The sequence below is a fragment of the Diospyros lotus genome, chromosome 10 (assembly GCF_014633365.1).
Source record: "Diospyros lotus cultivar Yz01 chromosome 10, ASM1463336v1, whole genome shotgun sequence".
Taxonomy (NCBI): domain Eukaryota; kingdom Viridiplantae; phylum Streptophyta; class Magnoliopsida; order Ericales; family Ebenaceae; genus Diospyros; species Diospyros lotus.
In genome coordinates this window covers 32,318,517-32,462,695 of record NC_068347.1, presented here as the reverse complement: position 1 = coordinate 32,462,695, position 144,179 = coordinate 32,318,517, and the positions used below count along the sequence as shown (strand labels likewise).

The window sequence follows — 144,179 nt, the reverse complement described above, 5'->3', positions numbered from 1 at the left end:
AGTTCACATATAATTTTTTGTGTATTTAATTTACATATACCCAATACAATACAAATGTGATGTATATATGGGCTTCCAACCCATTAAATTGTAGAGCTAAATCCAAAACACACTATGTGCCCAGGCCCACAGCCCAGTACATGTTAATGTGACTCATCAGGACTTGGTCAGAAATTCATGATTATTTCTTTATTTAAATAATAAAAATGCATTATTATTTTCGGGTGTATTAGATTTTTTTAATAAATTCCACTAATATTGAAATTAAAATAATAAAAAATGTTACTTTCACCTTCAATTATGACATTTTTTGTGATGCTCACGGATTGATCTGGTGCATTTTAATGATGTCACATCAATATAATTATATAGTACGTTAATGTACAGGTGTCAGGAAAAATGTTACAACTAAGCATTTAAATAGTATTTTTGTTAAAATAAAGATAGTTGGGAGATGAAATCAAGACAGGGAAATGAAAGGGCCATTTTGTAAGCATGCTCAGAATGGGGCCGATGGGCCCTTACTTAGAGAGAGGGAGATCTAAAGAAAACCCAAATTAGGGAATTTGCTACTTTCTTTTTCTTTCTTTCTTGTTTGTTAGTTTGGCACTTCCAGGAAATTTGTGAATTTCATCATTGCCCTTAAAGACAATTCAGTTGCGTCAAATATCAATTAGTTTTTTTGGTAAATTCCTCTTGATGTCCCCAAATGTAGATATAGTCTTTGATCATTGAATATTTTCATTTCAAATTATTCCTTCATTGAACTTAATTGCAGATTGAGCATGTAAAGAGATGGCATGAACCATGCAATATATAATATAAATATATATATAGGCACAAAATTATTGGATGGAGAACCTAGTCTTGCCTCCAAATGATTAAAACTTCATAGGTGCCTGATTGAGAACCTTTTTTATTTTTTTGTCCCAAGAACAGCAGCTAGCTAGTCTAGGACAAGCACTAACAAGAAGACAAAAACCCCCAAAAAATTAAATTAATTAGTCCCACAACCCATCCCACAAAATTAGGTTTTCCTCAATATGATTTGAGGTGCCTTCTGGGACAGCAGCTGCAGCACAGCCAGTAGACAACATTGAACACCAAAGCCCTCCTTCTTCCTCAGCAATTTGATTGTCTTCTTCCACCACCAGTGACATGATCTTCATGTCCATAATTTGGTTCATCATCAGCATCATCTGCTGTTGATTCTGCTGTTCTTGTTGTAGTTGTAGTAGTTGCTGCTGCTGCTGTTGTTGCCTTCTGAGAAGCCGGGGCGCCTTCAACTTGTGGGTGCCATTGGAGGAGGGTTTTGGCTTCTTGTTGAAGTGAGTTCTCCAGTAGTTCTTGATCTCATTATCTGTTCTTCCAGGCAGGCTTCTTGCAATTGTTGACCACCTATATGTATATAGTTTGATCATCACTACTACAATTATTCTAATGATGATCAGTTGGCATATATAAAAGGAAATTAAGGAGGGAAAGCAGATGAGTGAGTTCATCAGTTAGTACCTGTTTCCCCACCTAGCATGCAGCTCAAGTATCATGGTCTCCTCATAAGGAGTGATTTGCCCTTTCTTGAGGTCTGGCCTCAGGTAATTCACCCACCTCAATCTGCAGCTCTTTCCGTTCCTTTTCAACCCTTTTTTAATTAAGGCAACACACCCATGAAACAACCCATTAATTATGACCTTTCATCTACCCGTAACAATACAAAGCAGAGAGACTCATGTCCTAAAAATGTGTGTGTGTGTGTGTGTGTGTTACCTGCAAGGGTAGCAACAGAGTTCCATCTTCCTTCACCATGCAGCTTGACATACTCAACGAGCAGCCTGTCTTCCTCTGCAGTCCAAGGGCCCTTCCTCCACCCCTCTGACGCCATTACTCCCCAATACATAAAAGCAAAAAAGGGTTTCTTTTGTCTCCAACACTAATGCTCTGCTTCAACATAAAGTGCCAGAGCTTGCTGTATATTTATATTTACACATACCCTCTCTTCTGCTTCTGGTTGATTCCCTCAGCCCATTTCATGTCCTTTTCAATTCGTCACTCTCCTCTCTTCATTCTAAACTAACATGAACCCTAAGTTACCTTACTGCCCTCAATCAAACAACGCAGTTCTCCTAGTAGTACAGGTCCAACAGAGAAAAACCCACGTCAAATGTGAGTCATAGAGAATTGCAATTCGTAACTAAGAGCTCCTGACACGTGACGTGAGCTGTTGGGAAGATAATTTAGGAGGGTATTATGGGAAAGTGAAGACTGCCAAGGCATTGGGTGACATGTTCTGACTAGGATACAAATCCATTAGAGTATATATTTTGTTGATGGTAAAGTAAGCACAATAAAAAAGGGAAATGGGCAGCGACAAGGGCCACGTATAACCTAGGCTTGTGCCCTAATATTCTAACTTCAAAACACGAGTGGGTGGCAATTTTTGGGGTAGAAAGCCACCGGAGAGCCAATGGGTTTCTACCAGCTCTTGGGTTTGCTTACTTTCTAAGGCGAGGGAGAGGATAATCACCCATTAATTTCTTATTTAACTATGGTTAGTTGGATGCCATTTTGGGTATTGGGACCTTAAAATATTCGAGCATGTCGAGGCCATGGTGCGTCACTCGGGGACAGGTGTTGGCCTCCCAGCGGGTTTAGAGAGGGTTCTTTGGTTACACAAGGAGGCACCCATTCTTGGTGCTACTATAAGTCTATAACCCCTAGATTATACACTAGTACAGGAACACCCCCACAAAAGGCTAATGAAATTGTTAAATAATTCCCTTGCTTGAGAATTCTATCTTCTCAGCTCTGACTGGACAACTTATTATAAATAAATAATTAAAAATAGAAAAAAGCGTCATTCTGTTCATCTATAAATTTTAATTATTAATTAACTGATAATATCCAGCATCTTCAGATTTTAATATATATTAATTATTAATTACCAGATTTTATTGTACTAAACAAAGTAATTGGATTTGCGCAATCTTTAGTGCATCGCAGATTCCAAATCTTACCACACTAAGGATACAGGTCATCAAAAAAAAAAAAAAAAAAAAAGGAAAGAGTAAATTAAGTGATGAGTGTTTTAGTGTCTATGATTGCTAGTTTCATGATAGTCATATTTTTTTGAGTTTTTTTTTTTTCAATTCAAGGTAGTCCAAGTGATTCTCGAGCCCGATTCGTTTGAAAAGAGAAGAATAGGGTTTGATCTCCTCCCCCTGCGATAAATTCTACATGCTTAATAATTTTAAAATACCACGTTTTTATATAAGCAAACTAAAAAATTAATAAAGATTAGAATGAGGGCATGTGGTAAACAATCAAATTTGATTCTCTAAATGAACCAAACAAGCCAACTAAAGGTGTGAGCTTCGGCTTAGACCCATCTTAGTGTTTGTCTGGATAGTCTTTGACTAAATTTTTTAATCGACATAACCCTTCAAATTTCGTCTATTTTGAATCTTAAATTAAATTAGACTTGTTGAGAATTTTTCGTAAAAACTAAAGAGCTGAATATCACTAAAAAAAATATTTCTTTTGCACCATCATAAATTAAGTAAATATCTTGTACTAATCTAAATATATGTATACATGCATATGGAAATGCTATTTTAACACTAAGTTGTCATACTTTTGACAACATTAATTTATTGGCACGTTATTAACATTGACATGACATAAAATATAACACATGAATATCACTAAAAATATCACAACTCATTGTCTAAATAACATTTTTAATATATATATATATATATATACCCACACACAAACATTAATATATACATGAATTTAAATAAATTTTATAATAATTTAACATTTAATTTTTGATCTATATCAAATCGAATGGATTGAAAATCAAGAATCATTATTTTCTAGACAAAAGACCGAATCAAGATGATTTGATCTGGGAACGAACTATTCTGTTGTATTTTATTCAAACTAAAATTATACACTCATTATAATTGTGTGCAATGCCCATTAAATTATAGGATTTTTTTTTTGTATTTACTTGAGGTGTCCGAGCTTCGCCTGATTAATTTTTAGGGGTGGATGACCTTCTCCCTTAATATACTCTCTCAGTAAATTCGGATACGGTTACAATTTATACACACTCAGAATTAGATATCTGACACAATCTATGTGACACTTATTTTCTAATCTTATTATTGTCTTTCAGTTAAATGTTATCTTACATCAATAATTTTGTATTCTAAGTCATCGCACTGATTTGAACACCGATACTTTATATGAAACTTCAAATATTTAACTACTTGCAAACACTTTTTAACTAAGGCTAAGTGCATATCTTGAAAACAGGTTTTGAAATTTGAACTTTGTTTGTTTCTCCACACGGCAAAAGAATATGAATTGGGTTGGGGGGTAGCAATCAATCAAGGCGGGCAAAAAGTAGAAATGAACACCAAATCAAATGTTTGATCTCATATATATATATATATATATGGCTGGTTTGATAAAGCTTCAAATCAGATGAGATTTGGGGAAGTTTATATATTCAGTTTTAATTTCATGAATGACATTTTAGCTGGAAAGGGCTTCCAACAGCTGATTGATTACATACCAATCAATTAGCAGCAGCCATGATTAGTTACTTGGAAAGAACAATGGTGACTAGAGCTGCACTGCAGTGCTTTGCTTTTGAACACGTTGGCAAATGGGCTGGGCGGCCCATGACCCGCCTCCCAATCCAGCCCCATACTATATCAACGGGTATTGTTGATCTGGTATTATATCAAATGAATCGTACCAGACGAGTGTTTTGTGGCTCACCGTCCAACCTAACTCACCAAAAATAATAGTGGTGACCACAATGAGGTGACACACCAAAATAGGCCGACCTGACCCACTTTACCTCGTTTATTATGGGATATAAGACCGATCCACAAAATAGGCAAGCCAAGTAGGAGCCGGGCCGGGCCGGGCCGTTCATTTTCCAACTCTATTTGTAATTACAAAAGGATTATAAGGGTCTTCGATGTATCAAGGACATTTTGGGAATTTTAAGGGGCATCAAAGAAAGAATGAATTTTTAAAAAAATGGGGCCATAGTGTCATTTTTTAAAATTTTTGGGTGTTGGCATAAATCCCAAAATTTGGGGATAAAAAATATTGGCTAATGAATACTCAGTTGTAAATTTATATTCGGCGGAGCTGATATGTTGCGATTCCAAATCTGCCGTCCGTTTTGCTCGTCTTCTATAAAAATAAATTATTTTATTAAATTAAAACACATAATTAAATAATAATTATCTTAAACTAATAGTGAAAAATTTAATATTCTTCTTTTAAAATTTATTCTACCATTAATAAGAAAAAAACTCATCTGAACTCATATTAAAAAAATGTTAAATTTTATATCATTAGTTTGAAATAATCACTATTTATGTATAGTATTACTAATGGCAAAAAAAAAAATAATAATAACAATTATTATATTATCTGCACGAATAATATGATAATTTTGTTATATTTAATATTTTATATTTTTAACTTTAAATTTTTATTTATATTATTTTTAAATGAATAAATTAAATTGATTAAAAATAGTCATAATGACTCAATTAATTTTAAATAATTCCACAATTTTAATTTTAATAATTAATTATTATTTAAAAATTATGAAATCAAATATTCCCCAAAAAAGAAAAACTCAGCAATGCACACAAAACAGTCGTCATATATATATATATATATATATACACATATAATCATTTACACAAACCCAACTTCAGACTTCATGCAACAACCGCGACGAAAAGGAAGGTTTTTTTATAGGTAACTGCTAAGCCCTAGTTGCCGGCACAGCGCCGCCGCCGCCGCCGCCCTTCAGAGCGGGATCGCCGGCCGGAGCCCCGAGGCCGTAATCGGGGTCCCGGTATCCCGGCCCGTACCGGCTGCTGTAAACGCCGGCGTGAAGAAGCAGCAGGTAGAGCAGCTCCGTGAACGCCACGATTATGACGAACGCTTCCAGAACCTTCAGCCTCCATCCTCTCCATCCTCCCACGTTTATCTCCTTGCACGCCAGCCTGCACCGGCGATCAAAGTTTAAATCTCCGGCGACTTCCGGTCATTCTAATTAATTAATCTCGTATTTAAACGTCCAAATTTTTCTTAATTTTCTCTATCTCATATATATACATACGCGCGTGTTATTTCCTTACCCAAAAGCGAGCGCAGTGACGGCCCATGCGACCAACGAGGAAGAACAGGCGGCAGCTAGACTGTCATTTCTCCAGGCCCTGATGTGGTTTCCGCCGGCGAACTTCGACACTATTCCGAGCACGGCGGCTAGAATTGAGAAGGTCAGGAAGAACCCAGTTGCTCCGTTCCCTCCAAAACCTGCAAATTTTTAATACCCATTAATATATATATATACATATATATATATACAGAGAGAGAGAGAGAGACTGATAGCTTACTGGGGTGACTGGTTTGGCCATTGATGTACCTGTTAACACACCAACTAGCGAAACCCAAGACGACGAAGTACAGTACCAGGTTGAGAAACAGCAACGGGCTAGCTACGTTCCTCCCCACGCTTGCCATCTTACTTGCAATATATATGTATATATTATATCGATCCCTGTTACTCAATGAACACTTGAATCGTCTTCTCTCCTTGGAAGAACCCCAATATCTAACTGCTTCGTGAAGCTTACGTCGTCTGATCTTCCTTGTCTAAGATGGGATGGGACAAGAGGGGAGCACTACTGAGGATTGTATATAAAGAGGCTTTCCATGGTTGATACGTGTCTTGCTCCTCCGCCATGGCTGCGGCCTGCGGCCTTGCGCTTACAGCTGTTGGGACACTTGTCCATTGTTCCCCATTTTCATCTCTCTCCCCCTGTCTCTGGATTCCCCCCAGCCTCAGAGCACAGAAAGATAGATCGGACGGACCATATCCATGGACAGATTCTATTTTCCGTCACAGGGGGTCCACAATCTGCTCCACTAGTACCAACATAAAATGCCCAAAAAGTAAACCCTAAAATATTCAAAAAAATATTATAACATTTAAGAATATCTATATAATATAAATAGTAAATTGTATAAAGTCAGAAATGTAATTTTTTTAGCTATATAATATTTGATGATTATGTTATACAAAATACATTTCATGTTATATAGACTTTTTTGACAAGGGTTTTGAGACCGATCACAATTTAATCTACGTGATTTTCGTGGACTCGTTTTATTTATCTTGATTTTGAGATTGTCCTAACAATCTTCGATATTAAATTTACTTGAATGGATTATTTCTACAAAATGAATATAGAACTTATCTCTTGATTAATTTTCTTACACTTAAGTCGGTCACTAAATTTAAAAATAATATAATAATACTATAATAAATATCATATTTAATTCACGAGTGACTACATCCTTATATAAGACAAGTTAAATGGTCAATACATAAGTGAGAATGATATTACATAGATGACCAAATTTGATCTCTGGCAAAAACTACCACTGGTTTGATTGTATATTCAAAACAATATATATAAATATTATTTATGAATTGAATTTGAACATTTTTTATAAAGTTCAGCTCTAAACTATTCGTATTCAATTGCTTTTAAAAAAAAAAAACAAATCGAACTCAAATATAACTAAGTTTGGACTCGCCTCGCTTACTGCTGGTGCTATGTTGCAGTGTCGCAAGTCAGTCGAATTTGGGCTTGGGCTTGGGCTTCATTGCAGATAAGTAGATGGGTGTGGATATGTCCCAGCCCATGTGTGGCAGACAGCCTGTTTCAATAGTTCTAGTCGAGGAGAATAATTCGAGGAACTGACATAAAAGACCCATTATTATTATTTATTTAAGCGAATTTTATATATTCATTTATTAAATTAATTTTTTCCTTGGTTTAATAGAATAAATTTTAGATACCGACAAATTTAGATGAATAAAATAAACAAGACTAAAAAAGAATAAATTTAGATGAATAATTTTTTTTAATAGAATAGGTACCGACAAAAAAATAAATTCTCGAATTACAGATAAATATAAAGTAGACAAATATATGACAACTAAAATCGCTCATATTTTTTAAACACAAGGTGATATTGTGAAAATGACACCTTAAATAGTATTCCAAAAAAGGTTCATATTTTTGTAAGACATTTATGCATACTATTCAAAAAATTCATAATTGTAACATTTACATAATTATGACTCATTCTCGCTGTTTTTCCCTTTTGAAAATTAATATTTTGGTTAACAAAATAGTAAAAAGTAATTGAACCGATTAAATTGTTAAGATTGAATAGATAAATTTAAAGAAAAAAATTGAATTGAATCAATTGAATTATTAATTGAATAAACTAAAATATAATTTGGTTTAATTGGTTAATCCAAAAAACTGAACTACTAATTAGTGGGTAATATAATTTGATTTTCTCTCTAATTAAATTAAAAAACTCTCAGTGTTTTATTAGTGAGTTATTTTGGTTTTTTAAAATAAGAAGATTAATCCGAATCAAAATGATCAAAATACTCAAAAGTCTAATCAAAACAAATCGTTTTACCAAATAAATGCAACTGAATCACCATTTTTTATCAATGCAATTGGATTAATTGAGTTTAATTGAATTTTTGCACCCTGAGGTACAAAGATGTCAGTTCAAAGTTACTCAATCTAAAATAATGTAAGGGAAATAGATTTTCTTTCTAACCCAACTTTATTCTTTGTAAAGAAATTATTTTCATAACTTAAATTTATAATTTTATATAGTTATAAAGGAGTACATATTATCATAATTGTATTATCAATTAATTGTAGATTGCAAGATTAATATTTTAATCACACTAATCTTATTATTAATATATTAAAGTAAGATAGTCTGTCAAGTGACAATAAATAGTGAATTGTTTTTTCTCCAAAACTTGTATTAAATTAAATATAGTATTATTATATTTTATTTATTTATAAATATATTAATATATTGAAAAACCCATGTATTAGTCTTGAAAATTTAATATATCTTAATTAGCATCGATGAACCTATCAAGAACCCATGTATTATATGATAGTAATCTCGCGAGTAAACTAGCATAATTAAATGAATTAATAACTATATATTAATTTTCTTTTATACTCTTGAAAATATAAATTGTTTTCTCTCTGTTTTCAATATTGATGTATGAGTTTTCCAATGTTAATTAAGATTTAAGATATCATATTTTCAAGACTAATGCACGAATTTTTCAATATTAATTAAGATTTAGAATATCACATTATCAAGACTATAAAAGAAAATTAATAGGTAGTGAAAGAAAAGTGAGTCAAAAATCATATTTTTCAAAGTTTTGTTATCATTGCAGAAATTAAATTTTAATATCAGAAATTAAAATTTTCAATAGAATTTTTAGTTAGTATTGGAAAACCCATGCTTTCTTATGTTTAGAAGTTTTAATTTATATTTATATCTATATTTATATTTATATGTTAATATTCATATTTTTAAAATTTTGTTATAATTGCATAAATTAAGAATATATAAATTAAAGTTTAAGAGTTTTAAATTATATTTATATTTATATTTATAATTTATAAATAAATATATAATATAACAAATTGTTTTACTTTAATAATTAATTAATCACCACCTAAACTTGATGCCAAAGACTATTGTTGTACCCGTTATGTATAAAAGCTTTCCAATACAAAATTTCATCTTTACATCAATTGCTTGTATTTTGAGTGTAGTTGAACTTAACGAAAATTAATTGTAATACCCTGAGAGTCCAGAGAAATTAGTATATATCAAGGATAGTGTAAGAAAGTAAACAACACCAGCTGGATACCTTTTGGGCTGAATGTTGGCAAAGAACTCCCAAGTTAAGCGTGTTTGACCTGAGACAATCCAATGATGGGTGACCCCCCTGGGAAGTTTGTGTAGGCCTATTAGGGTAAGTTGTTCCGGTCCTTCCTATCGCTCGATGCGGGATGTTACAGATGGTATCAGAGCCGACCCTTGGCGAAGGCGGTCCGATGAGGGCAGGGAGTGGCGCCGGGGCTTGAGGGCCTGTACAAGGAGCGGCTTCTGGCAGGCTTCTAGAATGGCAGCCCCCAAGGGGAGAAGGTCTGGGACCAATTGTAAGGTCGCATGACGAAGACATCATGTGCTTAAGGAGGGGAGAATGTAATATCCCGAGAGCCCAAAGAAGTTAGTATATATCGAGGATAGTGTAAGAAATGAAACAACAACATCTGGATACCTTTTGGACTGAATGTTGGCAAAGAACTCACAAGTTAAGCGTGCTTGACTTGGGGCAATCCAATGATGGGTGATCCCCTGAGAAGTTCGTGTAGGTCCATTAGGATAAGTTGTTCCGGTCCTTCTTATCGCTCGATGCGGAATGTTACATTAATTGTTTAATAAGTATAAAGTTGATTATGTAATTATTTATGCCCTTATAATTGACATTTTTTTTAATTTTATTAAAGATATAATTTGAGAGGTTATTGGCAAAAACAATGCTAAATGCAAGAATCTTATGAAACGATAAGCCAGAAAAATTGTGAAGTAAAAAAAAAATATGTTTTTTGAAAAAAAATTATCATGATATCTTTTGGCAATGTATATAAGATGACTTCATTATATGTCACTTTAACTTTATTGTCACTTCATCTATATATTCTAATGTATTTTTAGTTTGATAAAATATGATTAATGATTTATTGTTCTACTGTAAATTATGTAATAGCTTTTATTTTGATTATAATATTTATATATATTATAAATTATATAACTTATTAACGAATTAGTACTACCATATAATCATAAATACAATAATTGTTTTGTTATACATCAAACTTATATAAATATTTATGTGTTTAGTTTAGATTATCATACTTTATTAAATATTTAAGAAACTACTCTCAACAAAAAAATTTAAGAAACCAAATTAAGATTAAAATATTTGTTTGAATCACTTTCATACTCAATATGATGCTTAATTGCTAAAAAATGTGACAACTTACTCAACATGTCAATTCTTCTTTAACACATTGAATAGTGATATATTAAATTAAGGGTGTTCTCCATTAACATGTTGAATGACAAACAATTAATTAAATTTAAATTTCAGTAAAATGCTGAGTATTAAAAGAAAGAAAAGTATAGTTATCGATCCTAGTAAAGTCATTTAAAATATTAAATTTAGTTTTTTATTTTTAAATTTATAAATCTATTGTGATTACATCTCCCATGTGTCGCACGATTTTATATTAAAGTAAAATAGTGTTGACAAATGGGATAATGTTATCATCACAAATAGTCATCCTAACACCATTATCTAATCTTAGGTCCCCTTTGGTTAGGTGGAATGTTAACAATTTCAAAGAGAAAATGAATGAGAATGAAAATCGAGATGGAAATGAAATAAAATGATTATTTTATTTTGTCGTTATGTTTGGTAGAATAAGAATTGAATGACTATTCTATTTATTGTTATACGTAATATATCTTGATTTTGATTGTGTAGAATGGTAAAATAATCAATAAATAGAAATATTCGATTATATTATAAAAATGGAAATTTGTTATAAAATAATATTTAATTTCAATAAATTATATCATTGTTGAATATATGTTAAGAAAATTTATGTTCGGCCGTCGCATTGATTTCTAATGATTTATGATGGCGGGAAAGAGGAAGGTTCATGGCAATGGTGGTAGCGGCAGAGTAAAGGCGTCTTTTTTGGCGGCAAGCAAGGTTGGCAGCGGTAGTTGAGATAATGCAATCACAGCAGCCAAACATGACCTTAAAGAATAATGCAAAGATAAACTACGTCAAACTTTTATTTTTGTTTTTGTAATTTCATTTTTTTTAATAGACCGTTTAAACTTTTTATTATTTTAATTATATTTTTAAGCTTATATTTATTAGTCAATTTAATATCGATTATAATACCCCGAGAGTCAAATATCAGGCCCAAGAAAATAACTCTAGAAATGGTAGTATATATCATGAATAGTAAGAAAAAAAAATAACATCGACTGTATATTTTTTGAACTGAATCTGGATAAAGAATTCACGAGTTGAGTTTGTTTGATTTAGGGTAGCTTAAGGATAGGTGACTCTTGGAAAGTTCGCGTAGACCCATCAAGGTAAGTTAATGCGGTCTTTTCTATCACTCAATACAAGATGTTATATCAATACTTTGAACTTTTTTTCGCATGTTAACCTAAATTTTTTATTGCTTTGATTACACCATTAGATTTGTATTTTTTAGTTAATTTAATATCTATACTTTTAACTTAATAAAATATGATGTGTATTTTATTATATAACTTTACCTTTTTTTTACACATAAAAATATAAAAGTTAAATTGATTTGAAAATGCTAATTTAATAGTGTAATCGAAATAATAAAAAAATCGAATTATTACATGAAAAAGAATTTAAAATACATGAGTTAAATTCACTAAAAAATTAAGTTCAATAGTATAATCTAAATAATAAAAAATTTAAATAGTTCCATGAAAAAAAACGTGAAAGATGTGCAAATATATATATTTGGTCGATAAACTACTATAGATAATGCAACATATAGATATAAATATTATGAATCTTTACCTTCAAAATTATCAAATATACATTAATTTATCCGAGATCAACATAAAGTAATTTTTTACTACAGTGGCAAACAAAAATGTTATTTGGGCATTACTTGTCACACTTTTAGTAACTCTGATGTATATTTATATTAATATGATATAAAATATAATATATTAATGCATAAACGTTACAATTAAATATCTAAATAATATTTCAATAGTTGCAAATTGTTCAAAGGAACATAAATAATTTCCGACCTAACAGACAAGCAAAGTCTTTCAATTGTCCATATCAATTTGTCAATATACTCGTGCTGACATAGTCAACAACATTATATAATTAACTATTTATTTATAAATATTAAAATAAATATGACACAATTTTCATCTAATTCATCTCTCCCCCTCTGCCTCTTTCTCTTTCTCGCAATATTAAGTGTTGTGGACCATGGTCATTATCAAGCTTTTTTTCCTTGCGTTCTTATCTTTTCTTCTTGCGAGCAATGGCCTCATGATGGGGAAAGGGATTTCTTCCCTATCTTGAGACCATCGACAACAACTAATATGGAAAAAAATGTCTTATGATATGTTGAATATGATAGTTTGATTATAATTAGAATAACAAATAGACGTGATAGTAAATATCTGTCACACCAGTAGAAAACTCACATATGATAAAGAGAGATATAGACACTAAGAAAAGCATTCTAGAATTTAAAATTGCGTTCTATTTGCCTTTTAATTTTTAGTTTTGAGTTTTAAATTTATTTTTAGTTTTCTGTTTTGGTAGTTTATTTTTAGAAAATTGAAAACGTGTTCTCTTTATTATTTTGAAAAACTATTTTTCAAAACAAAAAATTAGAAAATGCGTTCTTTTTCAAATTTTGAAAATATTTTTTTAATGATATTTTATTCAATAAATTTGACTATTCAGTAAATTATAAATATTTAATGTTAATATATTATTAAAAAAAATATACATTTTTAAGTTAATGAATTTTGTAATATGTTTTTTCATTATAATAATAAAATATGAATAAATAAATATGTTTTGAATTTAAAATTTGTTTTGCATGAAAATACTCAAAATAACTTTTTGTTGTTTTGAGTTTTCTTTATAATTTTTTTTTTTGTTTTCAAAAATACATTTTTAAAAACAGTAAAGAAAACGAGTTTTTATTATTTTAAAAAATTAAAAATTAAAAATGATTTGAAAACAATAAAGAGAACGCAACCTAAAATTTTTAATTGCAAGTTTAATACAACCAATAAATCAAGGGAGGTTTAGGCTATTTTTTAAAAATCATGGCATTTGTATTCATATTTATTGTGTCATAAGCAAAAGCCCGTTAAAAGACTAAAAAAAGTTAAAATACCAATATATTTCTTTGGGCTAAAAAAAAGTATAATTTTCACTTATACTTTGGGGTATTGCATAATGCGCAAACTGAACATTCAAAAATTCTCTCAAGAGTCATACGAAAATAACAAACATTGTCCATAAAGAATTATAATTCTAATAAGATTTTAGAATATCAAGATAAACAATATCTATAAGAATTTTAGTCCATCTAGGGAGTGTTTTTTAACTAAGATACAAGGGAAAAATAATTAGATATGAAAAGCATTTTGTATGATTAGATACGATGGGGTGTTTTTTCAACGTGTTTGTTAAACTTATTTGGTGATCATTGAAAAATAAGTTACGTGACTTCTTATCTTAATTTTTCAATGTAACATCCCGCATCCAGCGATAGGAAGGACCGGAACAACTTACCCTGATGGGCCTACACGAACTTCCCAGGGGGGTCACCCATCATTGGATTACCCCAGGTCAAGCACACTTAACTTGGGAGTTCTTTGCCAACATTCAGCCCAAAAGGTATCCAACTGGTGTTGTTTCCTTTCTTACACTATCCTCAATATATACTAACTTCTCTGGACTCTTGGGGTATTACATTCTCCCCCCTTAAGCACATGACGTCCTCGTCATGCGACCTTACAACTGGTCCCAGATCTTCTCCCCTTAGGGGCTGCCATCCTAGAAGCCTGCCAGAAGCCGCTCCTTGTACAGGCCCTTGAGCCCCGGCGCCACTCCCCGCCCTCATTGGACCGCCTTTGCCAAGGGTCGGCTCTGATACCATTTGTAACATCCCGCATCGAGCGATAGGAAGGACCGGAACAACTTACCCTGATGGGCCTACACGAACTTCCCAGGGGGGTCACCCATCATTGGATTGCCCCAGGTCAAGCACGCTTAACTTGGGAGTTCTTTGCCAACATTCAGCCCAAAAGGTATCCAGCTGGTGTTGTTTCCTTTCTTACACAATTCTCGATATATACTAACTTTTCTGGCCTCTTGGGGTATTACATTCAAAATATGCTTATCTTTTCCCCTCTCAATATAAGTATATATTGGTCTTTACATATAAGAAAAAAAATGACGTTTGTGTCTTTTAATGCATTTTAAAAAATTTAACAAACAGTTAAATAAAAATATTGGAATGCTTCTCAATCTTATCTTAACTATTCCATATCTTGGTCCGAAAAGCATTCCGACCTTATCTTGATACTCTCTTATCTTGTTCATTTTAACAAAGGCTACCATAAAATGTTGAGATATATATTATCTGTAAGAATAATAATTATAAGTGACTTAGAAAAGTTCTATATTTATCAATTTTTTAATATTTAATTTGAAGTATCAGAGTAATTACATGACAATTTTTTTGTATTTTTTATTGTTCTTTTTTTTACAAACTCCAAATAATTTGATGACGACGTTTTTTACTTAGAAAAATTCATTGTTATTTTCAAGTGACAATAATGTCATTTGCAAGGCTGCCCTCGTCGCCGTCGCTTCCTGTATATATATATATGTATGTATGTGTGTATATATATATTTATGTTTGTGTATGCGGTGCATATGTGATTGTTAATGTATATATATATATGTATGTGTATTGTTATATTTTCATCTATTTTTTCATTTTCGACCACATTGGATCTGATATTTTTTGTTATATTATTTTTGTTAGTGACGAATAATTGATTGAGGAAGAAAATGGATGTGAGGATAAAATTGAGTTTTTAAAATAAAATATTTTAAGTATATTAAAATATGGGTGCGAATAATAAAAAGTGGCTTCCCATGTCCATTTGCCAATCCAAAGCCTCGCCTAACCCGCCAATTGACCAAAATGCCCTCATTTCACGTGGACAATCCTTTCCTCGATGTGGGGGAAGGTTGTTTGAAATTGACTGAAATGCCCCTTGACAAAGGTGGTTGGTTGGTTGATCATTAGATTTGACTTAAATGCCCCAGCCAAGATTTTACGCATTCAACTCGGCGTCATGGGGATGCCTTAAATAGCATTTAATTATATTTTATAGATAAAATATTTTTATTATATTATATTTTAAACATTTAAATAATTTTATTAATTAATTAAATAATTTGAAATATAAAATATTTATCACCAAATAAAAGCTCAGACGAGATCTTAGAATTTTTAACTTTAATGTTATTTAGATACTTAAATTTGTTATTTATGATAATATTTTTTATTATATCAAAATAAATAGATAAAATATCAATATAAAGTGTTAGTCACACTTGCACGTTAAATGATGAAAGTTCAAACCCATGACCTCGTCCAATTTCTAGATATGGATCTTGAAATTTGTACCTCAAGATCTTACTTTAAAAAGTTTTATGAAGAAACATTGAAGGAATATATATCACACGTATAAAATTTGAGAAAATAGCACACGAATATTTGACTTAATAGGTATGTTTAAGAATCAATACGTAATATATTTAATAAATTTAAAAGAAATTATATTAAGAACTAATACAATTTGTGTTAGGGGTTTAGACATATAATGCTCAAGATATCATCACACCACTTTATATGAAAATGAATAAATTTGTGTATTGGATTACAATTTGAGAGGAATTGTGGAAATAATATAAAATATCTAAATAATTTTCAAGATAAAAATTATCATATAGATGTTGTAGTATTCATGCTTTTTCAAAATTGGTGTTGATAAGTATGCGGGGTCTTCGATATTTTTGAAAAAGTCTAGTTAATGGATGTGAGTTGTTAGGTTTTGCTTTAAGTTTACGTTTTCGAGTTCTCTCTACTTCTTGAATAGTTTTCGGCCATTTTTATTGCTTCTTAAGGCTTGTTTGACTATTTTACTATCTCATAACAAAAATTCATGTCATCGTTAAAGTTATTTTTTTATATGGATTGAAATATGCGAGATATTTGAAATTTATCTAAAAATAGTTAGAATTTAAAATCTGGTTTAAGATTCTCAATGTTAAATCTGATTAGATAATGAAATATTTAGTCATTAAATTGATTCTAATCTTCATAAGTTAAAATATAAAAATTAAATTATATTTACTCGACATGAGACGAAGTATGTGACACATGTTATCTCTTTATTAATTTAAAATTAAAATATATGATAATAATAAATTAACTTCCTCAGAAGGGCTATCTTTATAATTTTACTTTGGTCCAATAAGTGCATAAATAAAAATATTTCCAATCCCAAAATGGCATATCTCCAAATTGGATTCCCTTTTGTCATGACCTGTGTGGGGCCCACGTGTTTGGTGGCAATTATATCTTTTAAATTTCACCAAATCCCCAATGATTTTCTTTTTTCGACACAGTGCGGTTGAACCCATGTCGTGCATTTTTTTGGTTGACTCTATTGCCCCTATCTCTATAAATATTGTAGATTGTGCGACCGAAACACCGTCAAATCATAAAGTAAAGGTCGGCTAAATACAATTATCTTTATATACTTTTATGATTTTTTATATCTATTTTTTATTATTTTAATTATATTTTAAACTTAATTTTTAATAGTTGTACTTTAATGACAATTTAAACTTTTAGTTATTTCTATTATACTCTTAAATTTAAAATTTTGAATTAATTTAATTTATGTACTTAAATATAAAAAATAAAATAAAATAACAAAATACATGTCATGTTATATTTACTTTAAAGTATAAGAGATTAAATTAACTAAAAATATAGATTTAATGATGTAATTAAAATAATAAAAAATTATAATTATTATATAAAAAAATATAGAGATAAAAATATAAAATTTTGTAAAGATAATTATACAAAAATATATATTTGAACACTCAACTTGCTAAGAGGAAGAACGAATAGGACCACATCCTGATGGTCAAACAAAAGCTGCCATATTTTAAAGAAAATAATATTTCAATAATTTAATTTGACTAGTTTTTTATTTTATTATTTGACCGTACAAACTAAATGATGAGTAATTAATTTTTATTAAATATTTTGTGATTTAATTTATTAATTTCTTTTATTTCTTTATATGATGAAACAAAATAGGGGAAGTGACATTTTTTGAAAAAATAGAAAATATAATTGCAAAAAAATATATAAATAAACAAATATAATAGTCTTTTTATAAATATAATTTTTAATATACACAATTATAAAATAATAATTATTTAATTAAATATAAATATAAATTTCATAATCCATTCAATCAAATATAAACATAAATTGTTTCTGTCTTTAATATGATTGTCGAGATTATAAAGATATATTTACTTTTGTATCTAATGTAATCATAGACTACAAATATTTTTTTAATATTCTAAAATAATCCCAAAACTTTTTTAAATAATATAAATTGTCTACGAATATTTTTTAGCATCTCCTAAAGTTTCAAGATAAAAAAGGTTTTGATGACTTCATTTGTAAGTTAAGAGAAAACAAAAATATATAAATTTCAAAAAACCAGATGAGTAATAATGCTTGGATTAATTGATAAGATTGTGAATAAATATATGGACATATCATGTTTAAGTTGACTAAGTCTATAAGATAATTTATATATTATTTTCCTTAATTATCTAAAATTTCTCTTTAGGTGAAGGACACGTCATCAAATAAAAATTAATAATAAAAATAGTGTTCTACCCATTATCGCTTAAATAATGTAAAAGATAATAATTGATAATAACGTGATTAATTATGTGACACCTTATTATAGGAGATTGAGGAGACTATGTATCACTGTCTTTTCTACGCAGCACTTTTTCCAATGAGAATGTGACACATTACTAATGATATCGTCATCAATCATGACACCTAACATTATTTTTGTAACATCCCGCTCGAGCGATAGGAAGATCCGGAATAACTTACCCTGATGGGCCTACACGAACTTCCCAGGGGGGTCACCCATCATTGGATTGCCCCAGGTTAAGCACACTTAACATGGGAGTTCTTTGCCAACATTCAGCCCAAAAGGAAAAGGTATCCAGTTGGTGTTGTTTCCTTTCTTACACTATCCTCGATATATTCTAACTTCTCTGGGCCCTCGGGGTATTACATTCTCCCCTCTTAAGCACATGACGTCCTCGTCATGTGACCTTACAACTGGTCCCAGACCTTTTCCCCTTGGGGGCTGCCATCCTAGAAGCCTGCCAGAAGCCGCTCCTTGTACAGGCCCTCAAGCCTTGGCGCCACTCCCCGCCCTCATCGGACCGCCTTCACCAAGGGTCGACTCTGATACCATTTGTAACATCCCGTTCGAGAGACAGGAAGGATCCGGAACAACTTACCCTGATGGGCCTACAAGAACTTCCCAGGGGTCACCCATCATTGGATTGCCCCAAGTTAAGCACGCTTAACTTGGGAGTTCTTTGCCAACATTCAGCCCAAAAGGTATTCAGCTGGTGTTGTTTCCTTTCTTACACTATCCTCGATATATTCTAACTTCTCTGGGCCCTCGGGGTATTACAATTTTTATAAAAATTAATGTAAAGGTAATATTAATCATTGTCCTCACATAATAAATGTATTTTATTTTTCGATAATATGTATTTATTGTATTTTATTTTAATTTTTTAACAATTATGTTAATGAATTTAAAATATAATATATTTATCATCGACTAATAAACTTATTTAGAGGTTAAAAATAAAATATAACCATTATTCTCCTAACCATTATAAACTTATTTATGTTAATTTAAATAAATATATTTTATTTAAATTTATGATACATTTATTATTGCTTAACCATTATTCTATATATCTAGTGGTAAACCCGTGTGATACATAGAAGGGTTTAATTTAAAAATAAAATATTAAACTCATTATTTTAAATAATTATAATATAATTGATAATTACAATTTTTTCTTTTAATATTCAATATTTTATCAAAATTTATGTTTAATTAATTATTCACTATTTAATATGCTAATGGAGAGCACTCTTAATTTAGTGTCATGTCATTTAATGTGCTAAAGAATAATTAACACATTAAATTGGTCACTTAGCAAAATATTTATAAATTTGTTTATAAATAAATATTATAAAATTTATAATATATCCACTCAAGATGTTCGTTATTTTCTATTTATTATATTGTAAATATAAATTAAAACTCTTAAATGTGAGTAAGAATAAGTTTCTCAATAAAAACAAAACTTTAAAATATGAATTTTGATTTCTTCCATAGTCTTAAAAATGTGATATCTTAAATATTAATTAGCATTGAAAAACCCAAGCATTTGACAACCTTAAATATTTTTTTATGAATTTGTTAGGATATCACATTTTTAATAGTATAATATAATTATTAAAGTAAAATTAATAATTAATTAATTACTATATTTAATTTAATGCAAGTTTTTTAGGAAAAAAATCACTTTTGATTGACACTTGACAAAATACTTTGCACGACTATCCTGTTTTAATAATATATATATATATATAATAAATATATAAAGATAAGATTTTAAATAAATGAACAATTTTTTATGACTTAATTAATAGTTCAAGTTGTTTATTAATATTTCTTAGAAAATTCATGTAAATTTAATACAAATTTTAGAGGCAAAAAATAGCTTAACAGAGATTTTTGGAGGGGAACAAATTTGCAAACTATTTTACTTTAATATAATATATTATATATTATTATATTATATAAAGATAATATTTTATTTAATGAATGATTTTTTGTGACTTAATTAATACTTTAAGTGTCTATTCATATTCCTCATAAATAGTATTTATTTTTAATTGATTGATGAATTAATTAAATATTTAATATTTAAATAATAATGTATTGAAAAACCATGATTAGCATTAAAAAACTAATGTATTTAAAATTCATTATTAATTTTACGGTAATTAGTACTTATTATTTCAAAGTACTTGAAAATTTTAAATTATTAATTCAAATTACTAATGCAATAAGTACTAAATATAAATTATTAATACAAGTTTTGAGGGAATTTTTTTTTTTAGAGTATCATACTTTTATATATATAAAGATTATATTATATAAAAATAAGATTTTATTTAATGGATAATTTTATGTGATTTAATTAATACTTTAAGTGTCTATCCATATTCCTCATAAATAATATTTATTTTTTGATTGATTGATGGATTAATTAAATATTTAATATTTACATAATAATGTATTGGAAAACCCATGGTTAGCATTAAAAAACTCATGTATTTAAATTTAATTATTAATTTTATAGTAATTAGTACTTATTATTTCAAAACAATTGAAAAATGCAAATTACTAAATGCAGATTATTAATACAATAAGTACTAAATGCAAATTATTAATGCAAGTTTTGGGGGGAATTTTTGTTCTTCTTCAGACTATCATACTTTTATAAATATAAAGATTATATTATATAAAGATAAGTTTTTATTTAATGGATAATTTGTTGTCACTTAATTAATATTTTAATTGTCTATTCATATTCTTCATAAATGGTATTTATTTTTGATTGATTAACAGATTAATTAAATATTTAATATTCAGATAATAATATATTGAAAAACCCATGATTAACATTGAAAAACTCATGTATTTAAATTTCATTATTAATTTTACAGTAATTAGTATTTATCATTTCAAATCAATTGAAAATTTAAAATTATTAATACAAATTACTAAATATAATATTTAGTAATTTGCATTAATAATAAAAAGAAACAATGCAGCTTAAAAAGATTACTAAACAGTCAAGGAAAAAGAGCAATAAAAAGTAGACCACATATATGGAAGCATATAAGTTTTAAAATCAAATAGAGCATTTGCACCCTTAATTCTAAATAAATAAATAAATTGATAAAGTGTTACGCACCAAAATTAATAAAATAGATAGATTCGTGACATACACCAAAACAAAATAAAACACATATTCAGCTTTTATCCCACTATGTGGAATCGACTACGTGAATTATAGACTTTCATGTATTTCTAAATTCGTGACATACACCAATCAAACAAAATTAATTAAAAAAAATATTATTTGTATATTAAATATTTTAATCCTTCAATTATACATACAAGGGTAACCATATTTTAAAGTTCAAACTATAATGTATTCAAGATTATTTTTCCATTTATTAACAAAAAATACATTATTTGAGCTTTTTTATTTTTTAATTATAATAAAAATTCTTTTTTTTTTTCAAACAAAAACAAGCAAGCAACTGCTTACTTTTTATTCATTTTTCTTAATTTTAAGTATTGAAATCTGTATCTATTTATACTAATATAGAACCAAGCATCATGTTTTGGTATTATAAAGACTTATGAATGAAGTTTTTTAAATTATCTTTTATGTACAGGGAGAACATGGCCTCCTAGAGATTGAAAATATGCATACAAGAGACATGGTTTCTCGAAGAGTGGAATATTCTCTTGGAGGCAGTTTTAGGGAGACTTTCACAGTCACTCGGAAGACTATATAACAAATTTTGAGAGATCGTAAAATCCTAAATATGTTAGGTATTTTTTTTTGAATTATTTTCCGGTCCTCACTGTTTCTATTTTCAATTTTAGTAAAAAAAATAAATCGTAGATAAACACTTTACCTTACTGTACAGGATAAAGAATTGAATCAACGATCTACTAATACAAATCTCGATTTATCGTAACCCAACGACTTAACCTGTACCCTGGGGTAGGTAAATTTTTTATTGATTTCGAAGGTTATGAATAAAACATAAATAAGATAATTTTGACATTTAAAAATCTATTCAAGAGTTCTGAAAAAATGATAGACGTTATTTATAATAATCTCAATCCTTATAGATCTCGAAATATTATCTTAGACATTATTTTTAAGAATTAAAATTTTAATAGATTTTGAAATCCTCTTATATATATAAATCAATTATCATTTTAAAAAAATATATGCATCTAATATTAATTTTAACACTATATTTAATTCTTTAGTGTTTAACCTACTAATTAAAGTATTTGCACACAAACTTTTATGCACCATTTGATTGTTATCTTTCTTATGTAATTTAAATTGTTTGACGACGATATTTTAAGTCAATAAATTTATTATTATGTTGAAAGTGATAACAATAATAAATTTTTATTTAATATTTTTTACTTTTTTATGTTAACATACATTTATAAAATGATAAAATTTGCAAATGTCATTCATAGATATCAAAATCTTTGGCTTTGTCGACATATCCCCAATTTGGATTCCCCACGGCGGTGACGTGTGTGGGACCCACTTTTTTGAATATATCTCTAATATAAAATTTTAAAACAAATAATATTACAACAAATATTTTTATAATCACAAACTATTTTTTACAAATAAGTGATATTTATGCATTAATATATTATAAATATTTAATATTTAAATAATTTATATAATTAATTACAAATACTTTTATTCTGTAAATCTCGTATCACTTAATTATTTAAATTATAATAAAAAACTAACATAGCTAAATCAAAATTTTGAAATTACAATTTTATCCTCTTTATGGAACATAACTAATTATTTTAACTTTCTTTTATAACTATTAATTATTATTTAATAAATTTTTATTTACACATACATAACACTTTAACTAATTATATAAACAGAGTTAGGCGACACATATACTGTAATACCCCGAGAGCCCAGAGAAGTTAGAATATATCGAGGATAGTGTAAGAAATGAAACAACACCAGCTGGATACCTTTTGGGCTGAATGTTGGCAAAGAACTCCCAAGTTAAGCGTGCTTGACCTGGGGCAATCCAATGATGGGTGACCTCCTGGGAAGTTCGTGTAGGCCCATCAGGGTAAGTTGTTCCGGTTCTTCCTATCGCTCGAGCGGGATGTTACAGGTGGTATCAGAGCCGACCCTTGGCGAAGGCGGTCCGATGAGGGCGGGGAGTGGCGCCGAGGCTTGAGGGCCTGTACAAGGAGCGGCTTCTGGCAGGCTTCTAGGATGACAGCCCCCAAGGGGAGAAGGTCTGGGACCAGTTGTAAGGTCGCATGACGAGGACGTCATGTGCTTAAGGGGGGGAGAATGTAATACCCCGAGAGCCTAGAGAAGTTAGAATATATCGAGGATAGTGTAAGAAAGGAAACAACACCAGCTGGATACCTTTTGGGCTGAATGTTGGCAAAGAACTCCCAAGTTAAGCGTGCTTGACCTGGGGCAATCCAATGATGGGTGACCCCCTGGGAAGTTCGTGTAGGCCTATCAGGGTAAGTTGTTCCGGTCATTTCTATCGCTCGAACGGGATGTTACATATACAGTGTAATTATCAAACTATGAAACCGACTTCAAATTTTACTATTTTTATCATGGTAAAAAATTTAAATATTTTGTTTAATAACTTATTTTTTTAATTTTAAAATGCAAAAAATGAAAGGAAAGCTTTAAATGCAATTGAAGTATTTGAAGCATACAACATTACTTATATGATGCACGATTGTGTCGTTTTCCTTTTTTTTTTTTTTTTTTTTTAAGTTTGTGTCTTTAAAATAGAAAATAAATAAATTTTGACCATTTTTGTTTTCGAAACACTTTCTTTTTGACTATTTTTCAAATTTTATAAATATTTTAAAATTATTTTATAATATTAAAAAAATATTAAAATTGTATTTTTATCCATAAAAATATTAGAGATAGAACTCAAAATTTTTAATTTTTTCGAGAATTCATTTGAATGCATTTTAGAATTTATGTTTATTTTTAGATTAATTAATTATTTATATAATTTTTTATATTACAAATTATATTTATAAAAAAATTCCTATTTTTTTATTTATGTATTTTTTCACATTTCAATTTCTTATTTTTTTAAAAAATATTATTTTTTTATTTTTATTTCATACATGATTCTATTTTCATACAATTTAACTTATTGAAAAGTGATGAAATGGTTGATTCATTATTAATTTTTATATGATCTCAATAAAATAATGCGATAGTGATATTTTTATAATAATACAATAAAAAGCAATATGACTCAGGTCAAGAGTGCTTTCCAGCTGGTACCTATTTGTCTTTATCTTTTACTATAATTTTCAAATTATCCTTTAAATAAAGTAAGCTTAATATTATGTAAATAAAAATTAATTTAAATTAATATGAATTAGAGTCTGCTTCCATGATTCTAATGGAATCCAAGATTTAAAAAATAATAAAATTTGCTAATGTCATTCCAAGATTTCAAAATCTCTGGCTTTGTTTGGAAAAGGGGCATCCCAACTTGGATTCCCCTCGTGGTGACGCGTGCGGGACGCACTTTTTGAGTATATCTCTAATATAAAATTTTAAACAAATATTATTACAAGAAATATTTTTATAATCATAAACTATTTTTATTTTATTAATATATTATATGTAGCCGTTTGAAAAAATGAATATTAAGTATTTAAAATTTTAATAATTTGTATAATTAATTAAAAATACTTACATTATGTAAATCTCATATCATTTAATTATTATTTAAATTATAATAAAAAATTAACATAGATAAATCACGAATTTGAAATTATAATTTTATCCTCTTTATGGAAAATAATTAATTACTTATAACTTTATTTTATAATTATTAATTGTGGCACTTTAACTAATTATTATATAAGCCGAGGTAGCAGACACGTTGATTGGGGGGCAGTTGTACTTTGGGATACGATATAACTTTTATTTGTATCTGATAAATAAAATATAAGAATATTAATTTATTATTGAAATAAGTGACTTTTTCTATTTGAAAAATCATAAAAAGTTCACTTGGCTCGACTTTTAATGTAAAGATAAAACGGAGTTTTTGTCTTTTTTAAATTCCAAACTGACTACAAATTTCACTATTTTTATCATGGTTCAAAATTTAAATATTTTGTTTAATAATTTATTTTTTAATTTTGAAGTGGGAAAAATATTATAGAAATGCTTTAAATGCAATTGAAATATTTGAAGCATACAACATTACTTATTGACGATCGTGTATGAAAATGACTTGGAAATGCTATTTTATCATTTTCAAAATGTTTAAAAACGTATAAAAATGATTCAAGGATATTATTTTATCATATTTAAAAAGTTTTAAAAACGTACGAAAATGATTTAGGGGTGCTATTTTGTCGTTTTTAAAATGTTTTAAAAACGTACGAAAATAATTCAGGGTGCTATTTTGTCGTTTCCAAAATGTTTTAAAAACGTACAAAAATGATTCAGGGTGTTATTTTGTCGTTTTCAAAATGTTTTAAAAACGTACGAAAATGATTCAGGGGTGCTATTTTGTCGTTTTTAAAATGTTTTAAAAACGTACGAAAATGATTCAGGGGTGCTATTTTGTCATTTTTAAAACGTTTTTATTTTTAAAATGCTAAAAAATATTTAAATTTGTTTTCATTTTGATCATTTTTGTAATATTATAAATATTTTAGAACTATTTTATAATATGAAAAAAAATAAAAAATGCATTTCTGTCTATGAGGAGGAGGTTAGAGACGGAACTCAAAATTAATTTTTTTTTTTTGAAATTTGTTTACAAAAACACATTTCATTGTTTCTTTTTTGAAAAATATAATTTCATTGTTTTTGTTTTCTCATTCCATTTCCATGGAACCTAACTTCTTAAAGAGTAATAAAGTTGTTGATTTATTATTAATTTTCATGTGATAATAATGATATTTTTATAATACAATATAAGACAAATTGAAAGTGCTTTCCAGCTAATATCTATTTATCTTTTGATATAATTTTTAAATTATTCTTAAAATAAAATAACGGTTAATATTACGCAAATATAATTTTAATAATATGAATTAGAGTCGGTTACATGATTTTCATAACATTTAATATTCACAATAATTTTTTATATCGAATTATGAATAAATCGAACTTATTTTTTTGATATTAACAGAAATTTAAAAATATTATAATTATAATATATTTCAAAGTTTATAAGTGAATAATAAAAAAATTAAAAAATAAATTTGAAAAGAAAGAAAAGGCTTGATGCCTATTACCACCAATTTGGCAGGAGGTAATATTTGAATTAATAGGTTTAAAAAATTACAATATTTTTCTTACCATTTTAACCCTCATTTATTGACCCTCGTCTCCCATCGTCATTGCTATTGTTTACCGTTCACAACATAATTTATTTTTATCAAATATATTAAATATTATAATATTTTATAGATAAAAACATTTATTTTAACAATAAATATATTGAATATTATAATATTTTATTAATAAAAACACTTCTGTTGACATAAATATATCGAATATTACAACACTTTATTAATAAAAATACGTCTACTAACGACAAATGTATTAAATATTATAATATTTAATTAATGAAAGAACACTTATATTAATGACAAATATATTAAATATTACAATATCTATCAATGATAAATATATCAAATATTAAAACATCTTATTGATAAAAACACTTCTATTAACAATAAATATATCGAATATTATAATACTTTATTGATCACAAATATATCAAATATTATCATACTTTATTGATCAAAATACTTTGATTCACGATAAATATATCAAATATTATAATATTTTGTTGAATAATAAAATTATTATAAAATTAAAATATAATATATATTATGTAATCTTAAAATAAAATATTATTATAGATAACATGCTCTGTCCCCGAGGATATTCCCATGTTATAATTCCAATGGAATATTTTAATAGTTTAATATAATTAGAGTTATAATTATTAGGTAGATTTTGAACCTTATTTGGAGGGCGGGGACAAAGGGGTCATTGCATCCGTACACGACACCGGAGCTTTCCCCCATTTTCAGTTTGCACTCGAAAGAAGCCATTCGTCCGGTACCCCCTCCCTCCCTCCCTCTCTCTCTCTCTCTCTCTCTCTCTCTCTCAAATTCCGCCATGAACAAACAACCTTCGTCTCTCTATCCAAGCCCCTAAACCTCCACTCGTTGTCCGAAGTAACGTATCTGTCTTTCTAAAACCAGCTGTTTATCTGTGTATAAAAGACAAGGAATGGGCTCTCTTATCCCATTTCAAGACCTCAACCTCTACCCTGAACCCCCCGCCTCCGCCACCAACGCTGCGGCGGCCGCCACCCCCGCCGGAGCCAGGATCGTGCCCAAGACAGAGCCGAAGGTGGAGCCCTTTGACGAGCTTTCTCAATTCCTGGCTCAGCCCCATCCTCAACAACATTACTTTTCGAGTCCTAGCCCTACCTTTTCCTTCAGTTCTCAACCGGGCCTGCCCAGTGTTTTGGATCCTGTGGTGGAGGACAGTGTTTACTCGGAGTTCAACCGGATCTCGGAGCTTTTCCGGACGGCGTTCGGCGAGAGGACCGGTGGGGGTGATTCGGCGGATTCCAATTCTCTGGCGATTGTGCCGGTGCAGGAGGAGAGTCAGGTGACGGTGACGCGGCGGAGGTACCAGCCTCGGTCGTCGGAGTTGGTTAGGGTTATGGATTTGGGGCAGGACGACGATAGGCACTTCAGGGCTCTGGTGAGGAGGACGAGAATGCTCTTCGACTCGCTCCGCATTTACGCGGACGAGAGGCGGCGGGACTTGGGGCTCGGGATGCGGGCTCGTGGCGATCTCAAGGCGTCATCGGTGATGAGGGATCGTGGATTGTGGTTGAACCGGGACAAACGGATCGTGGGCGCCATCCCAGGGGTCTACGTTGGCGATTTATTCTTTTTCAGGATGGAATTATGCGTCGTTGGACTTCATGGCCAGGCGCAGGCTGGAATTGACTATCTGCCAGCGAGCAAGAGCTCGAACGGAGAGCCGGTTGCGACGAGCGTGATTGTCTCCGGAGGGTATGAAGACGATGAAGACGTCGGCGAGGTGATTATATACACAGGTCAGGGTGGGCAGGACAAGAACGGTAGGCAATGTGTTCACCAGAAACTGGAAGGGGGAAATCTTGCGCTGGAGAGAAGCATGGCTTACGGTATTGAACTGAGGGTGATTCGAGGATTCAAATATGAAGGCAGTGCGAGCGGTAAAGTTTATGTTTATGATGGTTTATATAAGGTCACTGATTCATATTTTGACGTGGGCAAGTCTGGTTTTGGAGTTTATAAGTTTAAACTTGTGAGGATTGAAAATCAACCTGAAATGGGGAGTACTGTTCTGAAGTTCGCTGAGAGTCTTAGGACTAGGGCAATGTCTGTGGGACCAACGAGTTATATTAGCCTTGATATTTCCATGAAGAAGGAAAGTGTCCCGGTTCTTTTTTATAATGACGTAGACAATAATCATGACCCTATGTATTTTGATTATATCGCGACTGCTGTATTCCCTCCTTATGTATATCGTGAGGGACAGAGTAATGGCTGCAACTGTGTTTCTGGATGCATAGATGACTGCCCCTGTGCTGCGAAAAATGGGGGCGAGTTTGCCTATGATCAAAATGGCCTTCTTGTAAGAGGTAAGCCATTAATCATTGAATGTGGGATCAATTGCGGTTGTCCTCCGACTTGCCGGAATCGTGTGACCCAGAAAGGAATGAGGCACAGATTTGAAGTGTTTAGGTCAAGGGAAACTGGTTGGGGACTTAGGTCTCTGAACTTGATTCAAGCCGGTGCTTTTATTTGCGAGTTTGCTGGGGTTGCTCTAACTAGAGAGCAAGCCCAGATTTTTTCAATGAATGGAGATAGTTTGGTTTACCCAAGTAGGTTTGCTGATCGGTGGGCAGTCTGGGGGGATTTATCACCAATATTTACTGATTATGTGCGGCCAACATATCCATCAATTCCTCCATTAGGTTTTGCCATGGATGTATCAAAGATGAGGAATGTTGCTTGTTATATAAGCCACAGTTCCAGTCCTAATGTTCTGGCGCAGTTTGTGCTCCATGACCATAATAATTTACAGTTTCCTCACCTTATGCTATTTGCTATGGAGACCATTCCTCCTTTGAGAGATCTGAGTCTTGATTATGGGGTCGGTACAGAACGGGATGGCAAACTTCGTATATGTAACTAAGTTCTGAGGAGTTGGTGATGTTTTGAATTTGATGTTTTGGGATTTGATAAACTGAGGTAAGTTCAATCTGCTTTCTGGACCTTTTCTGAGTGGCATAACTTATAAGACATTATCAATTTAGTTATTTATATTTCCTTTGATAATTATATTTTGATTCACGTGCTTCCGCGGCCCCCCCCCCCCCCCCCCCCCCCCCTTTTTTTTTAATTTTGGGCTTGCTTGAATGCTAACTGTTTTCTGCAGCAGTCATCTTTTAATGAAGCACACATGGGAGGATTGAACCTCTATCATTTATGTGTGCCAGAGAAGCAAATGCCTTGTTCCAACCTAGAATTTTGATCACAAAATTTGTTGGTTTAATTTCTAGATCACCTGTTTGGCCAACTTGTTTCAATTGAATGGTTTCAATAGTATTTTTGCCCTTGCATGCTGGCAGATTAGTATATGAAACATCAATTACATTTTGCCTGCTCTACTCCTTGCACAAAATCTTTATATGTCACACATATGTGCCTATTCATTTCAAGATCATGGCACAATTGGTGCTTCTATTTCTGCTTTCAGTTTGATGATGGCTGATGCCATCATTTTTATTTCAAAAATACTCATCAAGTTATCCTTATTTAACATAAAACAAAAAATAATCATGGTCATATTTGGATATGATCATTGTTCTTCATCTTAGGTGAAGCTTACATAAATGTTCAATATTTGAGGATTGTGGACAAGCAATTTGTCACAACCCAAGGATATATTAGGAGTAATCTAATACATGTATTTTCTCTTTTATGTATGTTGCTGCTTACCTGTTGGTACTTTTTAGTTGTTACATTGCCTAGATAGCCTATAAATAGGCTACAGTACTTGGAGAATGTAGGTTTTGAATTGTTAAATAAATTCTATCATTTCCCTATCTTGAATTCTCTCAATCTCTCTCTCTTTCTCTCGGTTCTCCCTAATTGCCCTCTCTGTTACGTTCTTCCCTAACTTCTTCCCCATTTCTTATGATATAACTCCCCCAATTCCTTTTAAACCTGTCATGAACCCTAAGTTCATGACAGATGATATCAGAGCATCGTTCCTCGCCTCTGATTTCAATCGATTCTAGTAGTGAATTGAGACGACTTTGAAGGATGGCAATGGAGCTGATCGAAGAAGGTGCGGAATAGATCCTAGTGAACTTCGGTGATTTTGGCATATCCGAGTCTTGAAGATGAAGCTGATAGTTGAGATTCGGTTTGAAATTCAATAAGGTTGGACAGAAATTGAGGACGAGCAGGTAAAGACATCTCTGAAGGGAAGTCAGATGACTCATATAAGTGGAAGAGTTGATCGATTTTCTTGGAGGCAAGCAGGAGGTTGACCCTTGGTTGCGATTTCGGTAATTCTCGGGCTCAAACATGTAGGTGGAGTCCCTTGTGAGAGGTGGATTCCTCCGATTTCTTTTGCTCATTGGTTTCTGACTCCTAGGCTGCAGAAATCGGCCAATTGTTAGGCGATCCCTAGTGACAACGGAATTAATCGAATTTTCAGGAGGCATTTTAGTTAGTAGAATTGGTAGTCCCTGGTGTTGGCTGTTTGATCTTCAAGAGGATTAACAAGAGCAAGGTCCTTAGCTGTGATTTTCGACAACTAGGCGAACTCCCTAACTGCGTTAGTTCTTTGCTGTTTTTTTGTTGATTAATTTCTGGTTGAATCTTGGAAATTGAGTTCGACGCACAAGGAGGTGAGGTCGATTGATATTTGAGGCTTGGAATTGGAAGACGACTTGGTCAATTGATTCCGATGCACCGAACTTGACTCTCGAAAATTGAAGGCGATTATGGAAACCGAGAGCAGCAAGCGATTTAGATCAGTTCCTCGACTCCGGCGATCTAGGTTGTGAAGGTGACCACTGTAGCGATTGATTCTCACTTCTGATGGCGATATAGGGGACTCTAGAAGGCCGATCAAGTCATTGTAACTGTGCGACCACTTTCGATCCTAAAATAGGCTTGACCTTGAAGCGGAACAACACCTGCAATTTGCCACTTCTTGGATCAATTTCAGAGGTGATTGTTGTGAGGTAGATACAGAGGTCAGAGGGAAGTGTGGGACTTAGGATGTACAGAGCTCCGGTTCCTTGGCCTTTGGCTTGTCCTGCTTGTGAGATTTTTGCCATGACAAATATCATGTGTGTGAAACAATTGGAGTCTCAGCTGCAGCGGAAGAATGCTACAGTTTTCGTGGGATACAATTGAATTCGTGAGGAGTTTGGCTGGAATCATGAGGCTTGGGAAAAGAGATTGGATAATAAGGTCAGTCAGATGCGTGAGGAAGTAGGCCGTGCAATACGTGAGGAGATGCATGAGTTTTTCATAATGTTGTTTAAGGAGTGTCAATTCAGTATCCTAGATGAATTCTTCTATAAGTTGGGAGGGGAGGTTTCAGATAAATACGATTGTAATAGAGAAATCTTTGAGGAGAAAATAGTTGAAAGTGAACCTCTGGTGTACGACGACAAACAGGAAGAAAGATATGCTTTTATAGCATTGCTAGGGTCTGGAAATGATGAGGAGCAAGAATAGTTCTAGGCGATAGAGAAACTTGTAGAGCGAGAAGATCCGTCCAAAAGTTACTTGGTGGATCCTTAGAAAAAGGAGAAGGAAAAAGCTCAGGAGGAGCCAATGAAGATGCAGAAGGAAGGCAATTTGCCTAATCAGAGTAGCCCAATTGAGGATATAACTAGACAACCCTCTGTGCTCAAAGCAACCAACATCATAAGTGACGTGTTGGGGGAAACATATGTAAACAGAGGTTTGTAGGATTTAGTTGCTAATTATGACAAATAGGGACCGGGATTGGATCTCAAGATAGGAAGGTCGGTCCAAAGAATTTTAATAAACCCATAGAACATTGTCTATCATACTAGAATGTGTGCATCCAAGGTTATTATAGGAGAGGATGGGAACTCAGTCCTAGTTGAGCTCATCAAAGTCAACACAAGTATACCTTGGAGGTAGATGCAACTCTGATTGCAACTGTAATAGCTGCATTTACAAAAGACTTTAGAATAATGAATATCAATGTGACATGCTTCATTTACAAATTAGTATGCTTACAGTGGTTTTTCAAGATTTATCTAGATAGGCGGTGGCAGAAAAGAAAAAAGAAAAGAGAAAGAAACAAGAGAAGGCGATGGACAAATCAGAAAGTGAAAATTGGGATTGGATGAAGAAACAGCGGCGCAATCGCCGTAAGTTCTTGGGGACAAGAACTCTCTTAAGGAGAGAAGAATTGTCACAACTCAAGGATATATTAGGAATAATCTAATACATGTATTTTCTTCTTGATGTACGTTGCTGTTTACTTGTTGTACTTTTCAGTTGTTATATTGCCTAGGCAGCCTATAAATAGGATATAGTACTTGGAGAATGTAGGTTTTGAATTGTTAAATGAATTCTATCATTTCCCTCTCTTGAATTCTCTCAATCTCTCTCTCAATTTCCCTCACTTTTTCTCGGTTCTCCCTAATCTCTCTCTGTTTTGTTTTTCCCTAATTTCCTCCCCGTTTCTTCCTATATAACTCCTTCAATTCCTTCCAATTACCCTTTAAACCTGTCATGGACCTAGGTTCATGACACAATTCGATATGATAAGATGGGTTGAGTATCTTACCCTCCAAAAAAGTTAAAATACACTCAACACCCTTGAGGTTTGGTGTAAAACCATGGTTGTCAATACTGTACCATGCCATCTGTCACAAAGTGGTGTTATTTTGCTTGATATTTCAGTCCAAATATCAGTCAATACCATATAGTACTAGTCAAAATCTTTAGATACGAGGTGCTATTCCCCAGCATCAGCTGCCAAGTAATTTCTTTTTAGGAATTTTTTTTTCTACTTTTTGTAGTTTACCTCTCATTCTCTCTTAGCAAAGCCACAAGTCCTACACCCTTAATTGGTTTCAAAACTGGGCAAAAAAGTGCATATCTTATGTATTTTTATGCTGATTACTTAATTTTGAAATTCATAATTGTTTTAGGTTAAGTGAAATTAATTATTTAGGTAAAATTGATTATTTTAAATAAGTTATACTCGTTGTTTTGACATAATTGTTATTTTGTTAGGTCACCTATGTTTATTGTAGGTTATAGTATTTTTATTAAAAATTCTATATGTTTATATGTTTTTACAATTTATATTTCTAATTTATTATAAATTTTAAACAGTATCTTGGTACGACCTAGTACTGGTATTGTACCATACCAATAGCAAATTTAGTACTTTATTTGGTATGGTCTTGACAACTATGCCTAAAACTAGAAAGTACCCATGAAGTTTGAAATCCAATGACGACTCTTATTGATTGCAACATTTTGCAATTTACTCATTGTCATTAATTTGATGACCGTTAGATTTTCCTAATTACCCAAAATGTCCCCATCCATCTCCTCTCTCTCTCTCTCTCACACACACACACACACACAACCATGGCGGTGAGGATGGATTCAACCACCATTGTTGAACCTCTCCCTCTATCTCTTTGTTGTAGGTATTTTGCAGACAAAATCCCCCTTCCTCTTTGTGAGAAGTCAGAGATAGAACTCCAACCTGAAAAGCCAGCTTAACAGGTAGATGGATCCTCCTTCTTATATATAGCCCAAGTCCCCCTCGCTAAGGCGATGTGGGATTCTCACACTCCTCCCTACGTTGAAACTTCTCTAGTAATTGATACATGCCCATGTGATCGGACATGGTATTGGTCCATGACCACGACCGAGGGTAGTCCCTCAGCCAAGGGTTGGCTTTGATACCATGTGAGAAGTTAGAGATAGAACTTCAACCTGAAAAGCTGGCTTAATAGGTGGAAGGATCATCCTCCTTATATATAGCCTAGTGTCATAATCCTAGGGTTTAGCCTAGGACTAGAATGGAAATCAGAAGGATTCGATACCGTTGAAGTTAAGAACAGAATGTATAGAAGGGAAATTGAAGAAAAAAGGGGGAGAAAATTGGAGAGAATTGAGGGAGAATGGCAGAAGAATGAGTGAGAGAGACTAGAGAGAAATTGGAATTTCAATTATCATTCAACATGGGAATCCCCTCCATTTACATCAGCCTTATATAGGCATATTTGTTTCCTAACAGCCTTGCACATGCAGCCATGTGCACCTAACTAATTGCTAAAATATCCAAAACAAACTATTCTATCATATTACAATAATACCCCTTTATTATATCCCTATCACAATATTACCCTTCTAATCCTCCTAGGGACATGACAATTCCCTCCTCCTTAAGAGAGGTCTTGTTCCCAAGAACTTGCTGCAAGTAGCCATTACTCTTCATCCAATTCCAACCTTCTGTATGCGAATAATCCTCCTTTATTTCTTTCTACTTCTAGGTCTCTTTTTCTTCATTTGTAGGTTTTCAAGATCAATTCCAAGTATGAATTGACCCAGAATTTCAATAGGGAAAACTTCATTACCATCCAATATAAGTAAGGAGAGCAGATCTACAACCGTAGTTGCTATTATTGTACCCCCATTCAACCCACAACCATGCTTTGCTGTAAAAATACCAACAACAGCCTTGAAATGCAGCAATGGGGGATTGTTGACTTGCCTTGAATGCTCATACCAAGGCTGTTTGTGAGCATTAACATTAGGAGATGCTGCAACTTCAATTCTAGCCAACGATTGCTCCATGATTGACACTTGACCAAGGGTCTCAGCACTAGTAAGAGTACTTGAGAGGCTGTCAATTGATTGAGTGCCATCCTCCAATTCCTTCTCCTCACTCTCTTCTTCTACCTTCTCTTTTTCCTCTTCTTCTTCTTCTTCCTTAAAGTTGGACTGATCTTGTTGCAAAATCCCAAAAACATCACCATTGAGAACTTCTTTTCCAAAGGAATCGATATGTTCCTTCAATTTTCCTTTTGTCTTCGCTGCCCTATCAATCTGTTCATTACAGATTCCCTTTGGATAATGCCATTCACCTTTAATATCATTTCTAATGTTGCACTTCTCCGGCTGCTCCATTTTTAAGAATTCCTCTTTGTTAAAACTTCCGTGATAATCATCAAAGTATTCCATCGGAAAGTTGTAATGATACTTCTTAATAAGTATTATTGCAAACTCTTGCAGCTTCTCGCGTATCATAAGACCAAATTCCTTGCTCGTATCCTGTATCTCATTGCTTGTCCCTTTGTCCCTGTTGCTGTCCACTGAAAATGCAGCATTCTTTGGTTGCCATTGAGGCTCCATTTCCGCTGAAAATGAAACATTCTTCTGCCGCAATTAAGGCTGCTCTCTTGCTTGAAAATTAACTACTGAAAATGCAGCATCATTCGACTGCAATTGAAACCCATTTCAACTGAAAATGAAGAATTTTTCTGCTGCAATTGAGGCTCCCATGGTCTCCTACATGCACTGCTCCACTTAGCTGATTTTTCACAATCAGCATACTTTGAAGACCAATGAGCTATATACATACTGTGCTCTTCTTCAAACAAATTATCCCAAAATTCAAAGCCAAAATTAACCTTTGTTTATCTTACTAGGAGCCTAGGATTTGATTGGAATTACCGCAAAATAGCGCTGGAATTCTCAACCAAGAATCACCCCTCCAAATTCGCCTTCCACAATCCACTCCTAGCTGCTCCAAATCTCAACGTTTTTGCTGTGCAAATACTTCCGGAACTTGATTGAATTTGTTCGGCCTCCAAATTCACCTTACGAAAATCACTTGCTTGTTTTCAATGTCGAACAAGTGACTAGCGTCTTAGTTGGAGGTCACTCCTTCTACGTCTCCTTCAAATCCTAGCCGACCTCACCTTCTCATGCATCGGAACCAGTTACTACTTCATATCCAACATGCGATTGCCTTGATTCAACAATTACTTCCAAACTTGCGTCCTTACTCACCGGAATCTCTACTTGGCCGCCAAAGACCCCTCGGCTTGCTCACTTCAAATCGGATCGAACACTACTAAATTCTGAACTCCAGTCGAGGAAGACTGCTTTGAAATGCCTTCCGATTGGGTCCGGGAGGTGATCAGAAATCACCTTCTCCCTCAATCCTTCCTTGTTTGACAAGGGTTATTCACCAAATCCGTTTGAACTAACTGTGACAGCCTTCCCCACCCTTGTCGTCAACTCCGGCAGAGCTCCTGCAACCCTTCCTTGTTTGACAAGGGTTATTCACCAAATCCGTTTGAACTAACTGTGACAGCCTTCCCCACCCTTGTCGTCAACTCCGGCAGAGCTCCTGCAACTTGTCTTCTGCTTCAGTCGCACGCGCCTAAGTCCTCAGCTTCACCCTCCGATGGACCCACGCCTCTTCGGGACGTTTGCTACAGTCGTGAACGCTCGGTGGCCCGCTTAACTCTTTGATAGACTGTCGCTTCTCATGAACGACGTCCGTTCGCGTCTTCACTAGAAGTTGCTACTTCTTGAATCGCCTTCAAGCAACGAACCAGGATTGCCGAAGTTTCGCCAAACCGGCTTTGATCACTATCGCAGTTCGCGCTCGCCTCACCTAGATCGCCTTTAAAGCCTTCTCAATTTGGGCTCGATTAAATCAAGGAGAAAGAGTCGATGGCCTCGGATTTGCTCTCGCCAGGTATATCCGAAAATCTGATAACTGTGATGGGTTCCAGAAGTCACCCAGATTTGCTTCTCACCGTCTGGGTTGGACTTGCAAGTTTCAATCAACTGGAATCAAATCCACAGCCAAGGATTGACTGCTCTGATACCATCTGTCATGATCCTAGGGTTTAACCTAGTACTAGAATGGAAATCGGAAGGATCCGATACCGTTGAAGTTAAGAACAGAATGTATAGAAGGGAAATTGAAGAAGAATGGGGGAGAGAATTGAGGGAGAGTGGCAGAAGAATGAGGGAGAGACACTAGAGAGAAATTGTAGAGAGAAATTGGAATTTCAATTATCATTCAACATAGGAATCCCCTCCATTTACATCAGCCTTTTATAGGCATTTTTGTCTCCTAACAGCCTTGCACATGCAACCATGTGCACCTAACTAATTGCTAAAATATCCAAAACAAACTATTCTATCCTATTACAATAATACCCCTTTATTATATCCCTATCACAATATTACCCTTCTAATCCTCCTAGGGACATGACACCGACCCCCTTGCTGAGGTGATGTGGGATTCTCACACTCTCTTTTCTTCTCTCTCTTGAAGGTTTGTTGATAGTTAAAAGTTCAACCATCGGTGAACCATAGGGTTTCTTTCTAGAAACCCCATCGGCTCTAGAAACCCTTGCACGATATATTTTGTAAAAGGAAGAGGGAGGAGATAGAAAGCAGGGATAAAATGGTCAATTTCCCCTATTTTTAATAGTAAGGGTGGTCTATTCCAAAACGTGGGGGTACTTTGTACAGTTTGAGCTAACTTTAGGGGTGGATAGTGTAATTTACTTTAAAAAAAGGATGAAGTGAGTAGAGCTAAAAGAACATGCACAATAGTTGTGGTCCATGGGGGTGGCTGTTTCATTGTATTCCATAAGTGACTTAGTTTGCTAGTTATATGCAAGCACAAGTTGAGAGTCCTAACCTTGAGTATGTTAAAATGGCCAATGTAACCACAAGATACTGCTTATCAGGATTCATGATGCACTAATAGGCTATATATGTACCACTACAACGATGGGACCTAGGCACTTGTCGAAAGCTCATTCAAAATTTTAGCCATTTTTGAAAAAGAAATGCTTTTTCATTAAATATCAAATTAATAGAAAAGAAAAAAACAAAAAATGTAAAATATTCACAAATTCTGAACTTTTGGTAGATCTGATGAGAAAGTGAAACATGACCTCAGCAATAGAATTCCTTAGATGCTTCACATAATTTCAACATTGACAGGTTAAGGGGGGAGTCTAAGTTGCACATGGATAAAAGTGTAAGAGCTAATTATGTTGTGTGTATGTTAATGTATCTGGAGCTTGGAGATGATATCACACGAGAAGAGGTGGTGCAATCGTTAGCTTTCAAATATGATGTCATCTCTAGTTCTTAGTATAACTTGCTTACTGTTAGTTCATCCGTTGAGCAACATATTTTCTGGAAGTTCTTAGCCGGTGAGCTTGTCTTTCCCTAGTTTTATGGACCTTTTGTCTTTCTCATTCATTTGATGGTGTTGCTTTTGTCTGGTTTTTGAAATGATTATTATTGAAATTGTGGAGATGACACTACCAAATGTTCTAAATTTTGTATGCTACTTTGTGGTTTGCGATGACCCAAAATGGAGGGCCTATGACTGGTATGTACCCCCCACCCCCCCCCCCCCCCCCCCCAAAAAAAAAAGGAAAAAAAAAGGAGAAAAAAAACCCCAAACTAAAAAAGTAAACCAACCAGGGCCAAGCAAGCTCATTATAAGTGAATCATAATTTCTAGTAACAAACTCAATTATATTAGAATAAACCAAACGAACGTAGTATACAAATCTGGCCGGCAAATAAACAAATGTTATTATTAAGAAATTCTAAGAAATAAATAAAATAATATAATTGACAATGCCTACCCACACAAGTGTTTGGCCTACCAATAAAAGGATACAATAAGAATCGAAATGCCTCTAAGCAAATTGGTTTGTTGTTTTTAGGGACGGGTGCTGTTAGGTTGATTCGGGAAAAAATCTGGAACTGTGTCTGACAGCCACGGTTAAAAACTGAGAGGAATTGATACAAACATGATTACTGTTAAAAAATTGAAAAAATTGGTGGTTACAATTATGAAAATTTATCCGTAACTATGACCTAATAATAACTTTATCTGTAACTGGAAAATGTATCAGTCACAAAAGAAATAATATTAGTTATTAAAATATCCATAGAGATTTGATTGTTTGGGGAATTGCTATCATTGTATATACCCCTCTTATGGAATTGCTATTTTTTTTGGGGGTTATAATTTTATTTATTTGTTGTTTATAATATTGTTGTAGCACTTGGATTGTTGAAATTGTTGTCGAACTTGGATTTGTATTATGTAATTTATTTGTTGTTTTTTACTCAGGTTATTATTATTATTTGTCTAGTTAAATTGTTTTTATTGTTGTTATTTGAGTTGCTTCATAAGTTATTTGTATTTATTGCTATAATTTTATTTATTAGCATGGTTATGGAATAAAATAAATATGTCAGTTACAAACATGGCCATGGAAATCCATGACTGTGAGATTATAGTTCTGGACATTGCACAACGGTTACAGTTATGGTTATCCCAAAAATTTTTACCCATCCGATCTTGCCAATCTCTAGTTGTTTTCGATATTGACCTGTGATTTGAAATTGATATTCATAAATAGAGAGTGAGTCAATGACTTAGTAAATGGACAACATATATTATGACATAATTCAGACAAACAAATGCAAGTGTTTTTTGCGCCAAAAGTTTTTTTTCCCCTCGGGAACATGCAGGGAAAAATCATTTTCATGCTATTGTTATTGTTGTTGTTTAAGAAAATCCTTTCTATAAATATAACATATGCCAAAATTTTGTTTTGCATGGGAGTACATTAAGAAGAATCCCACATACTAGGATAAAAGTTTAGTATGTTGTTGGAGTACACTAAGAAGTATTTGTGCGCCTGTCATTGATTATGCTAGCATATAAGGCTGCTTTCTTATTGTCCAGTCTAACGTATAAAACCAACTCATGTGCGTTGGCTGACACACGGAATTAACAATGGCTCTCTTACATTGCTGTTAATCTAAGGTGCATCATGGCTAACATGTATTGTTGTTAGCTACAGTATTCTGACAAAGGTTCCACTAATAAAGAAAAAATGACCTTGTCTAAAATCATAGTTCTATGTGTCATCAGAGTAAAGAAATCCACTTGTTATACACGAATAACCATAACATTTTATCAAGTATTTTATATTTCATAATCATAGTAGAAGAATTAAACAAGAGGCTTGCATTGGTAACTTAAGCTCTAACAATGTAAGGACAAAACTTGTTTTTCCACAATATGCATATATGGAGTGTAACAAGGTTCTGAGTAATTTTTTTCATAAATAATCCAATTGTGAAGAAAACAATTATTCTTGCATGAGGACAATGATTTTAAATAAAATCATGCCATAGTATAACTTATCTACTCATAATTGAGTGTGCCCAACTTGGACTATTTATGTGAATTCAAGATTAGTTTCGTTCGAAGAACCTAAGCCATATAAATTTGAACAATACAGACTAATTAACAAAATTGTAATCCGACTTTGATGGGCTAGTTGTTGACTTAGGTTGAGCTTTTGGCTCAAGGTATATGTGTTATATAGTACGCTAAATCCATGCAAAACTAGGAATATACCAAATCCATGAAATAGAAATATACTATGCTCGATCCATGTTGAAATAGGAATATACAACCAAATCCATGAATAAATATGAATGTTACCGAATCCATGTAGAAATAGAAATATGCTATACCCAATCCATTTAGGAATAGGAATATATTATGCCAAATCCATGTACAAGTTAGAATGAGGGTGAGCTTTGACAACAACAGTAAGGTTGCCCCTTTGTGACTAGATGGTTATGGGTTTAGGTTGTGAAAGTAGTCTCTTTGCAAAAAAATCAGAGGAAAGGCTACGCACAAACATAACCTTTCCTCGTTCCTTGCAAAGTGGGGAGCTTTGTGTGCAAAGGATGCCCTTTTTTGTTTTTGTTGTATTTTATTTTCCTTTTTTTAATGTTGCAGTAGAAATACCAAAGCCGTGTAATAGTAGTAAAATATTATGCCAAATCCATGTAGGAATATAACTATACTTGGCCAAATGCATGAAGGAATAGGCACCATGGCTAGGTATCATAGTTACAGACACCCATGCGAACACTTAGCTAGTTTCTATGCACGTTGGATTGGGAGATTAAGAATTGGTTGGCCACTTGGCCGGCCTTGTATGTTTTACCCATAATTACCTGGAATATGGTATGTTTCGAAGTTGTGGCATGGGAACAGGTACAAGGTACGTTAATATGCTAATTTTGTGATGCGGAGGGGGTAGGCCTAATTGGTTGTTTATTTCGGCTCGTAGAACGTTTTATAGTTGCACTTGGGTCAAAATTTGTTGGATTGATAATGTGTTACTATAGAAGCTTCTTTGTTTTGTTTTGAATCCTTCTCTTTTTTCATGTACAACTTATGCATTTGAATATTAGTCGGCATTTTAGAGTCATAGGCTATATGGAATTCATTTTCATCCCTAGGAAGTGGCTCCGAAATTTATATTACATATTTATTTTCATGTACAACTTTTGTATTGAACTAGCTGTATAAATTATTTACTACATAGTTAGTTGGCATTCTAGAGTCAAAGAACATTTATTTGGCATTGAACATTTAATTTGTATTACATTGAATTTATTTTATAAGTTAAAATAAATAATTTAAATTTTTTTAAGAAAAGATAGAAGTAAAGGAAATTCAACAGTGGCCTTTTTAATCTTCTACGGCTTTCTTCGTTTGGAAATATCAATAGGGCAGTTAATCCTCTACATGTTTCTACATTAACAATTAGTATTATGTAATTATAAAACTATTTATGTAAGTTAAAATAAAGAATTTCAAAAATAATGGAAATGTCAACAGTGGCTTTTAGTCTTTTACAGGTTTGTTCTCTTGGAAATCTCAACGGTAATTGTTATATGTAATTATTGTTGAATTAATTTCTGTATGTTAGAACAAAGAATTTAAAAATTTTAAGCAAAGATAAAAATAAAGGAAATATCAACAAGCCTTTTAGTCTTATACTTCTTCCCTTTCTCACCCCTTCAAAGAATATGCCGAAAAAGAAATATCAAAATCTTCTACAGCTTTCTTCTCTTGCCCCTTCAAAGGATGTGCCAAATCCTCAAATATTGATATAAACTACTTTTAATTCTTTTTATTTTAAAGTAAAACATGTCGAACCTTTCTATATTTGTCTACCTATTTGGTCCAAAAAATTTCTTAAATATTGAAGTAAATTCCTATTAATTCTCTTTACATAAAACTAACACACTTGAAAAGGTTATCTATTCATCTGCCCTCTTTGCTCAATAATTCTCAAATACCAAAGAAAACTCTTATTAGTTCCTTTATCTAATTCATTTACCTCTCTCACAATTTCTTCATTTTGTTGCTGGCCCATCCTTTGAAGTTTAAATAGGATTGGGAGAGTGATATTCAACATTCTTCCATAAAACAGAGACCCACACCAGAACATGCAAAACACAATAGAACATACAAGAAAGTGAGGTAGGCGAGCTTCCCTTCCCTGCCCCCTCTGATTTTCTCTGAAAATTATTCTTACTCTAAGTTTCTGCCTTAGTTTTAAATTGTCTTTTAATACACTGTTTGGGATCCCCATTTTTGGGGATCTAGATCGTGTTCCTAGCAATGTGGGGCCGAAAAAGAATTGCAATCTAGAACACTTGATTCGGATCACGGCTTCAGGAGATGGGTAAACTTGGTAACTATTGCTTTCCCCTTCCAATGCTTAGTTTTCATTTATGTTCCACCTCATCTAGTTCTCATCAGCCATATGCCTTGACTAGGCAACTCATTTAAGGTCTTACCCTTGACAGTTGACCTACAATTCACTGTTTTCTCATAGTTGATTGGAAGGAATCCTAGTCAATCAAAGAGTCTAATTCAATTGACCAAACCAAGATAGTGTGCCCAATGCTATTCTAAGGAGAAGGTTTAGTTGACTAGTTCTCTGTCCAGGTTGACTCATGTCTTTTCCTGGTCAGTTGACGATTGACAGGATGCTTGTAGAAAAGATCCCAACTTTGATAGTAGCCAACTTGGTGCCTTACCCAGGCAACCGAAATTGAGTAGAATGGTCTGGAAAGTTGAATCCTATGATCTAATCAATTGAAATGCTGGTTCCTAAACCTCCATACTCTATAGCATGACTTACTCATGTAACCCAAGAACATGATAGAAACCATAGCTCCCTCAAAGCATAGGCATGATCCATCTAAAGTCTTTCCTCAAAAGCACATGGTACAAACCATGGCTTCCGTTCTTGACCTACCAAGCACGAAACCAGACCAGTTTTCTAACACTTTGTTTTCTCATCTTAATCTTTGCTTAGTCACTGTCTCCCAAATTTCCAGTCTAGCTTAGTTCTATAATTTCCACAACTTTGAAATCTTCTTTATTCTTGTGAATGGGCACTAAATTGCCCTTCGTCCATTTGTTGGATATCTTTTTTGATTTAAAGATCACATTAAATAATTTTGTTAAAAATTACCCTCTTCTTCCATGCATTTTCATGCTTCCATTGGGACTTATTGGTATTAGTTGGATTGTTAGTGATATGGTTTAGATACTTGGATTTTCATTATATACCTTTTGGGAGAACATTTGTTAGGATACTGTAGCTAATGGTAGTGGATGTTAATCTTGGTGCACCTTAATCTAACCCCAATTAATAGGGGCGTTGCCAACCTGTGTTGGCCAACATCTGGATTAGTTATATATTTCAGTGCAACCATTGACAAAGCTATTATATGTAGTCATGACCAATGAGGAATTCATTTCGCCTAGCTTGCTCCAATAAAATAGAAAACCACAGTTTATTTTAATGTTGAAAAAGCCTTGTGGTTTTATTTCAATCATCTTAGAAAAGGGCCTAGTTAGATTACCTACCTAGTGAGCTACCTTTTCTTTTTTCTTTTGTTTTAGTTCTATCATCTCAAAGTACCTAGGTGGATGGAATGGCAAACTTTTTTAGCAAATGAGGTAGAGAAAGTGTTGGAAAAATTTGATGGGAGATCTTAGGTTCGATATAATTTATAAGAGTCTTAAAAAAGAAAAGGTTGTAGATAGAAATGATTGGCAAGCTGGAATTCATGTAACTAACCCCATATAATGGGATTATGGCTTCTATGCTATAGAAAAAATGGTGATAATCATAGTTTGTTGCTTAAATAATTGTGTTTGCTTGTCTCGATTATGTTGTCTATTCACCACATCATTGCTTCGCTCTATTATTATGTGTGTTTAGTTGCTTAATTTATACAGGTCTGCATTGGGATCGGTGAACTATGCTATTAGAGGGGTTTGGATTCTTTTATCTCCTTTATTGATAGGTCTATATTTGTTAATGCGGGCATGGTTGATGACATTATTTTATTTATCTGCCAGGCATTCTGAATATTTAGCTTCATTATTTATAGTTAGGGTTGTATAAGTAAATTGTTTTAGTTGTGTTTAATTTGAGTTACAATGATTTGTTTTTTTTTTAAACATTTTAATTGCAATATGGATTTAATTATGATAACCTATTGAATAGAGCAGCTTTCTTGACCCTAGTGAGCTCATGTTTCATCAAAGCTCTGCACTCATGGGCCTCCTTTTGGGTCATGACACCCTTTGTTTTGGTTTTCTACTTAATTGGGTCCTTGTTTCCTGGATTTATAGTGGGGTCAGGTTGAAGCTTCATTTTATTGTTTTCCAGTTCTATGGTTTCATCCACTAGTTATAGGAGAAAGAGAGAGGAGGGAGAAAGGCTTTTCAATTAGTGTTTAAAAAAGTGCACTTGATCTCACTTTAAGAGCAAAGTGCAAAGCACAACATGCTTGGGGCTTTTTTTGTGTGAAGTTCAATGACTTCAGTTGAGCGCAATTAAAGTGCGCTCAAGTTGCGCTTTTATTGAGCTCCAGAGCTCAATAAAGCTCACTTCAAAAATACACTTGGGTTTTTTTTTTATCAAACAATATGAATGGTTGGATGTGTTTAAATTTTTCCAGTAGTGTGGTTGCTTGTATGGAATTTTTACCCAAAAAAAGCTATTATAAAATCATATGTATATTTGTTTAGAAAAAAAAAAAGAAGACTCAATTGTATTTAACAAGCAAAAAAGATTGAAGAAAACATGTAATTACATGTAAAATGGGGGTTGCTAATTTATTCCCAATTGCTGTAAATTAGGGATTGATGCTTGATTCTAGATTGCTGTAAATTAGGGATTGATGATTGATTCCTAATTGTTTTAAATTAGGGATTGTTGATTGATTGCAAATTAGGAATTGATTTATTGAGAATTGTTGTAAATTAGAGGTTGATTAATTGGGGATTGTTGTATATTAGGGGTTGATCCTCTGTAGAGATCATATTAAAGAAATATAATGGGGTTTCTTTGGCCAAACTTTTACAAAAAAAAAAAAAAAAAAGAACACTCTACAAAAGAAAAAAATTAAAAATTAAAAATTAAAAAAGAACCCTTAGCATATTTAGATCCTTTCAACAGAGAGTTTAAACCAGCTTGTATTTCCATTAGGACCAGCAACGGAGCAGATTGTATCTTTTTATGTCCCCTATGTGTTTTTGCTATGGTCGTATGAATTTGTAAACTAGTATAAAATAGAAATGAAAAATGGTACCTCATCTTTTGTTAAATTTACAGCCCTCATTCTTATTTAGTTTTTTTTTTTAATTTTAATAGATATTGTTGATGCTTATAAAAGTTTATACTCTTTATTTTATTTATATGCACTTCACTTTTCATAAGCGTGTGCTTCGCTTTGCGCTTTAAGCTTCATAGGTCTTCTGCACTTAGCACTTTTCAAAACACTGTTTCTGATACCCTCTTGGTTTGGATTTGGTCTTGAATCTGAACTTAAAGCTCTCAATTTCTGGTTCAATGTCATATAGGTCCTCTCCCCCTCCCCCCCCCCCCCCCCCCCCCCCCCCCCCCCCCACACACACACACACAATCTTCGTTGGTGTTCTCCTTTGGGTTGGACCTGCTGTGGGTTTCCTGTTGGTAGCCCTAAGCCTAAGGGTTGTGCTGGTCCTTGTGTTAGTCAATGGTGAAGAGAAAAAGAAAGTAAGCAAGAACATCGAATCAAAAAGAATAAGGTGTGTGGGTGGCTAGAATAATCCAACTTTACAATGCTCCTTATAGATTTTACTAATTTACTGGTGAAAATATCATTTTGTGCAACTGCAGAAATAACATAAATTGGCGTAAAAGTTTGCTGTTTTCTATGCTAATAATTTCAATGTTTTTTTTTTCCCCATACTTTTTGACTAAAATGTTACAAAACAAGAAAAATTCTCTCCTTTCAACTATAAATAATATGTTTTGAGACTTCAGTATTAGGTTCATTGAAAGATGATTTCCTACATGTTCATAGATGTCATGCAGACTCTAAATTGATGAAGTGGCCTTGTCAACACCTTGACACTTTGCAAATAATATGGATATGCATATGTTTAATTAGATATGGGTTGAAGTACTGTTAAAATAGCACAAATTTCTATGAAACTATACAAAATTCTTATTCTATTCATAAAAATTTTGGCACTAAATTTAATAATAATTTCATATTAAATAAATTAGAAAACAATTGCTTACAATTGAGTACTAGTGTTGACAAATATTTTTGGATCAGTATAAGTTACAATTCTTGATGTAATGCATGATGAAAGAAATATATCTGTGAATTTGAGGCTTGATTTTTAGGCTTGATTTTTGAGTGAAAAGGATGAAATATTTATATTTCAAGTATGTTAAGTTCATCAATGAAACATTGGATTGTGTCTATAAAAAGTAAAATGGGCTGAACTTACCCAAAAAAAATCATTAAAATGGTAAAAGGGAAATAGGGTTGTGATATTACATTGATTATCAAAACCTTTTAGCTATTCACAAAGAAGCATGGATGACTTTGTTTTGGGTACCTTGCACATGCTTAATAAGTATCGGACATGGAGACCCAAGCACTCTTAAGATACCTTGTATCCATGTTTGAATCCATTTCCATACCTGAATGGTTACTCAACCAAATGGTGTACAAGCTGTGGCAATTAAGTGTGCTAATTTAACCTAACCTGCTTGTATGCATGCATGAGGGGCTTGAGAATAGGCACACCACAAAGCTAGAGAGAGGATCACTTTTAGTGAGAGAAGCTCTCTACATTCCTCTCAGGTAAACTCTCAAATTGTTAGTAGATACAATGTCAAAATGAGACTCTCTTTAAGTAGAGACTCCACCTCACAGTCCACGGTGGAAATTGATCTAAATGTATGGCTAAGATTACATTCTAGAGTCTTAAATCATAAATACACCTACCAATCACTCATTTATGTTCAGGAAAAAAATACTCACATTTACATAGGAAGAATCTAGAATCGAGGAGACCCCTAGAATGCTCAAGAGCCCTCCAGGGCCTTCCAGGATAAACCTATAATACTCTTCAAGGAACTAGAGGACTCCATTAGCTTCTACGAAATCTCTAGGCCTTTACTTCTCTGTCCCGTGTGCATGCACAATTGGTGGGGCGTGACATACTGCTTCAGCTATATTCAGTTTGCTGCTATGACAAATATTTCTGGGAATGAAAATGTGTTCTACTTTGGGAGAATAGAGTTAAGAAATGAAATGAGATTATAGGATTTCCTGTTAAATGAGTAAATATGAATGGATTTATGCTTATCAATATGTTACTTTATATCTCTGAAATAGTGAACTAGGAATACGATAGAATTAAGGAATATGTTTGAACCATGGATATAAACCTAACTTAAGAATAGGAGCATATGTTCAAGATTTTGCACTTGCACAAATGGTGTTGAGAACTAGTACTTGCTATTTAAGTGATGGGTTGAGAAACCATTATGTAGAGGCTGGAAGATGGCTTACCTGACCAGTACAGAAAGAAATTTCCATGAGATAAGTGAAATAAATAGTGTTAAGTCTGTAATCATTGAATCAGGGGTAAACAATCAAAATGAACCCATAAACTGTTCACAAAGATGCTAGAACTATCAATAGCCTTGGTAGACTGTTAATTGAAAACAAGACTGAACCAGTAAACAAATTGAGATGAATAAAAAAATCCCAATGACTTATTGTGGAATGGTCATCACAATTATGTTACTCTTTGGATACTTAGAGCATAAGTGTTTATTATTGGAACTGATGTACCTTAAAAAGTAGACAATTGTCAATTTGGGAACCAAAGTGTTGCAAGAAGTCTGGACACTTGCTTATAAGATGCCTCGTTATGTTGGATACTGTGTTGGATGCTCATCAAGATTTATCTTATTAGTTTTATTATTTTGTAGAACAAAATTGTAAAATGTGCATGTCTATCACTTGAACAAATTATTAATGAAATATCTTTTAGCTTTTACTTTTTCTGTATTATTCATTCAAGAATTTTGAAGGCCAAATCTTTCAACTTATAAATGAACGAATCTTCGAAAATAGATACCAGGAGTATTTTGCTCTCTATCTTTCTAAATATGTGAATATCAAAAAATAATTTTTTTATTTTAATATAATAAATTATAAACGTATCCATAATACAAAACAATAAAATTTATTATTTACATATACACATAAAAATACTTGTACCTATTTTTATCTATCAATGTACCCCTTCCATTAGTATTCTAACTTCTCTAAGGATTTGTTATCAGGTTGTTTGTGTTATACTGTGCTTGTCTATATTTATATCCATATTCATGCTTCTTAGGACATGTTCATCGCTTGATGCAGACTGAATATTTTGTAAGTTGGCTGCTTATGATGGATATCTAGTATTTACTATTCTTTAGGATTGTTTGCTTTTAGAAAATCTAAATTCAACACTTCCCATCTATCTATTAACGGAGCTCTTCAAAAATGGATATCGGGTTTATTGTTCAAACTTACTTCCCAGTATGTGAAATGGAGAAAATGGACATCAACTATTTTTTACAGGTATGTGATATAAATGCATCAGTAATGTAAATAAAATGAATACTCTCATATGTGCATATTTACATATCAAGATATAAATTGTCTCATTGTGGACATGTCATGTCTTTTTTTTTTTTTTTGGTTAATATGTCTTGATTTTTTCCTTGTCATGAAATTTACCTTGTTGACCTGTTGAGAGTGAGCCTAGGCAATGTTAAGGTTACCTCTTTATGACTGAAAGGCCATGTGTTTGAGTTGTGGAAACAATGTACTTGCAAAGTAAGGGTAATGCTGGGGTACAAAAGTGACTCCCACTCTTTGTAAAGCAGGGAGCCTTGTGCTCTGGAGATGCCTTTTTTGGATCAGTATTGTTGTTCTTTTACTCTCTGATAATGCTTCTAAGGACTCCTGCTTATTCTTTACCTGTTTTTGTATAGTATACTTAAGTAGAACATGTAGTTTATGGCTAGGCCAAGGAGGGCTGTTTTAGGTGCTTAGCATAATGCAGATTGGAACATTATGACTATTCCAAGCTGGAGGATTTATGGAATAAATGAAGGTTTGTTAGGTGGAAACTCCCAGAATGGAGTCTCATTAGAGCTGAAGTAGGATAAGGAAATTGGAGTTTGTGATTGGTTTGAGGAAAGTCAACAGAGGATTTTGAAAAGGATAATTGATCTAGCCATTATCTGCTCCTTTGGTTATTGCAAAGTTGAGTTTTTTCCCTCATGGTTTTGCAGTGAATGCATTTTGATGAATGATTTACCAGTTAACTGATAAACAATTGATGCCAGTTTTGAAATCCTTTAATGTACTGATATGAACAAATGAATGCAAATAATAGGTTCTACAAGGTAATATGGAAATATTATTCCTGAGCTGAATGTGCCAATCAATCAGGAGTACGATGCCAGGGAAATGGAGGTGTCAAGTTGTCATGTGTCAAAAAGTTTAATCTGTTAGGAAACAGACCCAACAATGCGTCAAGCTCTCTAACACATCTCATGTGTGACAACATAGTTTGTACAAAAAAACTAATAGGAGTGGACAACACTTCTAACCAGATTTAAACTGTGATTTTTTGGAAAAACTATTATTTGATGTTAAATTACCACTTACTCCAAAAAGCTTAAACTGTTAGGAAATGGGCCCAATAATGTGTATTCAGTTTTACACCAGAAGAGATGAAATCTGACATAAGCATTGTTTGAGAACTCTCTATTGATACTTGCAGGATGGCCGTGTGTAAGATGTCCTGAAACCAAGGAAGAATTGTATTGACTGTGATTAAGCAATACATCAAATGCTATCAGATTGTTGGAACTTACTCTTAAGAAATTTATTCCAGCTGTTCCGTTCATGAATGCAAAGTTTACAGACCCTTTTCCTAGACATAGGTTATCCTTCTTTCCACTGTTAAAAAAATCTGCCTGGCCTTTTGTTTTTCACATTTTTTCAGACCATTAGCCATCCTTATGATTTGCTGTAAGTTTAATTTAATTTCTCAAATTAATTTGTGTGTGTACCAGTGGATTACCTAATGAAAGTTCAACACCTTGGGTTCTATGATGATGTGCTAATTTTAACTTTATTTGGTTGTTAGGATTTGGTAAGATGTCAGTTTCATTAGCTTTGAAAGTACCTTGTTATTGATAATGTTGATTCTTGGCACATGATGATACTGATTTTTTGGGCTTTACCAATTTCTATTGAATGCTTAATTTAGTTGAATATGCAGAGGTGTTTAATCTAATATCTAGTTGCTTGTACAATTTTAACTCTACTTCTCTGAAAGCAGCATTGAATCCTATCAGCAGTATTGCACGTCTTATTAGAAAAATGTAGCATTTTTATGGACTTCCCTATCCATGCAGCCATGTTTGACATTCAGTTTGGTGGATGACTAAGAAATATTGATTCCCAGCTTTGAATTTAATTGTCATATGCAGATAGGAAAGGAACGGCAACTTTTTGCATTCCAGTTTCTCATATTTTGGGCCTCAACCAATATCGTCGGAGAGGCTTTTACTAATACCACGGGTTGATGTTTTGCTATTTCCTGGTCTTTGGTTTCCAACACTCAAATTTCTCCGTGTTGAAGGAGAAAAAACAGACAAATTCAGTGGACCTGCAAGAGCTTAGTCTGTTTAGCTGCTACCACGATGACTCTGCCTGACTATTCCCTTTCAAGGTTTCAGAAACTTGAGCACCAACCATCACTGGCTGTGTATGAGGTTTATTGACTTGTACATGTAACTGTATGAACTCACTGTATCTCTAGATTGTATATATAAAAACCATCCCTTTTTTGATGAAGTTTGTACAGGAATTTTATCATCAATGCAAGTGCAGATGGTTGAGTTCAATCTGTTTCTTCTAACACATTTGAATAAAACTGAGGTGGCAGTTTTTATAGTCCAGGGGCGGAATCCAGGGGAGCTGGACTGGGCTTCAGCCCGTGCCAGCCTCAGCTGCCTCAGCCGTCTGCCCACCCCAAGCAGCTCATTGCCCACCTGCTCCTTGGATCCGCCCCTGTTATAGTCGATCAAGATTCCAGAGGCACTGAGGCAGACAGATAACATAATTCCCTCGACTTTTATTCCTTTTTTCCCCCTCCAGTTATACATGTAAGGTTCCAACTCTTGCAAAGCGGGGGAGTCTTGTACACTTCTAGACCTTTTTAATACATGCAAGTTTGACCCTCGAGGAAACATGGAGTTTCTGGTTATTTTCAGCTACTTTGTAGCTGATAAGCCTGCCGATTCCCAAGCGAAGGGCACATGCAAGTGGTAGAACTTTCAACTTGTAACGCTTTCTGCATTGTTTTAGAAGTTCCTTGTAATTGTGTTTCCTGCTCGTTAATATATGCTTTTCTATATGGGATTTGTTCCCCAACTTTCTTGAGCTAATTTTTGGCTTTTGCTGCTCCTTTCACAGTTTTCTCGACGATCTCGAAATCCAGATGGAATTTACTTGGCATGACAAGAAGCTTATTGCTCCAAATATTTACGTATACTTATGCTGCTTCTGAAGAATTAATTAGGATGCCAATGACTATTGGAGGTAGCTTAGCATAGAAGATGCTCAAAATCTCTCTGCAGGGTACCAAAATCGAAGCAAAATTAGACAGGTTTTAGGCATTTTAAAGCTAGTTAGATGATGAAATTAATGGAAATTATGGTTTCTTGGGACAGCATTTAAGTGAGACATCAAGACAAATATGCTGATTGTGACTTCTGTGAGTTTTTCTTCATCTGCTGAACACATTGTTTTGTTGCTTCTTTGAGAACTTGCAAAGCAATGAATTGCGTTTTACAGTGAATATTTCATTTCTGCAATCGTGTTCCCTCTTCCAGAGAAACCCCTTCTGATTTGTAGCTCGTTTGTGTAAATCCCTGTTTTCAATGATATGCCATTCCTCTGATGCACAGAATGTGAATATAATCATCCCTGCTAGGGCAATCCACCTGTTTGAAGAAAGAAATTGCAATACAAAGAGAGAAACCAAAGCAAAAACTATGAGCTCATGATCCATCCAGAAGATGAGATTGAAATATATTGGCAAGTTGTCAAAACTACCAGGATCGCGCGATAAGCTAGAAGATGGGGACATTCCATTTAGGCTCTATGTGATTCGGGTCATTTTACAGGCATCTCTTGTGATTTATTTTTATTATTTTGGGTAGTTTTTATTCTCATCAAAACAACTCTTTTTGTTAGGTTAAAAATGTATTTATTTGGCAAAACATGTTTAAAAAACATAAATCATATGAACCCGAAATATTAAAAGTAAATGTTTAACCCTCTGAAATAAAATGGCTCAAAACATAAGGTCTAGGTGAAATTTTACCCTAGAAAGAAAAAAGAAAGTTGCAAATGGAAGATACAACATCAAGCCCCCAGTTCATCTCTGGTGTGAAAATCATGAAACATATAATATTATACACTCAAAAGTTCAATAAACATTGTCTTCAATCTTCATAGGACCAGTATACTGCAGATTTCTCCGAGGGATTAGGCATAATAATGGTTCATTACAAACTGAAGTTGCAAAATGTACAACTGTATTAAGTCCATAACTTAAACAAATAGTGATCAATACAGGTGATGTTTGAGGTTGGAGTATTAACCATGAATTTCAAGCTTGTGAGGCAGCTGTTCCATTCTTCCCAAGTTGGCGCTGTCTGGCACGTTCCATCTTCCTTTTACGCCATTCTTCAAGAGCTGCAGAAAGTAAGTGTCAAAAATGATTTCCTATGGAACCACAAAAATGACAACTTCCTAAAGGAAGAAACTAGCATATTCAATAACCGCATTGTAAACAGTTTCTGCAACCTCATTGGCAACTGTTTCCCTGTTCTTATATCAAAAAATGTCACACGTTGGACTCTGTTCATCTATCATCTAGAAATGCAACTGAAAGGCATCACAAAACCATTTGAGATAGCACATTGGATATCGTAATATTTAATGATCCTCGGGTGAATATATGTCAAAAATTGCTTGGTGTTACCAGGAGTAATAGATGGTAAAATCATGAATCAAAATCCTAAAAGATGATGGATGGGGATGCAACTGTCTTCGTTGACAGCTTCTGGTCTTGCAATTGTACATAGAGGCTATAGAGCTTAAGAAAACAAAACTGTAAAATAACTTCAAGGGTTCAAATGGGTAAGCAAAGGAAAGACCAACTTGGATTTATAGAAAGACGAAACGTAAGTGACTGAAGCAACAAATATTTGGGACAGTCACACTAAAATAGAACAATACACCATTGTTGAATGTGTTTTGCTCTATTAGCAATTAATGCATGAGAAATGGACATGGCAGCACATTTACTCGGGAAACAAGCGTTCTTCACAATAACTGAAGGGTCAGCTACTGCAGTTCCAGAGGTGCATAGAATAACATCAATGTGGTTTTTTTAAGAAAACTGTATAATTCTTTGGTTCCTAGTATATGTTTGAACCACAGAATAAATATATCTTCATCAATATCCACAATTTGTAGCTCTGTTTCCAAACACAGTTATTGTATGAACAGCCTCATCCTTGCGATGCTTTGACACTTGATTTGACATGAATTTCTAGGCATGCAGAAACCCTTATCGCAGGTATATAACAAGGTAAATAAGGAATTGCATGAAAGAAATGATAAAAAAAATGAGGAAAAAAAGAGTGCAGGAAGCAGCAAGAGAGTCGACAGAAGTTCTCTAACATGGTACTCTCTGACTCTATGTTTTAAATGTGCCAGCAAACAGGTTGAAGAGGAAGAAAATGCAGGGGTAAGCTAGTTACCTTTAAGGCTGCCACTATCTGAATAGGAGCGAATATTGCTCAACCTTGTTATTAGGTCAGCAGCAGCAGTCTGTTTTGTGTCTTTCTGCTGGACAGGGTCTGCTTCTACATATGTTTCTTGCTGAATTTCTCTCACCTAATTTACTTGCATGTTAATTATTTCTCATGCCATAAACTTGAATACTAGTGGATACTTTGAAACTAAAAAACTGTAAAATGTGCACAAAAGAAGATATCAACATCAATGTGGTTGTACCCCATTCTTGCATTCATTCTGTTGAAATCAATAAATGAAGACAACTGTAGGACAACTAAGTACATACTCTTTTTATCAGTTCCAAGGGTTCCATGGCTTGACGTAACTCCTCGGATTCCCTAATATATCTGAGATGAACTGCATACAACAGGTCAACCAATGTGTTCATGTTAATCAGAAGACACTATTTCAAACATTTGTACCAGTAATAAGGACAAGAAATTTAAAGAGGATATCATAAAGAAACTACTAGTAGTTACATATTCCATATAGAAAGCAACGACTCTCTAAAGCAATTTCATGAGTAGAAAAATAGTCTTCCCTAAAAGTAGTAGAAATTTCATGTTATCTAAAAACAGAATCTTGATATTAGTACTATTATCTTATGCTTCTGATTCCATTTCATTACTTGAAGGTGCTTTCAGGACAATTTCAAAAGATAAATGGAAGGACCCATTTTGCTGACATAATTGAAAGGCTTTTATCCAATCTTATCCTTCTCAATTACCTTTGTTCAAGGGGAAGCAATGTTTTCAATGAGGAACTCAAGGAAAAGAAAAAACATAAAAGCCCCCTTTAGAGGCAGACTTTTTAAAGCATGGGGCGGGCTGAAAACCATGTGTATCAGGAAAAGGATCGTATGGGGAAGGAGGTTGAAGAAGAAGAGATCCATGGCTTAATTGCAAAGCCTCACAGGAAATTTCAAAAGTCCAAAAAGCAAACACTCATTTAGTCTGTAGAGAAAGTAACAAATGATCTATGAACCACATGTACCGGGGGACAAGGTGAGGAATGACAAGGTAGAGACATTGTGTAGTGCAATAAGCTTCGTGATTTATCATTCACCCGACACCCATGTTGTATGAAGGAATAAAAAGACTAGTCCTCTGTTTACATCTACTCGTGCAGGGAATGGAAAAGATAATTAGATAGGAAGCAAAACAAAGTAAAGAAGCTTGCTTATCTTGTTTCTAATTTTTGGCCGAGTTAGGGAAATGAGGAGAATCACTCTTTGGTCATGGGCAACTCATTCTTTAATCTTTCAACAGACCATTCCCTTGACAAATCTAATGTTCAAATATGCACATACATTGCGCTAGGATTCAGCAATACAAACATTTAATAGTTTCTGTCACCTCTAATAGTTTCTCTATACACACAACACATTTAGAAGCTTGGGTTACTCAAAATCCCTAGCTTTTGTTTCATCACTGTCCTTGGTATTCAAGAGCAAACGGTGATCAAATCATGAGATTGAATAATCATTTGAACAAGCAGAAAGCAGAAACATCTGTGGTCAAACCTAAAACTTCCGATTCTCAATCACCGAGCACAATTAACAATATTTACCATATAATCCCACGACCCAAAAGATAGTGGGCGATCCACTCTAAACATAAAAAAGAAAAAGAAAACCACGACCGCATAATTGATTTCCAATTCAACACTTGCGAAAATTTCCATCTTTAATTTGGTATCAAAAGGACCATATGAGAAGGGTATAAAGATACAATTGAAGATACGAAGACAACCCGTGATTGTAATTCGTCTGGACACCCAATTTCAAAGAATGAGTAGTGCAGAAAAGAAATGGAAGAAATAGAGAGAGAAGGAGACGAGCCTGACTGGGAATGGCGGGCGGGCGATTTGCGGATGGATGCAGCGGAGAGGAAGGCCTGGACCAAGAGAAGGGCAGTGACCAGATTGAAGAAACAGACGACGATAGTGGCGGTCCTGAAAGAGAACCTCGTCATCTTCCACCATTGATGATGATGATGCCCTGTTTCCATCCTCTTCTTCTTCTTCTTCTTCTTCTTCTTCTTCTTCTGATCACTTCTCCCACGACTGTCTTCAGAGGCTGTGAACCACTGAATCACCACCTACCGGTTACCACCTCCGTTTTTATGAACGGAAACGAAAAAAAAAAAAAAAAAAGGAAAATGGTTTTTCTTCCGAAAAGATTAACCGAATATTTGCGCCGAGTGGGATACAAATTTTATTAGGCAAATTATATGTAACCCTCACTTAGGGCCGGCCAGGTGTAATTTCCATTCTGAACTTTTAATTGTATCAAAAGACTTTATTATATTTTTTAAATGTTACAATCAATCACCCATCATTTATTAGTTAACTGTGTGTTAATTGATCAATACATGCATATCATATATTACTAAAATTACGTTCAAATAGTCTGAATTAAATAAAAAATTATAAAAATAGAAAGAATGAACAACCTAACCTCTTCAAAATTGATTCTCTAAGATACAAGAATTGAATCATGCTAGATGTATAATTATTTTGTACATTTTGAACTACATAAAAGGATATTATGACCAAAATATCCCTCGACTTACATGCATTTCTATGCGCCTCATGAGGGATTTTTTTATCATTGGTATACCTTTATGAAATCTAAGGTATATATAAAGGTGTACCAATAATATTTTTCAAGATACAAACACTATGAAATAGAATTACACATCGGGACTCGTGCTTAGGAGGCAAATGCTACTTTTTTTAACATATAAATAAGCAAACATAAATCAATAACGACACAACAAACATAAATCAGAGTTTATTTAGAATTTTCTCCAAAGTACATTTCTCAGAATTTTCTCACTAACCAAACATGTCATCAAGCTCGGGAACTCGCGGACGTTAAAGAAGGTGTGGCTTCGTCGAGCTTGGTGGGTGGCTTCAACTTCGAGCTTGGGCGGCGAATATTCGAACTGGCAGAGAAGAGAACAGCTTGGGTGGCGAAGCTTCGAAGTGGCGAATTAAGAAGAGAAGCTTCGAGCTTGGGCGGAGAAAGAAGCTTCCAACTTGGGCGGCGGAGCTTCAAGCTTGGGCAGAGAAAATAAGCTTCAAATTGGCTGAGAAAGCCAGTTTCGACTTTCAAAGTCGATGCTTCATGGCTGTTCCTTCCTTCGAAATAGCATATTGCATTTGAGGATGAAATTAGGGAATAGGTTAGGGTTAATTACATCAATAATAACTCAATTTTGTATTATATTACTATTTGATTATTAAACTTTGAAATGTTACATGTTAGTCACTAATATTTTAAAATGATTATTGCTTAGTCACTGAACTTTGAAATATTAGTGACTAACAGGTAATATTTTAAAATTCAGTGTAATAGTTTTGAAATATCAGTGATTAATAGGTAACATTTTAAAGTTCAATAACTAAATAGTAATAATTTTAAAATATCAGTGGTTAACAGGTAATATTTCAAAGTTCAGTGACTAAGTAGTAACCGTTTTGAAATATCAATGACTAACAAGTAACATTTCAAAGTTCAGTGACCAAATAGTAATAGAATGTAAAATTGGGTTATTATTAGTGTAATTAACCCGATTAGGTTGTTCTTTCCTACGACTTTTAAATTTCTTTTTTCAATTCAGAACCCCATTTAGGAGGGATTTTAATGACACTAACTAACAGAGTTAAGGATTAACTAATGGATGATATTGATTACAATATTTAGAAAGTATAATGAAATTTTTTTGTGCAATTAAAAATTTAGAGTGATAAGTTACACCTAACCCTAAATTTGCCTAATTTTATTTTGTCGAATGAAAATTATAGTATGCCTTTTTTATATTTTTAAATTTCATCTATACTTTTCCTTCTTTTATATATATATATGTATATATAATAGGTATATAAAAATTATTATACGTGAAATAACATCAAAAGTGTTGATTTTAGAATATGGAAAACAAATATATTTAGTTCCATACATATAAATATTTATTTTCATACTTATAAATTTAACATTTTAATTAAACTTAAGTTTTAATATAATTAAAATTTACCTTTTAATTTATAAATCAGTACTGTAATCAAATTCAAAAGGTCAAATTCATATTTTTGCCTTTATATTTTCACATTTTTTTGGTGTGGTTAGCCAAACTTTTTATTGTTCAATTACACCTTTGTATTTGTATTTTTAACTTAATTTAAGTCATATATTTTGATCTTTTTTTTGTGTGTACAATACAATTTTTTTATTATTTTGATTACACCATTATATCTACATTTTCAAATCAATTTAATTCATGTATTTTGAAGTATAAAAAAAAAATTAAATTAATTCATCTTACTTTATCATTTTTTTTTACATATCAAAATATATGAAATTTAAATTGTCGTGCAAAAAAAAGATTAATTAAAGTTAAATTGACTTAAAAATAGAAATAAAAAATATAATAAAAAATAAAAAAATTAAATAACTACACAGAAACAAAATTTAAAGTACAGATAAAAATACGAGTTTGCCGATTTCAAAACCCTAAAGATTGTGACATTAAGGTGATGAAGGGTACATGATAGGATGGGGAGGATAAAATGAAATAAAAATGCTTGCTTTCTCGTTAGGATCCTATCCTAGGTCAAGCAACAGCATCAACAAGACAACCCTAAATTTGACAGAACCCTAAATTTAGCACCAAATCAGCAGAGGAAGAAGGAAGGTTGTGAATCACAAAATTCAATGGCATCCCAATCATCCTTAATTCCTATTCAAACCCACAATAAAATTAAGCAACCCCTTATTTACTTTTTTTGCTTTTGCTTTCTCTTTCATCGGAGAAGAGGAACCCATCTCGACGACGACGGCGGCAGCACGCAGTTACAGCACCACCACCACCACCACCATGGAAGGCGAGGCCACGCCTGCGAGAAAGGTGATGGTCATAGCCGATCCTACTCGCGAATCGGCCGCTGCACTACAATACACGCTCTCCCATGCAATTCTCGAGAACGACAACTTGATTCTCCTCCACGTCGGGAACCCTAATTCGTGGAAAAGCCCCTTCTCCTTCTTCAAGTGGCCGTCGCCGGCCACCGGAGGCTCTGCGTCCTTCTCCTCCTCCTCCGTGCCGGGCGGCGGCGTCGGCGGCAGTGGTGGAGGCGGAGGAGCGGGATACTTCGATTTTCTTGAAGCGATGAAGCATGCTTCCGGGATTGCGCAGCCGGATATTAGGGTTCAGGTGGACAGGGTGGATGGGGACGGCAAGGAGAAGGCCCATGTGATCCTTCAGTACTGCACGGATCATTCCATCGATCTCCTTGTCATCGGACAGAAGCGGAGTTTGTCGAATGTATTATTAGGGTATGTTCGTATTCATCTTCTAATCTCATTTGTGTTTTTGTTGTTTTCAAATCATTACAAAATCATTCATGATAGATTAATAGGGAAAAATGACCCATTTGGCCTACATTTTCGACCCAAAAATTCAGACAGCACACCACTCCATGAAACCCTAAGAAAAAGGGGGTTTCCTGGGATTAGAACTTCCATGAAAAGTCATGAACGAGGCTTTGTTATGGTTCTCTCAACCGATAGGTCACTTCTTTGTGAGCTTGTGAATTGAATATAATCTTTATATAATTGATATCACCTGGTAAAGTTGAAGATTGGTGGTGTTGTTATTGTTATATTGTATGTTTGTGATGCATTTATGTCGAAGAAAAGAAATAAGCATATCATCATTTTATCATTTTCTCAAAGCTTTCTTACCCACCCCAGGTTCCCTCTCTTAATGGTGGATTATTTTGTCTAATAACCTTCTTTGGAATTCCACAAACTACCAAACACCACATATGAAAGATTACTCTTAACCCTAATTTAGCCAATAGGCTTTAAGGCTCAAATCATAGGAGTAGAGCCACCCACCCTTCTTTAATCAGGCTCATGGCCAGATTTGGAATGAGATTTGAACCCATTTATACTTTCCTCCAAGTCCATAACCAAAACCCTAAATCTAACAGAGGCTTCTAATTCCTGGCTCTTTTTTTTTTTTTTTTTAATGTATTTGCATGTATCATTCAGCAGCCAAAAGAGGAAGAATGGGTCTTTGAGAGGACTAGATACAGCGGATTATCTGATTGAGAACAGCAAGTGCACCTGTGTTTCAGTGCAGAAGAAGGGCCAAAATGCAGGTTATCTTCTCAACACAAAAACCCACAAGAACTTTTGGCTCCTAGCTTAGAGGATATGAACAACAACATGTATTCCAATCGTCATCTCTTCCATCACTTGCAATGTCCTCCCTTGCCGTCAGTTCTCTGTATGCAAGTTTATGGTTTAATTCTTATTGTCACAGAACTAGACCCTCTACTTGAACCACTGTCATCTTCTATACTTTCAAAGCTCATGATTTCTCTCAATGTTGTTCTCTTTAGAGAAAAAAACTCATGTATTATCTTTACGTTTCCTGTTTGTGAGGATTGTACATATTTGGACGAGGATTGTGGAAAAGAACCAGCACCAGGAGCTATCTTCAAATTACATTTCGCAAACTGCAATCGATATATATATATATATATTTGTGTGTGTGTGACATACATTTGCTCGGTACCATATAAACTCAAGAAGACATCACATATAACTTGCAGAAGTCATGTATATTATGCAAAACAACCTGCACATAGGTGTGGGCAACTAGTCTGGACGAGATGTAAAACTAGATTGGTTACCTAACGAACTTGACCGACACAGTCTGGTTTGGTTTAATCCTGTTCAAATTGGTTCAACAAATTAATGTTGTTCCTGTTTTCTATGAATTTAAAAAATATATATACCCATTAATATATACATGGATGCAAGCAAACTCAATAGTAATTTTACATTCAATTTTTCCTTCAACAAAATAATTTAACTTCACACACTCATACGTATATACACAGTTTTTTGTCCAAACGGGATCCAAGGCCAAATATTACCATTGTTTTGACCAAAAATTAAATCAAGATGGTTCGATATTAGTCCAATGCAGTTTTTTGGTATGGACTAAAATTTACACACTCTAATAACTAATGAAAAGAAGTCTCAAGCTGCCCCCAGGACATAGGTTGAGTGGTCGGATGAGTAATATATTGATATTAATTCGATGGGTTACAAGTTCAATCTTCGTCTTGAATAAGGATTTTAGGTCCAACTTGCGATTTACCTTCTTTAACATAATTAAAAGCATGAGCACCAAGAACCCCGAAAAAACAGTCATCGCAAGAAAAGTCTCAAGCTCAATCATCTTAGTGCCACTAAATACAGGAAATACAGGATGCAAGGAGGCTAATCAGCTGGATAGCGCCTATCTATGTTCACAAACACATTAAAAAGAAGAGAGATTCCATGGAAAGATACAGATAGGCAACAACAATCCAAGCCTATGAAATTGGTTGCAAGAATTCTATCTTTTAGTTGTCTTATTTTGTGTAAGATCATTTCATAAAAAAATTGCAATTTTCGTAATGGAGTTATGGAGGTATTTACTTGGAGAAGATCGAAAAATCTTATGTTACTGCTTTGGACAAGCTATACTGAAAACAAGCACCAAACTTGATTTGAAAAGTGTGGAACGATGTACAAGCTAGAGTGATAAATTATATTTTATAAGAGTTTCAACTTATAAAAAATGATATCTTCATAGAATCAGACATAAAAATAAAAAAATGTCAATGTAAGATGATAATGAGTGATTCACAAGTATAATAAAATTAAACTTCAATAACAATTTATATTTCAGTCCATTTCATTCCATTGAAATTGTTATGTTATTTATGTCGGGCAATATAACATTTGCCCGAATTGGATAAAATTAGAGGGAAGGCGTGGGCCCCACCCTCTTCTTGTATGCTCGTGTCAGGGCAACCCCAACGCGGATAGGATAACATTTCTGTCTATTCCATTCCCATTTCTGTTGAGGGAAATAAAAATTAAGAATGTTGTTTCATTTTGTCCTGATCCATCAAGAAAATGAAAGTAAAAACTAAAAAAATATTTAATTTTCTAAACATCAACATTTAATTTATATTGTGGGTGAAAATAAAATTATTAGTAAATCTGCAATCATTCAAACATTATAAAAACAGCGAATCTAGTCCCTAAAAAACACGCAAATTTGGTTGCTGGAGTAGTTTATCGCCAAATTTATGATAGAGAGCCAGAAACTCGTTGGATTTGGTGAGTGAGTTGCGAAAATGACCAGACATGCTCTAGTTCGCCATGAGGACAACCGGTTCTGCTTTGTGTTCACAAATCTGCAGGTCTTCGTTGCTGGGATGGTTGGATTATTGATTGCTCAAGGTGGCTGGAAGAACGGTTGGATCTGCTTGAGTTCGTCGAATTTGCAGGTTTTCGCCATGAGGACAGCCAGAATTGCTGGAGATGACCAGATCAGCTCAAGTTTGTCGGATCTACAGGTCTTCTACACGAGGTCGACTAGAAGTAACGTAAGTGCTCACGGTCACCAGAATGTCGCGGTGATTGGCACTGGTCAACAGCGAGGTATGCCTTCTCGGTTGGTTGCTGAGGAAAAGAGAGGATGGTGGTTAAAGCTTTCGCGCATTTTTTCCATTCCATTTTAAAAGTTGTTGCCAAAATCTCGAAAACAAAACACAACTTTCACTCATTCATGAGAATTTTAACGTTTCCAAACAGACCCTTAGCAATCCATTTTCCAAAACTTTTTACACCACCTAATAAAGGGGTACGATGTAAGAACAAGGGAGAGGGTACAGTGCAGTTTGAACGATGTGGGTACCAAAACCTTGCACATACCCTAGAAATTGCCCAAAGAAGAATGAACAACCGGTCCAAATCAAACCAAATCAGACACAACTGAAAAGCTCCCCCTGTGAAAGACTAAAGACTGGACCAAATCGTACTAGCCCAGCTTGTTCGATAGTAGACTGATAATTTTCTTTTCCTGATTAATGTGAATTTAAAAATATATGTATATGTATATAAACACTAATAATAATATGAGTAAAGCACGAACAGATTGTTAATTTGTCAGAATTTGAGTTTCTCAATATCATATATATATATATATAAACTATTAAACTATATATTATATATATGGAGAAAGAGAATCAATTTTTGGTCCGAACCAGAAATTGAAAAAAAATCAACATGGGGATTGAAAACCGGACCGGCAAGGTTTGGTCCCGGACTGGAACGGTCCAGCTTTTTGATCCAGACCAATTTTGAGTGACCCCTACTTCAAGCAAGGTTTTACTAGTTACAACAGCAGTTTCACTCACTCCTAACACAATGGATACTCTACCACCAGCATTTCAATGCATAAGTTGTCACTTAGAAGACTCGCTAACATGTGTTTCCACAAAGTAAACTTACCCAAACTCGTCCCAAAAGACTGAAGAACAAACAAAAAGGAAAATTTGCTAAAAGATTTTCTTCCATAAATTTCTCTATCATGCAATGGATTTGAAGATGCCAATCAACAAGAACACCCTTTGGCAAGAGGCCGTGACGGTATGCTGCAGTGGAGCACTAACATTAAACCAAAACTTTTGTAGCCACAGCAAGTTTGGCATCCACAACCAGTTGTCCTTAATTTACAATGCTACCTAACCGAAAGATCATAACTGCAATGCTATTTCATATCGAATAGCTCTGCACCTTACACATCTTGGCTACTGAGATGTGTGAGTTCATCTATGCAAAGTTGCACTTTCCAACGAGAGATCAGAAGTGCCAAAATTTCGATGCTTACCATCAACCACATTTGTCAGTTGGAAACCTTGATTAAGAAGTTGGTTGATGAGAAGAGTTTCCAGTTGGCAAGCCATGCTCTTGCCAGGCACCAATAGATAAAGGAAAGAAGCACTCTGCATTCCATCCTTGGAACGATGAGCATGAATTCGACCCTCAAGATCATCAGTCTGCAGTAGTACCGCAACCAAGTCAGCAGTCAGAAGGATAAAAGATAAACGCAAATGCCATAAGTTTGAAAATACATTTATAAGAAAACAGACTGTATACTTGCAAGATTTGCAATCAGTCTACTCGTGAAAACAGCATCTAGTGAGCTGTATTCAGCTTACGACTAAACACCCTAGTATTAAACAGTTGCCTGGCATTATACAGGTTAGGGTTAAAGGCCATGCTTCATTAAATAAAGAAATCAATATACCTGTCCAACATATAGTTTTTTGTCAGGTCTAAGCATCACATAAACACTTGAAGCACCAATTGTTGATGGAGGTGGCAGTTCCCTAGCATCAATTGCAACACAATTTACCTCAAGCTCTAATACATTTTTCTTCTTGTAGACCTCAATCAGTTTTTTCTGACAGATTATAGTGATTGCACTCTCAACTTTCTTTCTTACAATCTCCATTCCATTTGTTGACCCAACCTTGTGGCTGACTGCCTTTTTATGGATACTGTTAGATTGATTGTCGGCTTCATTCAAACCGTTAATATTAACAGTTGGGGAACCATTAATACTCGATTTAGAAGAAAAACAATCTAGTTGTTTATCATTCCTTCCCAAAAGCATATCTTTTGCATAAACGGAAAAATACAGCTCTTGTGCCCTTTGGATAATTGTTTCAGGAATTCCTTCCCTTTTAGCTGTTTCAAATGCAAGGCTTTCTTTGCAGATCCCATCTACCAGCTTCCATGTTGGTTTTGTTTGCCCATCAATATATTCTGTTGCCATTGACTTATATGCAGTGTTCTTTATTGATAGAGGTAAGTCAAAGATTCCATGCAAGTGGGTCGATACAATTCCAAGACAACCAATTTTATCAAGAGTTTCCACAATGCTGCCAGCAATACATGTCCCCTTGGCTGTTTCTGTTCCCCTGCATATTTCATCCACAAGCACAAGACTCCTTGAAGTGGCTCTAGTTATTATAGACCGTACCTCAGACATTTCAATCTGATACATGAAAGGTGTTAATAACGATTTTATATGCAAAATAAGATATAGCATTATTGGATCTTCTATTCATAGGATAGAGAGAAGAAAAAATGAACTACATGCGTGATGAGAAGGATCCATGCAATCAGTTCTTCACTAATGAAACAGATTACAATGACGCAAAACATCAGTTTATTGATTTTTTTTTCTGTAATAGAAGATTTAGTGAATTTTGCAGTTATGTGATTGGAACAGCATATTGAAGTCAAGCAGCCATCCACTGCAGCAATGGGCCAAAAGGTTGATTTTACATTGGAAACTGAACCCAACAGAGACACCCTCAAACTCAAGGGAAACTGTTAGGGGCTGTTTAGCTGTGGAAAAGAGCCCCAGTTTTCCAGAAAATTACACTAGAGAAACAGAAAATTAGAAAACTTTGTTCAAGTACAAAAATTTCCAAATAGAAAAAGGAGATTTGGGGACCATTTTCTACAACTAAACCGCCCCTTACCTTCCTATATGTAACGGCCACTGGGTTCTCACAGTACATGGTGATGTAGGATGTTGGCAACAACCTCTGGAGACATACAAGAGTTGTCCTAGAACTGGGTCTAAGCCCAACAGGGATGTTTTTTATGAAGGACCCTTTTAGGAGCTTTCTTAGGCTTAATTTTGATGTTTTATGCATCAAGAGTACTTTTGTCATTCTACAAATGTCTCCTAGGGTTCTTTGGTAACTGTTATTACATGTTAGGGTTACATTTATAGCATTCAGGTATTTTTATAGTCTTATTATTAATAGGATCAGTTTTTGTTTAGTTTCCTAATACGAAAGAATTTTCCTAGCCCTAGTAGGAATAGCATTACTAGAACTTTATACATACCATTGAGATCTTTTTTTTTTTTTTTTTTCCATTAGTGATTAGAATGAACAATTACCTACAGTTTTCTTTAAGCGTGTTATGCTTTCTTTGAATTGCGTGATGCAATTCTAAGCCTCAGTGTGATGCCTATTTCTCTGTCTTCCCTGATCTTTCAATTTAAATTCTTACTAACGTAACCCTACTTCCAAACATGTTTTCAGTTTGAAATTTTTCATCTTTCCAAAAAAAAAAAATAAAAATAAAAAACTATGTGGTTGTGCTTTTATATTGAGAAAAAAAAGGCAGATTCTCCAATGACAATTTTAATAATAAGATTTGATGGTCGAATCTGTATTGGATCTCTTACAATCCTTTCTCCTTTCTCACCTTTAAGTTTAAGGTTTTATGTTGAATAGGCATTGAGCCTTGAGAGAGAAGTTGTGTTTTAATGTTAAGAGTTTTACGTAAGATAGTTAAAGGGTGTTCTATTGTTTTCTCAATTTTTGTGGTTATTATTGGTTAGAGATTAAGAAGTCCATAAAAGAAAATGACATAGGCACAAAATGTGTGCACCTTTCATGTTGTTCCTCAGGGGAAGGGGCACACCTATAGCCTAGGTGTGTGTGCCTCATAAAGCTAATCAACCCTCAATTGAGCCTTGAGCCTAGGTGTGCCTTAGATAAGTATGTTGGATTATGAGGATATCTAAGATTAAGGCAATGGAGATTGGTTAGGATTAATTCTTAAACTAGAATTAGGATCTTATATATATCTTTCCTTTCTTCTTTATTGTTGATTATCTTTCCTTTCTTGTTGTTTCTTTTGTTGTTGTATTTTCTCTCTATAAGAGAGCTGATTGTGTTCATAGTTAAGGCATGAGAGTATTAGGTTTCTCCTAGAGATTTTACATGGTATCAAAGCCTAATAGGCTGATACACTAAAACCCTAGTGCTTTCATTGCACTAGCCGCCACCCCTTCATTGGGATTCTCTTCACCATCAGTCTTAACCTGTTAGAGTACCTTCAGTGCATTGTCTGGCCACTAGCACTGCCACTGCTATTGAGTTCGCTGCTATCAGATCGGCCGACCATCGGAGACCCACCACTGCCGGAGCCTTCACGCGCCACTGCCTAGTCCGTCTCCGACCCCATGCGCCAACGCGTGCGCCGCCCTCTCGCCTCCAGCTTCTCCAGATCATCCCTCCAACATTGTTCTCACCCATCCCTGGTGTTCAACGTACCTTAATCGCATTCGACCTCTTCCTCACCAACTAGAACAGCCATGTCAGAACATTCAGGCATGACTCCAGATTTAGAAACTGGAGAATTAACTCCAATGGCTCAATCAATGGAAGCCAGAACTGGATCAGGGACTGGAGAGCTGCCCGGAATCCACCAATCCTACCGATTAGATGGTAAGAATTATTTACAATGGGCCCAACTAGTACAAACATTCCTCAAGGGTAAAGGGAAAAACAACCATTTGACTCTGGCTCCTCCAAAACCAACAGATCTTGCACTTCCGGCATGGGAGGTAGAAGATGCTCAAATCATGTCATGGCCTTGGAATGCCATGTAACCCGAGATAAGTAAAAACTACATGTTTTTGGGTTCGGCTAAAGAGATTTGGGAAACCATACGACTAACTTACTCCAAAATTCATGATGCATCAGTTATATTTTAGGTTAAAACTAAACTTAGTAGCACTAAACAAAGGGGCATGAGTGTTACTGAATACTATAATAAGATGCATGGCTTATGGCTAGAGTTAGACCATTATCAGAATATTAAAATGGTATGCAGTGCTGATATTGCAACTCTTAGTCAAATATTTGAAAGAGATAAGAGTGGTTGAGTTCCTCGCAGGCCTCAATTCAGAGTTTAATCAGGTTCGGGTGCAAATCTTAGGGAGAGAAAAGCTTCCAGCACTCCATGAGGTCTTCTCTATGGTTAGAAGTGAGGAGAATCGAAGGACAGCAATGCTTCATGAAGCTGGATCAGAAAGATCAGCCATGATCTCCAATTGAAGGGCTGCTGTAGTGATTGAAATTGGTTCAGAAAATCAGCCATGGCATCCAACAGAGGAGGCAGATCGAAGATGAAAACAGGGAGGGGAGAATTTCAGTCTTGGGCTGCAAATAAAGAGGCACTATGGTGCACCTTCTACAATAAACCGAGACATACTAGAGAGACTTGTTTCAAGCTCCATGGAAAGGAAGTGGTTTTAAATCGTTTGGGAAGTTTTAAAAATCTGGCAGCCAAGAATCAGGCATATGCATGCAGCAAGGGTCAAGAAGAAGAGGGATTAACTACCCAAAGTGAGCCTGCTCCAGGTGCTGAATTTTTAAACACTGAAGAAATCTCTAAGTTGAAGCGGTTCCTCAAGACCCCACAAGACAGTGCATGCTCTCTTGCACACAAAGACTCCTCAGGTAACTGCCTTCATTCAGCATTTTTTCCAGCCTTTAAGACTGATAAACATGATGTATGGATTCTAGATACAGGGACCACTGATCACATGATGCCCCATTCCCATGTTTTTGATGCCTACCACTCTCTTTCCACCTCTAAACAAATCACAATAGCCAATGGAACATCTGTTCCAATTTTAGGCAGGGTATAGTCACTCTAAACTCTCATTTTTCCCTCAAACAGTTCCTCATGTACCTAGTTTATCAGCCAATCTTATCTCTATTCACCAACTAACCAAAGATTTGACTTGTCGGGCTATTTTTTCCCCTCATTTGTGTGAATTTCAGGACATGACAATAGGGAAGATGATTGGTGCTGCTAGAGAATGCAATGGGCTGTACTACCTGATGAGGGAAGACACTTATCCTACAAAGAAATAGCTTCCAACTGCTGCCTAATCATCTCAGTCAACCTCCAATTATAGGGATGTATGGCTGCAACACTACCGATTGGGTCATCCTCCTTTCACTCTATTAAAATCCATGTTTCCTACATTGTTTGAATCTTTAAATCCTAGTCTTTTTCATTGTGATGTTTGTGTTCTGTCTAAGCATCATCGTGTGTCCTATCCTCCTAGCAATAAAATCTCATCTACACCATTTACTTTGATTCACTCAGATGTGTGGGGACCATCTAAAATCCCTAATTGTTCTGAGGCTCGTTGGTTTATCTCTTTCATTGATGATTGTACCCGTATGACTTGGGTTTTTCTATTAAAAGATAATGCCACCATTAGTTCAGTTCTTCCCACTTTTTGTAAAATGATTGCAACTCAGTTTAGTTCGCCTATTAAAAGATTAAGAACTGATAAGCAAGGGATTATTTTAATCATCACTTGCATCAATACTTCCAACAAGAAGGAATAATCCCTGAATCTTCTTGTGTTGATACCCCCAACAAAATGGGGTAGCTGAAAGGAAGATGAGACACCTCCTTAATGTGGCTCGATCTCTTCTTCATCATCACAATGTTCCTAAATCCTTCTAGGGGAAAGCAGTCCTTATAGCGGCCTATCTCATTAACCGAGTCCCTACCAAGTTGCTACAAAATCACAGTCCTTTACACTGTCTATCCTCTTTCTTTCCCGATCAGTTCTTACATTCCCCTCTTCCCCTTCAGGTGTTTGGTCGTGTATCCTTTGTTCACATTCCCAAACAACTCCGTGATAAACTTGATCGTCGAGCAATCAAATGTGTTTCCTTGGATACTCACCCACTCAAAAGGGGTACAAGTGTTACCATCCTCTCACTCGAAAATTTTATGTCTCCAAGGATATCATGTTTGTGGAATCTACACCTTTTTCTGGCTCATCTCAGGCTGGTCCCCAGGGGGAGACTTTGGTTCGAGGTGACCACCCTTCTAGTGACAGCCCTTTATGTGATAGTGACATCTTCTTTCCTTTTGTTCAACATATTCTTACATCTTCTCAGCCCCCTAGCTATCCTATTATCTCTCCTCAATCTCCAAATAGCAGTCATGAATCAGCCCTTAATCAAGGTATGACTGAGCAGGAGCAGGGGCAATTAGATACTCAGGAGCTATCACCCTTTGTCAGGTATAAGGGATCTCCTTATGTATTCAAACGTAGATAGCTCTAGCATACACCATCATTATCTCATAGTCAAGGTATGAATCCCATTCAATCTTCACCCTTAGTTCAACCTGATGACCTAGACCTACCTGTAGCCATTCCAAAAGGGAAAAGAAGTTGCACTCAACACCCATTAACCAACTTCTTGTCCTATCATCGTCTTTCCCAGAATCACAAGGCCTTCTTAGTATCCTTGGACTCCATTGAAATCCCCAAGTCAGTTGAGAAGGCTCTAAATGATCTGAACTGGAGGCAAGCCATGTTGGAGGAGATGAAAGCTTTGAAGAAGAATCATACATGGGACCTAGTGCCTCAACCACAGGGTGTTACACCAGTTGGCTGCAGGTGGATTTTCAATATCAAATACAATGCTAATGGGACCCTAGAGAGATACAAAGCTAGATTGGTCGCCAAGGGCTATACTCAATCATATGGCATAGACTATCTCAAGACATTTGCCCCTGTGGCAAAAATGGCAACTGTGAGAATTCTTTTATCATTAGCAGTTTATTTTGGATGGAGCATACAATAGTTGGATGTTAAAAATGCATTTCTACATGGAGATTTGGAAGAAGAAGTTTTTATGGAATTGCCCCTTGGATTTCAGGAAAGGGAAGCAGGGCAAGTATGCAGAGTAAGGAAGGTACTCTATGGGCTCAAATAGTCCCCAAGAGCATGGTTTGGTAGGTTTTCTAGGGCCATGATAGATATGGGATATAACCAAAACAGGGGTGATCATACACTCTTCTTCAAGCATTCAAACAAAGAGAAGGTTACTGCTCTATTGGTATATGTAGATGACATAATAGTCACAGGGAATGATGCAGAGGAACAAAAGATTCTCAAGGACAAGTTAGCCAAAGAATTCAAGATTAAAGACCTTGGTTCCTTCAAGTATTTCTTAGGGATTGAAGTTGCTTATTCGAAGGTTGGAATATTTCTCTCCCAAAGGAAATATGTGTTGGACTTGTTAGTTGAGACAGGGGTATCAGGAGGAAGAGGATCTAAAGTGCCGGTAGAGCCTAACAACAAGTTGGGAGTTGATCCTAATAGTCAACCAGTAGATAAGGGTAGATACCAAAGGCTGGTAGGCCGTCTGATATACTTGTCTCACACTAGACCTGATATTGCCTTTGGTGTTAGCCTTGTGAGCCAATTCATGCACAACCCGACAGAAGAACATATGCAAGCAGTAAGGAAGATCTTAAACTATTTGAAGGCTACCCCAAGTAAGGGGATCTTGTTTAAATCAGTAGAAGAGTTGGATATTAAGGGGTTTACAGATGCAGGCTATGCAAGATCTCTTATTGACAGAAGATCAACTAATGGGTATTGTGTATTTCTCAGTGGAAACCTTGTGTCACGGAGGAGCAATAAGCAAAGTGTTGTGTCAAGATCAAGTGTGGAGGCTGGATTTAGAGAAATGGCTCTTGGCCTATGTGAGGTGTTGTGGCTAAGAATCATCTTAGAAGATTTGAAAATCAGGGTTCAAGGCTCAATCAAGGTGTTCTGTGACAACCAATCAGCCATCAACATTGCCCATAATTTTGTTCAACATGACAGGACAAAACATATTGAAATAGACTGGCACTTCATTAAAGAGAAGTTGGATGCAAGTCTGATCAAAATACCCTATGTTTCATCTAAAGACCAAGTGACAGATGTGTTAACTAAAGGGCTTGCAGCTAAGAGGTTCGAGGATTTAGTATGCAAGCTGAGAATGATTGACATACACTCTCCAGCTTGAGGGGGAGTGTTGGATTATGAGGATATCCAAGATTAAGGCAATAGAGATTTGGTTAGGATTAATTCCTAAACTAGAATTAGGATCTTATATATATCTTTCCTTTCTTCCTTATTGTTAATTATCTTTCCTTTCTTGTTGTATTTTCTCTCTATAAGAGAGCTGATTGTGTTCATAGTTAAGGCTTGAGAGTATTAAGTTTCTCCTAGAGATTTTATAGTATGGCCTCCTCTACCCCTCTAAATCTTCCCAAAATTTTGTTTTTATCTCTTCTTCTAACCCAACTCATGGTGCATAGATACTAACAAAATTCATAGCGCCTTCTTCTGGAACAAATTAGCTACAATAATTTTGTCTCCCATTCTCTTCACATCAACTACACTATCATTTAAAGTTTTACCCATAATATCCCCATTCTATACTTTGCATGGTCCTTCATTATATCCAAACTCTATCAAGATTTAAAGATTGGGTTTGATCGTTGATGGTAAAAAGTTACACACATGACCCTTGTGTTTTGTCACTATGTCAAGTCACCAGCTATCCCAAACACTCAAGCTGTTAGGAAGTGGACCCTATAGTGTATATCCAACTTTTCAATACTTCTCCTTAGGAGTAACCACATTTTTGCATGTGGACATCCATTGCCAAAGAAACCATGAATAATGGGTGGGCAAACAATTCATATAACAAGACTTGAACTTCAGATCCTAATGAAACTTATGAGCATTTGGAAGTTGCTTCCAAGATCAATCTAAGTCACCATTTGTCCCAAAAACTTGAAGCTACAAGGAAATGGTCAATCCATGCATGCCAAGCTCTTCAATGAAGATAATTCAAGTTATTGAAAACTACAAAATATGGAACATGTAATTTACCTGAAATGAACTTTTGCCATCAGCAGGGCTGTCATATGATTTCATGTGCAGCATAATGGAGTCAAAATGAGGAATCAATGCTGATTCTGCAGGTACCATTAGTCCACAGATCCCAAGTAATGCAGCTGCACAAATTGATCGAAGCAAGCTTGATTTACCACCACCATTTGGTCCTGTCAAGAGAAACAGTGATTGCATATTCACTGTATTTAGTACGGCGTTTCCTTGTGCAACATCAAGCCAATACGGTGATAAACCAGTTATCTTCATCTCATCAGCTAGGTCCCGAGGTCCTACATCCTGCATAAAAATGTGAAACATATAAGATTCTGTATATGGATTTGGAATGGCAACAATGATTACGATGATCAAAAGATGGCTATACTCCTAGCACAGATGAACCACACAGGCAGATCAACGTTAAAGGTACATGGCTTATTAAGGAACCTGTGAAAAGCCTGGATAGTAAATTATCAGGACGCCAATTTGAGAATGATGCAGTGATTGCATATCCCCTAAAAAAGTAGGATACATTCAAATGCATCAAATTCCTCCTAGCACCCTAGATTGAAGAAACCAACACCTTGATCACTGGTAGCTATCTGCTTCTCTAACAAGAAAGATAGCCACGTAGAGATTATAAGTTGCATACAACTGACCAAAAATTATTTTAGAAATTGTTGTTGCAGCACCCTGCCTGTGCCACAAGGTATGATTATTTTAGTAACTTACCTTGCCATGTATTAGCATGGTCGTGCCTACCATGCACCACAGACCAACCCGAGTCACAAGGCCCAATGTATATTCCCAGCCTGTGACAGTACAAAAAGTCTACTTTGTTGAGTAAGACTTAGCTTAACATATTTGTATACAGCCTCCTCCTTGGAAGTGTGTTTCTCCTCATTTTTGCTTCTTTAGGGTTAATAATTGTTGAAAGCAGTTGACTTCCTACTTTTAACCTCACTGCTGCAGACTCAAGTGTGTTTCTCCTCATTTTTGCTCTGTTAAGGCAACTTCCTTCTCTTAAACTGCTGTGAATAGTCAACTACAGGTCGGTGACTGGTCAGTCCTGGCCTCTGTTTTTCGCAGTCAACCTACCACTCAACTGTTATGCCCACAGTCTGTCTTCAGTTGACTAGTCCCTCCTTGATTTGCATACACTTAGTGCGGAAATCAGTGAAACCAAGCAGGAGAAATTCTCAATCTAAAATCATATTAATCCATAGATTACATGCCCAATTAATAGAGAAGAGAATACACTTATAGGAAAGTCTAAGAAAGGAAAAAAGAAATATTCTACATAACATACAAGGAAACTATATATACAACAATGATTTAGGAAACATAATCACATCTTAACAGTTGGAAAGAATCCACCATATCTGTAATGATAGCTTGTGGATCTCGATATCTTCCAACACTCCCCCTCAAGTTGGTGAATGAATATCTATCATTCTCAGCTTGCTTATAAGTGCTTCAAACCTCTTAATAGGCACGCCTTTTGTTAATACATCTGCAATCTGATTTGCTGAAGTGACAAAGGGTATGCAAACTTCCTTGGATTCTAATTTTTCTTTGATAAAGTGACGATCAATCTCCACGTGTTTGGTCCTGTCATGTTGCACAGGATTGTGTGCAATGCTAATAGCGGACTGATTGTCGCAACACAACTTCATAGATCCATTACAAGATATCCTCAGGTCTTTCAACACTATCTTTAGCCATAGTAGCTCACATAGACCTAAAGCCATCGCTCTAAACTCAGCCTCTGCACTAGACCGGGCCACCACATTCTGTTTTTTGCTTTTCCAAGACACCAAGTTACCCCCAAGAAAGACACAGTATCCTGTAGTTGACCTCCTATCTACCAATGAGCCCCCATAGTCAGCATCCGTATATCCTACCACTTCCATTTCCTTTCCTGGTCTGAGTTGCTTTAAGGTAGCATAGGATTCTTCTCACCGCTTGCATATGCTCCTCAGTGGGATTATGCATGAACTGACTCACCAAGCTGACTGCAAATGCGATGTCAGGCCTGGTGTGAGATAAGTAAATCAGTCGTCCCACTAATTGTTGATACCTTCCTTTCTCCACAACCGAACTATCAGAATTTCCCAATTTTAGATTAGACTCTACAGGAGTGCCTACTGTCCGACCACCAAGCATCCTTGTTTTCTTCAACAGATCCATGGTATATTTCCTTTGAGAAAGAAAAATACCATCTTTAGAGTAAGCCACTTCTATCCCCAAAAAATACTTAAGCTTACCAGATCTTTGATATCAAATTCGTGAGCTAGATCTTTCTTTTGTTGTTGCTCCTTAATGTCATTTTCTGTAACAATGATATCATCCACATATACCAACAAAACTGTTGGAAGATATCGAGATCCACAAGCTGTCATTACAGATATGGTGGATTCTTTCCAACTATTAAGATGTGATTATGTTTCCTAAATCATTGTTGTATATATAGTTTCCTTGTATGTTATGTAGAATATTTCTTTTTCCTTTCTTAGACTTTCTTATAAGTGTATTCTCTTCTCTATTAATAGGGCATGTAATCTACGGATTAATATGATTTTAGATTGAGAATTTCTCTTGCTTGGTTTCACTGATTTCCACATGGTATCAGAGCCAAACCTAAGGAAATTCTGAAATTATTTTTTTTTGTTTTTCCCTCGGCCTTCATTGCTTGTTCTTTGCTGTGTTCTTTCAGCCGTCATTCCCTTTGTTTGCCTTCTGCTTCTTCTCAATTATTTCCAGAATGTCGAAAATCACGGAGGCTGCATCTTCCATGCCAGCGAAGGAAACAATGCCGACTGTACCTGCAGTTGGAAGCGCATCTCCTGGCGAGTTACCCAGCATGCATCCATCATATCGATTGGATGGTAGCAATTATCTCCAATGGTCTCAACTGGTGAGGACCTTTTTGAATAGAAGGGGGAAGATCTCTCACCTTATTGGAACAGCTCCCAAGTCATCAGATCCTCTGTTTATAGCTTGGGACATTGAAGATTCCATGTTGATGTCATGGTTGTGGGGATCAATGCAGCCCGAGATAAGTAAAAATTACATGTCTTTATCTACGGCTAGGGATATATGGGAGACAGTAAAAAGGACATACTCTAAGGTGCAAGATGCATCTGTTGTTTATGAGATCAAGACCAAAATTCGTAGCACAAGACAAGGGGCTATGAGTGTGACGGAATACTATAACAAGATGAATGGTTTTTGGCTTGAGTTAGATCACTACCAAGACATTAAGCTAGTGTGTAGTGAAGACACTATCATTATAACCTCTATACTTGAAAGGGATAGAATAGTAGAATTTTTGGCCGGGCTCAACACTGATTTTGATCAAGTTAGAGCACAAATCCTTAGCCGGGACAAACTGCCATCCTTAAATGAGACCTACTTCATAGTCCAGAGTGAAGAACATAGAAGGATTGCCATGCTTAGTGATAATCATATGGAGGGTTCTGCTATGATTTCTAACAGAATGCAAGGGGCATGGCCTAAATCATCCCACGGAAAGGAGCAGTCTTTAGTGAAACAAGGTAGGGACAGCTTGTGGTGTTCATTTTGTAAGAAACCTAGACACACACGCAAGACATGCTTTCGATTACATGGAAAAGAAGCAGTCTTGAACAAGATGAGAGGTGGATCCAAGGAGACCAGTAAGTTGCAGTCCAAACAACCCACGAGAGCCTACCTAACCACTAACGAAGGAGAAGATACTGCTGGAAGAGAGGAGGTTATGGACTCCACTGCTTCGGGGAGACTGAAACTTGAGGACATCAGAAAGGAAATCAGTAAGTTGCAGTCTTTCTTGCAGACTCTTAAAGGAAATTCATGCTCCTTAGCCAAAGCAGGTATATGCCTAAATTCTGAGAGTTTTATTGCCTCCAAAATACCTAGGAATGAGTTATGGATCTTGGATTCTGGAGCAACTGATCATATGACTCCTAATCTACATTTTTTTGAGACATATGAACCCTTGAACAGTTCTAGAAATATTACAGTAGCCAATGGCCACCTTGTTCCTATTGTTGGGCATGGTAAAGTGAGTCTTACCCCCAATTTCAAAGTGCAGCAAGTTCTTTATGTTCCTAGCCTTTCTACCAATCTTCTTTCAGTCTATAAATTAACCCAAGACCTAAATTGTCATGTGATCTTTTCACCCCATGGCTGTGTGTTTCAGGACTTGACAACGGGAAGGATGATTGGAGTTGCTAGGGCACACAAGGGGCTGTACTTCTTGCAGCAGCAGCAGCCCTATGATTTCTCTGTAGGAGAACAACCGATTCTCTCCCATGTGTCTCAATTCAATTCCAACAAAGAGGATGTATGGCTTCATCATCTTCAACTTGGGCATCCTCCTTTTCCTTTAGTTTTAGTTTTCATTCAAGCTTATTCATAAGATATAAGGCAAAATAACTCTGCATGATCAAAACATAACTTGATCTTCATTCCACATCATATAACCAACCTGATACACCAGCATTTACGCTTTTGAAACATACTTCAAAAGTACGTACAGAATATTGAACATATCTTCTTTCCTCATCTATCCCCAGGTTGGTCTTCCTTGATATCTCTTGCATTGTCTAGAATAATAAAAATTCACCCTGCCAAAAATCATGGGACCGAGTGGCGGGAGCCCCCGCAAGGGAGGGCATCCCAAGAATAATAAAAATTCAATGCATGAGAATAAAATCTCAATAAGGCATTCTTGACAATGCAATTACACATATGCTGTCAAATCACACATTTCATGGAGGCAACCCCTAACCTTGGCATTTTCTTATTCCATGGGCACCCCATTTCTAGGTCCAAGCACCCTGTATCACTTGGCATCGTTCCCATGGCCTAAGGGCCAACAAGCCCCATCATGGCCACACATTATCTACTGTTTCATAATGGTCATCTGAACAAATTCATATTGTTGAACCTTCATTATCAATCACATGCTAGACATACTTTCCTGCAGCATGCCCACATTATGCACGCACAACATGCATGCAGCATATCACATTGCACATTAGGCCGTCATATAAGAGCAGCTCATTGCCATTTCTCAAGTTGAACAAAATTTCCTTGCTTTATTAGCTTATCTTCACTTCCTCACTATTTTCCAACACTCTCTCACTATAATGCTTCTCCCTTGGGAGAGCCTCACTCTAAACTGGATTGTGTTAGAAATGAAAGTGGAACGGCCAATTTATAGGCAAGGAGAAGCAGTTGGATAGCTTGCTCCTTCCTTGGCTACCACCTAGTTCTCAATGCCACTTTTCACTAGCATTCAACACCTCACCAGCTTGCTTCAGATCAAGGAGGCAGGTCACCCTTATTTTAGAAGTCTCAACAGATTTCTCACAGTTATTGCTTCCATCTTGCTTTAAATTAATCCTAGCGAGATCATTCAACTCATACATATTTTAAATATTTTTTTATTATATTATATATACATATAATTTGTTTTTCTAATTAGATATATAGTTTTCCTCTAAAAAGTAACACTTTTTAATGTTTAGATCTATTCTTTTTTATTATCAAAATTGACCACATGACACGTTTATTTAATTATATTTTGTTGTATAAATATAATAATTTGCAGCTAGGAAGGTAATATAATTGAAGAAAATGCAATTAAGGATGTAAAATAGTTTTTAACAATAAATTATTTTTTAAATTTTTATATAAATTAGTTGAATAATGTATTTAATAAAAATAATAGGATATGAAGATATGATCGAGATAATGGATACTCAGTCCAAACTCGAACAATTGACTTTCTTATTTATTGAGCACACTCAGAATAACTTTTTACTATGAATGCAAGTAACCATGGCCTCACATCTTATTGCCTCAAAATTTCAAATCAAGCCAATCTAATAGCATCTACTTCACCACCATGAATCATTATTTTGATTGCTCTTAGTCTCGTATTATATTAAGACTTTGATTAGCAACTTGATGAACCCCTTCATTTAAAAGCATAAATCATATAATGTAATGTGAGGTTGTGCTTGCATAGGGTTATTTGACCCTCTCATTTGTCATTTGAAATTTCAATGCCATTGTTTGGCAAATTGTTGGAAATATTTGGACCCAAGAAATATAAAGATTTGAAACGACAACTACATTTGAAATGACACCTACATGGGTGTCGTTTCAAATGACAATATTTGAAATGCAAGTCTTTTAAATGATAGAATTTGAAGTGACATCATTTAAAACTCCATCCAAATGCAACCTAAAATTAGGATGCATGGATGCCATCCATCTTACCAACTAGTTTCTGATATCATATGCAAAATGAGGCTAATTATCTCTTCATTTAGTCCCCAAAAATGAGTTCAAAGTCAACCATTACCTGAGTTTTTTCTCCTCCAACAAATTTACTAAACCATCTGGCTGCCACCTTGCACATTTCTACTTCAGCAATTTTATCAGTAGCTCATCATCATCTAGAATTCCCTCATTCACATGATGCCGCAGCTAGTTATCTCTCCTAGCAACTCTTTCTGTCATCTCATGTTTCATAACTTGGGCAAGGAATGAAGGATCCAATATACCATTCTGTAATACAACACTTAAATACAGGGGAGGTAATGGACACCTGTATCTCTTTCATAATAAATCATCATTGACATTTGACGCACATGTGAATTATAATAAGAGTTTTCATATGGTATACAAGTGTAAGACGATTAGGGAACATATGCCAGAATAATTTGTTTTGCTTGGAATATTAACAGCCTTTATGGGAAATGCCATTTGCTATATCAAGATGGGTGGCAATCCACCACCTCTAATTTAAGGAGGCGTATGACCAGATCCCCCTCCATCCTACCAGTTGACTCCAGCAATTTTAGCATCTTTTAAAGGGAGTTGATGACAGGCTAGAAGCCAGACAAGGAAATCTTGAAATTCTATGGATCCATTGATCCATAAACACCCTAACTATTAGAGGATTATGGTTTGACTAAAGTACCACTTCACATGGAGAGTTTTTAACACAAACTGAATCATGTGACATAACATGGAAACATTTTGTCTAGAAGAAGATTACCTTAGACTGACAAGAGAATTGTGCAAGAGTAGGAAAAACCCATTTTCTTCTTCTGCCTTCACTGTAAAAGATCAACAAATTTGAGAATTTAAATGTAATACATTTCCATTAAACTTCACAATATGCAAAGCCCAAAGTAATGAATATCGACAACCTGAACTGCAAAATTTAACACAAAACAAGGGAAAGCAAAAGACTAAAAAATAGAGTTCTCTAAATGCTTAATTTGATTTCTTTTCATTGCATATTTTTGCTTTATTCAAATTACAACTTTGTAATGCTTTAACAAAATATGCCAGCTAAGAGGACATAGAATTTTAGAAGAATAAAAGCTGCAGATTACATGCCTTCACATATTTCCTCTAATTTGTAGTTATTACTTTCATTAAGAAACTCAGAGCTATGCTGAACTGTTCGTGTTTATTTATGGATATATCATAAATGAAAGCAGCCAAAGGACAGATAATTAGCAGAATTTTTATTAAATTAACATTTTTTTTAACACAACTAGCATAGGAGGATTTGAAATTTTTACCAAAACAGCATCAGATGCCATCTGATGCCTAGGCCAAGAGAGACCTACCAATTAGACTGCCAGGTTTCTCTAATTTCTCTTTGCCAACCTTAACAAAAGAGAGACCAACCACTAGTATAACTGGCGGGTTTGCCTTTGTATAAGACCAGCTAGGGTATGCAAGACAAAAGCACCTCCCTAGTAACTTGAATATATAGAATATTTGTAACACCACACGCCCTTACCCAAAAGTGCTAACTGAAGGTGACAAGTAATATACCCAAGACCTTCCTCTGACTACTGATGTGGGATTGAGTTGTGATATATAAGGTGGAGGCCTCATTTGGCCAACCCATCTTGGAAATCATAGAATATTTTGAGTGATCCTAGAGAGCTTCTCTCACTAACCTTGGGCTTCTTCTGTCTAGTAATATAAGTGCCTCCTATTCTCAAAGCCCCTCTAGCCTTCATGCTTATTGCCACTAAAGAGGGTAAAAAGCTGACTTAGCACCACCAAGGGGGTGTTGATTACTAGCTGTCAGTCATGAGACACTCAAAAGAGCCGAGGTCATGGCATTAGTCCTCTACAATAGTTTCCAAGGAAACACCTCCCTAGATTATCTCACACAACTTTATAGGAGGAGGAAATGAAAAAACCTCCTGTTGTTGATGGAAGCTATATCCTTCTATCCTCTGCTTGCCCAACTAAGGAATAAGAATAGGGATGATAAAAAAAAAGTGACAAAAACCCATTTTCCAATCAAGAGGATTACATCTGAATTGTGGCAACCAAAAGCCAAAAAGGCCCTGATATATGAAAGTTGAATTTGATATTTTACTGGACTTCAAGTACCTGAACAAGCTATAACAATGGCAGGGAGATCATCTGTATGGCCATTATATAAACAGACAGGCATTATGACATAGTTTTCATTGTTAACATTCTCTCATAACAATATTGAGGGTGCAACAAGATTGGCCATTGACATTACAGTAACACAATAGCTGTTACCACATTTTTTTCATTACATGCATGTGATAATCATGACACTATTGATCTTTTCATAGAACTTTTCCTTGCCTTATCATTTTTATTCTTATTCTTGTAATCATGCCTTCACTTAGCCAAAAAAGTTATGGCATTCAATTGGATTTATAAGTTTGTAGATTAATAGATGAAAATTTTCATTAAATAAATAAATGACATAAATCCAAACTAAAGTCTGTTAGACACCTGGTGTATAAAGCAATGAATATCTATGTTCTTCAGCTAATATATATGTTTGATAACTCCTCAAATCCCAAAGCAGATAAAACTAGTTTTTCTAGGAATACCTAATCAAGGTATGTGCAGAAAACCTACGAATAGCCCCCACAACATAGGTTTTGATTGACCACACCTTAGTAGTTAGGATTTTTCACTGGGTTGTGTCCATGGAGTGTGTCATCAGAGAGTGAGTGGCCAGTTATCTAGAGTTGTAAGGGTTGCAAGGGTTTACAGTTTTATTTGTCCAAAAATTGTATTATGAGAGGGTTTGTAGTTTTTTTCCTTTCAAAAGCTACATCTACATTTGTTAAGTGGATTTATCCCTGTTGTCATATCATGGATGTAGGCTGGTTGAAATCGAACTATATTAAATTGTGTCCGCTTTCTCTCGATTTATGTTTATGCTGTGTGAGATTCCGTCCTATCTATTAGAAATCCAGAAATCTCTCCTGTAATTGTTTCCTTCCTAGAATATCTCTATTTCCTTATTTCTAGAGTTTCCTTTTCTTAACTGGATAAGATTGCGTTTCCTTGTTGGTATGGTTTCCTTTATTTTTTCTTCCTTGATTGAGTTGAGTAATCCCTAATTATTTGGGATTGATTGCCTAAATTGGAGTTCACACCTGTAATAAATACCTAGTGTACAGTTCCACAATACAATACAGAAAAGTATTGTTTTCCACAATCCACACTATCAATACATATGGTTTTTTAACAAGTTTAAAAATACTTTTCATGAATAGTCAAAAAAGCAACACTATGGACAAGACTGTAATAGGAATCACAAACAGCAACCCAATTTCAAAATAGGATATAAACAGTATGAACATAGGTGTCAAGCTCGTAGGGGCTACAGCAGGGTATAGAAGTTTAATTTGTATGTCAGCTGTAGCCTGTAACTGATTTGTAATTGTTGATTGGTCAGCTATATATAAAGCTTAAAAATCTGTATGCAGAATCAAAGAAGAATTGAATTCAATTTCTCATTTCTTTCTCAATTTTCTCTCTGTTCTCTCTTCGTTTCTTTCTTCCATTCTTCCTTCTCATTTCTACCTTGAAACCCTAGGTTCAAGACTAGGTCTTGGCAATAGGCTAGAAATTTAAATTGAGCAGCCCACCTCACATGAGCAAATAACGCCTTGGCAATGACAAGTAACGTAGATGCAAAGACAAGGACATTGATTTTTGCTTGTAATTCAGCAGAAAGTGCCCTCAGCAATTCCAAGACCTTTGCCTTTGCCTTGGAACTTGCTTCATGGTACCTGAAACAAAAACCAGAATATTTTACCATAGAAAAAGAAATAAGCATCAATAAGGAGGCATCAAAGGAACAAATTCCACAACTACATACAGAAGCCAAACCTTGCTAGTGCATCCTCCACTTTCACAGTGGTAAACCATTCCTCTCCAACTTTTCGACCCTTTGAATCCACAGCAGGTCTGAGCTGTTTAATTTGTTCTTCTCCTGGGGTACCAGCCCATACAGCTGGAGAAAACCGTTTTCCCTTAAACCAAATAGCTTGATGTTCTCGAGCATACAATATTTCTCCCTTTGGTCCACCAAGTGGAGCTATGGAAGCTTTTATTCTTGAGATAATGGGGAGGAAATCTTCAGTAACCTAGAAGCATTTAGAATATCAAAACATTTATGCATAGGTTATTTAAAGTTGTATTGTATGACATCACAAACTTGCCAGGCATAAACAGCAGATGTGTATAATTATACTCAACAAGTGAAATGCTTATCTTTTTTTACTTCTTCCAACACTTAAAGACATTTTTAAGCTTTTCAATCTTTTAAATAAGAAGAACACAGCTATCATCCACCATACCAATATCATCCCACCACAATGGATGACACTAACATTCTTGATCATATGATGATATTGCATGCTAACCTGTCAATTAATCAGTATATGACAGAGAAGGGCCTGCATTGCACCGAGGCAAGATGCTAGATCTTGATATGCATTGGGAACATTTATAACGGTGTAGCAAAAGCAAATCACTTCAACTACTTTGAGCAGATATACCAAAGGATAATGTGCGAAAAGGGCTAGTTCAGATCGATGCACTGCATGCATTCTTCCTAGTTGATGCAGTCTTTCTCAAGGACATGATTGAAAAAAAGAGACTGGGTGCAGCTTATCAAAAAGAAAAAATAGAGAAAGTGGCTGTCTTATGAATCACATTATAACACTCATGACCCTTCCATAAAAAATAGGAGGTTCATTGAAGTCACATGCAGAACAGTAACAATGATAATTATGATAACAGTAAGAGTAATAATCTTAACGATGCTATGCTAATGTTGATAACAACAGTAATTATTATTAAGACAAGTTACACTCGGCACCCCTGAGGCTTGGTGAAAAAGCACAAAACTTCCTGAGTTATCAGAAACAACAGAGACATCCCTTGGCTTTATGAACCACCCATTGTTTGTCCCCCTGCTGTGAGAAAACGGCCGTTAAATTTTTCAAAATGCCAAAATTATCTATATCTTTCTCTCTCCTCTCTCTTTCTCCTCCATCTGTTGGAGAAAACAAATGGAGTGCTCTCCTGCTCTCCTTGAAGCTCCAACAACTCTGCTCCAATATCCCTGTATGAATGCAGTGCTCTGGCTTTGTGGGTATATTAGAGAGTTGAAGATGAGGCTCCAACAATGGAGAAAAATAATTTGAAAAATTGCCAGAGCACTGACCTGATGCTGGGTTTCCTTCTGAGAGAGAGAGAGAGACAGATTTGGTTTGAGATTGAGAAATTGATGGATTGAAGTGACTTCGAGTAGAATAGAAAATCAAAATCAAGAAGAAAAAGAGAATAAAAAAGAAGACAAAGAAAGCACAATGGAGAAGAAGAGATTGAGAAAGTATCATGTGGCCAATTAGGAGAGAAGGAAGTCAAGAAAATAAGTTCAAGGATGACTCTGTTACATATAAATATGATTAAGACCGCATCAAGAAAAGCAAATGTACCATACAAACTACCAATTCAAGAAAATATATTCAACTTGCAGAATAAGCATAAACAGTAATGCAGGAGTCTACAAGCAATTTATGTACAATACCCTTTACAAAGTCTTGGGACTTACAGCTAATGATAGTGCCCCAGCTGCCTTTTCCACTTCCTCATACACTTCCTCCAAATGAATCTTTCTGACACGACCTTTCCATGAAGACTCAATGTCCTCAAAGAAGTCACTTGGTACGATAGAAAAAGAGCTTATCTTTTGATCACTTTCACCGTCTAAGTAAATCATTTCACCAATTCTACATGAAGCCCATTCACAGTCACTCACCTATAAGAAAAAAAAAAAGCAACAAATGCGAATCAAATCTAACAAAAAGAGTTACTAAGTTAAGTGTGTTGTTGCAAAACCATTCCAGGATTCTCAAAGTAGAAAAATACATTTGCTTGCTATTTTACAGCCACAGCCTTGAATTGAATGTTCAGTACCACTGAGAATATAAATATATATATATATATATATATCACATGGGAAGAGGGTTAGTTGCTTGGTTCTAGCCTTATTTTGTCCTTCATCAAATTTGATTAAGTTGGATTGAACCCAATACAAGAAATGTGCTGGAACATAGCTTTTACTGGTGGAGTTTTCATTGTTTGCAAGAACTAATGAGAAGTTGCAGTCAAAGATATCCGTCCACCAAATAAGAGTAGCATTATAATGTCTAATGCAAACTGGATATTTTGAGTCTAAAAGTACCTTGTAGAAACTAGTAAAACAATCTAGATAACGATATAGATCATATCTCCTTCCAGATTCTAAAACTTTTCTAAAAAATACTCAACAGGCATCCATCTGTAGATAAAAGGCAGTTTCTTTTACCATCAGTACTCACATAACACAATAGGGACTCCAGAAGCTTGAAAGTATTTTGATTCTACGTTGAGAGAACATGGCTAAAGCCCCAGAATATAGATGTGCCCTGTGTATGGAGATGCACTATGAACTAGGGGCAGACCCATGAAGAGTCCAGTGAGGGCACTTGCCCCAGTTAATTTTTTCAAATTTCCTCCTCTTTTCCCTTTAAACATTATTTTTTCAATTCTGATAAGCAGGAGTCACTTCACTAATTTGTTCCTTTCTTGTGATAAACAATAAATTGGGATCAGACCTGCAGATCTCTAACTAATGGTCAAGGAGCAGTAAAACGAATCAGACCATAAATTCAATCTTTTTTTTTTTTTTTTTTGCTAAGACAGAAGAATGCAGTCTTACAATAAAGCATACTTCAGTCTCAACAAACAGAAAAGAGAGAGAGAGAGAGAGAGAGAGTGCATCCTTCTGGTCTGAATTGGTTTTAGCACTCCTTCTATAAGCCAAATATTTGTACTACAACAAACAATCAACTTATGATAAAAAAACATACAGAAGTGCCAACATGAAGTACATTAAGAAGGCTTTAATAATTGAAAATATTTCGCATTTAATGATCTGATTGACAGAAACCTCAGATGGTTGCCCAATTTTGTGATGTCCACTAAACTTTAATCTTGAAAATCAATAACCATAGATGCCCTTATCATATAGCATAAGAGAGTGACAGAAGAATGGTCAAATCTGATCATCTGCAACTAAATTTATAAATACATTCAAGAGATGAAATAAGCTTTAAGTTCAAAAAATTTCATAATAACAAGGTATTAGAATATTTAGAGTAATGGAAGGAGAGTCATCCAGCACTTCTAGAAGTTGCTTGGTGCTTTTTTTCATGCCGCTCATTTCATATCCTATAGAACTAGTTCAAACGGGACTGAGAAGAAAAGGTACACATAAATGGTAAAATATACTTACAAAGTTTTCAAAGTCAATTTTCAACCCAGTTGCTATCCATGTGGGATCCATTAATAATTTCAGGATTTCCCTGAGCTCAGAGATTTTATGCATATGCAATATCTCATCAAGCACACTTCTGATTTTGCAAAACTCAATATGGTTGGCCTCCCTCAACTCAAGCAGCTTCACAAGCTGTAGATAAGCAAGAAATTAGAGGTTCAACTATTAATGAGATAATAAATAAATTGAGAGAGAATAAACCAGAAGAAACTTAATATTAGAAGAAAAATGTTATGAGCAACAAGGAAGAAAACCACAACTGACTCATTTACCTAAAAGAAATTCTGATCAATATTCTTTTTAGTTGTAGTAACCAAATTTTTGTGCTCATACTAACATCACATTTCTAACTGTTTCGTAGTTAGCCATCTAATATGACTTATCCAAATTCACACAAACATATAAAGTCTCCTATCCCAATTTAGCAACTCTAGCATGTTCTTTGGGCTGAATTCCCAATTTTCCATAATGGTTTTTGGAAAGAGAGCCATTTTTCAATGATATGTTTGTTGTGTTTCCATGTTGTACTGGTTGGTTTCACAATATCAACTATGTGATGGAATACAACCATATTAATTATCTTAATTTACTGCCATCTAATGAAACTTTTTCATATGAAGATGATGTTGGAATTTATCTCATCATTCCTTCGCTAAAGGTGTCAAGAAAGGCATCTAGAATAAAATTTTGTCATATTGTTCTTTTGCAAAGATTTGTATTGCCAATGTGACTTTTAGAAGTTAATTGGCCTTATGAATCTCGTGCCACAAACCCTAACTTGGTTATGATAAGGTGCAGTTAATAATAATGTTAAACCCACCAAAATGGATAATAAAGTTAAATGACACCAAGGTTACTGAGGGTTTGACCAGTCATGTCCCAAACACGTGCTGATAACCAGATAGGAAGAAGAAACCACGAACATTCCCCAAGTGGTATTCTGCTGTTTAATGTTCTCCTTGATTAAGGAAATGGGAGATATATGGGAAAAGGAGAATTACTTCAAAGAAAAACCCTCATATTTCCCAATGAATTATTAAATAAAGGGTAAATTGCCCCAACACCCCTGTTGTTTGAAACTTTTGCCCAGAGGCACCCCTTGTGATTTGTTTTTGGCTATAAAGATTCCTATACTTTCCCTTTATTGCTAGGTAGAGTTGTCAAAAGGGCCGGGCGGCCCGCAGGCCGGGCTTTGGCCCGGCCCGTTACTGTTCATTTGGGCCGGGCCAAGCCCGGCCCCCATGGGGGGGTTGGGCCGAGCCACATAATTTGGGCCCACGGCCCGGCCCGGCCCGTCTAAGGGCCCGGCCCCGTTGGGACCCCATGGGCCGGCCCGTGATGCCCTTATGGGCCTGGCCCGTGAGGCCCTTATGGGCTTATAAAATTGATGGCCTTCAATCATCATATTGAGTTAATTTTTCCAAAATAATTTTATCTAACTAACTAAGTTTTCATCAAAGTCCGACCCAGTGCAAGTTAATTAGTATCATCATTAGGCCCTAACAAATACTAAGCGAATTAATTAATGATTGTGAGAAAGAGTAATAGAATAAAACAAGCAGATGGCTTGATGATTAGCTTTAATCATGGGCACATCACCCATCCTTTGTAGTTACCAATTTAATCATGGGCGCATCACCCACACTAAAGGAATTAATTAATGATTTTGCAATTTGCATGTTACTTTTCTTGTGAGTTGACAACTTGACATAAAGGAAAAGCAATTTGCATGTGTTTCACTATTGTGCTTGTGAGTCCACAACTTGACATAAAGATAAAGTATGACTTGTGACAAATATTCACCCATAAGGGCTGCCTGACAACGTTTGAAAATTTGAAGGCTAGCATATATAATTTGACAATGACAAGGCTGGCAAGGCTGAGACTATTAACATTATAAAAGCTTTAAAATTTAAATATGCTACTTTCTTTTGTTATATAATATATATTATAAATATATGTGATTTATAATATAATATTATATCTGTTATGTATAATATAATATAATAACATATTATATATCAATTTTAAGTCATAGGAGTTATTTTTGGAATTTTCAAGTATTTTCCCAGAAAAGTGCATAAAATACAAAAAGTGACAATGAGATTCCCTACAGTATCATTGATAGGAAAGTAAATGGTGGGAAGGCTGAAGGCATCAAACGCCATCAAAAATTTCAGAAAAAGTATCCTTCATGATGACCACCAATGGTGCATTTGGCTGCTGAGTCAGGTTGTCAGTTGTCACCCACATTTGTCAGGCTGCCTGACAAATATTCTGTAACTTTTCTATCACAACATTTGAAAATTTGAAATTTACGGAAGTTCAAATTTTTCATAACATTTGAATTTGAAATTCAAATTTGTAAGTCTCTTGATTGTCTATAAATAGGAGAACAAATATGAGTTATTTTCATTTGCTCTCGAATTCCATGCAATTCTGTTGTTCAATTGTTCTTGAGTTTTCACTTCTTAATTCTTACTTATTTTTGCCTCTCTATTTTATAAGTTTTATCCATTCTCAAATTAGATAGTATTCTTATCAATAATAATGTCTTTCCTTCGTCGCTCAAAATCCACTCGTTTTTCTCGTGGGACTCCTTCTGGTTCTATAGATCCACCACGATCTAGCACATCTAACCCTATAATTCGTCCACCTCGTCATCCTCAGCCCCAACCCCCAGTGGATTTCATTCATGAATTGTATAACACAAATTATGCAGATCAGAATGAAACACTTCCACCTGACTCACTCGAAGAAGATGACAACATCAATTTTGCTAGGCCTGCTGATTTTCCACCCCCACCAACACCCAGAGAGAATGAAGAAGATGATGCAGGTCCGTCAAATGTGGGAGCTGTTAGGAAAAGACAGCGAACAAGTGCTGTTTGGAACTATTATGAAATAGTTCAGGTTGAAGGCGAGGGTGAAAAAGCCCAATGTAAGGTATGTAAAAAACGTCTTGTGTGTGGAGATGGAACAGGTCATCTAAAAAGGCACGCGGCAAAGCATGAGGAGGCAATGGCCTGTAGTGAAAAAGGTAGTACACAAACTCAATTAAATCTTTCAGGTAATATTCATCGCTATAATCCAGAATTAGACAATGAGTGTTTAGCTAAAATGATAATTAAATCAGAATGCACTTTTTTATTTGCACAAGATCCCGCTTTTAAGTGGTATTATAAAACTGTACACAATTCACAGTCTAGAGGTTTTTCTAGAAACACTATTAGAAATGAAGCAATGAGATTATTTTTAATATATAAAGATAATCTAAAAAATGTATTTAATCAACTTACTAGTAAAATCTCACTTACATCTGATATATGGTATGACGGACTAACAAATAATCATTATTTATGTGTGACGGCTCATTGGATAGATGACATGTGGGCTATTCAAAAAAGAATAATTACTTTTAAAGAACTTGTAGAAGCACACAGTGGAAACTACATAGCTCAAGCAATTTCACAGTCCGTTTTAGATTACAATATTTTGGAAAAATTATTTGCTATTTCTTTTGATAATGCTAGTAATAATAATGTCGCAGTGGAACGATTAAAACTTTCTGTGCCCTTAATTTTAGGGGGAAAATTATTTCACAATAGATGTACATGTCACATTTTAAATCTATGTGTTCAAGATGGTCTTCGTGTAGGTTTAGAGTCATTAGAAAAAGTAAAAAGTTGTTTAAAATTCATACGCACTAATACGTCTAGACTTAGAGAATGGAAACAATTAGTTCATGCTTATCAACTTCCCTATACAAAATTTCCAAAAGACATTGAAACTAGATGGAACTCAACATTTTTGTTATTACAAATGATAACACCGTATAGAGAACTTTTAACAATGTTTTGGAATAAAGAAATGCCCCCATCTCATCACATAACTGAACTTGATTGGAATTTGTTAGATATACTTATTTTTATATTAGAACAATTTTATCATGCTACAATTACATTTTCTGGTTGTAAATACCCAACAACTCACATTTTTTTAAGAGAAATATATAGTATAGTAAATTGTTTCAATGAATATAGAGAACATCAAAGTTACATGCCATTTCTTGACCCAATGGAAGCAAAATTTAGGAAATATTGGACACAAATTCCACCATTTTACCTAATAGCTAGTACGTTAGATCCCACACAAAAGTGGAATGCTGCAGATGGTTTTTTAGATTTTTATGGCAATGCTATGAATATTGATATAGATGATACGAAATATGAAGTTAAACAATTAGTATATGAAATGTATAATTTGTACGAATTTCATTTTAAACCTAAACAACAAGTTGAAGACTCATCAAAACAAACAAAATCCAAAGGAAATTTAAAATTTGAATTTTCAAAATTTTTGAGAAGTAAACAATCAAAAAAAACTACAACGTCAAGTAGTGCATTTAATGAATTAGATTTTTATTTAAATAGAGATATGCAATTTTCTGATGATGAAATAAATAATTTTGATGTTTTGGCCTGGTGGCGCCTAAACCAACACACATATCCTGTTTTGGCTGCCATGGCTCGTGATGTACTAACTCCTCCGGTGTCCACAGTACCGTCGGAGTCTGCTTTCTCTGCAGGTAACAGGGTGTTAGATCCAAAAAAATCAAGATTATCACCAAAAATATTGGAAATGTGTGTTTGCTTTAAAGATTGGCTCGATGTGGAGTTCGAACAACAAGGGATCGAGTTAGTAGATGAATCAAGTGAAGATGATGTTGATAACTAGCTGAAACCACTTTACCTTTGCAATTTTGTATTATTTTCTTTTATTTAATCGAAAAGATGTAAAAATTTAATTTAATTATTGTACTCCCTCACCAATCAATATTGGCAATTGCCATTTGAGTGATGGGAGTTTTTTGCTAGCCGCAAGATAATGATCTTGCTGCAGCAATGAATTTAAAAATTTCCTACCTCTAAAAAGAGACTAGGATCATTAGGGATGGTTGCTAGCTCATGTAAAAAAGGTAAAAAAATTATTTAATTGAACTTCTTCAAGTGATGGCTTGAAGACAGAGGAGTAGGCCATTTGTTTACCAAATGGTTCGAACCTCTATAAATTGCAGTGTCCCTTGCTTATTTATTTTTTTAATTATGTCATTTTTTATTTATTATTAATATTGGATGCTAAAAAATTTACATTTCGCAATATATATAAATAATAACCATCAATATATTTAAAATTTTCAAGTTAAATTTTTTATATATTTAAATTATAAAAAATATTCTTCTTTTTATGTGTATTATTTTTCATATCAATTCACAAGAAAATTTATAAGCCATATAGAATTTTGAAATATAAAATAATAAAATAATATTTAACACTTAAGATAGAAAATTGTTTAAAAAGAAAAAAAAATAGTTTTTATATATGCATTATTTTAATATTTATATATGTATATATGTATTATTTAAAAAAGAAAAAAAAAAAAAGGGGCCCGGCCCACCGGGCCCGGCCCACTGGGCCCTGTGGGCTAAGGGCCCGGCCCGGCCCTATAGCCCACGGGCCGGCCCGGGTCGGCCCCCCATAAGAGGGCCGTGGGCCGGGCCAGGCCCTGTTCATAGCAAAATGGGCCGGGCTGGGCCCGGCCCTTTTAATAAAAGGGCCGGGCCGGCCCGTTTAAAAAGCCCACGGGCCGATCCGGGCCGGGCCGGCCCTTTTGACAACTCTATTGCTAGGACAACCCCTCTTTTAGGTTTCTATACAAACAGCATTAATTAAAATAAGATAAAGTTAGATTAAGGGCAAATTGCAACAAAAAAAAACCAAAGTTTACCTTTGTTTCAGTTTTGGACTGCCATTCCACTATGTAAAAAACCCATTAAATGCTTATGTGGCATGGCATGCCATGTCAAACTAAAACATAAAATTTTAAGTATATATACAAATTTTTTTGGAAGTTCTGTATCCTTAAATCATGCAATAACACGAGGGGAAAAACCAGGAATCTTTTTATTTTCTGTAAACCTAAATCATGCCTTCTTAAAATAAAAGTTAAAAATAAAAATATGAGTAATTGAATTAGCTGCATGGAGTGAAAATAATCTTTTAGAAGTTCTTCCTGATTTTACCTCCATAACCTTATACAAGTAACCGCAACTCCTGTGGTAATTGTACAGACATTCAACTAATGGGTTCATAGCAAAACAGATGCAGCAGCCAAAACATGGTCCCTCAAAATTATGTTCATCTCCCAGGATCATCTACGGCTTGCCCCCAATAAGAAGGATAGATTCAAATCTAAGCTCTGATGAACTTTCACTACTATGTGTGGTCCTTCACACTAATGTTTATTCTGCCTAAAAAATCTCTAAGTATAAGGCACATACGCACTTGACATATGACTTGAAAGAGCAAGTAGTTGATTTAAAAATCCACTTTAAATGCCTTTTTAACTCAATTGCCAACCATTAATCTGTTGTTCTGTACTATGCACTCCATCATACGAGCCAAAGCATGCTAGAAGGTCCATTAAAAAAATTAACATAATCTAGAAGATCTTCCACACATCAAACTGAAAAGGGGGAACAACATTATAGATCTATTGATGAGATAAAAAGGACTACTACCTTTGCAGATGAAACACAAGTAAACTCCGGAATCGAGCATTTTACATTGCTCATAAGTCTGCATATTGCTGCCAAAATAAAGCTTATTATAAGTGGAGGATCTCATGTTTCTCAACTGTTATTGATCAATCACTTCTACATTACTAGTGAAAAAGTATTACATATCCCATTTGGACAATACATTGTGCTGATTAAAGAATTATACCTACACTCTTATCTTATGATATAATCTCCACCAAACAGCAGAAATTTTGTTTTACTACCAATTAGTATTCTGAAACAACCTCAGAAAACTTGGTACATATAGAATACTCTAATTTCAAAATCAGCTGATCATGGGAAGAAGTCAGGATATTCACAAAGTTTCTTCAGTAAAACATGCAATTCTGGTTAAAATTTAAGAAAGAACAGGCAAAGAGTATTGTAGTTAAGAACACAGGATGGCAAAAATTCTCCCTCTTTTGCTACAAATTCCCTCCATTTCATTCACAGGTGCTTTTATCAGCCTCCTCAAAATTCCAAACCATCTTAATCATCACTCCTGTTTCTTATCTTCAATACATGCCACTCTAACCTAGTAACATATAAAATGAATAGTATTGTTTATTACTCTAAAGCACCTTTCAAACATAAAAATTGCCACATAATCTTACCAAGCAACAACAAATATTGGGTAAACTAAAAGGAGGTCTCAACAAAACACTCTAGTTGCTTAATATGTATGGTATGGCTCACCTTGAATCATGGATGCAGTCTCATAGGCAGGAGGATTCAAAATAATATCTCGCATATACCTGAGAGTGCAAAATTAAAATTTAAGATCATCTCTACAATGCAATGAAGGTGGCTAAGCTCAAAATGTATATCGAAAATAATAATTCAATTATTAAAAATGTAATATGCAAAGGAACCACAATCGAGAGAGAGAGAGAGAGAGAGAGAGAGAGGGAGATTTGTTATTGGACACACAGACTTTGTGCCAAATAGAAAGTTAACAAATACAATGACTTGTTACCCCCAAGTGTTCAACAATTTAATTTTGGTGAAAAGGGATAGATGCTACTCTTTTGAAGAATTTTCAATGGACTTCATTTGATATTTGTAAATGGAAGTGTGCATGCTTTCATTGTTTTTATAGATTGCTCTTTCTAGAATTTTTAGACTCAGAGTACCTCAAAAGTATCTCAATTTCTCATTCTTCAGGGTCCATATGATATTTTATCTATCAGTTAATGGAAGTAAATATTTCTTTCTGGGTGAATTCTGCAAGCACCTGGTGAAGAAATTCCATTTGAGATTTTGAGTGCACCCCAAGTTTCAGACAGAGTCCACTCTGCAGTTTTGCTAGCATGATTTTAGGTCTGTCATTTTAGTTGACTTAACACTGATCCATTCTGACAGAAGCATCGTTGATTGTAGTACAAACGAAATTGACTTGAAACATGTAGAATTTAAAAGTAAAAAGCTTCAAGATGCACAGAAAATCAACTGGAAAAAGGTAAATCAGTGGACAAGATCAGATCTCTGCTAGATCAAATTTGTGACTGATCAAGGAAATTCAAATGTGAAAAAGCCCCCAAAATCAAAGGCAGTTCAGTGGATATGACTTACAATTTTCAAAAAATCAGCATATCAAAATTTGAAAATCCAAACATGCAGAGCATATCAAAAGGGAAATGATCTTCCAATGGCTAAAAATTGTCAAACTGGATAGAATCAGACATAAATATATATTCACCTAAGCTTTGTTGTGTGAGATGTACTTCAGGTCTTTATTCAGATCACAGGGGTGCTATATGCACTTAGTGTTTCAAATCATTTGTCAATTGGTTGGGAAGGTGTGTGTTAAAAGAAATCACATATAGAAGTGTTAGTTGTCCGAGCATTGTTTGGGTCCAAATATAGAAAGTTAATTTGGTTAAAATAACTTAGCATTGGAGCTAGCACCTGGTCCTATGTTTAAATCAATCTTCTAAAATTTCAAGCCGCCAGGAAATTTTTAGTTGTTTTTACCCCCCCCATTGGAAGGGTAACCTTCGCGCAATGGTAAGGCTGCTCCATTTGACCTGGAGGTCACAAGTTCTGTTGAAATATTCAAAGATAATACCTTAATCTATGATTGAGATAAAGCTCCATCTTTCCTAAATTCTAGGAGGAGATAGAATCTTATCTACTCCTCTAAAAATTAGGAGATTAGTTATATCTATGTTGTATTTTTTAAATAGTTTTCTATTTGTATTTAAATTTCTAAATTTTAGGATCTCTTGTTTATTTAAACTCCTCATAGAGTATTCAATAGATAATATAGAGGAAGTATGGTTTCTTCCGATTTCTCCAATCCAAGGTTTATTCTCGCTGCTCTTTTGCTGTTTTTAACATGGTATCAGAGCCTTCATTCTGCTCTTAGACCTTTGCCAAGCCTTCATTGCACTCGGTTTTTTTCCTTCCAGTCATTGTTTCTCAGCCTTTGTGTTCATCCGGAGACCTTTATTGCCTTCTCTTGATTCCTTAATCACCAAGGATGTCAGCAATCTCGGATGTTAATCCTGGTCTTGTTACTAGAGAGTCAGAACCGGATTCGATTACCGATATACCTGGAAGTGCGGGCAACTTCTCTGGAACCAGCAGTGGAGAATTGCCTAGAATGCATGTTTCCTATAGATTGGACGGTAGAAATTACCTCCGATGCGCACAGCTTGTTCGAACCTTCCTCAAAGGGCAAGGAAAACTAGGACACCTCATTGCCTCACCTCTGAAGACCACTGATCCAGCTTTTCCAGTTTGGGATATTGAGGATTCTCTTATCATGTCATGGCTGTGGCATAGTTCTGAAAGGCGCGAGGCGCAAAAGGTCCTGGAGCCTGAGGTGCGAGACGCACGAGGTGAGGCGCGCCTTTGCGAAGCGAGGCGCGCCTTTTAGGAAAAAAAACTCAAAATCTTGTAAAATCATAAACAACTATCAAATTATCAATAATAACACATTCATATCATTCATGATTCATTATCTTCAAATTCTATAAACTAATAACATCAAAGTTAATTCATTCATCATGCAAATTCTAAACTAGAAACATCATCAAAGTTCAAACTTAAAGTCTCAAACTTTACCAAGTACCAATTATAATGCAAAGTTCTAAACAAACACATAAACACTACAAGTCCACAATCAATATAAAGAAGTTTTTTAATCAATCATCATCAAGGAGATCATCAACATCAAGGTCAATATCTTCATCATCCCCTTCAATCACCCCTTCATCTTCTTCTTCATCTCTCAATTCTTCTCCCTCTTCCAAGTCTTCATCATCTTCGGTCCCTGCCTCACTTTCCTCCTCCTCTTCAATCTCTTGAGTTACTCGCCGCTTTGAAGTCGAAGCCGAAGTTGATCCCAATTGTGATCGAGTTTGTTTAGTTCTAAATTGATAACTAGGCTTTCCAACTCCTGCAGTCGCAGCAACATTACTCCATGTCAACCCATCCCCAACGTCATCTGGAAAAACAGTTTCATCATCTTTATCATTCTCTTCATCAAGTTTTCCAGTCAACCATTCATTGCTTTTATCAATGTCGGTCAATATGATAGGGTCAATGGTATCACGCATTTGATACCGACGCCTCAATGCTCTATTGTATTTCACAAACACCAAGTCGTTTAAACGAAGTTGATCAAGCCTGTTTCTCCGTTTAGTATGAAGCTACAACAATTTATGCAAAAACATACTAAGAATAAGCTACATGAAACAAACCAACTACTAATAAAAATTGTAAGTGTTATATGTACAATGCACTTACATTTTCAAACACACTCCAATTACGTTCACACCCAGATGAACTACAAGTCAAGCTAAGAATTTTAATTGCAAATTTTTGCAACGTGGGTGTTGACATTCCATATGAAGCCCACTATTCAGCTGTCCAATAAAATTCATGGGTTAGTTATTATCTATTATCTAGAATGATTATATATATAATGTAATATATATATATGTGTACCTGGTGATTTCTCAGCTCTCTTTCTAATAGTCATATAGTTTCCAAAGAACCCATCTGCATTGTTATACATCGAAAGCTCAGCATCAATTTGGTCTTGAACCTTTACATCTGGATTTAACTTTCTAATGCATTCATATAAGCCAGTCATGATCTCTGGATCTATACGTTCAGCCTTGTAGAAATATTTTGGGTTCAAGTACCAACCAGCTGCGTGCAAGGGGCGATGAAGCTGAACATCCCATTGATTATCAATGATCTGAAAAATGGGTGCATACTTCTTTTCATCCCCATTAAAAGAGTTAGCAATCGCTTCTTTGGCCCTATCCATGGCCACACATATGTATCCCATAGCAGGCTTCTTCTCACCATCCACTAAGCGCAATACACGCACCAATGGACCAGCCACCTTTAAAGCAAATACAACATTGTTCCAAAATGAAGGCATCAAAATCACTTCTACAACCTTTTTAGCCCCCGCTTCTTTTACCCACTTGCTTGTCATCCACTCCTCGGAGGTAAACATCCTTCTAAGGTTGCTTTTCAGACTATGCATCCTGCCCAAAGTGATAAAGGCAGTTGCAAACCGTGTTTTTGCAGGTCTCAACAACTCTTTCTTGTCAGTAAACCTTCTAACCATGTTTACTAGACCCGAACGAGTATAGATATAGCTATTTACCATAACAGCTCTCTCAAATGTCTTCTTCATATTAGGCAATTTGAAAATATCTTCCAACATTAAATCCAAGCAATGCGCTGCACATGGTGTCCAAAACAACGTAGGATATTTTACCTCCAAACATCTTCCTGTTATTATTTAGAGTGAAATTAACAAGATATTAGTAAATAATAAATATCTAATGAATATTCAAATTGTTCTATTTATAAACATAATACAAATTACAAAAATGAATTTCATACCTGCTAAAACATTGTTTGAAGCACTATCAGTGACCACTTGCACCACATTTCTTACTCCAATCTTTTCCACACATTTACTTAATAATTGAAACATCTTTTCCCCAGTTTTTGAATAACTAGAACCATCAACAGACTCCAAGAACATACTTACTTTAGGAGAATTGACTAAAAAGTTAATCAATGTCATTTCCCTCTTGTCTTTCCAGCCATCTAACAAAATGGAACATCCATATTTGGCCCACGCCTCTTCATGATCTTTCATCATTTCACGAGTGGCTTCCACCTCTCGTTTGAGAAGGGGAACCCTGACTTCATGGTAACTAGGTGGCTTCACACCCGGACCATACTGACCAACTGCTTCTATAAATACTTTAAAACTGTCATATGTCACTGCATTGAATGGAATGCCTGCATCATACATCCATCGTGAAAAGCTTCTACAAACTCGAGCTCTTAACTCTTTTTTTGCAAAATCATGCTCACCCAACCTTGTTTGCTTTCCTTTGCCCTTGCTTTTCAACACATTAACTTCTGGGTCTTTAAGAAAAACATCAAATGGACCCTTTTGTGTTGGCCCTTTAACACTACCAACACTACCAGTACCGCTTCCACTTCCAGTAGATACATTGGGTCTTTTTCTACCTTGAGGCAGCGGCTCATCATCATCATCATCATACCCTTCACCAAATGGAAGATCATCATCTAACGATGCTATATTTCGCTCATCCCTATTATTTTTCTTCTTTTGCATGTACTCTCCAATCTCTTCTTTTACTGATGGAGGACATTTTGGACAAGCTTTAGTATTCCTAAAACCGCCCACAAGATGTCGTTTCGCCCAAAATATACCACATTTTGTTACTTTACGACAAAATTTACATGTGGTGGTATTTCTATCATTCGGATCAGCTTCAAAATAATTCCATGCCAGGTCCGTTTTGGAAGTGGTTGACGACATTTATTGGGCTGTTGCAACACAGTTTCAACTTCCACAAAATTCTCCTAATGATAGAAATAAACTATAAAGACTTAAAAGATATATCAGCAACCAGCTGCCAGCAAAAGAAATTAGGCAAGAATGCAAGAAATAAACAAATAAAATACAAGTAAAAAACTTACAAGATAGGAGAAGACCGTGGGTAGCCTGCAGCTTCAACTTGAAGAGCAGATGAGAAGAGAGGCGAGGAAGAGAGGAGAAGACCGTGGGCAAAGGAGAATAGAGGAAGAGGGTGCAGCTGGAGAGGAAATTAACAAGCTAGGAGCTAGGCGTGGCTGGATAGGAGAGGAAGAGAGGAGGCAGGCGCTGCTGGAGAGTGGAAAGGAAAGGAAGAAGAAGATCAAGGGGTCGCGGCTGGATAGGAGAGGAAGAAGAAGATAGGGCCAGCTGGAGAGAAGAGGAAGAGAGGAGGCAGGCGCTGCTGGGGCTGGAGAGGAAGATTGGGCGAGCAGCGAGCTGGAGAGGAGAGGAAGAGAGGAGGCAGGCGCGATTGGGGCTAGAGAGGAAGAGGAAGATCAGGCGAGCTGGAGAGGAAGAGAGGAGGCAGGTGCGGCTGGGGTTAGAGAGGAAGAGAAAGATCGGGCGAGCGAGCAGCGAGCTGAAGAGGAGAGGCAAGCGCGGCAGGTGCTAGAGTCGGGAGGAGTGAGGAGCGACTGGGCTGCAACATTTAGTTAGAAGACCTAGGTTTCATGAGGCACGCCTAGGCGCGCCTCACGCCCCAGCGCCTAGGCGCGCAAGGCGAGGGCCTCGCTAAAACCGCCTCGCCTCGGCCCAAGCGAGGCGCCAAACTGGCGCCTCGCGCCTAGGCGCGCCTTTGATAACTATGGGCTGTGGAATGCCATGCAACCCGAGGTTAGTAAGAATTATATGTTCCTACATTCGGCTAAGGCTATTTGGGACACCATTAGGCAAACTTATTCCAAGGTACAAGATGTATCAGTAATCTTTGATATCAAAACAAAGATTAATAGTACTCAACAAGCATCTCTAACAGTTACCGAGTATTTTAACAAGATGAATGGGCTTTGCTTAGAGCTAGATCAATATCAGGAGATAAAGATGATATGCAGCAATGATGCAGCCACTCTTAGTCGGATTATTGAGAGAGATAGGATTTTGAATTTCTTGTTGGGTTAAATATTGAGTTTGATCAAGTAAAGATTCAAATCCTTGGTAGGGAGAAGCTACCCTCCTTGAATGAAGTTTTCACTGTGGTAAGAAGTGAAGAAAACCGAAGGGGAGTTATGCTCGGTGACGGAGGAACAAAAGGATCAACCATGACTGCCACAAAGAAGGATGGAGCACGTTTTAAGATGGGAAAAACATAGGCAAACAAAAATCGTGAAGGGCTTTGGTGTAGTTTTTGCAACAAGCCTAGGCATACTCGAGATTATTGCTTCAAACTTCATGGTAAGGAGGTTGTGTTGAAAAAGATGGGCGGTTTTAAAAATATGACAGCACCAAAGCAGGCCTACATATCATCCAAAGAAAACGAAGAAGGAGGAACAATGAGTAAGGCAGAATCAGCCCCAGGTATTGAGATTGCACAACTTGATGGTGAGGAAATTAACAAACTTAAGGCTCTTCTTAAGACTATCAATGATGGAAACTGCACTTTCGCCCAGCAAGGTAATTATGTACATTTGGTATCTCTTAATGCCTTTAAAACTGATAAGAATGACATTTGGATCCTAGATTCAGGAGCCACTGATCACATGACCCCTAATCCATTGGTTTTTGACACTTATGAACCTATTGTTACCTCCAAATGGATTACCATTGCTAATGGAACTTCAGTTTCCATTAAAGGTCAAGGAACAGTCACCCTCAGCCCAAGTATTACCCTTAAACAAGTCCTACATGTGACCAATTTATCTACCAATCTTGTGTCCATTCATAAACTTACTGATGATCTAAACTGTCGTGCCAATTTCTCTCCTAATGTGTGTGAATTTCAGGCCTTGAAGACCGGGAAGATGATTGGTGCAGCTAGGGAACAGCATGGGCTGTACTATCTGGAGAAAAAGGGAGGCTATCCTTTGATTGAAAACTGATCCTTTAAGGCTGCTGGATTCTCTCAGTTTACTTCTAATTCTACTGCTCATGTTTGGCTGCAACATTACTGACTTGGTCACCCTCCGTTTCCCTTTCTAAAAACCATGTTTCCTTCCTTATTTCAGTCCCTAGATCTTAGTAAATTTCAGTGTGAGGTATATGCTATTTCCAAGCATCATCGAGTGTCCTATCCATCTAGCAATAAGAAGTCATCTAAACCTTTTTTTTTTGTTCATTCCGATCTCTAGGGACCCTCTAAAATACCAAATTGTTCGAGGGCCCGATGGTTTATTTCATTCATTGATGATTGTACTCGAATGACTTGGATTTTCTTATTAAAAGATAAGGCTGCCATGAGCACCATTTTGCCATATTTTTGTAAGCTAATCTCCACTCAATTCAATTGCACAATTCAGAAATTCCGAACTGATAATGCAAAGGATTATGTTAATAATCACTTGCACCAATTCTTTCAACAAGGGATAATTTATGAATCTTCGTGTGTCCATACTCCACAACAAAATGGAGTTGCGGAACGAAAGATGAGACACCTTCTTAATGTTGCTCGAAGTCTCCTCCATCATCATAAAGTGCCTAAAAATTTCTGGGGGGGAAGCTACCCTTACAGCAGCCTATTTAATAAATCGAGTACCCTCAAAAACCTTAGACAATCAAACTCCATTCCAACTCCTTTCTACTTATTTTCCAGACCTCAATCTACATTCACCTCTTCCACTAAAGGTCTTTGGGTGTGTTTCTTTTATTCATATTCCCAAAAAAAACAGAGACAAACTTGATCCTAGGGCCTTAAAGTGTGTTTTCCTAGGATATTCTCCTACCCAAAAAGGATACAAATGTTATCATCCCACTACAAAGAAATTTTACATTTCCAAGGATGTTACATTTGTTGAAACTCAACCTTTCCTTCACATCAAACTGGTCACCAGGGGGAGTGTTTAGATGGTGACCAAACTGTTGGGGTTGGGGAAGATGTCTTTCAAGCTTCATCTCGGCTTCCTATCTCTCCGCTCTCTTCTTCTCAATCTGGGCCTCCCTTATCTCAGCCAAATAACAACAGTGAGCATATGGTTCCCCCCCCCCCCCCCCCACGCTGTTCAGTCCAACCAACAGCCCTCAGGTCGGTTCAAAAGATCTCCCTATGTTTTCAAAAGAAGAAGACAGCCTGCTCTGGACTCCCAGCAAGCACCATTATTTGATCCTAGTCAAGGTAAGGAATTTATACAACCTTCTATTGCAGAAAATGACTCTCAGCTCTCAATTTCAGACTGCTCTAATCCTCCTAACCCAAGTTATGATGATTTAGATCTGCCTATTACTGTTAGGAAGGGTGTTAGAAGCTGTACCCAACATCCCTTAACTAATTTCTTATCCTATCATCGATTGTCTCACAAACACAAAGGGTTCCTAGCATCTTTGGATTCAATTGTCATTCCTAATTCAATAGAAGAGGCCCTAAGAGATTAGAATTGGAAGCAAGCCATGATGGAAGAAATGAGAGCCTTAAAGAAAAATCAGTCTTGGGAAATAGTAACAAGACCAAGAGGAGTTGTGCCAGTAGGCTGCAAATGGGTATTCAATGTAAAATACAAAGCTGATGGAATATTGGACAGGTACAAGGCAAGATTAGTAGCCAAAGGATATACCCAATCCTATGGCATAGACTATTTTGAAACATTTGCACCAGTGGCTAAGATGGCAACAGTAAGAATTCTAATATGTTTGGCAGCATTTTTTGGATGGACACTACAACAATTTGATGTTAAGAACGCCTTTTTACATGGAGACCTAGAAAATGAAGTTTTCATGGAGTTGCCTCCGGGATTTCAAGAAACAGAAGAAGGAAAAGTATGCAGGCTTAAGAAAGCTCTCTATGGACTCAAACAGTCCCCTAGGGCTTGGTTTGGCAAGTTCTCTAAAGCCATGAAGACTATGGGATATAATCAAAGCCAAGGTGATCATACACTTTTCATGAAATATTCAAGGGAAGAGAAAATTACAGCTTTATTAGTATATGTGGATGACATAATTGTGACAGGAGATGATGAGGAAGAACAAATGCTGCTAAAAAGAAACCTAGCCCACGAATTTGAAATCGAGGATCTTGGTATTCTCAGATATTTTTTGGGCATTGAAGTGGCCTACTCTAAGGATGGTATCTTTCTATCTCAACGTAAATATATTTTGGATTTACTTACTGAAACATGGCTTACAGGAGGCAAGGGATCCAGTGTCCCAGTAGAACCTAATGGAAAACTATGACAGAATCCTGACAGTCAACCAATTGACAAAGGAAGATATCAAAGGCTAGTGGACCGGTTGATATATCTCTCACATACTAGACCTGATATTACATTTGTTGTTAGTCTTGTGAGCCAATTCATGCATAACCCAACTGAAGAGCATATGCAAGCTGTAAGGAAGATACTTGGATATCTCAAGACTAATCCAGGTAGGGGTCTATTGTTCAGAAAAGGAAAGGAATTAGATGTTAAAGGCTTTACAGATACTGATTATGCAGGATCTATCAATGATAGAAGATCCACCACAGGATATTGCGTATTCCTAGGTGGGAATCTAGTGTCCTGGCAGAGTAAGAAACAGAGCATTGTGGCTAGATCAAGTGCAGAATTAGAATTTAGGGCTATAGCCCTTGGGATATGTGAATTGTTGTGGCTAAAAATTATCCTAGAAGACTTGAAAATAAAAACCCAAGGAGCAATTGAGTTGTCTTGTGATAACAAATCTGCTATAAGTATTGTTCATAATCCAGTTCAGCATGACAGGATAAAGCACATTGAAATATACCGACACTTTATTAAAGAAAAATTGGATGCAGGAATAATCAATATTCCTCATGTTTCATCTGAGAAATAGGTAGCTGATATATTCACAAAAGGTTTGGCAGCAAAGAGGTTTGAGAATCTGATATGCAAGCTTGGAATGATAAATATCCATTCCCCAGCTTGATGGGGAGTGTTGAAATATTCAAAGATAATACCTTAATCTATGATTGAGATAAAGCTCCATCTTTCCTAAATTCTAGGAGGAGATAGAATCTTATCTACTCCTCTAAAAATTAGGAGATTAGTTATATCTATGTTGTATTTTTTAAATAGTTTTCTATTTGTATTAAAATTCCTAGATTTTAGGATCTCTTGTTTATTTAAACTCCTCATGGAGTATTCAATAGATAATATAGAGGAAGTACGGTTTCTTCCGATTTCTCCAATCCAAGGTTTATTCTCGCTGCTCTTTTGCTGTTTTTAACAGGTTCAAATTAGGAAACAGCCTCTTTGCTAAGGGTAGTGCTGTGTACAATTGACCTTCCTCAAAGCCTGCAATGCGGGAGCTTCATGAACTAGGTTCACCTTTTTTAACCCCCCATCAGTGGAGTCCAGATCCCCTGTTTTTTTTTTTTTTTTTTTGGGTAGAAGGTGCGACCACAAATAGGCCATCAAAGGCATTATCTCTGAAGACTGCAATAAAAGTAGTATTCTAATCAAGCCCAAAAGCAGAACCAGTTGAAGGGAAAGATAACCACGGGAGTGAGAGGGAAAAAGAAATATGCAGAGAAAGAAAAGATGCTTGGATAAGAAGATGAATGAGGTAGAATTTAGAGATAGAGAATAAAAGACAGGGTGAAGAAAGAGAAGACAATAATAAAAGAGAAAAGAGGCAGAGAGAGGAGGCCAAGATTGCAGAAAGAAGACTAGAGAAAACTATCAGCCATCCAACATTCAATGTCCAAAATTTATGTCTCAGATCTTTCTTATGTAATAGAGTACATATCCATGCCCATATATTGACATTTGGAATACTTCCATCTGCATTGCATTTTACTATGAAAATCCACTTGCACCCAACTGGATGTTTTACTTTGGGCAGATTAGTGAGTACCCAAGTTCCATTCTTTTCAAGTGCTTGAATCTCATCTGGCATGGCTGACTTCCATTTTGGGTTCCTTAAGAGCTTCTTGAATATCTTTTGGAATCTGCACACTGTCAAGATTTGTAGCAAATGCACGAAAAGTTCGTGACAAATTTTCATAGGAGGCAAATTTGGCAATTAGGTATCGGGTACAAGACCTTACCCTTTTTCTCAAGGCAATTGGTACATCTAGATCATTAGAAGGATCACATATTCTGATTTCAGTTTCAGGGTTCAAGAAAGGTCTTACATGTGTCAATTCTGTGTTCCTTGAGACTCAAGTCAGATTCTTGGTCATTGTTCTGAGATGTACAGTTCTCTACATCCTTTTGAGTTTTATGGTGCCTTGAGTACACAAGTAACTCCTTAATAGTTATCCCTTGCTTGGCCATAGGATCAGACAAATTTGGGGTGTTATGAGCTGGCTGGATTTAAGAAGTTTCAAGGTTGGTAAGGCAAAAATGATATTCTTGAGTACAATTCTCCCCCTGAATATCATTGTTGGTGTAAAAGGGCAGGTTTTCAAAAAAAAAAAAGTGACATCCATGGAGCTGTAGAATTTTTTGGTGATTGGTGAATAGCAACGGTACCCCTTTTGATTCGATGAGTAGCCAGGAAAATGCACTTGAGAGATCTGGGATCAAGCTTGCTTCGGTGGTGCTAACTTATGTGAATAAATGCATTACATTCGAAGACTTTCGTGGGAATGGAGGAAATTATTCTAGTTTGTGGGTAGGTTGCACAAAGTGTCTTGACATGGGGTCTTGAAATTCAGTATTCGGGATGGCATTCTGTTTGCAAGGCAGGTAGCAGTAAGAATCGCTTCACCCCAAAAATGTTTAGGGACATTAGACACCAACATAAGAGCTCAAGTAAGTTCCACAAGGTGTTTATTTTTCTGCTCGGCTACCCCATTTTGTTGTGGAGTGTTCAACGCAAGGGGTTTGGAGGACATACTGGCTTGTTCTTTTGCTGCTTGTCACAGTTAGGTTGAGTTCCTTGGACTACTAATGTCGAGTTTTCAGCGAAAGAGGGGGAATTCTGTATCCCTATCATTACTTTTTTCTGGCCTTCTTCCCAGCAGACTTCTCAGAATTCTTCCACTCACGTCGTCTAGGTTCTTGTTGAGACCGAGAAGAAACTGGTAGACCTGGTCTTTTTCAACAATTTTCTTGTATTGTTGATCATATTCCGGACACTGCCAAACCTGTTCTTCAAGAATATCTAACTGCTGCCAATGTCAGGTTAAGGCATTGAAGTATTTGGTCGCGGACAGCTCTCCTTGCCATAGCTCATGCAGCACGCTTTTGATTCCAAAGATTTCCAACATGTTGCCAACGTTGGAATATATAAGTCTCCTTGACTGCATCCCACATTTCCTTTGCCGTTTTGTAATACATAAAGTTCTCGCCTGTTTTTGTTTGTCATAGAATTTATCAACCATGACATGACCATACTATTTTCTACCTTCTAGATCTTAAAGGCAGGATCAATTTCTTGGGATTGTGCAGCAAATCCGGTGAGGTAATCCTACTTGCCTTTCCGACACACAAACAGCATCACAGATTGCGCCCATTGGATGAAAATCTGGACATTCAACTTGTGTCCAGCATCTGAAGTACAGGGCCTTCAGGAATATTGGAAATTGGTGTTGCTGCTCCTCCAGATCTGGACAATACTTCAGATATTGGACACAAATTGAACAGCCAGAACTTCATCCAATGGTCTGCTCCTCCAGATCTGGACAATACTTTAGAGACTGAATTTTTGCCTCCACTAGCCATGGTGGCTATTCGAACAGAGTAAATGGTTCAGGCCGAATAGCTCTGATACCAAGAAGAAAGGAATAATTCTACTCTATATTCAACTAAATGCAGCCTTTACAAATATATAATGAGATTGGGAACCCTCTTAAGAAATTTACAATAGGGAAAGGAAATATACAATTAGGAAAGAAGGTAAAAAGGAGAGGAAGAAAAAACAGAACAAGAAATCTCTGAAAAACAGAAATCTGCCAATAACAGGAAGAGATCATGTTTAGCAGATCACTCCTAATAGGAAACAGAACAGCTAGCAGTCAAAGGCAAAATAGGCGGGACTCCACACATCTGACCTTGGGAAGTTAGTTGTTTTTATGGTTCCAATTCGATTCCTCGACGTTAATTGTACAATGTAATCCTAGTTTTTTGCAACTGTTGTAACTCACTTAAAGACCATCTTTGTTCTAATTTTGTGGTAATCTTCTGCTGGCTGACTATTTAATTCTAGCACCTGGAAAGAGCAAAGATGACAGATCCTGTGTCCTTAAAAGTTTGTTTCAAATACATGCTAAAACATAGTTCTCCCATACCATATCGCTAGTATCACTTCTAATGTCCTTGAAACTCTGAACCAAATAAACTGGAAGAAACTGCATGTCACACAGGAAATATCTTTACACTAAAGACACTAAAAATCATGCTGTTATTAATTCCAAATGCAACAGAATAATGAATAACATCAATAAATAACCACTCCCTCCTCACTAAAATTCTGCTTTCTATTTGCTCCTAGCTAATGACCAAACTATACAAACTGAATAAAATTTTAGAAGAAAAATCAGCAGATAGAAAATTAAAAATGTTACTTTGGTTATGCAAGAAATAGGGAAAGAGAAGATAATGTAGGAATACTTACAGAACGGGAAGACCAGTGCAATTGGATGGAAGCAACACCTTCAACAAAGAAGGAATTCCCTCTGTTTTTATAGCACCTGAATTAAGTAACAATCAGGTGCCACTCAGAACAAGAAACCACACCTGGAAAGACGAAATGACTAATTGTGTAGCTTACCAATTTGCGTGGCTGTTCCTAAGTGTAAAGGACAGGGCCTGTCTTCCGATGCAACAGTTACATTCCTAAATGTGACTTCATCCGCAAGACCATACAACTCCTTTACCTGAAAGTATAAAACAAATTAACAATGCCAAACATAATAGTAGCAACAAGAGCAGTTAGTGGTCAAGGCCAGGCAGAAGATCATGGTTGCAAGGTGAACCTTTGACAACAGCTCGTTGACAGGATTGCCTTCAAACCATTCAAAGTGCCTGGCACTACACTCTCCCCACAATAATCCTCCCTTACCAAACTCCCCCCAGTGACAAGTCCCTGCAAACAAACTAATAATATACTGAAGGTGCAAACAAACTGCTTATAACAAGAGGAAAAACAGAACACCTGCATCCACCTCTGAAGAAACATGAATCTCCAATTCCATTTTACAATAACCATATATATTGACTAAAAGATGATAGCAGCAAAGTCAATGAAATCTTGAACTGTGGAGAAACCACAGTTCAAGAGTCTGATTGGATCAAAACCATACTTTAAATTGGACAAGTAAACAATGAGGGGAAAAAAAAGAAAAGAATCCCAAGAAAATTCAATTGCATTGCTAAAAGAGAGGAAATAATATGAGAAAAAAAATAAAAAAGAAGGGCGCTAATTGCAAAACATTAAAAAAGTTGTTTTCTCGAACCATTCTGCAAACCTTGGTTGGATTCTAGTGTTCCAGAAACATTAAAAATAATGCTAGCAGGACCTTTCCATGGTTTTGCAAAGACTCAAAGTTTATACATAAATAGTCATTTATTTCCATGGCAATAATGGTAATTATGCTTCACTTAGCATGTTCGTGAAAACAACTGCACAGGGAGAGACAAAATATTGTTTGAAGAACAAAACAATGCAGAAGCATGAAAATTGATACTGTCAGTGAAACTGCCTTGCGTGACCAGCTAATCATATTCATGCTATGTGCATTATCAAGAAAAAATGTTGCCTTCACACCCAATCAACATACATATTAAGAATCAAAGAGAGAAAAGCTTAAACATATTCTTTTTGTCAGGGGCTCACAACCTTGTTAACTGATAAAAAGTAAGTTACTGGTTTTTGCATTTGATGAGGATCAAAGCTGCTGGTAGACATTTGGAAGAAATCACCTCACATTGCTGTATTCATATGGGCATCTATTAGAAGTTGCATGCTTTTGAACTAGCAATAACATGTGGGCATAAACAAAGATGAAAACACCTGGAATCATAATGAAATTTGCCAGTTCAAAGGACCCAACATGTTGCATCATAAATTCAGGGATATCATCCAATTGGTGTGAACTGTGAAGCATCAGGACTTCCTTTAATGAATAAACTAAAAGTGGAGCGACTGCAATAAGTCAGATACCGTACATACAAGCTAGGATGATAATGGGGCAAGTCAAAGTTTAGCTCAACCCCCCATCCCCTATAAGGAAAAACCCTTTCCATACCCATCTCAAACTCACAATTGGTTAATCCCTCCATCCCAGAATGTTTCATAAATTGATGATCTTCATTACATCCTCCACTCCACCTAAGTTTGGACAAGTTAATCCTACATAAAACTAACATTAAATCCAATTTTGAAGTAGAGAGCTTCTTGAAAAACTACGGAAACAGAACTCTAATATTTCCCTCATAATAAGGGTATTTTGTAATGCCATTATATAATAGGGGTACTTAAGGTATCATATTTTATTAACCAACTTTGGTTCATATTTTGTGATCTATACCCTAGATATTCCTAAACCCGCTTAAGATTGTATTTGTACAGTAGTTGTACACCCACAAACTGCATCACAACCTGATTAATATGCATTCCAACCCCTACCTAATAGGGGTTGGCTGTGTCAGGGACCAGTTTTTGAGCCAAATTGTTATTTCTAACATAATGCAGGTACACAAAGCGGACTTCCAGTTGGCACATTCTTCCAGCAGTTAACCAAGGCCATCTAGTTTAGCTGACTATCCATAATTAGATAGTACCTGCTAGGTGATCCAGGGTACTCATATGAAATGACGCAAAATATGTACATGGTTTCATGAGAGCTTAAAGAAACTAGCTTTAACTTCATCAGCAATGAGGCCTGAGAGAGTACTAAATTCATAAGGCAACATTGTAGATCTCAGTGCACAAAGTACATTACTTAAGCCAAAATTTAGGAACATCAATCAAACAGGATTGCTCATGTGCTAAATTTTGCAATAGAAGATTGAATTGTATTTTAAATTAAATGCACTTTCTCACTACAAATTCATCGATAGCTTAGTATAGAGAAAACAAATGCCCTCATAACACAATTTGCAAACCTGACAAGTTGTGTTTCAATGAAGCATGCAGAAACAAATGATGGCAGTGACAAGTTCGAAGTTTGGTAACTAATGCTTCTTCAGTCAGACCATCCTCTGCAGAATAGGTCTTCATAGTCTCTAGAACTGAGATTATGTAATACCCCTTGGCAGAGTGAGATATTCCTACAAAGACATAAGATTATTAATATAGACCTTGAGATAATAATAAACAAGCAAGAAAAGTCAAATATAACTACGAATGCAAAATTAAAAGGGCAGAAAATTTAACAAAAGAATTTTGCGGAAAAGGATGCAACTTGTTCATACCAACTACAGGCATTGGCTCTGGAAAGTCAAGATCATGATCAATGCCAACAAGCCCAAATACATAAGGACTACCTGGATGTGCATGCCTGTATTCTTAAAGACGAGTTAGACCAAGTTGTGCATGCTAATTCCTGAAGGGGAAAAGAAAAGGAAAAATCTTATTCTTTTTTTCTGATAAAAAAAAAAAAGAAAACACTTATCAAATGAAGTCTTATCAATAATTCAATATACATGTATTATTCAGTTACAGTGCCCCAGCTGTAAAAATGAAATTGAGTAATAGGGATAAAGTTCTTGTCCATGTTTAGACAACATGAGCATTACATTTTAATTATAAATGTCAGCATTCAACTACAAATTATTGTACTGAAATACTGATTCTTTACACTTCAAAAAATAATTCACACCAATTCTTGGTTACTCAAAACAGAAAATCTCTGGTTAACATAAGAAAGTCATGTAACAGATGTCATATAGTTATGACGGACTTCTCAAGTGTATAAAATATTTAAGCCATTCTTCTAAACAAACAAATGGTAATTACCATTACATTACATTAAAATAATGGATGACAAAGTTGCTATTTCTTAACTATGGTGATTTCATTTAAAACAATTCTACCTGCGGCTGTTTTAGAGAGATTTGATATTGTTGAAAAAAGTGACATACAATTTCTGAATCCTACACTCAACAGGAAGACTGAAATCCTCATAACATCACCTAGCTAGGTTAATGAGATTATTAAGCATGTAAATAAAAAGTTCTCAGAAACATTATTTCTTATAAAAGTACAGACTAAATTCTACAATGATCTCATTTAAATTGCATGCAGCATGCATTAGCTTTTTTATAGCAGATCTCTGTTTCTCATAACTTCTACAAATGCCAGGATAAAGTCATTTGAAGTACAAGTTGTGTCCAATCCATATAATACAGTGAGAAGTTTAAAAGTTCAAACTTCTTCACTTCATAATGATACAAGAGCTAGCTTTTACTTTGTTTTCCAGTGTTCCAACAACTTATAAGAACTGTCTACAGAAGAGCTCAAGCAGATTAAATAATCAAGACATCAGCATGTCATTACCCAGATATAAAACGCCCTTTACGAGAACGAGCTTGGGTTGGACCTTGGACTTCCTCCACTACACACTGCAGAGACCATTCTCAACCAATTCATCAAATTAGTCAAACTAAGCAGAGATATACCAGTTAACATTCTAGAGAAAATCATAAATTGTCATGGAATGGTATTCACTGCAGTCCTCAGGCAATTATAATCTTAACATGAAAACAGAACACAACTGTATGAATTAAATAGAATGGCGAGAGAGTTTAGGCAGTGAATCCTACCAAATTGAGTTTACACTTACAATGAGTGTTTCACTTACTCACTCCCCTATGGGAACTCGTAAGGAAAGAGTGAGCTAAGTTAGGGATATGTGATTTATTTCTCGCAATTGAAGGCCAGAGTGTAAATATTTAGAAATCATGAAATCAAAGCCAACCCAAAACCACTACCTGAGTACAGGCCAGGAGAGCATTTGAGGACTCGGGTCAAATCCTCAACCCTGAACCCTAGCTATAAAAGAATTTATAGAAGCAAACTATTTTTCCAATAAAGCTCAATTATAACTACTTCCATGTAATGTTCTACATTCCCCACTTTTTCTCATAGGAGTAGCTTCATCCAAACTAATCCAGTATTAGTAGGAAATATTATCATTTCAAATTCAGACACTACAAAATATTCTTCAAGTTATTATTAGTAATCAACAAAACACTCAGAAGTTAATCAATCAATGAAATAGCCAAAGGTAAAAAAGAATTTAAAATCTGTTAATTGCATATTTGCAAAATAAAGTATGTTTTTCAGTTTTGAATGTACTTGTACTCCAGCAATTAACCAAACCAAGCATCCAATCATAAGAGAATTATAATACTCACAACTGAATATCCATTACGTGTGAGATCATCCAAAGTCTGTCGAAGATTCTGCACAAGAAGTTTAAAAAAACAATAAAGCATATATTATCAATCAAGAGAAGCCAGGAAGACAAATGCATGATTATGTAGGCAAAAGAAATATACCATATGAACATTTTTTCCATGACACTCAGACTCCCATACCAATGTCAGGTGCAGAGTTGTGTCTGAACAATGAATTCATCTAATTTCCCAGCACAAGGCAGAAGAAAATTCAATACTTTTTTTAGAATTCTTACTATTTATTTATTTTAAAAATTGTGTTTACAAGCGGGCATAGAGTTACTTTATGCATAGAAAGAGAAAATCATGCATAGTTTTGCACAATATTTTCCAACATTTACATATTTGCTGAGTGCATGTCCAATTAGATATGATAGATGCATCCTAACTACCAAATGTCCAACATGATTACTTATAAATTTAGAAGAGTCCATATAACACAATATTTTTGCATGGATTCTATTATTATAAATATATTTTTTATACATATCACAGCAGAGACAAACTGGGATTAAGGCGTTCCAGGTTATTGAGGCTAGTTTCACAACTTACAAGTTTACATTCAAAGAGAATGTTTTCCCTAAAGATAGAATAGAAGTAGGGCATTATAAACAAGCACCCATGTTCATAGAGGGTATAAATTCTCAGAAATCTAACTTTTTTATTTGCAAGAAATGGCTTAGCTCAAAAGATAGAACAAATTAAAACATCAGCACATGAGGAGGAAAGTTAATAATAACCAAAAATGATTAATGTCTGCCAAATCAACTGTGATCCTTGGCGGTGACAAATCAACTAGAAAAAGAAGAAACTTAGAAAAGTATTAGCAAGTGTTGCCAAAGAAAAGAACAAAAGGACTTTTATCTTTTGGATAAAAGTTACTAAGAGAATTGTATTAAAAGATCAGCAAGAAGATGCAGCCCATGTTTGTTTGTATTTTGATAGGTACAAAGATAATAAAGGATACCCTGTACAAAAGAAGACAAGGAAACAAAAACGGAAAAACAGAAAAAATAAACAACACATCAAGCGTCAGTCCCAGAGTGTTGGGTCAGCTAAGAAAGGGAAAATAAAAATATAATTAAAAAACAAACAAAAGCCTATATATTTGCAAGATAAATGGGCAAACGAAAATGAACTGGAAGTAAAATCCCCATGCAGCCATAAAAATAGGGACCAAATAATGGTTCCAAACAAAGAATAGGACACTGGACAGTCAACACAACTAAATGCTCGATTGAACCACAGGCACAAATGCACAAAAAGGAGCAGCAAGCCAAGCAGGCCTCTTCCTGGATGCAAGCAAACAAAAACTCTAACAAAGCTCGCATGACTCACTGGTTACAAGAAAATTGCTCAAAGATCTCAGTCACCACAAGATAATAAAGAAACATGATTCACAGCTCATACCTACCAATCAGCCACAATCTAAGATCTCTCATGCAAATAAACCAATGTATTCGCCCAGTGTTGTCCATCCAAAGGAAGGCACCCTGGAGAATTCCTCTATCTGCAAATTGCCTTCAAAGGGAACCAACTCCCTCAGAAGCAAGGAGCACCATATAACAAAGCGAACAAAAAGGGAACCCCACATAAGGCCATTCAGACTTACCAGTCCAAGAAATGGATGATGTGAGCATGCCAAATAAAAATGTCATGGAGTCCTTGTAGCAATTAAACTAATTATACAACAAAAGTACACTTATTGGTTTATGTACTCATTACAACAAATTGTCAGTTAAATCCAAGACTTAGCACCGTTCACCTTATCCCCCCCCCCCCCTCCCCTTCAAAATCCAACTACATAAATGGACAAGAAATTAATTCTGTATCTACAGAAAGGACGCCCAATTTCTTGGAATGCTCTTCTACAATGTTCCTCCAAGATCATCCAGACCATGTGATTTACTGACACCATATATATATATAAAAGTATGTGTGTGTGTGTGCTCGCACTTAGGCACCTGTACCTATTCTATCCACCAAAAGGTTCCAAAGACACTTATCTTGGATAAGATTCCATTTATTGCTAAATGGATATCTGTGACATTGGCTTCTATTCAGGGATTCTTGAAAGTTTAATTCCTCTCTATGACTTGTTTATGAAACCTTTCTGTGATTCTGTGCAACCAAAATGTGTTTTGGAATTCAGCGTTGTAAAAGGTGCAAAGGTGCTTGGAGCCTAAGGTGCGAGGTGCACATTTATTCAAAATTTGTATAAAAATACTTACACAACATTATTTTCTATATATACCCACAAAGAGGTAAATGCAAAAATGCAAACTCATAAGTTATAAATAACAAATAGCCAACACTATATTATAAAATAACAACTAATATCATTTTAACCACTATAATAAGTTAATAACAACTAATATTATTTTAAGAAAGTACTAGAAGTCTAAAACATAAGCATAAATTAAAAAAATTAGAAGAAAGAAAAACATAAAATTGCTTGATTGTTCCATAAAAACAAGTTAAATTATAAATAACAAATAATCAACAGTGGACAACAACTAATATTATTTCAACCACTAATTATAACATTATAAAAATAAATAAATTAGTTACATAAAAAAAGAAATGATAAAGACTAGAAGGGAAAGAAATCAAACTTTTGAAACAGAAAAACAACCATAGTTACATAAAACAAAACAAAAAAAAAGAAACAAGTAGTCAGAGGTCAAAAAAGGAATTACAACAAATAGTCAATGAAAGAAGTTTATAGAATTTAAAAATGTTCATCCCAAAAAAGAGAAGAATAAAAAGTTTAAAGAAAGAAAAATACAAAAGAAAAATATAGGAACAAGAAAACACAAAAAAAAACAGAAAAGACATTATTGATCAGAATAACAAAAGAAAAAAGCACAAAAACAGAAAATAAGGAAAAAAATACAAAAATAACAGAAGAAAAAACAACACAAAAAACCAAGGAACAACACAAACAGCCCACTGAAAATGCATTGAAAAACAAACAGATCTGCAAGAATCAAAAACTGGTCACAGGAGGTGGTTCATCCAGTTCAAGTGCCAGCAGGCTGCAGGCGCGTGATGGAGCATGGTTTGTCCAGCTGACCTCTGACCACCACCAGCTGAGCGACCTCTCTCTGGCAATCTATCTATTTATGCTTTCATATTGACCGAAAAAAACAAAACAGATTCTTCACTGATAAATTTTCAAAAATAAAATACATATGTAATGCTATGGGCACAAGAGGCAGGCATCTTGCAACTTAGCGCCTAGGCATCTTGCATTCAGGTGCCTTATGGAGCACACCTCACCTTAGCCATGCACAGACGCCCTCAGCTGGGCCTCACTGCCTTAACAACTATGCTGGTTTTGGTGTCTCACCTGAATCTCCAACTTAGTTGGATAAAATCTAACCATGAAGGCCATAATTTACCATTCCATCAGTTGTAAACAGGACTGTAGCTACCAAGTCCTTGACTCGTGAAAGGATAGGAAAGACAAGGGGACAACAATATGTGGTGCGGGGAAGGGATTAAATCTTTGATTTACAAGAATTATAGATCTTGTTAAAATTTCTGATCATTTTTCAAGCTTCTAAGGGCATGATATTTTTCAAGCAGCACTGTCGCACAAGGACTATGCATGTACATTGGTTTCTGCCAACAGGGACTTTATGACAGCTTTTGGGCAATTATGCATGATTGAGTCCTATGCAAGCATAGGCTAACAAAAACTACATGCAAAAAAAAATTAAAAGAAAATAGTTCGTGTGCATTATACAAGTTGCCCATAAAAATAAATCGCTTATGAAATCTACAAAAAAAATTAAAGAAGAAGAATATCTCCATGGACACATTATTCCAAGGGGTTTGTTGTTGATCCACATTGACAACACCTCATGTTACCTCCTTCCACCCCATTCTCTTCAGGAAACTAGTAAGCATAAAATAATTTCTAATCCAGCAGATGTGGCCATGAAAATTCTCAATCACATAAACATAATTCAATAATGCAAGCTGATACACAAACACAATTAAAAATTTTACTAAAAGGCTTTTAGTCTTCTTCAACTATAGGCTCCAATCAAAAATAAATAAATAAATAAATGCAAACGGAAACTAAACTAAAGGCACTCAACCAATACCATAACAGGACAACCAGCTCTTGGAATACTGTCTGAACGCATCCCACCAAAAGGATTCAAACCAGCATACTCCACTAGAATGCAAGCATCAATCCCTATAGCTTCATAAAAATCCCCAACCTGGGAAGGAAAAATATAACTTATTAACCTACCCGTTGATAAACCTTAGACAGAACAGAACTTACATTTTAAGAGAACCAAAGGCACAAGAACTTTAAAAAAAAAAAAGATGCAAGGCAAGGAGACAAGCTAATTGAAATGACAATAACATACTCTACAGAGCAAAACTTCGCGCGGAAATCTTGACTTGAACTGCAGAATCTCCCAATTAAGTGATCCTTCTTTTAAACTACATCATCAAAAAAAAAAAAAAAAGGTTAAATATGTGTAAGTTTGATTTTAAATAAAAGTAATCAGAGTAAGAATTTTTTTCTCAAACAAAATCAAATAAATTATCCCTATTATAATCTAATATCATAAACCATCCTTTCAACCCTCAAGGAAATAAACATTTTCTTAAAACAAGTGGAACACAAATCAAAAGGATCATAGCAAAGAAGCACCCCCTCATTGAAGACACAACATGTTTTCCACCAATTTTAGAGACGTCCATATCATCTTAACCATTCTTATAAAAACCAGACCAAATTGGCCAATCAACCAGGTTAACCAGAAACTGGCCGCAAGACCGGTCCAAGTGGCACAAAAAAACCAGCCAATCAAACTGGTTGAACCTCCTTTTGAACCAGCCAATCCAACTGGGTTATCATTTCTTTCTTTCTTTTTTATTTTTTAGATCCAGATATTAAATAATTTTTTCTTCCATAAATTATTTTGAAACCTGTTTCAGACCCAATTAGACAATTAACCCTTTATAATTTCCCTTCCTCTTTCCAAGTTCAATACCCAAGTCTTGTTGGAGATGTGGAGGCTGATTCGATTTATGACACCTACAGCCAGTACATGGGTACAATTCTTGTAATTGTAACATTCTCAAAATAGTGAGAAAAACACCTAGTGTGGCCGTGGACGTATGCATTCTTTGCCTAACCATATAAATTCGATCTTTTATGCGTGTGATTTTTGTTCCAAGTTTTCTCTATCGCTTGATTCATTCCCTAACAGGTCTGGTTTTCAGAACATTGACCTTAACAAAAATACACACATTTCTTTTAAAATTATTGGAACAGATGGAAGGAATGCCCAATATTAGTGGATAAGGTAGTTGTCAGGAGATAAGAGAAGTTTCTGAGATTAAAGGGATGAGGCAGCTTGCTGAAAAGAAAAAGATAATTCCAGAAATTTAAATATCAGTTGATTTATTTTATCTTCTAAGTCTAATTCAAATTTGTTCCTGATTTTTAGGAGATAGTTTAGGTGATTTCTCATGTATGCATATCCCATACTCGAATTCTATAAGAGATTAAGTAAGCTTTTCTAAGATTCAGCTTATTTCAAAAATAAATACTTATTGACAAAGTAAACCATCTGAACTTAACAGAGCACATTTATGCATTAGGCAATAAAGAAAAGATGATAGTTTCAAGTAACTCTGATGGATAATTATGAGTATACACCATGTAATGTGAAGCTTAACAACTAGCAGAAAGCTAAGAGAAAAAGTATAAGGTGAAAAGCATGCCTACATCAAAACGTATACAGGGCTGAAGCTTTTATGATATACAATTGACATAACTGTATATAGAAGACCTTGATGTATTACTTTGATGTCATCAAGGTCATAGGAACTTTGAGTAGGTAAATTGATGCATTACTTGACAAAGCAATGATGACACTTTCAACAGTTACATTGCACATTTCACTTTAAGAAGTGGCTTTATAGTCCATTTTGGTTTAAAGCACCTTAACGTTCTCTCTTACTTCAGCCTTGGCTATTATTACTTGAAGATTACCAAGTGCAGTAGCCGTGAACACAAAACCTTCTTCCTTCCATGGGTATAATCCATGTTGTGCCATTTTAGCATTGGCATTGGATCCCTGGTCTGTTCTTTTTCAAACTTGCTATGTGTTTCATAGTGTCCAAATGATACTCACTTTTCTCCAAGTGTCTAAGTATGCCATTAACTTTTTAAGTACGATGATGAATGAGTGTACATATATAACAAATCTCACGTAAGGCTTTCATGTGAGAATTTGAAGCCAACCTCAACATCCTTGAGAACTCACCTTCCACTTTTCAAGTTAACATCCAGACCTAGTAAATTGGAAAATATGAGCCGTTTGATTAGTTGGACAGTAGAAGGCTTTCTGCATAACTGCATTCTCTGCAGCAAGAAAGAAGAAAAAAGTCAATGGGTGTGTGCATCCGAAAAAATAACTTAAGTCCATTTAAGGGTCTCACGAAACATTCAACAAGATCTGGTCATGTAAAATACCTCCTTCCACCATAAAATGTGAGTTTGATCCTTATCATCAAGGGCATTGTTCATTTCTTTAAGTTTCTTGGTTGCTTTTGTATTCCCTTTCAAACCCTTTCGCTCTTTGCAGCAATGGATTTGTACACAGTGTTTGCTTCTATGCAGTAATAAACAAAAAAAAATTATAATTTGATCCCAAGTTTGCCAAGTAGCAAGAAACCAGATAAGAGAAATTAAGGAAAACATGAATAAGAAAAATATTTAAACCCAAATCCGGCCCTTAATATTCTCTGGAGAATGAGACCTTTAAAGTACTAGGAAATGCAGTGTTTTCTTCATTTCCAAGAGGATGCAGCACATTTAAGCATTTAAACATTCTTGCTCCCATTGAATAACCAGAGAGGAATAGCAAATCCAGAAAATTGGATAATCTTCTGGTGCTTGTAACAGCCAATATAGAGAGTTTGAGTTTTTAAGCATCAAAGTCAGATTTCCTTTGAACCATAAGCATGTAAAAAATAAAACAACAAACCTCAGAAGTAAAAACCTCAAACTTATATGGCATGAGTCAATGTCAAAAAGTAAGTCTTTTCAATCAAAAAGATTAAGAAGCAATACCAAGTTCACTGGAGGCCAAATAAAATACCTAAATTTGCAGAAGATAAAACCCATCCCATTCAACCAAACGGCACAATACATATTAAAAAGCAATAAAATTGCAGACAACTACATTAACCAGTAATACCCAGTTCGCTAAACAGCAATCCCATTCAAATAAAAGACCCAGTTTCGCAGAAAACCCAAATTGAACGCACTGAGTTTCCCTGTATTTCAAACCCGTACACTAACGAGTACATAGCAACTAACATATTATGCGTTCTGTGTGTGTGTGTGAGAGAGAGAGAGAGAGAGAGAGAAAGAGAAAGAGAGAGAGAGAGAGAGACTACATTGGAGGAAGAGAGGAAGCAAATGCACCCCGATAACGGGGGTAACGAAGGAGAAGAGAGAGAGAGCGCCATCGAGGGACCGAGACAAGGGTCTTGGATGCTAACCAGTACATGGAGAGACAGAGATTAGGGGGGGAGTGAGGAAGAAGAGTTCGCTGCCCGACAGCAATAGAGAAGAGTTCACGGCGAGACCGCCATTTTTAAGTGACTATCCAGCTCTATTGCCCGCCGCTATTTTCTCTTGTTTTCTTTTTTTTTTAATAGAAATGCTATTAATTCAACACTTTAAATTAATAATTGACATGATATATAATATAATATATTCATATAATAATAGTGTGAGACTCGAATGTTTAAATAATACTTTTATTATTTTTAAATACAAATGTTGAGAGTAATAATAAAATACTTTAATAATTTACACTAAATATAGGATTAGTACAATAATATCAATTTAGATATTTATTTTGTTACTTACGTCGAGACAAATATTATATTGTTTAACATTATTAAAATAATAATTTTGTATAAAACTTAATAAAGCTCATTTTTTAGAAGGAATAAACCATTTGCAAAAAGTGTTGTGCTACTTTACAAAAATTCTACTTGTGAAACTTGTTAATGTCTCGTGTATTACCTTACACAATGTTAATTTATGTGTAGGAGTGTACAAATGGTCAATTTAGTTATTGAATTAACTAAAATTTACTAATCGATAAAATTAAATTGAATAACAAAACCTAACTAAGCCAATCGATTAACTCGAAAAATTAAAATAATCGATAATCGAAAAAATTGAATACACACCATATAAACTGAATCAAACATATTCAACTGAAAAAACTTAACAAAATGAAAGAAAATCGAAGAGCTAGTCAATAGAAAGCACATAAAATCAAAGAAAATGACATCATTTTATAAACATTAAAATAAAATCGTTTTAAAATTTGATGGGTTCAATTAGTTCAATTATTTTATCAAAAAAATTGAATTGAAAATCGAACTAAATCAATATAAGAAAAAAATCGAACCGAACCAACAATATCAATTAGTTCGAATAAATTGAATTTTTATTCTTCCTTATTTATGCGTGCGATGAAACTTGCTATCTACTAAAATTTATATTATAAAATGGATTGTCACGGTATAAAAATTGTAATATTTTAAAAATGCCTCTATTTTGTTCAGGTATGTTGAGAATAAATATTTTAAGTGCATATGATGTAATACACATTAAATTAATATATACAAATTTATGTTGAGTATGTTTAATAAATTAATTATTATTTAGATATTTGTGTTAAATTTTTGTTAACATAATTCATTTTTATTTTTTAATAAAAAAATAGAAAAACATTTTATTGTCAGGTTTCATAACACTAAAATATAATAATATAAATTATTCATAATAGTATATAAATGAAAATGTTATTTTTTTATTTTAAGATCAAAATTAAATTCTTATTTAATTTGACAAAAAACCACACATTTACATACAAAATATTGAGAGGTCTTATAGTATTTGGTCTTTTATATATGAAAAAAAATTACATAAAATATTTTTGGTTAATATTTTAAAAATATATGTCCACATATATATTTGACATACGGAAGAAAAATTAAAAATAATTTTTGTATATGCTATTTTCATATAAAAATTTATTTAATGTTAGACATTTTATGTTAAAATAAACGAAGTCTATATTAACTCTTATTTTCTTGAAACTTCTATCGAAAAAATGTCTAACATTAAATAGATTTTTAATGTATGAGGTTATTTATGTAAATTCAATTCCTTTCATTCTTGTTTGCAATTAGTGTTAAATTTTTTTAACTTTTTATTCTAATCAATTGTATTGTAATAAAAAAAACAAGAAAAATACCTTTTGTCTTAACTACTACATTATGATGGTCATATTGATAAAAACACTATAACTGCACCAATTAAATAAAAAAAAAATAATACTTGTAATTAATTTAGTTCAACTTATTTTTGTAAAGTATTCTATTCACTCAGCTTAAGTTTCCATCATTTAATATGTATTTCCATTATGAATAAAGAAACGCTTGACAATGACTTTTAACTCCATTAAGAGTACCTTCATCAACCCTAAAATGTATATGAACTGCCCAAATATTTGGTCAAAAACACCATTAATTAACCACAAGCTTTTAAGCGTGCAAGAATACACAAAACACAGTGAAGCAAATGCAGCAAATAGAGAGTAAAAGCAACAGTTTCAAAGTGTTGTTGCCCTCCCCAACACTATATAAGCCCATGATTCACCTCTTGCTCTTCCCCAACATTCTTCTCTCACAACTAATTCAAACACTGGAACTGACTAATCTAGTCCTTAACCATGGCTCAAGCCAACACCATATTTTGTTCCATTGCTCTAATTGTGGCATCTGTTTCCATGCTACAATCAGCCATTGTTGCAGAACCCTTGCTGGGTCTAGGGCTTGAAGTGTTTGGAAGAGTTGGGCCTGGAGGTGATTGCTTGGCTACTCTTACAGGGTTTCAAGATTGCGCTCAAGAGGTGGTCTCCTCTATGGCGACCTTTCAAGTTCAACTGGTTGGGCCTGAATGTTGCAGAGCCTTAGCTGAGGCAGATAATAAGTGTTGGCCTAAGGCTTTGCCTGTGAACCCTTTCTACCCACCTCTGCTTAAGAACCACTGCTCTACCCAGCTGCTTTTGGCGCCGTCTCTGCCTTGATGAGTATGATCTTTGTCACTTGCCAGTGGGTAAAATAAAAGTGGCTGTGTTATGGGTTTATATGCACATCAATATAGAAGAAAGCATGGATTTTCCATGTGTGACTTTCCATGGAGTCAGAAATAAAATGTTTCAGCGAGGGATTTCACCTTTGGTCCCAAAGAAATAAAATGTTTCATCTTTCATTTTTCATGGAATATTTCATTATTTGGAAAAAAAATAAATAAAGGTATACTTGCTGGATACAAGGCGCCATCATATATGTAAATTTAACAAGAGAATGACATAATAGTTTTCTGATAACTTGATAAACTGAATCAAGCAATAAAACAAATATTGGATTTAATTGGAATTTGCAAATGACATATCCAAGGGAAAGCATAAACAAATACAAATATGCCAAAATCAACTAGATTGGAACAAACTGAATGCGAATTTTCAAGCATTCTGATATTTACATGGGAAATTCACGCTTGTAAAGTATGAGGTTGTACATAACGAGACCGACAAAACTCTAGATATAATTTTAAAAAGAAAATAAAAGACCAATCTCAGCAAAATGCTCTCACCCTTCAAATCCTATACTTTCCTTCAGTTTCCTCCTCAAAATGCAGAATTTCATCATTACCGGAGATCAAGAGCTTGATAAGGATTGTAGTAAAAGCTAAATAGGCTTTCTTCTTTGTTTCCCATCCCTTTCTTGGAATTTGGGAGCTGTGAATAAATAATGAAGTTCATTTAGAACGAGTAGGAAGGCATAGAAAAGAGACAAATCGAAATATACGCCTATATACATAGCTTACCTACTCCACTAGACTCAGAGATCTTCATGATTCTAAGCCTCCTTACAGTGCTAAGAAACATCCTACAAGATGAGAAACAAACGTCATGCTACAAGTATACAACATAATCAAATCATAAAATAATTGGCAATAGAGAGCAAAAACCAATAAAAAAATTTAGTTGATGTTCCTGCTTAGGCAGCTATCTTTTGTTTTTTTTTTGTTAGGATAGTTATGGTTACGTTAATTATATTTAGTAAGGATAGGATTTCAGCCTATAAATAGGCTTACAAAGTAATGAGAGATTCACTCTTTTGATGATTTGAATACAATTGATAATTTTCTCTTCTGGATCTTCTTCTTCCCCTAATCTATTCTCTTTCTTTTCAATATTCTGCAATCTTTCTATAGATCTGCGCCAGTACACTTGTGAATCCTGAAATACTCGAGAGGTCCGTCCAGCAACTACAATAGTCAGCAATTGCTGCCATAGCAGCAACAGGGTCCCGTGCCCATAGTCAATGCCATGATAAATCCTTTAATATTTCCACTTTTCCAAAATCAAAGTAGTAACTAGATGATAGAAAAAAGACTCCTGTATAAACTCGATGGGGCTCAACTAATTAATGGCTCAAACACAAATTTTCATATTATCTCTGAGAAGTGATTGTTACTATGCCTTGAGCATAAGGTGCATACCCCCAAGGGACATCTCCCACTAGCATCCAATCTCCCTCTTTATCTTCATAAGTGAGCACAAACTTGGATGATCCATCCAAAAGCTTTGAGTGGTTTCTTGCTTGTTCCTTCTCAACACCTGACAAGAATTATTGCACCAAACACAATGCTTAGCGTGAATCACGTGGCAAAAACACCCAAAACTGCCCATGAAAACGATTGTCACACAATAAATTTGTATATCATCTAGAAGCTAAACACCCATTTTCTGGCAGCTAATGTAAGAATGATGAATGTGCAAGATCTCGAGTAAAACCCTTCATCAGGGAATTGTTTCAATATTTCTGAAAATGCGGAAATACACAGCAGAATATTTAAGAAAATGAATCAGGATCAGAGCCTATGCATGGACAAAGTTACAATCTTAATGAAAGCTAAACGGCAAGCACATGTCTAAAGCTCTATTGGGTTGCGTATTGAAATTGAAACTTACAGAGAGAACTCATGGCCCTGGGGGATCCGAAGAACATCTCTTCTAGTGCTTGTGCTAAAGTCATATAGCAAGAATGAGCATTCAAATCCACCTTCCTTCCTATTGCCAATCCATCAATATTCACTTTCACAAACCCAAGACGGCATTTAATTTCTTTATCAGCAGTGTCTTGGTCGTTGCTTCCATGGTTAAATTTCTTCAAGCTGTCCCAACTTGTTTCCTTCCCACCAACGAGTTTATCTTCTTCAGCACTTGGAGTCTTAGCTTGGTTAACCAAACTGTTCATTCTATAAGCTCCTATTGGTGGCCATCCCACAACTTGACTGGCTCCATTACGCAACAATGCATAGATTAATTAGAGATAAATAATCTAAGCCTAACCCATTGAAGGTAGAAAATGGGACTTAAGAAGTAAAGCAAGCTATAAATTCTCAATCCAATAAAAAATTAAGAATTAGCAAAAATGCAAAAATACCCAAATCAGAAAGAATGGAAATCAGACTAGCAGAACAAGAAACAGAGCACGGCACAACAAAAAAGGTGTCTAACCTCACATTAGAAGTATCAGGGGATTCGAGTTCTGAAGGAGCAACAGAATCGGCAGCTCTTTTTGTTCCAGAGGTGGATTTCCTTGAGAAGCCATTGGGGAAGTCTTTGGCCGTCAATATCCTACCATGCTGCTCAGCGCATAGTGACTCCTTGGTATTACCATCACCACCAAAGGGACTCAAAGCCAGGCCCAACTCTAGCTCATCTTCAGTTTGGTAATTAGATGGAACCTTAGAGGGCAATCCACCACCACCAAGAAAGTCTAAGGTGGTTTCCATGAGAAAAAGATAGAAAATTTTCAGAGGTTTAGTAGAGTTCAATAGAATGTAGGAGAGGAACTATGTTTAGAGAGACGAGTAAAGGGATATGTAATGGTTCTGAAGCAGAAATAAAGAAAGAATTTGGTTAGGAGGGGAAGTGTGGATTGTGGAGTTAGTGTCCGTGATGATGATAGGACCCATATGTCTGGTACCAGTGCACCAACCACTGTCTCATGTTTAACATATTCTTTCAGTGTCTCATTTTCTCGAGAAAATTAAAATAAAATCCCACTTTCCCGACTAGTTTTGCTGTTGCTTCAACACTAACTTGTGTTGTATCACCAAACGAACCCCCCCAAGATATGCGCGCGCGCGTCTGTCTACATATACATATATATATATATATATATATCTTGTGCATGCAAGAAGTATTTCAACTGATTGAAGTCTAGTTTTATTTTACGCATTTTCAAGGCTAAATTTGTTTTTAACTCAATGTATCCAGAACATAATACCCAAAAAGTTTCAACTGAAATGCACAAAGATGTGGATTTACATATAAATTCCCAATAAATTGACACCTACAGTTGTAAAAGGTATAAGCAAAACCTATTACTGATTTAATGTAATTGTTTTTATCTATTTCATGAAGCTTCTTTTTTTTTTTTTTTTTATAGATACCCACTTAATACTGAGGATGGCACTGTCAAGTTAGAAGAGACAGCCGGATCCAAGCACATGAAATCCTCATAAATAGAAAGAACACCTCTTATGAGAAATAATGGCTTTGAATTAGTGTGTTTCCCATAGGGGAAAGGGATTTCAATTTCTCATTATAGACTTTTATGCATGGGGATTCATTCTCAGCAAAGATGACAAGAATCATTTTCAAGGCCCTACTAACATTAACTTTCAGCAAATAGCACTGCAACATCTCCAGTGCATGAGGTTTCTCATTTTGCAAAGATCGAGGGAGGGTGTATTTGCACACAGTTTCCCCCCCATTCCCTTTTTAATAAAAAGATTATTTTCACAATTTAAGCCTGTGACCTTACTGTTACAAATAAGCAACCTCACCATTAGCACTGAGGATCACCTTCACAGTAACCCCAAATCTGATACAGTTAAATATTTTAATAGATAATGAACCCTTGATGGTTTTTATTTTCCCATTTCTTTATAAATAGAGGGCACTTTTTATGTCAAGTTCTCATCCAAAACGGCAGCATGAAAAAAGTAGGACTGGTACTAATTAAATCAAACTCGTTTTATGGAAATCTTGATAGACTTTGTCTCTAAAGTCAATATCAAAGGATATAGTAGTACGTTGCTCCATAAAATAAAATTAAAGAACTATGATTAAATCTCTCAGGTGTCTTAGCTTTTTCATGAAAGCACATATTCTAATCTCACTATTCTAATTAATATATATATATACACACATTTCAAGTCTTTTTCTGTGTGCTGTCTGTTGTTTAGAAGACAATCAACACAAAACCTTGTTTTGGAAAAAGTAGAGACCTACGCGTATGGCTCAGCAATGACAAATGGGCCCACAAAAACAGATGTAATACGTAGCTAGAGAGTCTAGGAATGTATTTTTGGCCTTATAACTGGGACGGGTCTCAAGTATTGAAAGGAGGAACCATTATGAACAAACCTGCATATAAAAAGCACATCACATTTTTTTTATTCCTATTCTCTTTTTCTTTCCTCTTTTCTTACCGATCCAAACCCACAATTACTACCTTTCAGGTGTGGTTGGATAAAGTTATTAGTCACGTGCAATAATAGTCCACTAATCATGATTACCAGACAAGCCCATTTAAATTTATATGCTGGCTCGTTTCTAGAGAAATTTGAATCCTAATAACAGACAAGGCCAGTATAGTTTTTTACCACCAAATCAACCCTTGAGGTTTATGATTCCTATTAAGGCTTGTTTGGACCACTTATAAGCTGTATCAACAATTTATAAGTTATCAAAAAAAAGTTAATGAGATGTTTAGGTGTACCTCACCAATGTTAAAGCTAGGTAGCTTAAACGCTGTTGGTATAGTGTTTTGTAAAATCTATTGAGAGATAACTTTTGCAAAACGTTGGTTACTTATAAGTTGAGTTGACCAAGCATTTTACTATTTTACCTTCAAATTTTTGCTAATTTTCAGCCATATCCTTCTCCTTTAACCTCTGCCTCTTGCTACCTTCTTCTTCAGTTCTTCTAGCCGTCACCGTCACTCCCATTGGCTACTTCCTAGTGGCCATCGTCTGCATCGACCGCTGCTCCCATTGCGTCGCTAGCCGCTGCTTCCATTGCATCACTAGTTGTTTGTTGCCCCCATCGCTTCGCTGGCCAGCTATCACCCTCATCTCCTCCGTCCGTGCTTTTCCTTCCTGTTGTTGTCATGACCAATTGAACTGCTATATATATATAACTATTATATATAATACATATATTAATAATATTGTATTAATATATTTTTAATAATTATATATAATTTATCAATATCTAATGATAAAATTTTACATTATTTAATAATATATCTATGTTTATTTTTTTATCAAGTTATAGTAGCTTATTAACTCTTTCAAGCCAAACACATAACTATTAACTAATAGTTTTAAAAGCATATTTATTCAAACACATTACCAGCTTAAACGCTACTTAACTTAAATACTAATCAACTTAAAACCTCTAAAAAAAAGTCTAGCCAAACTAAGCCTATATATGTTATGTAGAATTTCTTACCTTTCACAACTTAGCCGCATCTCTACTTATCTCTAGACATCTCCCATACCATCAAACTCAGGATAATTGCAGAGAAACCTTCACTTCTCTACTGGAACTCAAACCCCTGAAATTGGAAGCAAATTAAGGGAAAAGAGAACAGAATCGGTTAGGTCAGGGGGTGTTTGGCTTACCCTTTTTTCTCATAACTTTTAAGCTATTTAATTTTTAAGTTAAAAATTAAGTAGTATTTAAATTGATAATGTATTTAAATAAATGTATTTTTAAATTATCAATTAAAAATTATATGTTTGGTTTGAAAAAACTGATAAATTATTAAAACTTGACAAAAAAACTAAGATAGACATAATATTGAATGATATAAAATTTTATTATTAAATTTTGATAAATTATATATAATTATTAAAAATATATTAATATAATATTATTACATGTATTATATATATATTATATATATACATACATACACGCAATGGATGATGGGGGACAGACATAGGAGATGAGGGTGGGGATGGCACTAGCACCAAGTAACTATCGATGGGACAACAGAGGAGAAGTTGAAGCAGATAAGGGCAACGATTGATGGAGGCAATGGCTAATGAGAAGCGTTTGGTAGCAATCGGAAGAGCTGGGGCGATAGGTGATGAGAGACAAAAGTTAAAAAATAAAGGGATAATTGAAAATTAACAAAAATAATGAAGATAAAATGGTAAATTGATTGATCAACACAACTTATATCTAAACAACGTTTTGCAAAAGTTTTCCAATCAACTTTTGCAAAACGTTGTGTAGTAGCGTTTAAGTTACCTAACTTAATCGTTGGTGAGGTATACCCAAATATCTTATCAATTTTTTTTTAATAGTTTATAAATTACTTATACACCTTATAAGCGATCGAATCGGTATGCCATACACTTTCTTAGATTTTATTATGTAATTCACATAAATAGACTGTTATATTGGCATATATAAATAGAGTGCAATATTGACCACCAATTAGTAATTGATAATCTCTGCATTTTCAACTCTTACCAAACGGAAAACATTTCTCCGAAAACTTTCTCTGCCATGTCTTCCATACATAATCCAGACGTCCAACGTACCTGCAAGAGAAACAGTCAAAAGTCAAAAGATCCAAAAAAGTGAATTTTGGCACCTTTTTTTCATTCTTTTCGTAGAATTCCCCGTTTTCTTTTTATAGAAATGGAATCCCGACATTGCACCGTGTGTCTGGCGCCCTGTGCCCTCTGAATTCGGAAACAAAACCCAGAAGAACCGCCGCTTTTGGCGTTTCCGCCGCAACAATTCCTCCCTCAGCCACCGCATGCCGCCCAAAACAAGACAACCAACAACCTAAGACCGCCGTCTGACAGAAAACTTTCAGTTTTATATTTTTAATTTCAATTTTTTGTGTTTCGTTTAACAAAAATGAAAACTTTAGAAAATAGCATGTAAACCTTCTCTCTTTTCCTTCTTCATGGAAATCCAACGCCCACCAAGCCCTAACCCTAATTCTTACAATATATCTTCCCACCATGGTTCGTCGCCGGCGCTCCCGCCATTGCCGGAGGCCTCCACGTCGGCCGGGTTTATGGGAGGCAGCCACCACCGGCGATCCCACTCGGACGGAAGCTTCTTTGGGGCGGGCCTGGAGGCGGAGGAGGACCTCGTCGCCGCGTTCCTAGACATCCAGAAACTCACCAGAAACGACGACAGCGGCTGCGGCGGGGTCTTGATGGATCATGACGGCGGCGGATCGGAGAAAGGTGTCGGGCTCGGCCAGCGGGGCAGCGGCTTGTTGGAGGGATTAGGCGACGTGAACGAGGTGAAGAAGGCGATATCCACCGAGAAATTGGCTGAGATTTGGGCCGTTGATCCCAAGCGCGTCAAGAGGTGCAATTCCTTTCCTGCTTCGTCCGATTCCTAACAGCAAAACAAAAGATAAAATTTTTGAAATATTGGCAGTTATTATTGTAGGACAATTATTTAAAAAAATTTAATAAATAAACACTTTGATACGACAGAAGTTATAAACAATCACACAAAATGAGATAAAAGATTAATATATTGTTATCGATTCACGTTGTTATATACGACTACTAAGTTCAAGAATTCTGGTTATTTATGAAATTGTTTGCTTTCAGAATTTTAGCAAATAGACAGTCTGCAGCACGTTCAAAAGAGAGAAAAGCTCGATATATATCTGAGCTTGAGCGAAGACTTCAGTCCCTTCAAACAGAAGCAACTAATCTCTCTGCACAACTCACAATATATCAGGTTTATATATTTCGTTTCATTTTTTCATTTCTATATCCTAGAGTGTAACAGAAAATTTGTTTTACAAGCTCTCTTAACCAAGGAGAACTAAAGATATATGGGAGTTAAGCTAGCAACATATGTGATCTAATTTGTAGGTTGTTTCTATTTTGCTATTTAGAGGGACACAACAGGATTGATCACAGAAAATGCGGAGCTCAAGATCCGGTTACAAGCCATGGAGCAACAGGCTCGGTTGTGCGATGGTAAGTTATAGGGAAACTTCAATGCTAAACTTAAAACATCCCAGGCCAATCATGTGAGGTCGATTACATGAATTCTAGCTTCTCAAATTCAACTAATGCTCTCGTGTCGATTGCTCTGGCCAGCTCTGAACGAAGCGCTGCAGCAGGAGGTCGAGAGGCTGAAGGTTGCCGCAGGGGACAGGAAAGCCCCCGCCGAAGCCTTCAGCTCAGCAGGGCAGCTTCTGCCATACAGCCCCTTGACTTCTCCATCAACCTTGCAAGCCATGTCCTACAACCCTGCTGCTGCATGCACTGCCAATAAGGCCAGCTCCCATGCTTGCTCAGTTGCCGACCCTCCACAGTTCGCAGCAGGCCGGGCTGCCGCTGCCGTGCCACCGCCCTTGCGCGCCGGCTGCCCCAGAGCAGAATGAGCCTCTCTGTCGCTTGCAGGGGCTTGACATCAATAGCATTGGATTACAGAGCCCCCCGGTTGCTGCTGCCACTGATGCTAGCTCCACAAAACAGTTGCTCACTCCCTGATCCCTCAACCAACAGATGCCTCATCCAAATGGGTTCATCCAGAAAGATATGCCCCGTGAAGGGTCGATTCCTATTTCTAAAGTTCTCGGGGTCTGCTCGAGAAGAATTTGGGCCACTTCAAGAGTCCTCCCCTACATCAAATGCCCTGTGAACGGCCCTTCTGAACTCAAGTCCTCTCTCACAAACAATATGGAGGCTTGTTTTTGTTTTGGTAATTTATTTGTTATTCCTTTTCAGATTTGTAATTTATTTGTTAATAGAGTTACCTTCTATTATAACGAGATTTTTGAAAACATGCAAGCCTAGACCACTGCCTCACCTAGTAGATTATGCTCAATGTGCAAGAATAATCATATTTCAATACCTAACTTTCTTTTCTTATATTTACGTATCATCTAAGAAATCTATAATAACAATATTATTAAATCATTCACTCTTAAATTTTAAATATATATTACACGATGAAAACTAAGTAGATCTTGATAATAAAAAAAGGCTGCTCAACATAAAATTTAAATCGAACACTTTTTTTTGAACACACTAACTCTTCTATTACTTAAGTTGTTAACTTTAAGTATGAAACAAATACATATTTTAAATAAAAATAATTGAGAAGAGTGTGACAAGAAAAATTATTTAAAATCATTGCTTTTTGTACATTAATTATTAAAGTCATGTATATGTTCCTTACACAATATTAATGATCATGAACCACCCCCCCTCTTGGTCCTTAGTAATGATATTCACCAATTAATAAATTTAGTGTCATAAAGTTAAACATGGATTATTAGTTAGCGATGGGGGAGACACCTCATGGAACCCAACTTCTAATTCAAAAAAATCTAATATGATGCCTCATAATTCCAAGAATGTTGTTTGAAATGATAATGTTTTATATATGAAGATCCGTTAAGAATATCAACTTTATAAGTAATAAAATAAAGTTACTTTTTTAATTTATCCTTAGTAAAATAGCTCACTACTAACATACCTTGTGATAATAATTTCTTCCTAGAAAGAATACAAACAAGATTTTGTACCAATGGAGTGAGTACAATATTGTTCTCAAGATTAGTAACACATTTTAATTCCAAAACATTTATATATATATATATATATATATATATTCGAATACTAAATAAATAAAATTATTATTATTTGAATACAATAATAAATTTTTTAATTAAAAATATCGTTGTTAAATTGTTTGAACTTTGAAAGAAAGAGAATGCTTAGAGAGTATAGGATAGTTCCTGCACAAATATTTTGATATTTAAATCAAATATTGAAAATTGAATGTCGCATACAAATAAATATTAAATATATATATATTTTAATGAGAGTTTATCTATTTATAGAGGAGCATAAAAGTTTTCAAGATCTATTAACAAAATTAAAATTTTTTCAGATAATATTTATTCTAATATTTTAAAGTTTATTAGAATTAGAATTCTTATAGATAACATTTGTCATTTTCACAGAATTCTTAAAAGAATTTTCAAACGTTGGAATTATTCTATTTGCACTATGTTAAAGGACTCCCTCCCATAAAGAGAAAATTTACAAATTACAGGACAAGCTCCGAGCCAAAGCTTAGTTACAATCTCCAAAAAACCTTAAGGTTCTCACAGTGTACCAATTTTTGAGACTGTGAGGAACTCTCAAGATTCGTATCTCTGAAAAATCATAAGGGTCTCCTGGTATATCAATTTTGGTCTCCAAAAGAATGGTCTCTCAATTTTCTTTAAATTAAAAAATTTTACATTTTTGACCTAAATACCTATTTTTGAGCTTTTACTTAATTATATCACATACAAAATGAATGAAAATTAATAAGAATTAACACCACCACTATATATCTTAGGACAAAGTTCCATTGACAAGAATAATAGATTAGAAATAGTATTTCATGAACAATTAAATTTAAAAATAATAATATAATTATAATATCAAAATATGAAGAAAGGGTTGGTTGTTGGGCATTAGTTGACTTTTCTTGAAGTTCGATGGTCGCTACTAAGTCTAAGGCTCCTTCCTTGAGTTGGGGACGGCTTCCCACAAACACATTCGCACTCAAAGCAGCAAATCTTGCCGAAACATGAGAACAACCCCACTCGACCACCGTTCATGGCGGCGCCTTGCCGGACGTGATGGTGGCTCGACGACCGGCCACTACTACCACGACCGCCGAACCCTCCCCGATTGTGCTGCGGCGGGAGCTCCATCCGCCACCTCTCGAGCCTCGATCGCAGCCCTTCCACTGTCCCATCCAAGCTCCACCCGCCCAACGCCGAGCTCTCCTTGTCATCCAACGGACGCATCTCCCTCTCCTTCGCGATTGCCGCCGCCACCTCCGAAGGCGATGGACCCACATCGGAGTCTGTCAAGAAACATTGAGCTTTCTTTTGACGCCCATAAATGTACTTCCCGTTCACCATGGACGATCCTTTCGGACCTCTAAAATCAAACGCATTCAGCTTCGACCCATTATTGTTCTTCTCTTCAACCTTCTGTTTTTCATTCTTCCGATCAGCTTTGGCATTCTCTTTACCATGAGCCACCTTCCGTTCGCTTCGCGATCGGCTCAATATCGGCTTTGGATTCGTCTGATCGTTACCTGAATTAGCGCCGAGTTGGCTGCTTAAAGGCATGCTTCGCATGGAGCCGTCGAGAACCACCACGCCAACGTTGAGAATGCCCTGGGGCCGCCCGGACCGGCGGCGTACCTGGAGGGCGGCGAACCGAACGCCGGAGTTAAAAAAGTTACCGACAAGGAGGCGGAGGGAACCCACTAGGGTGTCGCGGAGCCAGTGGACGGCGTAGATCTCGACCGTCACGGCGGTGGAGTCGCGGCGGAGGAAGTCGTCGTCGACCCGGAAGACGAACTTGTCGTTCCAGGAGGGGTTATTGCCGCCGTGGGCGTCGACGGCGGTGGCGAGCTTCCGCTTGGGGTGGACCCAGGCGGTGGCGTAAGTCCTCATCTTCTTGGACACGGGTTTCAAGTCTTGGGCTGAGATGATGCTTATTTCCAGGAGGTGGAACGGCTTTAAACAACGGGCCGCCATTCTCGAAGAGTACGCCGGCGGCGGTGCGAGGATGGGAGGATGTAAGCATGGACGACAAAAGACGACCAGGGAAATGGTGAAATTGAGGCGGCCAACGCAAAGGATGGGAAGGAAAAGAGTTGTAATATAAGAATTCGAAAGAACAGCTATTGTAACGTCAGTTTTAACACCAATTTTGGGCATATGATAACTTCACAGCTGGCCAATCTCAATGCTTCGTAGCCATCCATGGAAAGAGTTTGCCACCAAATTAAATGCAAGTACTTTTATCATGGCAGATTAAGAGCATCTCGATCTTAAACTTTAGTGATATGAAATTCTTCTACTATTATATATTATATGCATCACAATTTAAGATACAAAATAGAAAGATTCTTTTTGACATTTATTCTCATTCTAAACATAATATTTCAATATTGGTTTTCAAAATGGTTAGATCTCAACACAAAGGAACATGTTTTAAGGATATGTTCACAATACAAAGTTAACTATGCAATCCAAAGGAACATGTTTGGTTTCGGGTGGATTCGATAGACTAAGTTTATATAAGAATTTCTCTAATTTTAAAAGATAAGCGTCACAATGAAAGCATATGTCAACTTTGTTGAATCTAACTCTTCTTATGATTTTAGATTTCATGGTTGTTTGGTTTCTCCTAGTAGACTGTCTACACATCTATGTGACACGGGGGTTTGGGAGTGACATAAGAAGATATTCATCTTGATTAGGACACTAAGTAAGAAGTTCAATTTATCAGACCTGCAAAATTGTTTGCCATGCCAAGACAAAAAAGAAAAAAAAAAAAAAACTATTTATCTTCTTCCGACTGCATCTATTTGAAATATGTCCAAGATATTATAAGGAGCCATTGACTAATTCAGAGCCATAAAGAAGCAAAACTTTCTACTTCCGACTGCATCTACTTGATTTCACTCTCGCTGTTGCTGTTGCTGTTGCTGCCGCCGCCGCCGCCTACTTCTAGGCACTTGGTTCGCTTGAACGCCCTCTCCCTTGCCCAGAAACTGGTCGGTAGATTCCACGTTGTGTTGGTCTTCTGTAACCGCGGCTGCTCCCATCATGGGCACGTCCCCTACCCGAACCCCGACCACCAAAATATCCCCTTGGTGCCCCTGTTGGATAGCCACTCCAGCCTCTAGCTCTACCTGGTCCTGTTCAGGTTAATCCAATCATAACAAGATTGCACCAAAAGTAAAATAGAAAATCTTTGGGTGTTTCTGAAGCAACATGGAGAACACAAGTTCCTTGATTATACTACATAAATATGCAATGACTCAAAGCAGATGCAAAAACACATGCCAGATGGAAGTATAGAAGCAAGGAACAATATAATGGAAATAATCAACTATGTTGGGGCTGCTACATCAATCTTGTCCAGCCAATCTGTTTTATCAAACTGAAGGCAATAGTTTTTCTTTCCAACCACCACATTTACTTTGTTTCATTAATCCTATTCCTCTGTCATCTTCCCTTCTGTTTGAGCTTTCCAAAAGTTTCACCTCCTTGTGACATGTCCGTTTCCAGTTATCTACTTCATATCAATTTTTAGATATTTCTTCAAAACAATTTTCCTAGTTACAGTTCTGTTATCCTCTAATGTTTTTGGAGACATTTGATCAAACACCAACTTTATTCCATCTCTAGTACCTTTTCTATGATGGCCAAGATTGAAGAGTATCAATTTCTCAAATATATTCTAAAACCATAAATCAGCAGAGAAATAAACTCACATAAAAGTGCAAGAGATCCACAGCCTATGGTGCCAACCGTTTTGTACATAGAATAAAGGTTCAGTACTAAATTCAAAATGGACCCACAGATGGAGAACACAAGATGTAGAAAATAGATTTGGATTCTTCGCCCCAAGGTCAAATGCGATTTAACATGGAACTATACCTACTATCTGTTTGGGTTTTGACATTATATCAGCATATATAGTAGCAGTTTGGAGAGGTGTAAGCAACCATGTTACATGGGCTCTAGGAATAGTAAAGAACCCGTCAGCCACTATTTTAAGTTTCTAGGAAAAATGTAATATTCCTAGTTGGAGCAACTCAAGTGTGTGTGTATATATATATATAGAGAGAGAGAGAGATAGATAGAGAGAGAGAGAGAGAGAGAGCTGGATTTACTAAACAATATGGACAAGGCTTACATCTACCCATCAGTGTCCTATATTAGTTTGTGAACACACTTCTATATTTAAGATGATAAATGAATGAGAAACCTTAGCTGTGTGTCGATGTTCTATTGCATGAAAAGCAGATGAACCTGAGACTAAGAAACACATCTGCACTCGAGCTCACACCAACACTCAGTATTCCAGTTCATGTAAAGTTAAATGCTATACATTGTCATCCTTTAGATCCTTGCTAATGGGCCATTTGGTAGACCATTCGCAATGAATAATACATGGAATGGAATGACCAAACACCATAAAGCAAGGAACCATTGACAAGAAATTTTTAAGGATTTGTAAGCAAAATATATAAAACATGAAGACAGCAGTCCAGGATTCAAATATGCAGTTGAATATTTAATGTGCCAAAAACGGGAAGAATAGGATGCAATATTAACATTAGTCGCTCACAACTAAATCTAGAGCAGTTGCAAACAAGCTTTCTTTATAACAAGTTAGATGGCCTTATCTAATGGACAAATAGAACTCTAAGAGATGCTAAGCGCCAGGACAAAGTATCTTACGGTGAAAACATCCAACAAATTGTAAAGCAGCTGAAGATTGCATGGGGGCCACTTTAATATATACAAAAATTATTTAAGTCCAACTGCTGATATGTCAACATAGTACTTCAGTAAATACAAGAAAAAACATTTGACAAAAATTGAGAAGATGATTTTAAGTACTTACTTCCTCCTTGAAATGCATTGACTCTATTTGCTCTACGTGCTTCAATGAATACTTGACATCCTGCTATCTCAACTGTAGAAGCCTACAAAAAACATTATAGGGACTTGAAGCCAACTTAAACAACAACAAATCAAACCTGAATCCCACCATGTGGGGTTAGCTATATGAATTCTCGGTTGCCAATCATTTTTATCTATGGGCTTTATCTGAAGCCAACTTACATATACCAATTATTGTTCAAAACTGGAAAACTAAATCCCCTAAGGTCCAAAAAACTGAATAAAAGGGGAAAAGTAAATAAAAAAGGGTAAACGAACTCCTGGACTAGAATATGGTGCCGAGTTAAAAACTCAATATAAGATATCCACCTTGATAAAGAGGCCATGATATTGAAAGTTTTGGAATTAGAGGGGTGTGACCCAACACAAAATTAAAGCTCATAAATGCAACAATATATTTGAATACCAGTTGAGAGAGAGAGAGAGAGTGCTAAGCAACCTTCAATGGAACAATTAACTGAGGTTATATTGTCTCTGGAACTAAAAGAAAATAAACAAATTACTTAAGAATGGTGTAAATGAATAGCTAAAGAGTAGATTATATATAAGCCTTCATATGGCAAAACTTAAAGGGCATCCCCACTGCACGAGGCTCCATACGTTGCAAGGGCTGGGAGCAGGTCTTACTTTTACACAGCCTTCCCTTTGCTTTTAACACAAACTTGTTTCCACAACTCAAACCCATGACTTTTCCGTTACAAAGGAGCAACATTACCGTTGCTCCCAAGGCTCACCTTCTAGCAAAACTCAAATTTCTAAATATATAAACTCCAGATGCAAGACAGCAATCAACAGCAAGAGCATATTGTTCATACCTTGACTGCATTTTGAACACCAGTGACATCTTCAAATTCAACAAAAGCATAACAAAATCCGTCCTGCATGTTAACATGAGCAAAGATCACATATTAGTTCCCTCTAGTCCAAAAAAAAAAAGGTTGAATCCATGCAAGAGTGAAGCTAAAAGAAAGAACCTTTCGGTTTCTAATTGCCACAGCATCAAGCTTCAGTTTACCGAATTTCTTAAATTCCTCTTCTATTTCAGAAGCAGAGACAGTTGATGGGAAGCTTCTCACATAAACTGACTTTATTTCACCTGAAAACATTATGAGATATACAGAAAATCAGCAAGCATCTCAATACTACCATACACAGAAGTCCATATAAACTTTAACGCAGTGTACTCTGAGGAAAGGGAGAAAGCATAAACTCAGTAGTAACTAGTTAATAGCATTGTTATAAAACAGTACATGGCTACATAGCATAAGACGTAGTTAACACAGAGATAATGCAGACCTTCATCCGCCAGAGCTAAATCCTCCTCTGCAGCATCATCCCCCCAACGATCAGCACCAACAGATGATGCAATGGACTGCTGAATCGGTGGTTCGGGTACATGACTCCATTCCAACTCAGAAGATGTGCCCTTGCTAGAAGACATCTGAGGAGGTGCTGTTGCAGCAGATGGTCCTTTAGCAACCTGCAACATCCAATTGCAATTAAACAATATCAATTGCTAAGTATTTCAGTCACTATATGCAAGGCATGCATGAGACCTATATACACTGCAGTTTAGCCCATGGAACACGGAAAAAAATAGGAAGGGAAACCCATTGGAATGGATTTTCACCTGTAGGCCAACCACTTCCCCCCCCCCCCCCCCCCCCCAACCAAAAAAGAAAAAAAAAAAAGTTCTCTCTCTCTCTCTTTCTCTCTCTCTCTCTCTTACATTTATGAAAATTTTGTATTTTGTAGTTTATGGATTACTAGAAGACTTTCAAACTAAGGACCATGAATGAATATGGTATCAGCCTTAAGGTATTTCCAGCCAAGGTCTACTAAAATGGAGGTAACTTGTCATGTGGAAAGGCACAACTTGGGGGCAACTACAAGAAGTGTGCCATCCATAGAACTTTAGATTTTTAACTAAAAAGATTAAATAACACAAGAAATAGTCGAAGGAGATTAAACCATCAAAAGTAATAGCAAGATCATCTGAGAGCAAGGAGGATGAGTTGTAAGTTGAAAGGAAAAAAAAAAAAACGTGGGAGGGGAAATTCAATTACTATTCAGATCCGCACTTATGCATGGAGAGGAGCAGGGGAAGGATGAGAGAACATTTTTCTCTGTTTGCACGATAAAAAATTAGCACATGGCTGAAGCAGTAGTCTACTAGAATCTTCTTCTATATGTGCAAGAACTAAATAATACGTACAATAGAAGCATAAGTTTGCTTTTGGGGCTCCCTAACAGATTCCTCCACATGAGCGGACAGATGGTCATGTACATGGCTGGTTGAATTTTGAAGTGAACCAGTAGACTGCTCAAAATTGTCTTCAAATATTCTGTCAGCGTCAGAGGTGTGCTCCAGCCGTCCCTCTGAGAAATTGTAATTGCCAACTGGACCATTTTCTTCGTTATCAACAGGAGCCACAAGCTCTCTTAATGTTTCTCCACCCAGCATGTAGTTGAATGCTGCAAGAGTCACTAAAATCCTAAGTAATAAAGAACATCTTTCCAGTAGTTATATGGAAAAGAATGCACTACTCAGTGGAGCTGCAAAATTGAAATTACTCTAGATGCTGGTTGTCCTTAAACAGAAATCACATAGAATAACGTGGAAATATTGGTTATATATGCCAACCATTCACCAGCTATCTTTCCCATGTTCTTCATAGACCTTTCGTACACTCTTCCATGACTGATCTGCAGCCTCTTTTTCTTTGGATACTTGTGCAAAAAAGGAATATAAGTGCTCTGGTTAAGGCTCTTTTAGTGAAATAAAAAAAATGGATTCATTGGGATTTTATGAATATATTTGAAAAAGTATTAATTTGCTTTCTTCACTTTAAAATTATAGAAGATTTAATATTCCACTTCCAGTATCACACAAAGTCTCTCAAAATAACTGTGGATGCATATACCTCAATACTCTGCAAGTATAGATTCAACATCATACCTGGTTCTTGATTAGTAGCTGAAGCAATTACTTCAGAATCAAGATTTCCCTGGTCTAAATAGGCAATTGGAAGGTGGTGAACAGATTCTTCGTCAATAAAGTGAAAGATATCATTGAGAACAAAGTACCCTTTCTCTTGTGGAGCAAGGAAGAAGCTCTGTATAAACTTCCTCCCGCTACTTAAGCCCTTGATATGCACAGAACCAGAAACCATCACAAGGACACCTCCATTCCAAGACTCAAGGGAATGAGCTGACTTGATTTCTATTCCAGTGTAATGTAGAGACATAACAAGCATATGTATTTGCTGTCACAAAGAAGTGAATATGAGCAAACCAGAATAGGGACTGAAAAGATATTATCAAAAATTTTACTGAAGTGCAGCCAAGAGTAGGAAGATAGCATTTAAGAAGAAAGACAAGCAGATACTTGATGAATCAGATTAGTGCACATATAACACAACTAAGCATTTGACTTTAGTTACAGGCATTCACTGTTTCCATTTTACTCTATTAATGGTCATCATTTGGGTTAAGCCTCTTTACAATTTTCCACAATTACCAAGTATACATCTGAGCTTCTATGTTTCCCTCGCTTCAATAATTCACAGCTAATGTATAAATAATCCTTGAATGACTGCCTATAATTTGCAGTAAGTCTTGTTCTAGCAGGCACTTATAACACTTATTAAACTACATTGGATATTGATAAATGTCGCCATTAATGAATTCATAGATGCCTTAATTAGAAAAAAACATAAAGTTGAAGATAATATGGAAAATAACCTGACCTTGGCAAGCTAAAGGGATAACATTATCTGAGGAACAAAGACAGGTTGCACTCTAGGGCTGTAACTTCACTCAAAAACTAAGTTTGAATCTTTATCCACAAGTCTTCGCTGTCTATAGCTTGTATGGATGGTCATTATTAGAAGGGAAAAATGAGAGCCTTTCAGTAATTAGTACAGTAGAACAAGCAATTTTAAAAGTGATAATAAAGCGGATCAAAACACCTGTGAGGCAAGTAGATGGAGGGGAATAAGTTTGTAGAAAAAGAAGTAAAGGAAGATGATGTAGATATCTGGGATTCTGATAATACCAACTGATAGGAAGCTTATTTAGGGTTAGAAGGCTAGAGAAAACTGTTGAAAATGCTAGGATTTTGATATGTAACAGGATGGTATGTAATTTAGAGGTAAAAGAAGGTTGAAAAGATGAATTATAGGGGTTAAAAACAGGTTGAAAAGAAGGTTGCATCACAAAATTCAAAGAAAGCATAACTGTAGGTAACTATTATTCACTAATGAAAAAAGAGATGACAATGGTATTTATAGAGTTCTACTAATGCTATTCGTACTACAGCTTGGAAAAATCCTTTACCTATTAGGAAACTAAACAAAAACTGAAACTATTAATAATAAGATCAGGAAGGGACTATAAAATAAAACCTAAACATTATAAATAAAATCCTAACACATAATTAGAGTCACCAATAAACCAAGGAGACATTATGTAGAATGACAAAATACCCTTGACGCATAAAATATATTAAGCCTAACAAAGCTCCCAAAAGGGTCCTTCTTCATCAAAAACATCTGGAATCAATGTCTGGGCCTTAGAACCATTTTAGGACGCCTCTTATATGTCTTCAGAGGTTAATTCCAAGTTCCAATGCCCTCCATCAGAAGACTGAAGACCAAAGAAAACTTTAGCGAGAAACTCTTAGACAGGGTATGTGATACAATAGCGTAGCAGAAATATAGCCAATGATTGGAGAGATAGAATTATGTCTGTGGGTTAAGGCTTGTGATGTTGTAATATAGTGGAGATCAGATGATGAAACTGGGGCAGAAACTAGGAATTAAGTTAACTCTTTCTATTAATCCCATTCACCATATAATGAAATCTCTAGAGATAAGAATTGGTGCCCATCAAGGAAGGGAGGCAGCTCAGTTGTGCCCCATGCCATAAACTAGGAATCAGTTCTTCAAAAACAATCAGAAATAAGCGACCTTCAGAATGAAGCAAACCATGCCATAAAATCAGTTTTGAATTTATGCACCCCTAGCAGTCTTGGGTGAGGCAGCTCAGTTGTGCACCCCTGGCAGTCTCCCCAATTTCATAATGTTTGAAGTTGAATGGATCATGCAGCTTATGCTCATTTTAATTAAGGAGACATTGGCTTGCTAGAGTTATCTCCCTAGTAGGGCAAATGGGTGTACTTGGAGAGTTGCTCCCTATTGAATTGTGTACATTTGGAGCGAATAGGAGACTTTTGAAGGAGTGCATCAACGAGAATTAGTTTAAATGGTACCTTATTCATTTCCTATGTTTTGGGAAGTTGCAACCGTTCATTTTCTTTATCATTTTTTTCAATTTATTTTAGTAATATGGTCCTTTTTCTAAGATAGATAAGTCACCTGACAAAGCGTCCATTTCTGATTGCATTAAAGTTTATGTCAGCTAATACTTGAGCCACTTTTCAGGGCCTTGCACCGTGTATTTGATAAGGGGAAGCCCCAGAAATTTTTGCTAAACTCAAAGAATATAAATAGGAAAAAGAAAAATGCACTCATTGTATCCCTTCTCCCAAAAAACAATTCCTCCCACCCAAAATTCTGCTAATTCTATGCTATTTACACTTCATTTTTTTTTTTTGGAGGGGGGCACCTTCTCACTTACATTTCGCTTTCTTTCACCAAGATAAGAGACCTCATTGTACATGGCTTACATGCTTAGACACTCCAAGATATCAATCACTAAAGTGGAAAATTAAAAGAGAAGAAAGGCCCACAGTAATCCATGTAGATACACAGACTGTTGGATTCTTTTGCTTTGAGTTTCAAAAGGCTTTCAACCCCCCCCCCCCCCCCCCCAACACACTTGTTTTTCTAGGATTAGCTAAGAAGTATCTGGTATAGAAAATAAAAAGTGGATAAACGAATAATATCTCCTATTGTTTCTCCAGAAGAATCCCTTATGAAAAATCAAAAAATTTATCAGTCAAACTAGTAGAATAGACAGGTTACTTAAGAAACAAAAAATTTCAAGTTTCCAGGAGCATTGACTTTGTAAATCAATTCTGGATTAAATGAAAAACATTTATATGGAATTGGCACAAGGAAGGACGAGAAGAAATAACAACCAAGGTAGCATGTGTATCACTTCATCAAAAGGATGGGCACATTTTCAGGATTATATAGAAGATCCCATGCAGAAATACAGAGAGACATCTGCCTCATGTTTCAGTTAAGTACATATTAACCAAATAACATTTTCTGCCATCTCTCAGTATTAGGAAACTAATCTACAGTTATGCACTTTGTGGATTGAATTTTCAAACAGATTCGGCCTTTCTGCCTCTTTGGAATAAATGTCTCCCGCAGGAACACCCCAAATAGATGATACATGTAATGATTAAGTAGAAAATGAT

The 144,179-nt window shown here is 35.3% G+C and overlaps 11 protein-coding genes and 1 pseudogene across 18 annotated transcripts in view; 4 read left to right on the top strand and 8 right to left on the bottom strand.

Moving 5' to 3' along the window:
- Positions 1–796: 796 nt before the first annotated feature.
- On the bottom strand, positions 797–1,981 carry LOC127811788 (MYB-like transcription factor EOBI). Its single transcript, XM_052351959.1, has 3 exons — positions 1,768–1,981; positions 1,513–1,642; positions 797–1,398 (listed from the first exon to the last, which is right to left on the bottom strand). Exons 1-3 carry the CDS (start codon positions 1,895–1,897, stop codon positions 1,002–1,004), a joined length of 657 nt encoding a protein of 218 aa, XP_052207919.1. The 5' UTR covers positions 1,898–1,981; the 3' UTR covers positions 797–1,001.
- Positions 1,982–5,672: 3,691 nt separating this feature from the next.
- LOC127811926 (membrane protein PM19L) lies at positions 5,673–6,790 on the bottom strand. The gene is made up of 3 exons (XM_052352134.1): positions 6,441–6,790; positions 6,183–6,360; positions 5,673–6,047 (listed from the first exon to the last, which is right to left on the bottom strand). Exons 1-3 carry the CDS (start codon positions 6,565–6,567, stop codon positions 5,804–5,806), a joined length of 549 nt encoding a protein of 182 aa, XP_052208094.1. The 5' UTR covers positions 6,568–6,790; the 3' UTR covers positions 5,673–5,803.
- Positions 6,791–27,709: 20,919 nt separating this feature from the next.
- On the top strand, positions 27,710–51,932 carry LOC127810935 (histone-lysine N-methyltransferase family member SUVH9-like). The gene is made up of 2 exons (XM_052350567.1): positions 27,710–29,967; positions 51,563–51,932. Exon 1 carries the CDS (start codon positions 27,941–27,943, stop codon positions 29,909–29,911), a length of 1,971 nt encoding a protein of 656 aa, XP_052206527.1. The 5' UTR covers positions 27,710–27,940; the 3' UTR covers positions 29,912–29,967; positions 51,563–51,932.
- Positions 51,933–53,497: 1,565 nt separating this feature from the next.
- Positions 53,498–57,047, bottom strand: LOC127810936 (uncharacterized). Its single transcript, XM_052350568.1, has 4 exons — positions 56,788–57,047; positions 55,234–55,304; positions 54,911–55,046; positions 53,498–53,837 (listed from the first exon to the last, which is right to left on the bottom strand). Exons 1-4 carry the CDS (start codon positions 56,954–56,956, stop codon positions 53,752–53,754), a joined length of 462 nt encoding a protein of 153 aa, XP_052206528.1. The 5' UTR covers positions 56,957–57,047; the 3' UTR covers positions 53,498–53,751.
- A 2,451-nt stretch (positions 57,048–59,498) lies between these two features.
- Positions 59,499–61,464, top strand: LOC127811757 (uncharacterized). Of its 2 annotated transcripts, none has more exons than XM_052351915.1 (2): positions 59,499–60,285; positions 61,006–61,464. In XM_052351915.1, exons 1-2 carry the CDS (start codon positions 59,828–59,830, stop codon positions 61,163–61,165), a joined length of 618 nt encoding a protein of 205 aa, XP_052207875.1. In that variant the 5' UTR covers positions 59,499–59,827; the 3' UTR covers positions 61,166–61,464. The 2 variants fall into 2 exon arrangements, with proteins under 2 accessions (XP_052207875.1, XP_052207877.1); XM_052351917.1 differs by having other exon boundaries at positions 59,503–60,285; positions 61,009–61,464.
- Positions 61,465–62,955: 1,491 nt separating this feature from the next.
- LOC127811625 (DNA mismatch repair protein MSH1, mitochondrial) lies at positions 62,956–120,748 on the bottom strand. 4 transcript variants are annotated; one of them, XM_052351650.1, is made up of 23 exons: positions 120,509–120,726; positions 119,580–119,718; positions 119,371–119,468; positions 117,457–117,532; positions 117,184–117,303; positions 113,027–113,074; positions 112,167–112,231; positions 111,083–111,168; positions 110,774–110,938; positions 108,643–108,752; positions 108,438–108,543; positions 108,282–108,357; positions 94,430–94,488; positions 93,695–93,762; positions 87,072–87,245; positions 85,347–85,553; positions 83,615–83,871; positions 83,371–83,514; positions 80,472–80,532; positions 73,397–73,696; positions 65,114–65,866; positions 64,694–64,862; positions 62,956–63,483 (listed from the first exon to the last, which is right to left on the bottom strand). In XM_052351650.1, exons 1-23 carry the CDS (start codon positions 120,619–120,621, stop codon positions 63,452–63,454), a joined length of 3,426 nt encoding a protein of 1,141 aa, XP_052207610.1. In that variant the 5' UTR covers positions 120,622–120,726; the 3' UTR covers positions 62,956–63,451. The 4 variants fall into 4 exon arrangements, with proteins under 4 accessions (XP_052207610.1, XP_052207609.1, XP_052207608.1 ...); XM_052351649.1 differs by lacking the exon at positions 62,956–63,483 and having other exon boundaries at positions 64,050–64,862; positions 119,580–119,715; XM_052351648.1 differs by lacking the exon at positions 62,956–63,483 and having other exon boundaries at positions 64,052–64,862; positions 120,509–120,725.
- LOC127811626 (uncharacterized) lies at positions 96,554–98,334 on the bottom strand (annotated as a pseudogene).
- Positions 120,749–122,834: 2,086 nt separating the features above from the next.
- LOC127812299 (uncharacterized) lies at positions 122,835–123,354 on the top strand. The gene has a single exon (XM_052352712.1). The coding sequence runs from the start codon at positions 122,869–122,871 to the stop codon at positions 123,223–123,225; it is 357 nt and encodes a 118-aa protein (XP_052208672.1). The 5' UTR covers positions 122,835–122,868; the 3' UTR covers positions 123,226–123,354.
- A 184-nt stretch (positions 123,355–123,538) lies between these two features.
- On the bottom strand, positions 123,539–126,098 carry LOC127812161 (auxin-responsive protein IAA13-like). Of its 2 annotated transcripts, none has more exons than XM_052352499.1 (5): positions 125,728–126,098; positions 125,179–125,501; positions 124,707–124,824; positions 124,029–124,090; positions 123,539–123,939 (listed from the first exon to the last, which is right to left on the bottom strand). In XM_052352499.1, exons 1-5 carry the CDS (start codon positions 126,003–126,005, stop codon positions 123,890–123,892), a joined length of 831 nt encoding a protein of 276 aa, XP_052208459.1. In that variant the 5' UTR covers positions 126,006–126,098; the 3' UTR covers positions 123,539–123,889. The 2 variants fall into 2 exon arrangements, with proteins under 2 accessions (XP_052208459.1, XP_052208460.1); XM_052352500.1 differs by having other exon boundaries at positions 125,733–125,955.
- Positions 126,099–129,805: 3,707 nt separating this feature from the next.
- Positions 129,806–132,077, top strand: LOC127812159 (bZIP transcription factor 18-like). The gene is made up of 4 exons (XM_052352498.1): positions 129,806–130,629; positions 130,881–131,013; positions 131,174–131,258; positions 131,382–132,077. The coding sequence occupies exons 1-4, from the start codon at positions 130,214–130,216 to the stop codon at positions 131,666–131,668; spliced, it is 921 nt and encodes a 306-aa protein (XP_052208458.1). The 5' UTR covers positions 129,806–130,213; the 3' UTR covers positions 131,669–132,077.
- A 1,601-nt stretch (positions 132,078–133,678) lies between these two features.
- Positions 133,679–135,080, bottom strand: LOC127812158 (uncharacterized). Its single transcript, XM_052352497.1, has one exon. It carries the CDS (start codon positions 135,023–135,025, stop codon positions 133,760–133,762), a length of 1,266 nt encoding a protein of 421 aa, XP_052208457.1. The 5' UTR covers positions 135,026–135,080; the 3' UTR covers positions 133,679–133,759.
- Positions 135,081–135,425: 345 nt separating this feature from the next.
- Positions 135,426–144,179, bottom strand: part of LOC127812157 (nuclear transport factor 2-like) — a 9,777-nt gene continuing 1,023 nt past the window's right edge. The window contains exons 3-9 of one of the 3 annotated variants that reach the window (XM_052352495.1): positions 140,748–141,054; positions 140,004–140,263; positions 139,085–139,268; positions 138,763–138,884; positions 138,604–138,666; positions 137,730–137,811; positions 135,426–136,011 (exon numbers count right to left, since the gene is read on the bottom strand). In XM_052352495.1, the coding sequence (XP_052208455.1) occupies positions 135,821–136,011; positions 137,730–137,811; positions 138,604–138,666; positions 138,763–138,884; positions 139,085–139,268; positions 140,004–140,263; positions 140,748–141,054 (1,209 nt within the window). In that variant the 3' untranslated portion in view covers positions 135,426–135,820. The remainder of the gene's footprint in view (positions 136,012–137,729; positions 137,812–138,603; positions 138,667–138,762; positions 138,885–139,084; positions 139,269–140,003; positions 140,264–140,747; positions 141,055–144,179) is intronic. The other 2 variants (XM_052352496.1, XM_052352494.1) reach the window with 2 other exon arrangements.

Excerpts from the sequence above, each read along its gene's own strand:
- LOC127811788 (XM_052351959.1), bottom strand. The coding sequence starts at position 1,897 with ATGTATTGGGGAGTAATGGCGTCAGAGGGGTGGAGGAAGGGCCCTTGG. Across the intron at positions 1,643-1,767 it reads CTCTGTTGCTACCCTTGCAG|GGTTGAAAAGGAACGGAAAG; the intron begins GTAACACACACA and ends TAATTAAAAAAG. Across the intron at positions 1,399-1,512 it reads CATGCTAGGTGGGGAAACAG|GTGGTCAACAATTGCAAGAA; the intron begins GTACTAACTGAT and ends ATATACATATAG.
- LOC127810936 (XM_052350568.1), bottom strand. The coding sequence starts at position 56,956 with ATGGAAACAGGGCATCATCATCATCAATGGTGGAAGATGACGAGGTTC. Across the intron at positions 55,305-56,787 it reads CGCCCGCCATTCCCAGTCAG|TTCATCTCAGATATATTAGG; the intron begins GCTCGTCTCCTT and ends TGTTGTATGCAG. Across the intron at positions 55,047-55,233 it reads CCTTGGAACTGATAAAAAGA|GTGAGAGAAATTCAGCAAGA; the intron begins GTATGTACTTAG and ends CAAGTAAATTAG.
- LOC127810935 (XM_052350567.1), top strand. The coding sequence starts at position 27,941 with ATGGGCTCTCTTATCCCATTTCAAGACCTCAACCTCTACCCTGAACCC.
- LOC127811757 (XM_052351915.1), top strand. The coding sequence starts at position 59,828 with ATGGAAGGCGAGGCCACGCCTGCGAGAAAGGTGATGGTCATAGCCGAT. Across the intron at positions 60,286-61,005 it reads TTGTCGAATGTATTATTAGG|CAGCCAAAAGAGGAAGAATG; the intron begins GTATGTTCGTAT and ends TGTATCATTCAG.
- LOC127812161 (XM_052352499.1), bottom strand. The coding sequence starts at position 126,005 with ATGGAAACCACCTTAGACTTTCTTGGTGGTGGTGGATTGCCCTCTAAG. Across the intron at positions 124,825-125,178 it reads CAGGGCCATGAGTTCTCTCT|GTGTTGAGAAGGAACAAGCA; the intron begins GTAAGTTTCAAT and ends AATTCTTGTCAG. Across the intron at positions 124,091-124,706 it reads GTGGGAGATGTCCCTTGGGG|GATGTTTCTTAGCACTGTAA; the intron begins GTATGCACCTTA and ends CTCATCTTGTAG.
- LOC127812299 (XM_052352712.1), top strand. The coding sequence starts at position 122,869 with ATGGCTCAAGCCAACACCATATTTTGTTCCATTGCTCTAATTGTGGCA.
- LOC127812159 (XM_052352498.1), top strand. The coding sequence starts at position 130,214 with ATGGAAATCCAACGCCCACCAAGCCCTAACCCTAATTCTTACAATATA. Across the intron at positions 131,014-131,173 it reads CACAACTCACAATATATCAG|AGGGACACAACAGGATTGAT; the intron begins GTTTATATATTT and ends TTTGCTATTTAG. Across the intron at positions 131,259-131,381 it reads ACAGGCTCGGTTGTGCGATG|CTCTGAACGAAGCGCTGCAG; the intron begins GTAAGTTATAGG and ends TGCTCTGGCCAG.
- LOC127811926 (XM_052352134.1), bottom strand. The coding sequence starts at position 6,567 with ATGGCAAGCGTGGGGAGGAACGTAGCTAGCCCGTTGCTGTTTCTCAAC. Across the intron at positions 6,361-6,440 it reads TGGCCAAACCAGTCACCCCA|GTTTTGGAGGGAACGGAGCA; the intron begins GTAAGCTATCAG and ends AAAAATTTGCAG. Across the intron at positions 6,048-6,182 it reads GTCACTGCGCTCGCTTTTGG|GCTGGCGTGCAAGGAGATAA; the intron begins GTAAGGAAATAA and ends TCGCCGGTGCAG.
- LOC127811625 (XM_052351648.1), bottom strand. The coding sequence starts at position 120,621 with ATGTACTGGTTAGCATCCAAGACCCTTGTCTCGGTCCCTCGATGGCGC. Across the intron at positions 110,939-111,082 it reads AGAGCCAATGCCTGTAGTTG|GAATATCTCACTCTGCCAAG; the intron begins GTATGAACAAGT and ends ATGTCTTTGTAG. Across the intron at positions 93,763-94,429 it reads GACTGCATCCATGATTCAAG|CAATATGCAGACTTATGAGC; the intron begins GTGAGCCATACC and ends TTATTTTGGCAG.
- LOC127812158 (XM_052352497.1), bottom strand. The coding sequence starts at position 135,025 with ATGCCCAAAATTGGTGTTAAAACTGACGTTACAATAGCTGTTCTTTCG.